General features: G+C 44.2%; 1 protein-coding gene across 1 annotated transcript; it reads left to right on the plus strand.

Annotated features, from left to right (window-relative positions):
• Positions 1–2,928: 2,928 nt before the first annotated feature.
• Positions 2,929–71,423, plus strand: LOC132387939 (uncharacterized). The gene is made up of 14 exons (XM_059960260.1): positions 2,929–3,048; positions 3,751–3,899; positions 9,113–9,148; positions 13,687–13,737; positions 15,758–15,808; positions 21,109–21,159; positions 34,738–34,788; positions 38,222–38,272; positions 39,295–39,345; positions 41,432–41,482; positions 55,558–55,608; positions 61,716–61,751; positions 64,081–64,113; positions 70,652–71,423. Exons 1-14 carry the CDS (start codon positions 2,989–2,991, stop codon positions 70,701–70,703), a joined length of 774 nt encoding a protein of 257 aa, XP_059816243.1. The 5' UTR covers positions 2,929–2,988; the 3' UTR covers positions 70,704–71,423.
• The last annotated feature ends 72,756 nt before the right edge of the window (positions 71,424–144,179 follow it).

The following is a 144,179-nucleotide window of genomic DNA, read 5'->3' on the forward strand; positions in this document are numbered from 1 at the left end:
GCCTTCTGAAATTCTAGGTACACAACATCCACTGGCTTACCCTCGTCTAACATCCTTGTTACACCCTCAAAAAAACTCCAACAGATTAGTCAAGCATGATTTGCCCTTGGTAAATCCATGCTGGCTCGGCCTATTCCTATTTCTGCCATCTAGATGTGCCACTATTTCGTCCTTAATAATGGACTCAAGCATCTTCCCCACAACTGTACTCATTTATTTTCTCCTAAAGTCATTCTTCACCCAGAAAAAAATTCAGTGATCAAAGAACCTGAAGCCTCTGCACCAGTTTCTCAGCCGTACAAACATCTGCCAAATCTTCTTTCATCGATCCGCATTGGCGCGTGGGACAGTTTGCAATACAGGAATTACTGTCCTGCGTCCCAGCATGCTGCCCAGCTCTCTAAATTCTCTCTTCAGCACCTCTTTGTTTTGCCTTCTAACTCATTGGCATATATAAGTGCCAAGGTAATTCGCTGCTCTCCGTCCTTCTCCAAAATAACACCGAAGCGACCCCATACTTCTCTTACCCTTGTACCCGAGAGTCAACGTTCACGTCCAGCGAATCTCCTGACGGTCCCTCCGACTATTGAATCCTGATCCACAGCCTTTTCTCCCTCTTTCCCTTCTGCACACGGACACATGCTTAGTGCCAGTAACCACATCTGCACATCTGCATGTCCCTGGGAGGTAACCCCCCCCATAAGGTGTGATGAGTCACTTTAACACAAAATTAATAGGGATCAGAAGAGAAATGCACCATAAATTCAATAATCTAATTCATTGGAGTATAACGCAAAAAGAAACGATCCTAACATAGTTCCAATTGGAACACCACCAGCAGGTATCGGCAGCCAACAAGAAATGGCTCCATTTATTCCCTTTCATTTCGTCTTAGCAAGCAGTCACTGTTTTATCCATGCTAGAATCATTCCTGCAATACTACGGGATCGAAGCTTGAAAACCAGCCTAGTGAGTGGCAACTTGCTAAAGAACTTCCAAAAATCCAGGTACACAGGATCATCAGATTCACTTTTTTCTATCCAGGTTATTATCTATTTACTTATTTATGCAAATTAACATAGTGTCAAGAATAATAGATGGTTACATTCGTAGCTCAAGGAATAGAGAGGGAGAAGTGGTTTGAAATCATGGGAAATTAGCATAACAATTGGGAATGGAAGTAGCCATAGCAGTGGGAGGGGCTGAACCTGGACCGGAGTGAATCACATAACGAGGGATGTGGACAGGACCTTACATTAATTTGTAGAGAAGTGATTCGAGAAATGTGGATAAAGTACAAAGAAAAAGGACCTTCGTGACAAAACACATCGATGAAGTTAGAGCAGTAGATGTAGTGTATACGGATTTCAGCAAGGCATTTGACAAGATACCCCATGCAAACCCTATTGAGAAAATAAGGAGGCATGGGATCCAAGGGGACATTGCCTTGTGTATCCAGAACTGGCTTGAACATAGAAAGCAAAGTGTGATTGTAGACGGGTCGTATTCTACATAGAGATCGGTGACTAGTGGTGTGCCTCAGGGCTCTGTTCTGCGACCCCTACTCTTCGTTCTTTTTATAAATGAGTTGGAAGAGGAAGGGGAGGGATAGCTTAGTCAACGTGCTGATGACACAGACGTTAATGGTGTGGGATAGTGTGGACGGTTGTCAGAGGTTATAGCGGGACACTGATAGGATGTAAAACTTGGCTGCGATGTGGCAGATTGAGTTCAACCCATAGGAAATTCAAAGCTGCTACGCAGATTAATTCTGATTAATAAAGCATACGGTTCATTGGCATTCATCAATCGTGGGATTGAGTTTAGGAGCAGAGAGGTAATCTTGCACACGGGTGATAAATTAAAAGTAGGGCTGTGAAGCTTGAAAGGGTTAAATTGATCTCAGTGTCGGTAAAATGTCGGCACAAAATCTTGCGCCGGAGGGTCAGTACGGCTCTGAAATTTTCAGGTCGACGATAGTGTAACTTTCACTTCAGTAAACTTATATCGAGCTCTGTCTATAGAGGAGAACAGATGTGCGTTGCTTTCCAAGCGTTGCAGAAGGCGTTTGATAAGGTGCATCATAAAAATTATACATGTGAGAGGGATACAGATAGTTGGGTGTGATATATTAGTATGGATAGAGGATGAGTTAACTCAGAGAAAGCAGAGTCAGGAGACTTAGGTGTTAAATAGGCGAGATTCTCCTTTGTCTATCCTTCTTAATAACTTTTTAAACACTTTGGCAAATTGGCATACCGTCAAGAACATTAGAAAGTTAAATGCGTAGCTCAATTTTCAGTGTGGGAGTACTGGGGATGAATTCGTGGGAATTTGGCAACAGTTCTTGGGAAGGAGGGAGCTGTACCTGAAACGTTATCGGCCCTGAATCTAGGGAATCACATAACTAGTGCTGTGGACATGAGTTTAAACTAAATTGTGGGAGAATGTTTTCGTTAGGTTGGATAAAGTGAAAAAGTGTGGATAAAAATAAAGACATGGAAATGATAAAAAAAAGAAATTTAAGAGTTGAGTGAGGAAAAGTCAAGCACAGAAGTGTAAAAGTTTGCAAGATTATAAAAGCACAATGACTGTAAGGGCACTTCATTTGAATGTGGCTATAGGTTCATCGAACATTCTGCAGAACTCAGCAGGTTCGTTCAGAATGTCTGTGGTGTGTTGGTCTTCATTGCCTGGCGTCGTCGCAGAAACAACAGGATTTTTTTTCTGAAATTATTGGAAAAAACAAGAATGGCAGATAATGCGGTGGTCTCTGTGGGAGTGGATAGTTAGGTTGATCTTAAAGTAGGTCATAATGTCATCAGAGCATAGTAGGATTGAGTTCCTCCTTTGCTTTCTATTGAAACTCCTGTTTCTGTTTCCAGTGAGAAATATAAATCTGTTCAACTTTCTACATCACCCGCAGAATTGTGGATCCAAAGCAATGGACAGTTTCTCATTTCATTCACCGGAGATGGAGAGATTACAATGTATTTGTTGGTTCCCGAAGAACTTTGGGAAAACCCTCCAACACCAACAAGCCCACAAGTGAGTACCAGCTGGATAATGACCTGAGCGGTGAAATGCGTTCGGGAACCAGATGGGGAGGCGTGCTCAATGTGGTGATGGTTACATTTTCGTCTGCCTTTCAGCTATTGAAGCTGGAGACATGCTCCTGAGGGAGGAATGCTGGCTTCGGCCAATATGTGAGATATTTAGGACCAGAGTATGTCGATGTTTTTCAGGACGCGGGAGACACTGCTCCTCGTGATGCTTTTGATGTTCGTTATTAAGGGACAGTGTTTTGATCTACTTAAATGCAAACAATAAAGTACGTCGAATTCAGCACAGTTTCCTCAAGGGGAAATTACACCCTGCAAATTAGTTGGGATCCCTTGAGGACACAACAGACAGGTTTGACAAAGGCGAGTCAGTCGCTGATAAATAAATGTATCTGAATCAGAACCTGAGGCCGCACTAGGGTCAGTGGATGTGGTAAATCAGGAAGTTGGAGGCACTGGCGGATGTGCGGGATAAAGGTGAACGCAAGTTTCATTTGGGAAGTCTCGGGATCAGGAAGGGACTGCAAAGGAACAAGTCATCCATCAGGAGAGTAGGGTGAGTTTAAGAAAATCCGGGAGGTCATCTCAGGTATGACCTTCCACCTGAGTGAATAGTCGGACAGGACCGATAAATGGTCGAGTATCGTACTTTTCCTGTTTCAATTTCTACGTTGTTTGTATCCTGCAGGCGTTTATAACTCGCTTCCCGACGATGGACGTGCTCTCCAGGAGGATTCGTTGGAATGCCATGACCCAGGCAAATGACTTCAATCGCACGCTCACGGAGCAGAATGCCAAATTCAACAACTCCTTCTTCTTCGTGTCTTTCTGCAAAGGGTAGGTAACACACCGAGGCGTGTAGTTGAGTCTGCTGTGCAGCCAGTGTCTAGCGGGGCATAGAAATGTCTCTGCTCGCCGCTTGCCAGGAGGGAGAGTACCTGGGAGAGAACCGGAGTACGACTCCGATGGCGAATCCTTATGGATTTGTTATGGTCATGGAGAATGGTATTCCATCCTTGTGCTTTTCAGTTTTTTTCCCGGAAGACTTCTGAAAATAAAAGCGTGCTGAATTGAATCCTTTTTATTTGATACTTCAAAATAATTCTAAATGTCATCCTCAGAAAAAATTTTGCCAGCAACTAAGTTAGACGAAATTACCCTGAAATATTGTTCATAAAACGAAATGATGAAGGAGGTTTTGGGCCAAGTGCCCATCGGGTCTGTCGACAGTTAATAATGTCTGATTCATTATCTCCTTCAACCCGATTCCACTGTCTTCTCCCTGTAGATTTTGATGCCTTTGCTAATTGAGATCCTATCAACCTGCACTTTAAATGTCCACAAGAACTTAGAATCCACTTCCATGTGTAGCAGTGAATTCCTTGGATTCACCATCCTCTGGCTGAAGAAATGCTTCATCATCTCAATACCCATCGGAAGTCCCTCTATTCTTAATTTTGCACTCCGGTCCACTCTATGTCGGCAGTTCAACAGATCCCTGCTCATTGTTCTAACCTCCTGCGAGTACATGGACAGTCCCATCCAACGCTCCTCTCAGGATAACGCTGGCATTTCCGATAGCATTCTTGTGATTGTCCTCTTGAACATCGACAACGCCAACGCACACTATGCTATATAAGGAGTCCAGAACTGCTAGCAGTACACTGAATGTATAGTGATCAGTGTTTCATAAATCCTCAGCATTACCTCCTTGCGTTTGCATTTCAGGCCTCTCGAATTGAATGCTGACTCTGCATTTGCCATCCTTGTTGTCAACAGACGTTGCATGTTAACCATTAGGCAATCCTTGACGAAGATACCAACATCCATTTGCACATCTTATTAATGGATTTTCATACCGTCGAGGAAGTTGTTTGCGCCTTTATTCATTCTTCAAAAGTGCATGGCCATCAATTTCCTAGAACAGTATTCCATCTGACAAATCCTTTCCTCATTTCCAAATCCATTTTGGTACTTGTGAATTTCTCCGACTTCCTCATACTTCGGCAGCAGCAACCCCCCCCCCCCTCACCACCCCCAACCACCCTGTATCCCAACCTTGGTATCATTTGCAAAGGTGGACACAAAGCCAGGCATTCCGCATTCCAAGTCATTTACATATTACCCCCCCCACCACCAACCCCAACCATCCTTCTCACTAACCTTGCTATCGTTTGAAGAAGGTGGGCACAAAGCCAGACATTCCGCATTCCAAGTCATTTACATATTACCCCCCCCCCCCCCACCACCCTCAACCATCCTTCTCACTAACCTTGGTATCGTTTGAAGAAGGTGGACATAAAGCCAGACAGTCCGTATTCCAAATCATTTACATATTACGTGAAAAGTCCCGATAACAACACCGATTCCTAAGGAACAACACGATAAGCTGATCAGATAAATCCACGTTTGTCCAGCTCTTTTCCACCTGTCACCGGTCTCATGCAGGAGACATTGCTAACCTGAAAATATACCTTCAAGCACGGACCAGGGCTTATGTACCTTCAGGTATGTCAGCCGCCTGATCCACCTCCAGTCTGTTCAGCTTCCCGATCTACCTTTAGACCCTTTAGCTTCCCGATGTAACTTCAGACGATTTAACCTCCCGAACTATGTTTACACCTTTGCTTCCGACTCTACCTGTCTCAGATCTTCCTGATGATTTGGTTTCACCTTTTGCCAGCAGAACATTACTATCCCTTTTTCCTTCCTGCCTACACTTTCGAGACAATATGCATCCTTTGGACATTAAGTTACCAGCTACAGTCAATGTTCTTTTTGCCATGGTTGAGTGAAGCCTGCAAAAACATACTAGCTATTCTGGAACTGTGTTTCAAATTCATCGAACTTACAAAGTACTGCTTGGGTATTTAAAAAAATCACCCTCAGTCCTGTAGTTACCCTTTTCAATTTCACATTGCTGCGAATCCTGTTGACTGCAAATGTATTCTATTATCAGACTCTCCTTGCCAGCCGCCTCACTACACACTGGCTGTGTTTTAAAACCAACTACCACAAGTTTGGCGCTATCAAACGCTTCTCATCACCCTGCTGAATTGATTTAAACATACATGTATCCGCAAGCACTTTGGATTTCTCCGGTCTCCGGGTGTAACTGTCTCTGTTGTACAGATCATGTCTTCCCCTGAAGATATCCCAATGATCCATAACTCTTGCCACTGCCCCCTGCACCAGATAGCCAGTCATGCATCGATCTGCAAATTCCTTCTATTTTTACCTTCATTGGTACGAGGAATAGGGAGCAATCTGGCGATTATCATCCTTGAAATCCTCTTCACATGCTTTCCACCTAATTCCCTTAACCACTCTTTTTGACCTCATCACTTCGCCTACCTATGTCATTGGTGCCAATTTGCAGAGAGACGTCTGGCTGCTAATCATTGCCCTTAGAAACATTGAAAACTTACAGCACGACACCAGCCCTTCGGCCCACAGTGCTCTGCCGAACATGTCCATATCTTAGAAATATCTAGGCTACCCCACAGCGGTCTATTTTTAGAAGCTTGTACCGATCCAGAAGTCTCAGAAAAGACCCTATCGGTTTCACCTCCACTACCACCGTCAGCAGCCCATTCCACGCACTCACCACTCTCTGCATAGAAAACTTAACCTCGGCATCTTTCTGCATATACTCCCAAGCGCCTTAAAGCTGTGCCCTCTCGTTTTAGTAATTTCTGCCCTCGGGAAAAAAAAACTCCGGCAAAGCACATGATCAATGAAACTCGTCAACTTTTACTCCTCTATCAGGTCACATCGCATCCTCCGTCTCTTCAAAGAGAAAGGGCCGAGTTCACTCAATCTATTCTCATAAGGCATGCAAGCAAATCTAGCCAACATCCTTCAAAATCTCCTCCGCACCCTTCCACATCATTCCATTAGTGAGGTGATCAGAGCTGAGCACAGTACTCGACGTGGGGTCTGACTAGGTTCCAATATAGCTGCAACATTACCTGGTTGACTCTTGAAATCAATCCCACCGGTTACGAAGGTGAACGCACCGTGTGCCTTGTTAACCACAGAGTCAACCTGAGTAACAGCTTTGAGTGTCCTGTGGGCTCGGATCCCAAGATGCTGGATGGATGGGTGGGATCCTTAGTAATACAAAGCACCCTGCAAATGCATCACTCCTGATAAGTTCCCCAGATTAATGTTAGGGATTTCCGTATGAACCTCTCAGCCGTTCTCACTGTCAGTTGTAGTGACTCCAGGGCAGATTCTCCTCTGGTACTCTGCCAGATGGAGAAGCAATTGTCAAGATGTTAGCAGTCGTACTCCTCTAATTTGCAGTTCAGTTGGGTTTGGGAGCTTGGCTTGCCCCAGTCTATTTCGGATTGAAGTTGCAGCTGTGCTTCCCTGTTCAGGTGTTATTAAATCACCAGGTGAGGTCATCGCTGATGTGAACTCCAAGAAACATCATTGATGGGAACTCATGTTAACAAAAAAAAAAAAATATTCTCAATTTGAGAATTATTGGGTGAGAGGGTGCTACAAGTGGAAAGCGAAAGTGGAGTACCTCTCCCACAATTCTGTCCACTCGGCTCAGAATGCTCCGGAGCTGTATTCGGAGGATTTGCTGGAACCTCTGCGAGTGTTTCAAGCTAACATAGCAGGAAAATGGGAACCAGTATAATAGTGCTGACGACGAGTCAGCAGGTTTTGAAGTAAATGATGAGTGTAACATGAATATAAGAAAAGACATGCCAATGGTTGCGTACAAATGGAGACAAAGTAAGCAGCTAAATTGTACCTCACAGGGATAATTCAAAACGGCAAATAATGCCGGACTAGACGTGATGTAATTAAACAGGCATAGTATTTTGAACAATGTAGACGAACTCATGGCGCAATTAGAATTAATCGGTATGACGTCGGGGGCGCCGCTGAGGCATGGCTAGCAGAAGGCCGTAGTTCAGAGATCAGCATCGAAGCATCTTTGCATCAGAATGGCAAACAGGAAGGCATAGGCGGTGGTGTGGCTCTATTGGTAAGAGACGGAATTACATCTCCAAGAAGAGAATAACGACAGAAGATTTTGAATCTTTGTGGGTGGAGTTAACGAAATACTAGCGTAAAATAGAAGTTAACTGTACTAGTAATAGTAGCAATGGAGTGCGGATAAGGTTGCAAAGGAGCTGAAAAAAAGGCATACAATAATGGTACTGACTTAAATGTAATGTGGGAATTTAATATGCAAGGGTTTGGCGAAATTAGTTGGTGTCGGTTCGCCAGTGATGACATTTGTTGAATGCCTAGGAGAGGGCTTCTTATGGCAGTCTGTTCTCTAGCCAATAAGGCGAAGGCTATCTTAGATTGGATGTTGTGTTTTAACGAACATCTTATTCGAACGCTTAACATATACGAATCCTTATGTGATCAAACGTGATTGAATTGGGACTGCAATTTGAAAGGGAGAAGCATAGCTCACATGTATCAGTATCGCAATGGAATAAAGCGATTTACAGAGGCATGATGCACGAGCTTTCTCAGGTGTATTGGAGGGGCATACTCGAGGTTACGACGGTAGAGCAGAGATAGCTGAAGTTTTCATGGATAAGGCACAGGATAGTCATGTTCCACAGAGGAAGATGTTCTCAAGTGGCAGAGGAAGGCAATCTCTTATTGTCACCGTATCTTAAAACTTTTCTTCCGAAGTTCATTTCTTGCCCTGTTTAATCGCACAAAGTGCATTGCTGAGATCTCACGTGATCGTCCACCGCTCGGTCTTTAATCCAGTCCATGTGCTCACTCGAGATCTGGTCCGGCTCTGAACTCCCCTCTCTGACCCCGCCCATCGCTGTTCTGCCTCGTTCAGCATCCCGCTTTGCTGGCAGCTCCTCTACTTCTTTTTAACCTTCCTATTCTTCAAACTCATCCTTTCTTCAGCTGAACTGATTTAACGTTCTGACAACGAGTCAGAACAGAGGGACGCTGTGTCAGAATTGGGAAATGTTTCAAAGGATAGAATAATGGGGCGGGTAGCAGATGTGTTCCAGATAACGCAGATATAATTATTTATATTTTCCCCACAGGAAGGTCAGACGCAGCATACGTACACCTGGAAATGGGTAAGTGAGTCTGTGCGCGGGGTGATAAGTTAACCAAAAGTGTTGTTGTACGCGTTGGGTGCTCAAACTGACGAAAAGGTCGGATGTGCTCAGGTAACACAATGCGACCGTAGCTCGTTAAACCGCCTCATGTGCGGCGCCTTGTGAAAGCCTTTCTGAAAATCTAAAGAACTCAGCAACAATTGACTTTCCTTTCCTTTAGCTGGGGATGAGCCAGCGTTTTCACAAGTAGATGATGTGTGTGAAAAATGCCTCTAAGGGATCATAGATCAATGATTGAGAACAAATACAGACAGAGCATAAAAGTAAATTCTGCTGCAAAATTCCAAGTGGCTAAGAGTACAATACTAAAGAAGTTGCATTTAAATGCACGCTGCATTTTGAATAAGGTGGACGAACACGTGTTGTTATGACGTCATAGGCAGACCCAACTCTTACATCAGAATGCTGTTCATTGTCTTTATTTCGGCATTCAATACTGTGATCCTTTCCAATCTGATCGCCAAAGTTCGTCTTTTTGATATCAGCTCATCCCTCTGCATTTGGACCTTGAACTTTCTGACTAACAGACCACAATCTGTTAAGTTAGACTACCTCTCTTCCTCCATTTTCATCCTGAATACTTGCGTTCCTGTAGTCTGTGTGCTGAGCAATCTTCTGTAATCCCTATTCACGTATGACTGCGTTCCTGTACGTTGTTATGATTCTATAACCAAGTTCGCAGACGTCACCACGCTAGTTGTCCTGTTCACAGGGGATGACAAGATGACCAACACGGACGTGGTCCAACACCTGGATACGTGCTGTGCCGACAGCAACCTGGCCCTTAACACAGAGACCAAGTAGATGCTTTTGGTCTTCAGGCATGCTAAGAGCCACACTCATGTCCCCATCTACATTAACGGAGCTGTAATGGAGTGTGTATAAAATATCAAATTCCTTGCTGTCCACATTTCAGATGAACTTACCTGGTCCCTGAACTCCTCCATCCTGATAAAAAAGGCGCAACAGCTCCTTTATTTCCTGAGGAGCAAGAAAACGTTCACCTCTGTCTCAGGATACGGACTAACTTTTATCGCTGTACTATTGAGAGCACCAACTGCATCTCAGTGTGGTATTGGCAGTTGTCCCGTATCGGAGTGCAAAGCAGTCCAGCGTGTGGTTAAAACAGCACACCTGATTAACGGCACGAAATTGCCCACCATTGAGAACGTCTACATTCAAATCTGACTGGTCAGGGCATAAAGATTTATTAAGGATGCATCTCACCATAACCATGGACTTTTTACTTTCCTCCCATCCGGTTAGGCGCTTCAGGAGCCCCCACTCCCCAACCAGCAAGTTCAGGAAGAGCTTCTTCCCTGAGGCTGTGACACTGCTGAACCTCACATCACAGCGCTAAACAGTTTTGCATCCATATTGTCCTATCTCAGTACTTTTATATTGTTGTGCTGCACCACTTACTTTTTATTCACAGTTGTTATTTTTAATAACAGTAGTGTGGCTCTGTTTGCAACAGATGCGTTAACATCTTCAGAAAGAGGCGACAACAAAGGTGGAATCTTTCTTGGTTTAATAAGGAAATTGTAAGAGGAAAAATGCACACTCTGGGAACCATATATAGGCCTCAAAATAGTAGACAGAATGTGTGGTTCAGATTGCAAAGGGAGCTAGAAGAGGCATATAGGAAGGAAAATGACACAATCTTAACGGGAACTTAAATCTACAAGGCTATTGGGAAAATCTGTTTGCCAACGCATTGCACGTGAGGAATTCGATGAATCGCTGTAAGATGGCTTTTTCGAGCAGCTTGTTCTCGAGCCCATTCGTGGAAAAACATTTTAGATTGTTTTTCTGTAATAATTCGGGAAGGGTGACGTATATGAGCTCTTAGGAGTCGGAGATCATACTCTGATTCAATTAATACTGCACTTTGATCGGAAGAAGAAGTATAATTCACATCTAAGAGTATTACAATGGAATAAAGGGAATTACAAGGGCTTGTGTGATGTGCTTGCCCAGGTGGATTGGTGAGGAATATCGGGGAGGATGATGGCAGACCAGAGATGACGGAAAATTCTGGGAATAACTCAGAAGGAACAGGATACATATGTAACACAGCAGCAGAGTTTGACAAGTGAACGGGGTAGGCAGCCGTGGCAGCTAATGGACGATAAGGACTGCATAAAAACCATAGAAATTGATTTTCATTCAGTAAAAGTGAGTAAGAAGCTTTTCAATTCGAAAAACGGGCATCCAAAAAGGAGTAAGTTTAGAAAAGATGACATATGTGAGCAGGCTACCGAATACTATAAACCCAGGACACAAGAAGTTGTTTTATTTTAAGTTATGTAAAGCGAAAAAAGGAATTGAGAGTTGATATTGAAACGTTGGAAAATGATGCTGGTGCAGTGGTATTGGGTGCAACAAATCGCCAATGTACAACAGATACGTTGCCTCTGCCTTCACTGTTGAACACTCTAGCGTTGCATCAGAGGGCGGTGAACATCAGGAAGCAGATATGAGTGTCGTTACTATCAGAAAGGAACAGGTGCCAGGGAAACTTCAAAGACTTAAGGTGTATAAGTCACGTTGGCCATTTCTACTACCATAAGACCATAAGACAAAGGAGCAGAAGACGGCCTTTCGGCCCATCGAGTCTGCTCCGCCATTTCATCATGAGCTGATTCAATCTCCCCTTTAGCCTGGGATACACAAAGTCATTGTCTGTACACATGCAATTGAATGTTCCGCCTTATCTAACGAATCCCTCTCTGTTGCCGCACACCTCATCGCCCTTGAATGTTGGCCGAATTCCTGTTGTCTTCCGCAGTGATGGTCAATGCAAAAATAATGGCGCTCATCCACCATGTTCCTGAATCCTATTCAAACCGCTCCAGCATCAGGTTCAATTTCTAATTATTGCTAATGGTTGTTCAATTCATAATTGTTTCTTCTAGCCTATTGCTTATTGTTGCTCAATTTACAGTTGTTCCTTCTAGACTCTTGCATATTGTTTCCTTATCTAAAATTCTGTTCTTCTAGGATCCCTGTGTTGTCCGTCTTAATTGTACCAAGTGCCTTCATGAGGTTTCACGTCGTTATCCACGGTCAGATCTTCAACTCATTTCACGTGCTCGGCCTTTTGCCCTGTTTAATAACTCACCCGAGCTTTGTCCCAGCTCTCGGCTCCCCTCGCTGCTCACTGACCGTCTCAGTTCTGCATCGCTTAGCATTCCGCTTTGCTGGCAGGTCCTCTAAACCTCTGTTTATTTCAGATTCTTCAAACAGATCCCTTTTCACACTAAACTGCTCGAATGACTTGACAGCGAATGAGAAATGTAGTACGCTCTGACAGGTCTGGGAAATGGACCAAAGGGTGGTTAAGAAGCCGGGACGTGATTACGCGTTACTGAGAAAGATGTTTCTATTTTCCCCCACAGGAAACGCGGATGCAAAACATCTCCACCTCCGCTACGTTGTAACGTGACCTTAAAATCGAAGACTAGTTTTGTGCACGGGGCGATTAAAGTGTTGCCGTATCGGGTGGCTGCTACACCTGACGGACGGGTCGGGAACGCTTCGGTAACACTATGCTTTCCTAGCTTGTTAACCAGCTTCGTGCGGCTCGTTGTGATCCTTAATAAGTTCCCTCACAAGCTGCAGCTTGGTGCACCTGGTGCAGATTTGTTTATCCGAGAGGGTGGACGACGTCTGGACCTCCCGCATTGCAAAAACACTGCCGCTGTACCAATTCTCTCTAACCGACGAGGAATGGAGAAATAAGATCGGATGATAAAGTTGCCGATAGTTTTCCACCGCCTACGTTTGAAGATCTTGGACTGGCGCACTCTAAAGCCTAACACACACAAGAGCATTGCCGCGACGCACGCGCTTGAATTTTCTGCTTTCCCATTGAATCCCTCTCTGCTGGTGGGTGTCCGCACAACAGATTTCCCTTGAGATGTTGACCAGATCACTGGTGTCTTCCACAGTGAAGGTAGATTCAAATAACCTGTTGCGCTTATCCATCATTTCCCTGAGTCTCATTGAAACCTCTCCACCGTCACGTTCTATTTGTAACTGTGCCTTATAACATCGCTTATTCTCTCCATATCTTCCAATGTGTTTTTCCAGGGTTCCTTTGTTGTCCAAGTTAATTGTACAAAGTGCGCTGTTCAGATCTCACGTGATCATCTATTGCCAGCTCTTCAGCCCACTTCATGTGCTCAGCCTTTAACCCTGTTTAGTAACTCAGCCGAGATGTGGTCCAGCCTTGAGCTCCCTCTCTGCATCGGGGCGTTCGCGGTTCCGCGTCGCTATTCATCAAACTTTGCTGACAGGCCCAGTCATTCGTTGTTCTCATCACATTCTTCAAGCTCATCCCTTTTCGAAATGACCTGTTGGAACGTTCTGGTTAAAATTAAAAACAGTGCACAGTGACAGGACCGGGAACATGTTCAAAGGTTGGGTTAATGAGCCGCGAAGCAGATAGGTTCCAGATTACAGAGATATAATTGTTTCTATTTTGTTCACAGGTTTGGCCAATACAGTCCCCTTGCAGGGACAGCTGTTTTTCAACTTGAGGGGTAAGTGGAAATTGAAGACTAACTGTTTTGCTGTAACTGTTTTGCTGTATTTTGTGAAAACATTTCAGAAAATCTAATAAAACAATCATTGATTTTTCTTTACGTCCGATTTACTAAAGCAGTTGGGCGTGGTTAAGATAAAATGGCAGAGATAAGAGATCCAGTATGATACAGTTGATGAAGGGCCAGCACGTTTATAAGTAGATGATGTGAGTAAGATGCCTGTAGCGAAGGACAAGGGCAGACAGAGCAAAGAGATCAGTTCAACGGCAGAGGTGAATTTCAAATGGCGAGGAATGCTGGACTGACCCTGCGGCATTTGGATGCGTGCAGCATTTAGAAAGGAATGGACCAACAATTAGACACTAACGCCATGGGCGTCACTGGGTACCGGCACAAAGACGGTCGAATGTGGGAGCTTAACATCTAAGGATATCCTTTTTTTTTCAATAGCACATGCAGGAAGGCATATGCGTTGGGATGGTTCTGTTGGTAACAGATGATATAACATCTGTAAAAGATGTTAGGGTCGGAGAATGTGGAATCTTTGTAGGTGGATTTAGGAAATTCTGCGAATATATACACATGTGAATAATATATAGAAGTCAGAATAATAGAGAACATGTGTGCATTACTTTGTAAAGGGAGCCCGGAAAGCGCATGTAGGAAGGAAATCGTGAGTTAAATAGGGGGAGAGATTCAGGCAGAAAAGGGAGGCTGCCAAGCGGAGCAGTCATCAAAGGAGCGTTCATCGACCGAAGTGATCTTAGGCAGAACGGTAGGCCATTGGTTCATTCGGGATTCGTGTATAACGGGTCGAAGTGAGGTATGTAAACTCTGAGGAATAGAAACAGGATATATGTCTGTGAGGCCGGTGCTCTGTACTGGGTGTGAGATATGGGAAATCCGGGAGAAACACAGCCTGCCGGACGACTACGTGCGCATCAGGTGCGTCGAGCTGCTTCTCCTTAGGGACCGAATTAGGGTACTAGACAGGTAGTTCGATAACGTTCGTCCTGTCAAGAAAAGTGGGGAGGAGCAGGCAGGAGTTATAGGCAATCAGGATATGACTAGCTACCGACAGCTCTTATCTATCACCTCTTTATTCTCCCTTATGCCTTGAAGATAATCAACTGCTTCTCCAGATCGTTCAAACGTTCTCTCAAATGCGGCAGCACGGTGCAGCTGGTGCAGATTTGATTATCCATAAAGGTGGACGCCATGTAGTCCTCCCGCATCGCAAACTCAGTAGAAAACACTGCCTCCGGAGCAATTGGCACTGCTAGATGTGAAATGGAGAAGTACGAGCACAATGATAAAGTTGTTACCTCCCTCAAGTCTGAAGATCTGAGACAGGCGCACTCTAAAACTTAGCACACTGAAAGCCACTGCCGCGAAGCTGCACTCGAACTTTCCGCCGTTTCGGTTGAATCCCTCTCCTTTGACTGGACCCGTCACGACACGCATGCCTCTGCATATTTGTCAAATTACTGGTATCTTCCACAGTAAAGACAGATGCAAACTACCTATTCCGCTCATCCATCCATCCATCCTTTCCCTGAACTCCATTCAAAGCTCTCCAGCACAATTTGCAATAGCCCATGGTTTTTGTATCCGTATTTTCAATTCTGTTCTTTTGATGTCCGCCTGAATCGCACAAAGTGCGCTGCTGAGTTCTCACGTGACCTCCACATCCAGCTCTTCAACCCAGTTCATGTGCACAGCCTTTCGCCACGTTTCATAACTCACCTGAGATCGGCCCCCGCTCTGATCTCGCCTCCCTGCACCGTGCTCGTCCCAGTTCTGCATCGCTCAGCATCCCACTTTGCTGGCACGTCCACTGATTCTTCGCCTTTCTTTCACATGGTTCAAAGTCATTCACTTTGGCACTAACGTTCTGACGTCAGAACAATCTGACGCTCTCACAGGATCGGGAAAAGGTTCAAGTTGTGGTTTAACGAGACGAGAATCAGATGAGTTCCGGATTACGGAGATATAAGTATTTCTATTTTGTCCATAGGGCCGACGAACACACCGCAACTGAACCTCCGGTGGCTACTCGCCTTGACAGGTAAATGGATGTCGAAGATAGTGACTATGCGCGGGACGAGAAATGAACCAAAAGTGCTGCTGTATCGCGCGGGTGATCAAACTGACGGTAGGCGAAGCTAGATTTGCAAGTGTGCGGGCTCGTCTTGGATTGAATCCGTTGGATGCGTGTGCTTACCCTGAGTAACGAACGAGTGGGCAGATATTCGTACTCCGGATGAATTGTTAATTCCACTGTTAATACCCTTAGGATTGCGACTCTCAGTGGAGGTTTGATAAAAAAAGCGGGCGCAGGTGTCGTTTTAATGCAGACCAGCGCCAAGGTGGCTGGGGGCGGGTTCTATCCTTTCCAGGAGTGCGAGGAAAGAGAGGTCGGATTCGAAATGTTTAAGTAGACCACGTCCCACGTGAAGTGTAAGAATATCCGCCGTTAATTCTCTGAAGAATAAATGCAGAAATCAAATTAAAAGACCCAGCTGTGGCAGGTTCCGCCTATGGTCTGAATTTACGCCCACTCCTGATATGAGGGCGGAAGGGACTCTCAGTTATTAATGAGTGGCAGTGCAGGATGATGAATGGTTGAATGATTGAATGGGAGGGACGCTGACGTTGTGAGAACCATCAGGTTAAACTATGCCGTAACGACAGCTGTCAATTATCTGCAAGCACTGTACCATGCTTTTGGTCCGACTGGAGGCCCACTGGAACTCAAGGTGTGGTTTCAAAACATGCGTCAGGAGAAGGGAGAGAAGCGTTCTGATTTTATTTTTCTTCTGCAGAGGCAGCAAAATTGCTTGCGGCGTAGAGGGGTCATTCGGGAGGGTGAGTTGGATGAGTTAAGAATAGACCAGATAGCCAGGGGCACCCAGTTCTATGACTGATTGCGTGGCGTCTCCGAAAGGCTAAAAAGCCGCGCTCTGCATCTGTTGTTGAGCTGATCAGAGTGATATGGAAAGAGGAGAACGCGGCGGAAGCGCGGGAGGACTCAGTCAGCAGGGTACACTCCTCTTTAGTAGTCCCCTGCGGTGGTGACCACAGATACCCTACACCGGGGAGCCGTTGAGGAGATTGTGGTAGAGTTGTGAACGGAGTTACGTCGACTGTAATCAGCGGGTGAGACCCCTCCCCCATTAGATGCAGCTGAAGAGGGCGGATTCCCCAAGGGGTACACAATGCAGGTGTCACGCCAGAAGAAGCGTGAGCCCCCGGGTACCTCAGCAGGGACAGCCGTAGGGAAAACTTAAAGGAGACACTGAGAGGGGGCGGCCTGGTGTCTCTGCGGAATACATTCCCAGCAATGAAACAAAAATTCCCCAAACCAAAAGATCTTATTCTTGAAGGCTTAGTGGTTCCACGCTCCAGTGTGTCACTGTGAATGGGGGTAATTACGCTTAAGCCATACTCCATACTTAAGCCATACTTAAGCCATACGGGTCGCAAGTCACGTTACTGTACTGTTCGTTTTTCAACCGGTATCTGACGCACTTACCCTTGACACCATTGGACGCACTGGAGATTTGAGGACTCAGTGCTGTTGATCATCCATACGACGGTTATTTGTCAGTGAAACTGGAGTTCTCGTAGGCTGCTGTGGTAGTGTCTGGGGTTCTTGATACAGTGGTTCTGCTTTGTCCGGAACCTGTTGAGAAGAGCGGTGTTTCAATACTGGTACAGACCCACACACCTCTAGTAGACCCAGTGTTCCGTGCTGCTTTTCAGGAAGTGTGTGGTAGCATTGGGCTGGATACGTAATTTAAGCAAGGGACTGTGTGGTTCAGCCAGTCGAATCTAATAGTGGTACCGCCTGGGGAAGTACAGAGAGTGATGGGGACCCCCACATCTCCCGGAGTGCCAGAGGGCGAAACCCTCTTTGTGGATGCTCGGGAAGATCACGAGGGGAAATCCGGATTTCCTGCTTGGGTATTGGTGAGGTCCGAACTCCAGAAGCCCTCGTTTGTACAGGCGAGCAGTATGACAGTGATTTTCAGAAACTCTACGTATAGGGAGGTCAGATTTAAGCTGGTGACTTCCCTGGCGTATTTTATACCCGGTGACGGTAATGTCTAGTGTCACTGTGAGGCACGCCGGGGAGGGACTATTGGAAAATGGGTTGGGGGAGTTGATCGCTGAGGTATTCAACTCGGGGGAATGTCCGGTGCCGCCGGGTTAAGGAAAGGTGTCTGGTAGGGAAGACGTTGAGTATGAAAGTTATCTCTTCCATTGGCGAGTGTGATGTGGGTTGTTCCAAGAGCACTGCACACACTCTGCGGGTGACAGAGGACACGCCGTTTAGAGAGAGGTCGCGGCGACTGACCCCTGCAGACGTGGAGACGTGCGGCAGCACTTCTGTAAGCTAAAGGAAGCTGGGGTCATCACGGATTACCGAAGCCCCAAGGCGCCCCAGTAGCAGTGGCCCAGAAGAAGAACGGGAAGGTACGCATGTGTGTGAACTATAGGGTTCTGAACACCGCACCGTCCGTGACCTGTATACATCCCGAGTGTCGAAGACGCGCCGGAATGTCTGAGAGGTGCGAAGTGGTTTAAGGTGCTGGATTTGAGTAGTGGATATTACTAGATCCCGATGACTGATGCCGTCATTTATATGTCCTCTCGGATTCTTCCAGTTCGAAAGGATGCCCCAGAGCATATTGGGAGCCCTTGCCAATATCCAGCGGTTCATGGAGAAGACTGCTGGGGATATGAACTTGCTTGAGGTGTTGTTGTATATCGATGAACTCATAGTATTTGGATTCAGATTGGAAGAACATGAAGCGAGACTACTGAATGTTCTTGGCCGCCTGAAATCTGAAGGGTTAAAACGTTACCTGGACAAGTGCCAGTTCTGCTAAGCGTCTGGCAGCTGTGTCTGACACAACCTCAGGGAATGGAACAGCTACAGACCCGGCGAAGATGAAGCGGTGACCATTTGGGCAAGGGCTCCGACTGTGAACGCTCTGCGCTCGTTCTTCGGGTTCTGTGGTTATTATCGGAGATTCGTGAAGGGCGACGCCAAAGTGAGTCACACATTGAATCAGCTTCTGTGTGGTTACCCTCCCTTGGAGAAGAAAGGGGGAGCGAAACATTGAAAGGAGCCCTTTGCACAGAGGTTGGATGTAAACTGCGAGGAGCCCTTTCAGTCGCTGAAGGAGCTGCTGACACAGGCGCCGGTGGTGGATTTTGCGGACCTCCGATTGCCGTATGTACCGCACACATATGACGGTCAAGAGTTTTTTTAAGGTGCATGAGGGACTGGACAGGGACGCAGAGTGGGAGAGCATTCCTGAACCTGGGGTGAAGGCCACATGTCAGTTTGCCATCACCCTGAAGGCAGAGGGAAAAGAAAGGCAGGATCGTGTGGTGGATCAACTGAACAGCTTCTGATAACGCCATCCGCCAAGATACCTGTCATCGGACTGCTCTGAAGACAAATCAGCTGCCGGATTTGAGTTCTGCTCAGCGAAATGTACCGGGCATTGGCACTATTTGGACAGTGTTCGAAAAGAGAGACATGGCTCAGGCAGAGAAGACGAAGCACGCTTCTGTGCCTCCATTACTGAAAGAATGGCCTCATTTGGAGTTGAAGAAAACATCTTATACAAGGTCAGGTCATCCTCGGACCGACTGATTGAAATCAGGCCGTGCATTCGCTGCATACGGCGGAAGGCAGTGCCTGGGCCGGCAGCTTCTTTGTCCCAATTGCAGAGTGCAGGGCTCCTCGTCCTGGAGTGAATGGATTTCCTGTCAATCGAACAGCGAATGCCTTGGTCATCACGGACCTCTACACCAGATATGCTCAGACTTTTCCTACCAAGGACCAGAGCGCAACTACGGTGGCAAAAGTGTTATGGGAGAAGTATTTCTTTGATTGTGGCTTTCCCAGGAGGCTACATAGTGACCAGAGACGGGACTTAGAGAGCAGACTGATCTATGAGTTACTGGCAATGCTTGGAGTGGAGAAGTTTAGGACCACGACGTATCACCCTCACATCGATCGTCAGCCTGATCGGTTTAAGCGGACGTTGCTTGACATGCTCGGGACCCTGGAGATCATCGAGAAGAGAGTGTGGAGTTAACATACTGGGCATCTGGTTCACAGTTATAATTGTACACAAAGTGAAGCTACTGAGTACTCGCTATAGTATCTGATGTTTGGGCCCGAGGCGAGGTAGCCCGTTGATTTTGATTTGAGACGGACGAGGGTGATATACCACCGAAGACTTATTTGAAGTATGTGTGAGGTATGATATCTGAAAAGGGCTTGTGAATTGGCTGGGGTCGCGGCCGCCAAGCAGAATCGAGGAAAGAATAGGCGGCATGATCAAAAAGTGAGGTTCTCCAAACTCCTGCCGAGAAATTTGGGACTGCCTGGAAAGCACAAGTTGGCAGACCGCTGGGCGGCCACACCCTATGTGGTGGAGAGTCAGATGCCAAACCTACAAGTTTTCCGATTGAAACCAGAGGAGGGGAATGGCCTTGTCAGGATCGTCCACCGGACTTGGCTGTTGCCCGTGGGAGAAGAGGTAAAGGTTGACCTAGAGCCCGACGTTGAGCTTACACCCAGTAAGTGGAATTTGCCAAAAGGCGGGACGACTGTAGGGCCCACAGCAGGAGAGGTTAGGACGGCCCCCAACTCCGAGAAGGATGGTTTGCTGCCTCGCGGGTGCCAGGGTCTGGGATGTCTCTGATCTCCTGCACGGCATTCTGAAATGGGAGGGTGATCAGCCAGATGACATGGTACACACCGGTACCGCTCACGTAGGAAGAAAGAGTGAGGGGACCCTGAAGAGAGAGTACAGAGAGCTTCGTAGCAAGTTAAAATAGCAGGACATCGAGGGTAGTAATCTTAGGATTGGTACCTGTGCCACGTGCCAGTGAGGGTAAGAATAGGATAATCTGGTGGATGAACACATAGCTGGGAAACTGGTGTAGAGGGCAGAGTTTCCGATTTCAGGATCATTTGGGACCTCTTCTGGGGCAGGGGGGACCTGGACAAGAGAGGCAGGTTACACCTGAAGTACAGGGGGACGAATGTCCTTGCAGGGAGGTTCGTTAGTTCTATTGGGGAGGGTTTAAACTGGAATTGCAGGGGGATGGGAACCAGAGTGCCAGACCAGATATTGGAGCGGAGTGAAAATACATGATGTTAAAAGTTCATGCAAAGTCACAGATAGAATCGTTGTGTGTGGTGGTAATAATCTTCTGAGGTGACCCTAATGTGACACTCTCTTAGGATCGGGAAATGGTTCAAGTTGTGGTTTAACGAGACGGGAATCAGATGATTTCCGGATTACGGAGATATATGTATTTCTATTTTGTCCACAGGGCCGACGAACATACCACAACTGCACCTCCGGTGCCTACTCGCCTTGACAGGTAAATGGATATCGAAGACAGTGACTATGCGCGGGAAGAAAAATGAACCAAAAGTGCTGCTGTATCGCGCGGGTGCTCGAACTGACATTAGTGTCGGGAGCGCTGTCGTAATACCATGTAATTTAGCTCGTTAAGCCATCTCATATGCGTCAGCTTGTTATAGGGTTTCCGAAAACCGAAGAAAACAACAATTGACTTTTTATTTTTGGTCAGGATTACTGGAGCTGTTGGGCATGGTTAAATGAATATGGCCGTTCTCAGGGATTGAGTATGATACGATTGATGTAGAGCCCGCCTATTTACAAGTACAGGATGTGTGCAATATGTCTGTAAGGGAGGACAATTCAATGATTGATTACAATTGCCGACAGAGCTCAGAGTTAAATTCTAACACTCCGACGAAGTACAATGGGCAAAGAATTCAGGATTGAAGGTTCCCCATGTAGATCCAGGCAGCTTTCAGATTCGAGTTGAAAAATTAATGCAGAATTTAAGTTCTTTTCCTGGACAGAAGAAGAGGAACTCGTGGTGCAACCAGAATTTGGTCGCTATAACGTCGTGGGCGTCATTGAGTAGCGGCTGAAAGAAGGCCACGGTAGAGAGCTTAGCATCTATGAATATACTTTGTATTTAAAGGACAGACGGGAAGGCGTATGCGGTGGTGTGGCCCTGTTGATATCAGAGGACATTAATTCTTTAGAAAGAGGTGAGAGAGAAAGTGGATGCTTTGTAGGTGGAGTTGGGAATCTGTAAGAGAAAAAATATATTTGTGCTCGGGCTTACTCAAAGAAAGTTATCTTGGACTCTATTTTCTGTAATAACTCAGGTTTTACTCGGAAGCGTAAGGTAATTGAACCCCGAGGACACAGTGATTGTATTATGATTGTAGTATACTTCAATTTCAGAGGAAGAAGTTTAACGCACATGTAGCAGTATTGCAATGGAATAAAGGGTTGTAATGGGGCATGAGAGAGGTGTTTGACAAGTTGGATTGCAGGGGAATATAGGAGCGTTTAATGGCAGACCTGAAATGAATAAAAAATATAGTAGTATCTCAGAAGACGCAGGATACATATGAATCACAGAAGGAGAGATTCACAAGTGGCCAGGATGGCAGCAAATGGACGATAATGACTGCATGAAAGCTACAGAAAGGGCAGTTAAGGTAGCAAAAGTGAGAAGAAAGTTGGAGGATTAAGATGCTTTGATTTTACAAAATATAAAAAGCTATGTGAAGGGATTTGTTGACATATAAAAGTAAACTAGCAAATACGATATAGCCAGGATAGTAAAGGACGTTTTTAATTTTTTTAAAAAGTTATATAAAAGAAGAATGGAATTTAGAGTTGATATTGGAACACTGGAAAATGATGCGGGTGCGGAAGTAATAGCGGCAAAGAAATCGCCGATGTCCAACAGGTATACTACATCTTTCTTCATCGTGGAAGACACCAGTGAGTACCAGAGATCTGTGAATAATCGGGAGCATGCGTGAGTCGAGTTGCTATCGGAAAGTAACAGGTGCCATGGAACCCTGCAAGGATATAAGAAGCGTATTCACTTTAGCCAGATATACTACATACCAGGGTCATGACAGATTTTACACTGATTTTCCGAATGCGATTGTTAAGGTGCCAAAAATGAGGCTGCTTAAATAGATAATCTCCAATAATGTTACAGGAAAGATACAATTAAATTATAACGGAATGGCTGACAGGCTAGAAACAGAGATCATGAATATAACAGGCCTTTTCAGAGCATTGAGTATAGGAGTAGGGATGTAAACTCCTATACATTGTACAAGGCATTGGTAAGGACGAATTTGGAGTATTGTTCACAGTTCCGGTCACCGAATTATCGGAAAGATGTCAACAAAATAGAGAGAGTACAGAATGTTACCTGGGTTTCAGCACCTAAGTTACAGAGTAAGGTTGAACAACTTATGTCTCTATTATTTGGAGCGTAGAAGGTTGAGGGGGACGTGGATCGGTTTATTTTTTCCATTGAGAGTAGGGAAGATTCAAAGAAAGCATTGAGTTGAAAGTTAGGCGACAAAAGTTTAGGCGTAACACGAGGGGGAATTTCTTTACTCAGTGAGTGGGAGCTGTGTGGAACGATCTCCTGGTGGAAGTGGTAGAGGCAGGTTCCATTTTGTTATTAATAAAATCGATTAGAATATGGTCAGGGAATGATTGGAGGGTTATGGGCTGAGTGCAGGTATGCGCGACTAGGTGACAGTAAGCGTTCGGCACGGACTAGGAGGGCCGAGATGGCCTGTTTCCGTGCTGTGATTTCTTTTATGTTATATGTTATATGGTGGAATTCCGGATGGGGCAGACTCGGAGCGAGGGTCCAAATGATAGCGACGATTGGAGGAGGTCGATTTTGAACGGTTGTCCAATCAGCGAGCTGCAACTTGACGCACAGACTGTTTAATACGATTTATATATATATAAATTTCGTTTCTCTACTAACCAGATAGTCAAAGGAAGAGTTATAAGGCATAATTTTTTAGACGTATATTGTGTATTGTTTGTTATTTCGAGGTACTGGTTGGTAACAGGGGACAAATTCCGCAGCATCCACCCAAAGGAGAGTGAATAAGTTTGGCCAAGCCGGGGGTTATCAGCCCCTCTATTAAGCTGCTAGGCGAAGCGAGATTTACAAGTGTGTGGGCTCGTCTTGGATTGAATCCGTTGGATGCGTGTGATTGCCCTGAGCAATGAACTAGTGGGGCAGATATTCGTACTCCGGATGAATTGCTAATTCCACTGTTAATACCCTTAAGGTTGCGACCCTCAGTGGAGGTTTGATAAAAAAGCGGGCGCAGGTGTCGTTTTAATGCAGACCAGCGCTGAGGTGGCTGGGGGCGGGTTCTATCCTTTCTGAGGAGTGCGAGGAAAGAGTGGTCGGATTCGGAATGTTTAACTAGACCACGGGAAGTGTAAGAATATCCGCCCTTAATTCTCTGAAGAATAAATGCAGAAATCAAATTAAAAGACCCAGCTGTGACAGGTTCCGCCTATGCACTGAATTTACGCCCACTCCTGATATGAGGGCGGAAGGGACTCTCAGTTATTAATGAGTGGCAGTGCAGGGTGATGAATGGTTGAATGATTGAATGGGAGGGGCGCTGACGTTGTGAGAGCCATCAGGTTAAACTATGCCGTAACGACAGCTGTCAATTATCTGCAAGCACTGTACCATGCTTTTGGTCCGACTGGAGGCCCATTGGAGCAAGGTGTGGTTTCAAAACATGCGTCAGGAGAAGGGAGAGAAGCGTTCTGATTTCATTTTACTTCTGCAGAGGCAGCTAAATTGTTTGCGGCGCAGTGGGGTCATTCGGAAGGGTGAATTGGATGAGTTAAGAATGGACCAGATAGCCAGGGGTACCCAGTCCTATGCCCTGATTGCGTGGGGTCTCCGAAAGGCTCAAAAGCCGCGCCCTGCATCTGTTGTTGAGCTGATCAGAGGTACAGAAAGAGGAGAACGCGGCGGAGGCGCGGGAGGACTCAGTCAGCAGGGTACACTCCTCTTTAGTAGTCCCCTGCGGTGAAGTGACCACAGATACCCTACCCCGGGGAGCCGTGGAGGAGATTGTGGGAGAGATGGGAACTGAGATACGTCGTCTGTAATCAGCGGGTGTGAACCCGTCCCCATTAGATGCAGCTGACGAGGGCGGATTCCCCAAGGGGTACACAATGCAGGTGTCACGCCAGAAGGAGAGAGAGCCCCTGGGTACCTCAGCAGGGACAGTCGTAGGGAAAACCTAGAGGAGACACTGAGAGGGGGCGGCCTGGTGTCTCTGCGGAACACCTTCCCGGCAATGTAGCAAGAATTCCTCAAACCAAAAGATCTTATTCTGGAAGGCTTACTGGTTCCACGCTCCAGTGTGTCTCTGTGGATGAGGGTAATTACGCTAAAGCCATACTCGACACCGGGACGCAGGTCATGTTACTGTGCTGTTCGTTTTACAACCGGTATCTGACTCACTTACCCTTGACACCATTGGACGCACTGGAGATTTGAGGACTCAGTGCTGTTGATCATCCATAGGACGGTTGTTTGTCAGTGAAACTGGAGTTCTCGTAGGCTGATGTGATAGTGTCTGGGGTTCTTGATACAGTGGTTCTGCTTTGTCCGGAACCTGTTGAGAAGAGCTGAGTTTCAATACTGGTTCAGACCAACACACCTCCAGTAGACCCAGTGTTTCGAGCTGTTTTTGAGGAAGTGTGTGGCGGCATTGGGCTGGATACCTAATTTAAGCAAGGGACTGTGTGGTTCAGCCAGTCGAAGCTAATAGTGGTACCGCCTGGGGAAGTACAGAGAGTGATGGGGACCCCCGCATCTCCCGGGGTGCCAGAGGGCGAAACTCTCTTTGTGGATGTTCGGGAAGATCACGAGGGGAAAGCCGGATCTCCTGCTTGGGTACTGGTCAGTCCGAACTCCAGAAGCCCTCCTTTGTACAGGCGAGCAGTATGACAGTGATTTTCATGAACTCTACGAATAGGGAGGTCAGCTTTAAGCTGGTGACGTCCCTGGCGCATCTTATGCCCGGTGACGGTAATGACTAGTGTCACTGTGAGGCACGCCGGGGAGGGACTATTGGAAAATGGATAGGGGAGTTGATCGCTGAGTCATTCAGCTCGGGGGAATGCCCGGTACTGCCGGGTGAAGGAAAGGTGTCTGGGAGAGAAGTCGTTGATAATGAAAGGTGTCTTTTCCATTGGCGAGTGTGATGTGGGTTGTTCCAACAGCACTGCACACACTCTGCGGGTGACCGAGGTCACGCCGTTTAGAGAGAGGTCGCGGCGACTGGCCCCTGCAGACGTGGAAGACGTGCCGCAGCATTTCTGTAAGCTTAAGGAAGCTGGGATCATCACTGATTCCCGAAGCCCCAAGGCGCCCCAGTAGCAGTGGCCCAGAAGAAGAACGGGAAGGTACGTATGTGTGTGAACTATAGGACTCTGAACACCGCACCGTCCGTGACCAGTATACCGTCCCGAGTGTCGAAGATGCGCCGGCCTGTCTGAGAGATGCGAAGTGGTTTAGTGTGCTGGGTTTGAGTAGTGGATATGACAAAGTCCCGACGACTGATGCCGTCATTTATATGTCCCCTGGGATTATTCCAGTTCGAAAGGATGCCCCAGCGCATACTGGGAGCCTTTGCAAACTTCCAGCGCTTCATGGAGAAGACTGCGTGGCATATGAACTGGCTTGAGATGTTGTTGTATATCGATGACCTCATTGTATTTGGATTCAGATTGGAAGAACATGAAGCGAGGCTACTGAAGGATCTCGGCCGCCTGAAATCTGAAGGGTTAAAACTTTATCTGGACAAGTGCCAGTTCTGCTAAACGTCTAGTAGCTGTGTCTGACACAACCTCACGGAATGGAGCAGCTACAGACGCGGCGAAGATGGAAGCGGTGACCATTTAGGCAAGGGCTCAGACTGTGAACGCTCTGATACGCCATCCGCAAAGTATACCGTGATCTGACTGCTCTGAAGACAGATCAGCTGCCGGAATTGAGTTCTGCTCAGTGAAATACACCGGGTATTGGACAGTAGTCGTAAAGAAAGATATGGCTCAGGCAGAGAATACGAAGCACGCTTCTGTGCCTCCATTACTGAAAGAATGGCCTCATTTGGAATAGAAGAGAACATCTCACACCAGGTCAGGTCATCCCCGGACCGAATGAATGAAATCAAGCCGTGCATTCGCCGATACGGCGGAAGGCAGTGCCTGGGCCGGCAGCTTCTTTGTGCCAATTGAAGAGTGCAGGGCTCCACGTCCTGGTGTGTATGCATTTCCTGTCAATAGAACAGCGAAAGTCTTGGTCATCAAGGACCGCTACACCAGATATGTTCAGTTTTTTTTCCTTCCCAGGACAAGTGCGAGACTACGGTGGCAAAAGTGTTATGGAAGAAGTATTTCTTTGATTGTGGCTTTCACAGGAGGATACATAGTGACCAGAGACGGGACATAGAAAGCAGACTCATCTATGAGTTACTGGCAATCCTTGGAGTCGAGAAGTTTAGGACCACGACGTATCACCCTCACAGCGATCGTCAGCCTGAACGGTTTAATCGGACGTTGCTAGACATGCTCGGGACCCTGGAGATCAGCGAGAAGAGAATGTGGAGTCAACATACTGGGCATCTGGTTCACAGTTATAATTGTACACGAAGTGAACCTACTGGGTACTCGCTATAGTATCTGATGTTTGGGCCCGAGACTGACGAGGATGATTTACCACCGAAGGCTTATTTGAAGTATTTGTGTGCTATGAGATCTGACAAGGGCTTATGCATTGGCTGGGGTCGCGGCCGCCAAGCAGAATCGAGGAAAGAAGAGGCGGCATGATCAAAAAAATGAGTTTCTCCCAAATCCTGCCGAGAAATTTGGGACAGCCTGGAAAGCACAAGTTGGCTGACCGCTGTGCGGCCACACCCTATGTGGTGGAGTGTCTTCCGATTGAAATCAGAGGAGGAGAATGGGCTTGTCAAGATTCTCCACCGGACTTGGCTGTTGCCCTGGGACAGGAGGTGCAGGTTGACCTGCAGCCCGACTTTGAACTTACACCCAGTAAGAGGACTTTGCCAAAAGGCAGGACAACTGCAGGGCCCACAGCGGGAGAGGTTAGGACTGCCCCAACCCCCGAGAAGGATGGTTTGCTGCCTCACGGTTGCCAGGGTCTAGTATGTCTCTGATCGCGTGCACGTCATTCTGAAATGGGAGGGTGATCAGCCAGATGACATGGTACACATCGGTACCGCTCACGTAGGAAGAATGAGTGAGGGGACACTGAAGAGAGAGTACAGAGAGATTCGTAGCAAGTTAAAATAGCAGGACATCGAGGGTAGTAATCTTAGGATTGGTACCTGTGACACGTGCCAGTGAGGGTAAGAATAGGATAATCTGGTGGATGAACACATAGCAAGGAAACTGGTGTAGAGGGCAGAGTTTCCGATTTCAGGATCATTTGGGACCTCTTCTGGGACAGGGGGGACCTGGACAAGAGAGGCAGGTTACACCTGAAGTACAGGGGGACGAATGTCCTTGCAGGGAGGTTCGTTAGTTCTATTGGGGAGGGTTTAAACTGGAATTGCAGGGGGATGGGAACCAGAGTGCCAGACCAGATATTGGAGCGGGGTGAAAATACATGATGTTAAAAGTTCTTGCCCAAGTCACAAATAGAAGCGTTGTGTGTGGTGGTAATAATCCTCTGAGGTTTGTCTATTTCAATGGGAGCTGAGGGCATGGATTGACACATGGAATTACGACATTGTAGCTATTAGCGTAACTTGGCTACAGGAGGGAAAGAAATGGCAGCTTAGTGTTCCAGAGCTCCGAAGTTTCCGACGTGATAATTGGCAGAAGAATGAAGGGAGGACGTTGTGGCATTGCTTGTCAGGGAAAATGTTACAACAGTGCTCAGGCAAGACTGATTAGAGAGCTTGTCTACCGACGGCATATGGGTGATGCTGAGAAGCAAGAAAGTTATGGCCTCATTAATGGAGTTATATTATAGACCACCCGATATTCAGCGAGAATTGGATGACCAAATCTGCAGAGAGATAGCAGGCAACTGTAGGAAACATAAAATTATGATAGCAGCGGATTTTAATTTTCCACATATTGATTGGGACTCCCATAATGTTAAAGGGTTAGATCGGTTAGGGTTGGTAAAATGTGTTCAGGGAAGTTTTCTAAAATAATATATAGAGTTACCAACTAGAGTGGATAGAATATTAGATCTCCAATTAGGAAATGAGTTAGCGCTGGTGACGTAAGTGTGTATAGGGGAACACTATGGTTCCAGTGATCACAACAACATTAGTTTAACTTGATCATTGGTAAAGATAGATCTGGTCCTCGGGTTGATGTTCTAAACTGGAAAAAGGACAAATTTGAAGAAATGAGAAAGGATCTAAAAAGCGTGGATTGTGACAGGTTGTTTTCTGGCAAAGATGTCGTTGGTAAAAAGTAGGCCTTCAAAGGAGAAATTTTGAGAATGCAGAGTGTGTGTGTTCCTGAGAGGTATAAAGTCTAAATGAATAAGGATCAGGAACCTTTGTTCTCTAGGGATATTGAATCTCAGATAAGGAAGAAGAGAGATGTATGACATGTATGGGAAACAGAGAGCAAATCAGGCGCTTGAGGAATATAAACAGTGCAGTAAAAAGAACCCTAAGAAAGAAATCAGGAGAGTTAAAAGAAGACATGAGGTAGCTTTGGCTGCCAAAGTGAAAGATAATAACCATTTAACCATATAACAATCACAGCACGGAAACAGGCCATCTCGGCCCTCCTAGTCCGTGCCGAACTCTCACCTAGTCCCACCTATCCGCACTCAGCCCATAACCCTCCACTCCTTTCCTGTCCATATACCAATCCAATTTTACCTTAAATGACACAACTGAACTGGCCTCTACTACTTCTACAGGAAGCTCATTCCACACAGCTATCACTCTCTGAGTAAAGAAATACCCCCTCGTGTTTCCCTTAAACTTCTGCTCCCTAACTCTCAAAACATGTCCTCTCGTTTGATTCTCCCCTACTCTCAATGGAAACAGTCTATTCACGTCAACTCTATCTATCCCTCTCAAAATCTTAAATACCTCGATCAAACCCCCCCTCCCCAACCTTCAACGCTCCAATGAAAATGGACCGAACTTGTTCAATATTTCTCTGTAAATTAAGTGCTGAAACCCAGGTAACATCCTGGTAAATCGTTTCTGCACTCCCTCTAATTTATTGATATATTTCCTATAATTCGGTGACCAGAACTGTACACAATATTCTAAATTTGGCCTTACCAATTCCTTGTACAATTTCAACGTGACATCCCAACTTCTGTACTCAATGCTCTGACTTATATAGGCCAGCGTTCCAAAAGGCTTCTTCACCACCCAATCTACATGAGACTCCACCTTCAGGGAACTATGCATTGTTATTCCTAGAGCTCTCTGTTCCACTGCATTCCTCAATGCCCTACCATTTACTCTGTATGTTCTATTTGGATTATTCCTGCCAAAATATAGAATCTCATACTTCTCAGCATTAAATTCCATCTGCCAACGTTCTGCCCATTCTTCTAACTGGCATAAACCTCACTGTAAACTTTGAAAACACATCTCATTATCCACAGCACCTCCTACCTTAGTATCATCGGCATACTTACTAATCAAATTTACCACCTCATCTTCCAGATCATTTATGTATATTACAAACAACATTGGGCCCAAAACAGATCCCTGAGGCACCCCGCTAGTCACCGGCCTCCATCCCGATAAACAATTATCCACCACTGCTCTCTGGCATCTCCCATCTAGCCACTGTTGAATCCATTTTATTACTCCAACATTAATACCTAACGACTGAACCTTCTTAACTAATCTTCCATGTGGAACTTTGTCAAAGGCCTTGCTGAAGTCCATATAGACTACATCCACTGCCTTACCCTCGTCAACATTCCTCGTAACTTCTTCAAAAAATTCATTAAGGTTTGTCAAACATGACCTTCCACGCACAAATCCATGCTGGCTACTCCTAATCAGATCCTGTCTACCCAGATAATAATTAATACTATCTCTAAGAATACTTTACATTAATTTACCCACCACTGATGTCAAACTGACATGTCTATAATTGCTAGGTTTACTTCTAGAACCCTTTCTAAACAATGGAACCACATGAGCAATACGCCAATCTTCCGGCACAATCCCCGTTTCTAATGACATCTTAAGAATCTCCGTCAGAGCTCCTGCTATCTCTACACAAACTTCCCTCAAGTTCCTGGGGAATATCCTGTCAGAATCCGGAGATTTATCTACTTTTAAATTTTTTAAAAGCGCCAGTAATTCCACTTCTTTAATTGTCATAGATTCCATAACCTCCTTACTTATTTCCCACACCTTACACAATTTAATATCCTTCTCCTTAGTGAATACCGAAGAGAAGAAATCACTCAGAATCTCTCCCATCTCCCTCGGCTCCACACATAGGTGACCACTCTTTCTCTAAAGGGCCAGTTTTATCTTTCACTATCCTCTTGCTTTTAGAATAACTGTAGAAACCTTTGGGATTCACCTTCACCCTATTTGCTAAACCAACCTCTTATCTTCTTTTAGCTTTTCGAATCTCTTTCTTAAGATTCCTTTTACATTCTTTATATTCCTCCGGCAACCCCTTTACTCCATGCTGCCTATATCTATTGTAGATATCCCTCTTTTTCCGAACCAAGTTTCTAATATCTCTTGAAAACCATGGCGCTTTCAAACCTTTAACCTTTCCTTTCAACCTAGCAGGAACATAAAGATTCTGTACGCTCATAATTGCACCCTTAAATGACCTCCATTTCTCTATTACATCCTTCCCATAAAACAACTTAACCCGATCCACTCTCTCTAAATCCCTTCGCATCTCCACAATGTTAGACTTTCTCCAAACTGACAGGCCCATAATTGCTATGTTTACTCTTAGAACCTTCTTTAAACAATGGAACCACATGAACCATACGCCAATCCTCGGACACCTTACCGGTTTCTAATGACATTTTTTTATATTTCTGTCAGAGCCTCCGCTATTCTACAGTAACTTCCCTCAAGGTCCGAGGGATCCGTAGATTTATCAACTTTAGTATTCCATAAAAGCGCAAGTACGTACTTCTCTTTAATCGTCATATTTTCCACAACTTCCCTACTTGTTTCTCTTACCTTACAGAATTCAATATCCTTCTGCTTAGTGAATACTGAAGAAAAGAAGTTGTTCAAAATCTCCCTCATCTCTTTTGCCTGCACACATAGCTGTCCACTCTGATTCTCTGAAGCACCAACGTTCTCCTTCCCTATCCCTTTGCTATTAATATAACTGTAGAAACCCTTCGGATTTATTTTCACCTTACTTGCAAAAGCAATTTCTAATTTCTTTCTTAAGCTTCTTCTTAAATTCTTTGTATTCCCCAAGCTCCTCATTTACTCCATATATATATATATTGTATTTATCTCTCTTTTCCCTAACCAAGTTTCCAATATCCCTTGAAAAGCATGGCTTTCTCAAACATTTAACCTTTCCTTTCAACCTAACAAGAACATAAACCTTCTGTACCCTCAAAACATCACCTTTAAATGACCTCTATTTATCTATTACATCCTTCCCGTAAAACAAATTGTCCCAATCCATTCCTTCTAAATCCTTTTGCATCTACTCAAAGTTAGCCTTTTTCCAATCAAAAATCTCTGTCCTGGGTCCAGTCCTACCCTTCCGATAACTATATTGAAACTAAATGGCATTGAGTTCACTAGACCCGAAGTGATCCTCAATACATACTTCCATCACCTGACCTATTTTGTTCCCTAACGGAAGATCCAACACTGCCCTTTCTCCATTCGGTACCTCTGCGTACTGCTGCAAAAAACTATCCTGCACACATTTTACAAACTCCAAACCATCCAGCCCTTTTACAGTATGGCCTTCGCAGTCTATGTGTGGAAAATTAAAATCTGCTACAATCACAGACCTGTGCTTATTACAAATATCTGCTATCTCCTTGCAAATTTGATCCAATTCTCGCTTCCCATTAGGTGGTCTATAATACACCTCTATACGTGTTACGACACCTTTCCCATTCCTCAATTCCAACCAAATAGCCTCCCTAGTCGAGCCCTCTAATCTACCCTGCCAAAGCACCCCTGTAATATTTTCTCTGACAAACAACGCAACACCGCCCCCTCTTGTCCCACCGATTCTATCACGCCCGAAGCAGCGAAATCCAGGAATATTTAGTTACCAATCACACCTCGCCTGCAACCATGTTTCACTAATAGCTACAACATCAAATGTCCGGGCATTAATCCATGCTCTAAGGTCATACACCTTTCTTACAATACTTCTGGCATTAAAATAAATGTATTTAACAAATTCCCCGCCTCCTCATCTTTGTCTATCTCTAACAGTGGAAAGAAATTTACCGTCTTCTATTTCTTCCTTATCCCATACATCTGTTCCTAATCTTTGGATCCCCTCACCCCGCCCCCCACCACCGGGATCTAGTTTAAATCCACTGGAGCATCTCTAGCAAACCTGCCTGCAAGAATATTTGTCCCCCTGCAGTTCAGATATAAAACGGGTCCCACCTTCACTGGAAAACTGCCCAATTATCTACAACACTAAAGCCCCGCCTCCTGCACCATGTCTTCCGCCACGTGTTGATCTGCAGTATCTTACTATCTCTAAACCCACCTGCACGTGACACTGGTAGCAATTCTGTGATTGCTATCCTGGAGGTCCTGTCCCTTAACTTGGCACCTAGCTCCTTAAACTCAACTTTCAGGAGCTCCTCACTCTTCCAACATAACGGCATTGGTCCCTACATGGACCACAACATCCGGCTACTCACCCTCCCTCTTGAGAATACTGAGAACTCCATCCGAGACATCGCGGACCCTGGCACCAGGGATGTAACAGACCATCCGGGATTCTCGATCTCTTCCACAGAACTTCCTATCTGTCGCCCTATCTATCTAATCTACTATCAGTCCTGCTGTCCTCTCCACCCCTCCCCCATTCCCTTCTGAGCTGAGGGTCCAGTCTCGTTATCAGAGACGCAACCACTGCAACTAGTCCCTGATAGGTCGTCCCCACCAACAGTATCCAAAGCGGTATACTTATTATTGACGGTAACGGCCACAGGTGTGCTCTCTTCACTCTGCCCATTCCCATTCCCTCTCCTGATAGTCACCCAACTACCTGCCTCCTGACGCCTAGGGTTGACTATCTCCCTGAACCACCTGTCTATTTCTGCCTGTAGCTCTCGAATGATCCGAAGTTCATTCAGCTCCAGCTGCAGATCCCTAACACGGTTTGTCAGGAGCTGCAGCTGGATGCACCTTTTGCAGGTGTAGTCATCGGGGACAGCTGTGCTCGCCCTGACTTTCCACATACTACAATGATAAAGTTGACAAATATGTTTAGCTCGCCCAAGCTTCAAGATCTTAGTCAGGCGCACTCCAAAAGGATTTCCGCGAAAACGGAACGTGATTTTTCCGCTATTTAGGTTGAGTCGCTCTCTGTAGATTGGTCGCCGCATAGCCCATTAGTTTCAGACGCTGGTCAAGTTACTGGTGTCTTCCACAGTGAAGACAGATGCAAAATACCTATTGCGCTCATCCATCCATTATTTTCCTGATTCGCATTCAAATGTCTCCAGCACAATGTATAGTTGAGCCGCCTCACCTGTCGTTTGTTGTTTCCATATCTTTAAAGCTGTTGTTTCTGTGTCCTTTTGCTGTTCGACTTAATCGCACAAAGCTCTCCACTGAGATTTCACGTGATCTCGACAGCTATGAACTTAGCCTTCTGGCCTGTTTAATAACTCACCCGAGATCGGACAGAGCGTTGACATCGTCTCTTTGCACCGGGCCCACCGCAGTTCTGCGTCTCTGAGACACGCGCTTTGCTGGCAGGTCCACTGTTTCCTTGTTTTCTTCGCATTCTGCAAACTCACTCGCTTTCGCACTAACCTGCTCAAGGGTTCTGGATAACGAAGATATAATCATTTCTACTTTGCCTACAGGTCCGGCGGACGCGTGACAACTGCATCTCGAAGAGCTTCTCGCCGTGGCAGGTGAGTGGAAATGGAAGGCTGTGACTGTGCCCGAGGTGAGAGATGAAACAAAAGTGTTGGAGAATCGCGTGGGTGCTCAATCTGACGGTATGGTCGAGATCACTCTGGTAATGACATGCTAATTAGCTCCTTAAATTGCTTCAACCGTGGCACCTTGTTAAAGCGTTTCTGACAGTCTAAGAAAACAACATTTGGCTTCTCTTTGCGTTCCGATTTCCTAGAGCTGTCGGGTGCGTTTAAAATATTATGGCAGAGATAAGGGATCGAGTATGGTACAATTGATGATGAGTCAGCACATTTAGAAGTAGAGGATGCGTGTCACATGCTGTACGTGAGGGCGAATCAAGATTAGTCACAAATGCAGACAAAGCAAATAATTAAATTCTACCATCGAAACAAAATTCAATGGGCGAAGAATGTAGGACTGAAGCTTTCGCATTTAGATCCGCGCAGCATTCAGTATTAAGTGGACGAATTTATCGTGCAATCAGAGATTTTTCGCGATGACGTCGTGGGCATCACCGAGTCGTGCCTGAAAGAAAGTCATAGTTGAGAGCTTAGCATCTTCGAATGTATTTTGTATCATAAGGACAGATAGGAAGGCATATGCAGTGGGGTGACTGCCGCTAACAGAAAGCATTAAACATTTAAAAATGAACCACATGTGCAGTACCTTGATAACTTATTTCTGAAAATCTAAGGAATGAATATCAATTGACTTTCTCAGATTTACCAGGGTTGTTGGCAGTGGCTTAAGGATTGTCCATGTCGCATGCTATTTTGGGCAATGTCTCCCATCCACTCCATAATGTACTGGTTAGGCGCAGGGATACATTCAGCTAGTGACTTATTCAACTGAGATATAACACTGAGCGTCATAGGAAGTCATTCCTTCCTGTGGCCACTGAACTTAACAACTCCTCCCTCGGAGTATCTTACTAAGTTACTATTATTTAATTATTTATGGTTTTATATTACACTATTGTTGGTTGGTGCGGCTGTAATAAAACCCAGTTCCCCTCGGGATCAATAAAGTATGTCTGTCCGTCTATCTCTCTGTCTGTCTGTAATATGGCTGAGGAATGTGAGCAAGCATGATACAGCTGAATACGAGTCAGCTGGTTTACAATTAGATGCTATGTGTAACATGTACTTGTCTTTTATAATGGAAAAATAAAATCAGCATGGTTTCTGTGAAAGGAGCACTTGCAGAAAAATCTGTAGATTTTTTCAAGGAAGCAACCAGCAGCGTGATAATAGGAGAGGTGATGGATTTCATTTTCTTAGATTTTCAGAAGACGCTGTAGAACGTGCCACAAACGAGGCTGCTTAACAAGATAAAATCCTACAGCGTTACAGGAAATATACAATCACTGACAGGCTGGAGGCAGAGAATAGGATTAAAATAGCCCTTTTCTGATTGCCTTCCCGTAACTAGTGGTGTTACTCAATGTTCAGTACTGGGTCATCTGCTTTTCACGTTGTCTGTCCATGACATAGATAAAGGAACTGTTGGCTTTGTGGTAATGTTTGCGGATAATACGAAGATGGCTAAAGGGATGGATAGTTCTGAGGAAGTTTAGAGATTGCAGCATGACATATACAAAGTGAACGACTTTGAAAAAATGTGACAGATGTTAAACAGTGTTGGGTAATGAACGATAACGCATTCTGGTTAAAGGATCAATAATGTGGACCCTTATCTAAATGGGGAACGTAAACATTCATGCAGAGAGATCAAGATACCTCTTACAAATTTCCCAAATGGTTAACTTTCAGTGTAAGTCTGGGGTATTGAAAGGAAATGAAGTGGTGCCATTTATTTTAATAGGAATAGAATACAAAAGCAAAGACAAAGGGCCGACCCTGTTTAAAGCACTGGTCAGCCGCACTTGCAGTTTTTCAACAGTTTTGGGCCCCTTTCTTCAGAAAGGACGTGTTGTCATTGGAGAAAGTTAATGGGAATGAGATAGTACATGCTAGTAATTCCGGGACTGATGGAGTTAACATATCAGGAGCGTTTGACTGTTTTAGAGCTCCAGACCAGCAATTGCGATCGATCTTGTCCTCATTCTCCGAAGGTCGTCGATCTGCAGCTCTTGTTCCTTTGTGTTCAGTTGCAATGCTGGACGTCTGGCCGACTTCCCACTTCACACCCGTGTACAGAACACTGTTTCTGTTGCGATTCTCACCTAAACAATATGCCCTATTGAATGAAGAATGGACAAATAAGTACAGAGAGTTCAACTTATAAGACTACATGCCTCACCAAAGCCTGACCTCGCGTAAGCCTGATGAGCCGAACCCTCTCCCAAAACAGGTCTCGTACATCCCTTTCTAATGAATTCAACTTTCAGAATGGTCGCTCCTCAATTCAGAAGCAAAAAAAAAACAGACAAAAGAAATTAGAAACTTTCCATCAAAATCTGGATCGCCGCCTAATGAAAAAACAACTCTTTTACTGCACCCCGATGTTGAATGGCCGACTCAGAGATAAATCGCTGGAAACTCTGTTCACTTTTTTTAAAATCTTCTGCGCGTTCCTGACTGAAAAATATCTCTGTTTACGCATAGTCGCTTGCTGATTGGTTACTCCATGAACTCAGAAGATCTGCAGCCAAACCATACTCTCGATCGTCCTGCTTATGGACTGGCTCTTTCCACGCACCTCTGGTGTGGATTGCCCACGTGGTACAGCAATCCGGCGATTACTCAATGATAAAATAGCCAGACACTTTTCTGTCGCCTAAACCGGACGATCTTAGACTGGCGCACTTTCAAGCCTGGCATACTTGCCGCACACCTCATCGCCCTTGAATGTTGGCCAAATTACTGGTGTCTTCCGCAGCAATGGTCGATGTAAATACTAATTGTGCTCATCCACCATGTCCCTGAATCCTATTCAAACCCCTCCAGCATAATGTTCAAATTCTAATTGTTCCTTCTAGACTATTGCATATGGTTGTTCAATTTACAGTTGTTCCTTCTAGACTCTTGCTTATTGTTTCCTTATCTAAAAATCTGTTCTTCTATGATCCCTGTGTTGTCCGTCTTAATTGTACACCGTGCGCTCATGAGGTTTCACGTCGTTATCCACGGCCAGATCTTCAACTCATTTCACGTGCTCGGCCTTTTGCCCTGTTTAATAACTCACCCGAGCTTTGGCCCAGCTCTCAGCTCCCCTCGCCGCTCACTGACCGTCACAGTTCTGCATCTCTGGGCATTCCGTTTTGCTGGCAGGTCCTCTAAACTTTTGTTTATTTCATATTCTTCAAACTAACTCACTTTTCAAATTAACTTGCTCGAATGACTGGACAGCGAATGAGAAATGTGGTACGCTCTGACAGGACGGGGAAATGGACTAAAGAGTGGTTTAAGAAGCCGGGAGGTGTTTACGCGTTACTGAGAAAGATTTTTCTATTTTTCCCCACAGGAAACGCAAATGCAACACATCTCCACCTGCGCGACGTTGTAAAGGGCCGTTGTAAGTAGAATCGAAAACTAGGTCTATGTACGGGGCGATTAAAGTGTTGCCGTATCGGGTGGCTTCTCCATCCGACGGACGGGTCGGGAAAGCTTCAGTAACACTATGCGAAACTAGCTCGTTAACCAGCTTCGTGCGGCACGTTGTCATCCTTAATAAGTCCCCTCATAAGCTGCAGCTCGGTGCACCTGGAGCAGATTTGTTTATCCGAGAGGGTGGACGACGTCTAGACCTCCCACATTGCAAAAACACTGCCGCTGTACCAATTCTCGCTAACCGACGAGGAATGGAGAAATAAGATCGGGTGATAATGTTGCCGATAGTTTTCCACCGCACTCTAAAGCCTAAAACACACAAGTGCATTGCCGCGACGCACATGCTTGAAATTTCCGCATTCCCATTGAATCCCTCTCTGCCGGTGGGTGTCCGCACAACAGATTTCCCTTGAGATGTTCACCAGATCACTGGTGTCTTCCACAGTGAAGATAGATTCAAATAACCTGTTGCGCTTATCCATCATTTCCCTGAGTCTCATTGAAACGTCTCCACCGTCACGTTCTATTTGTAACTGTGCCTTATAACATCACTTATTCTTTCCATATCATCAAATGTGTTTTTCCAGGGTCCATTTGTTGTCCACCTTAATTGTATAAAGTGCGCTGTTGAGATCTCACGTGATCATATATTGACAGCTCTTCAGCCCACTTCATGTGCTCAGCTTTAACCCTGTTTAGTAACTCAGCCGAGATGTGGTCCAGCCTTGAGCTCCCTCTCTGCATCGGGGCGGTCGCGGCTCTGCGTCCCTATGCATCCAACTTTGCTGACAGGCCCAGTCATTCGTTGTTCTCATCACATTCTTCAGACTCAGCCCTTTTCGAAATGACCTGTAGGAACGTTCTGGTTAAAATTTAAAAAAGTGCACAGTGACAGGACCGGGAACAAGTTCAAAGGTTGGGTTAATGAGCCGCGAAGCAGATAGGTTCCAGATTACAGGGATATAATTGTTTCTATTTTGTTCACAGGCTTGGCCAACACAGTCCATTTGCAGGGTGGGCTGTTTTTCAACTTGAGGGGTGAGTGGAAATTGAAGACTAATTGTTTTGCTGTGTCGAGAGGGGGATCAAACTAATGGTAGGGACGGGTGTGTTCCAATAACACTATGTCATCCTATCTCGTTAAGCCGCCTCATCTGTGGAACTTTGTGAAAACCCTTCAGAAAATCTAATAAATCAATAATTAATTTTCCTTTACGTCCGATTTACTAAAACAGTTGGGCGTGGGTAAGATAAAATTGCAGAGATAAGAGATCCAGTATGATACATTTGATGAAGGGCCAGCAAGTTTATAAGTAGATGATGTGAGTAAGATGCCTGTAGAGAAGGACCATGGCGGACAGAGCAAAGAGATTAGTTCTACGGCAGAGGTGAATTTCAAATGGCGAGGAATGCTGGACTGACCCTGCCGCATTTAGATGCGTGCAGCATTTAGAATGGAATGGACCAACAATTAGACACTGACGCCATGGGCGTCACTGGGTACCGGCTGAAAGACGGTCGAATGTGGGAGCTTAACATCTAAGGATATCCATTTTTTGTCAACGGCACATGCAGGAAGGCATATGCGTTGGGATGGCTCTGTTGGTAACAGGTGATATAACATCTGTAGAAAGTTGTTAGGGTCAGAGCATTTGGAATCTTTGTAGGTGGATTTAGGAAATTCTGCGAATATATACACATGTGAATAATATATAGAAGTCAGGATAATAGAGAACATGTGTGTATTACTTTGTAAAGGGAGCCCGGAAAGCGCATGTAGGACGGAAATCGTGAGTTAAATAGGAGGACAGATTCAGGCAGAAAAGGGAGGCTGCCAAGCGGAGCAGTCATCAAAGGAGCGTTCATCGACAGAAGTGATCGCAGGCAGAACGGTAGGGCATTGGTTCATTCGGGATTCGTGGATAACGGGTCGAAGTGAGGTATGCAAACTCTGAGGAATAGAAACAGGATATATGTCTGTGAGGCCGGTGTTCTGTACTGGGTGTGAGATATGGGAAATCCGGGAGACACCCAGCCTGCCGGACGACTACGTGCACATCAGGTGCGTCGAGCTGCTTCTCCTTAGGGACCGAATTAGGGTACGAGACAGGTAGTTCGATGACCTTCGTCCTGTCAAGAAAAGTGAGGAGGAGCAGACAGGAGTTATAGGCAACCAGGATATGACCAGCTCCCTACAGCTCTTATCTATCACCTCTTTATTCTCTCTTATGAGTTGAAGATAATCAACTGCTTCTCCAGATCGTTGAAACGTTCTCACAAAAGCGGCAGCACGGTGCAGCAGGTGCAGATTTGATTATCCATAAAGGTTGACGCCATGTAGACCTCCCACATCGCAAACTCAGTAGAAAACACTGTCTCCGGAGCAATTGGCACTGCCAGATGTGAAATGGAGAAGTACGAGCAGAATGATAAAGTTGTTACCTCCCTTAAGTCTGAGGATCTGAAACAGGCGCAAGCTAAAACTTAGCACACTAAATGGCACTGCCTCTAAGCTGCACTTGAATTTTCCGCTGTTTCTGTTGAATCCCTCTCCGTTGACTGGACCCGTCACGACAGTAATTGGTCAAATCACTGGTATATTCCACAGTGAAGACAGATGCAAAATACCTATTCCGCTCATCCATCCATCCATCATTTCCCTGAACTCCATTCAAAGCTCTCCAGCACAATTTGCAATAGCCCATGGTTTTTGTAAGCGTACTTTCAATTTTGTTCTTTTGATGTCCGCCTGAATCGCACAAAGTGCGCTGCTGAGACCTCACGTGACCTCCACATCCAGCACGTCAACCCAGTTCATGTGCTCAGCCTCTCGCCCCGTTTCATAACTCACCCGAGATCGGCCCCCGCTCTGATCCCTCCTCCCTGCCCCGTGCCGTCCCAGTTCTGCGTCGCTCAGCACCCCGCTGTGCTGGCACGTCCGCTGATTCTTTGCCTTTTTTTTTTCTCATGGGTCAAAATCATTCACTTTGGCACTAACGTTCTGACGTCAGAACAATCTGACGCTCTGTTTGGATCGGGAAATGGTTCAAGTTGTGGTTTAACGAGACGGGAAGCAGATGAGTTCCGGATTACGGAGATATAAGTATTTCTATTTTGTCCACAGGGCCGACGAAGATACCACAACTGCACCTCCGGTGCCTACTCGCCTTGACAGGTAAATGGATATCGAAGACAGTGACTATGCGCGGGACGAAAAATGAACCAATAGTGCTGCTGTATCGCGCGGGTGCTCAAAATGACGGTAATGTCAGGAGCGCTGTTGTAATACTATGTAATTTAGCTCTTTAAGCCATCTCATATGCGTCACCTTGTTATAGGGTTTCCGAAAGCCGCAGAAAACAACAATTGACTTTTATTTTTGGTCAGGTTTACTTGGGCTGTTGGGCGTGGTAAAATGAATATGGCAGTTCTCAGGGATTGAGTATGATACGATTGATGTAGAGCCCGCATAGTTACAAGTACAGGATGTGTGTAATATGTTTGTAAGGGAGGAAAATTCAATGATTGATTAAAAATGCCGACAGAGCTCAGAGTTAAATTCTACCACTGAGACGAAGTGCAATGGGCAAAGAATTCAGGATTGAAGGTTCCCCATGTTGATCCCGGCAGCCTTCAGATTCGAGTTGAAAAATTAATGCAGAATTTAAGTTCTTTTCTTGGACAGAAGAAGGGGAACTCGTGGTGCAACCAGAATTTGGTCGCTATGACGTCGTCTGCGTCATTAAGTAGCGGCTGAAAGAAGGCCACGGTAGAAAGCTTAGCATCTATGAATATACTTTGTATTTAAAGGACAGACGGGAAGGCGTATGCGGTGCTGTGGCCCTGTTGATATCAGAGGACATTAATTCTTTAGAAAGAGGTGAGAAAGAAAGTGGATAATTTGTAGGCGGAGTTAGCAACCTGAAAGAGAACAAATATATTTGTGCTCGGGCGTACTCAAGGAAAATTATTTTGTACTGGATTTACTGTAACAACTCAGGTTTTATTCGGAAGCGTAAGGGAAATGAACCCCGAGGACACAGTGATTGTATTATGTTTGTATTATACTTAAATTTCTGAGGAAGAAGTTTAACTCACATGTAGCAGTATTGCACAGGAATAAAGGTTTGTAGTGGGGCATGAGAGAGGTGCTTAAGCAGGTGGATTGGAGGGGAATATCGGAGCGTTTACCGGCGGACATGAAATGAATAAAAAATATAGTAGTGTCTCAGAAGACGCAGGATACATATGAACCACAGAAGGAGAGATTCACAAGTGGCCAGGGTGGCAGCTAATGGACGATAAGGACTGCATGAAAGCTAAAGAAAGGGCAGTTAAGGAAACAAAAGTGAGAAGACAGTTGGAGGATTAGGATGCTTAGTTTCTAAAAAAACATAAAAAGCTATGTGAAGGGATATGTTGAAATATAAGAGTAAACTAGCAAACACGATATAGCCAGGATACTAAAAGACGGTTTTTAAATTTTTTAAAAGTTATATAAAAGAAAATGGAATTTAGAGTTGATATTGGAACACTGAAAAATTATGCGGGTGCGGAAGTAATAGCGGCAAAGAAATCGCCGATGTCCAACAGGTATTCTGCATCATTCTTCATCGTGGAAGACACCAGCAGAGTACCAGAGATCTGTGAATAATCGGGAGCATGCGTGAGTCGAGTTGCTATCGGAAAGTAACAGGTGCCATGGAAACTGCTGGGATTTAAGTAGCGTAATTCACTTTAGCCAGATGTACTACATACCAGAGTCATGACAGAGATTTTACACTGATTTTCCGAATGCATTTGTTAAGGTGCCAAAAATAATGTTGCTTAACTAGATAACCTCCTATAATGTTACAGGAAAGAGACAATTAAATGATAACGGAATGGCTGACAGGCTGGAAACAGAGATCATGAATACAACAGGCCTTTTCAGAGCATTGAGTATAGGAGTAGGGATGTACAACTCCTATACATTGTACAAGGCATTGGTAAGGACGAATCTGGGGTATTGTGTACAGTTCTCGTCACCGAATTATCGGAAAGATGTCAACGAAATAGAGGTAGTACAGAGAAGATTTACTAGAATGTTACCTGGGTTTCAGCACCTAAGTTACAGAGAAAGTTTGAACAAGTTAGGTCTTTATTATTTGGAGAGTAAAGGGTTGAGGGGGACGTGGATAGGTTTCTTTTTTCCATTGAGAGTAGGGAAGATTAAAGAAAACATTGAGTTGAAAGATAGGGGTCAAAAGTTTAGGCGTAACACGAGGGGGAATTTCTTTACTCAGTGAGTGGCAGCTGTGTCGAACGATCTCCTGGTGGAAGTGGTAGAGGCAGGTTCCATTTTGTCATTAAACAATGGATTAGTATATGGACAGGAAAGGATTGGAGTGTTATGGGCTGAGTGCAGGTAAGTGGGACTAGGTGAGAGTAAGCGTTCGGCACGGACTAGGAGGACCGAGATGGCCTTTATCCGTGCTGTGATTGTTATATGTTATTTGGTGGGCTTCCGGACGGGGCAGATACGGAGCGAGGGTCCGAAGGATAGCGACGATTGGTGGAGGTCGATTTTGAACGGTTGCCCGATGAGCGAGCAGCAACTTGACGCACAGACTGTTTAATACGATATATATATATTTTTTTTCTTTTTTTTAAATTTCGTTTCTCTACTAACCAGATAGTCAAAGGAAGAGTTATAAGGCTTAATTGTTTAGACGCATATTGTGTATTGTTTGCTATTTCGGAGTACTGATTGGTAACAGGGGACAGACCCCGCAGCATCCACCCAAAGGAGAGTTCTTAAGTTTGGCCAGGCCGGGGGTTATCAGCCCCTCTATTAAGCTGCTAGGCGAAGTGAGATTTACAAGTGTGGGGGCTCGTCTTGGATTGAATCCGTTGGATGCGTGTGATTACCCTGAGCAATTAACTAGTGGGGCAGATTTTCGTACTCCAGATGGTTTGTTAATTCCGCTGTTAATACCCTTAAGGTTGCAATTCTCAGTGGAGGTTTGATGAATAAGTGGCGCAGGTGTCGGTTTAATGCAGACCACCGCTGAGGTGGCTGGGGGCGGGTTCTATTCTTTCTGAGGAGTGCGAAGAATAAATGCAGAAATCAAATTAAAAGACCCAGCTGTGGCAGGTTCCGCCTATGCACTGAATTAACGCCCACTCCTGAGATGAGGGCGGAAGGTAGTCTCAGTTATTAATGACTGGCAGTGCAGGATGATGAATGGTTGAACGATTGAATGGGAGGGACGCTGACGTTGTGGGAGCCGTCAGGTTAAATTATGCCGTAAGGACAGCTGTCAATTATCTGCAAGCAAGCACTGTACCATGCTTTTGGTCCGACTGGAGGCCCACTGGAGCTCAAGGTGTGGTTTCAAAACATGCGTCAGGAGAAGGGAGAGAAGCGTTCTGATTTTATTTTTCGTCTGCAGAGGCAGCTAAATTGCTTGCGGCGCAGAGGGGTCATTCGGGAGGGTGAGTTGGATGTGGTAAGAACGGACCAGATAGCCAGGGGCAACCTGTCCTATGACCGGATGGTGTGGCGTCTCCAAAAGGCTCAAAAGACGGGCCCTGCATCTTTTATTGAGCTGATTCGAGAGGTCCGGAAAGAGGAGAACGCGGCGGAAGCGCGGGACGACGCAGTCAGCAGGGTACAATCCTCGGTAGTTGTCCCCTGCGGTGAAGTGACCACAGATACCCTACCCCGGGGAGCCGTTGATGAGATTATGGGAGAGTTGAGATCGGAGATACGTCGTCTGTAATCAGCGGTTGTGACCCCGCCCCCATTAGATGCAGCTGACGAGGGCGGATTCCCGAAGGGGTACACAATGCAGGTGTCACGCCCGAAGGAGAGTGAGCCCCCGGGTACCTCAGCAGGGACAGTCGTAGTGAAACCCTAGAGGAGACACTGAGAGTGGGCGGCATTCCCAGCAATGTAACAAGAATTCCCCAAAGCAACAGATCCTATTTTTGAAGGCTTAGTGTTTCCACGCTCCAGTGTCTCACTGTGGACAGAGTGTAATTACGATAAAGCCGAACGGTATCTGACGCATTTACCCTTGACACCATTCGACGCACTGTAGATTTGGGGTCTCAGTGCTGGTGATTATCGATACGACGTTTATTTGTCAGTGAAACTGGAATTCTTGGAGACCGATGTGGGATTGTCTGAGGTTCTTGATACATTGGTGCTGTTTTGTCCGGAACCTGTTGAGAAGGGCGGCGTTTCAATACTTGTATGGTCCTCTGGTGGACCCAATGTTTCGAGCTGCTTTTGTGAAAGTGCGTGGCAGCATTGGGCTGGATACCTAATTTAAACAAGGGACTGTGTGGTTCAGCCAGTCGAAGCTAATAGTGGTACCGCCCGGGGAAGTACAGAGGGTGACGGGGACCCCCAAATTTCCCGGAGTGCCTGAGAGCGAAACCCTCTTTGTGGATGTTCCGGAAGATCACGAGGGCAATTCCGGATATGCTGCTTGGGTACTGGTGAGTTCCGAACTACTGAAGACCTCGTTTGTACAGGCAAGCAGGATGGCAGTGACTTTCAGGAACACCACGAATAGGGTCACCTTCAATCTGGGCATCTCCTTCGCACATTTTATTCCCGATGACGGTAATGTCGAGTGTCACTGTGAGGCTCGCCGGGGAGGGTCTATTGGAAAACGCGTGGGCGGAGCTGAAATTCAACTCGGGGGAATGTCCGGTGCCGCAGGGTTAAGGAAAGGAGTCTTGTAGAGATGATTTTGAAGAGGAAAGGTGTATTTTCCATTGGCGAGCATGATGTGGGTTGTTGCAAGAGACTGCATACTCTCTGCGGGTGACCGAGGACACACCGTTTAGAGAGAGGTCGCGGCGACTGACCACTGCAGACGTGGAAGACGTGCGGCAGCATTTGTGTAAGCTGAAGGAAGCTGGGATCATCACTGTTTCCCGAAGCCCCAGGGCGCCCCAGTAGCAGTGGCCCAGAAGAAGAACGGGAAGGTACGCATGTGTGTGAACTACAGGACTCTGAACACCGCACCGTCCGTGACCAGTATACCGTCCCGAGTGTCGAAAACGCGCTGGCCTGTCTGAGAGGTGCGAAGTGGTTTAGTGTGCTGGATTTGAGTAGTGGTTATTACCAGATCCCGATGACTGATGCCGTCATTTATATGTTCCCTGGGATTATTCCAGTTCGAAATTATGCACCAGGGCATATTGGGAGCCTTTGCAAACTTCCAGCGGTTCATGGAGAAGACTGCGGGGGATATGAACCTGCTTGAGGTGTTGTTGTATATCGATGACCTCATAGTATTTGGATTCAGATTGGAAGAACATGAAGCGAGGCTACTGAAGGATCTCGGCCGCCTGAAAGCTGAAGGGTTAAAACGTTACCTGGACAAGTGCCAGTTCTGCTAAGCGTCTGGCAGCTGTGTCTGACACAACCTCACGGAATGGAACAGCTACAGACCCGGCGAAGGTGAAGCGGTGACCATTTGGGCAAGGGCTCCGACTGTGAACGCTCTGCGCTCGTTCTTTGGGTTCTGTGGTTATTATCGGAGATTCGTGAAGGGCGACGCCAAAGTGAGTCACACATTGAATCAGCTTCTGTGTGGTTACCCTCCCTTGGGGAAGAAAGGGAGAGCGAAACATTGAAAGGAGCCCTCTGCACAGTGGTTGGATGTAAACTGCGAGGAGCCCTTTCAGTCGCTGAAGGAGCTGCTGACACAGGCGCCGGTGGTGGATTTTGCGGAAATCCGATTGCCGTATGTACCGCACACATATGACGTTCAAAAGTTTTTTTAAGGTGCATGAGGGAACGGACAGGGATGAAGATTGGGATAACATTCCTGAACTTGGAGTGAAGGCCTCATGTCAGTTTGCCATCACCCTGAAGGCAGAGGGAAAAGAAAGGCAGGATCGTGTGGCGGATCAACTGGCGGCTTCTGATATCGCCATTCGCCAAGTTTACTGTCATCGGACTGCGATGAAGACGGATCAGCTGCCGGATTTGAGTTCTGCTCAGCGAAATGTACCGGGCGTTGGCACTATTTGGACAGTGGTCGAAAAGAAAGACATGGCTCAGGCAAAGAAGTCGAAGCACGCTTCTGTGCCTCCATTACTGAACGAATGGCCTCATTTGAAGTTGAAGAAAACATCTAATACCAGGTCAGGTCATCCCCGGACCGACTGATTGAAATCGAGCCGCGCATTCGCTGCATACGACGGAAGACAGTGCCTAGGCCGGCAGCTTCTTTGTCCCAATTGCAGAGTGCAGGGCTGCTCGTCCTGGTGTGTATGGATTTCCTGTCAATAGCACCCGATGCCAGCAACACGGCGAATGTCTTGGTCATCACGGACCGCTACACCAGATATGCTCAGACTTTTCCTACCAAGGACCAGAGCGCGACAACGGTGGCAAAAGTGTTATGGGAGAAGTATTTCTTTGATTGTGGCTTTCCCAGGAGGATACATAGTGACCAGGGACGGGACTTAGAGAGCAGACTCATCTATGAGTTACTGGCAATGCTTGGAGTCGAGAAGTTTAGGACCACGATGTATCACCCTCACAGCGATCGTCAGCCTGAAAGGTTTAATCGGACGTTGCTAGACATGCTCGGGACCCTGGAGATCAGCGAGAAGAGAGTGTGGAGTCAACATACTGGGCATCTGGTTCACAGTTATAATTGTACACAAAGTGAAGCTACTGGGTACTCGCTTTATTATCTGATGTTTGGGCCCGAGGCGAGGTAGCCCATTGACTTTTGTTTTGAGACTGACGAGGGTGATTTACCACCGAAGAGTTATTTGAAGAATGTGTCTGCTATAAGATCTGAAAAGGGTTTATGGATTGTCTGGGGTCGCGGCCGCCAAGCAGAATCGAGGAAAGAAGAGGCGGCATGATCAAAAAGTGAGGTTCTCCAAACTCCTGCCGAGAAATTTGGGACTGCCTGGAAAGCACAAGTTGGCTGACCGCTGGGCGGCCACACCCTTTGTGGTGGAGAGTCTGATGCCAAACCTACAAGTTTTCTGATTGAATCCAAAGGAGGGGAATGGGCCTGTCAAGATTGTCCATCGGATTTGGCTGTTGCCCCTGGGACAGGAGGTGCAGTTTGACCTAGAGCCCGACTTTGAGCTTACACCCAGTAAGAGGACTTTGCCAAAAGGCAGGGCGACTCCAGGGCCCACGGCGGGAGAGGTTAGGACGGCCGCCACCCCCGAGAAGGATGGTTTGCTGCCTCGCGGGTGCCAGGGTCTGGGATGTCTCTGATCGCCTGCACGTCATTCTGAAATGGGAATGTGATCAGCCAGATGTCATGGTACACATCGGTACCGCTCACGTAGCAAGAAAGAGTGAGGGGACTCTGAAGAGAGAGTACAGAGAGCTTCGTAGGAAGGTAAAAAAAGCAGGACATCGAGGGTTGTAATCTTAGGATTGCTTCCTGTGCCACGTGCCAGTGAGGGTAAGAAAATGATAATCTGGTGGATGAACACGTAGTTGTGAAATCGGTGTAAGGGGCAAGGTTTCATATTTCAGTATCATTTGGGACCTCCTCTGGGGCAGAAGGGACCTGTACAAGAGAGACGAGTTACACCTAAAGTACAGGGGGAGGAATATCCTTGCAGGGAGGTTTGTTAGTTCTAGGGTTTAAACTAGAATTTCAAGGGGATGGGAACCAGAGTGCCAGACCAGATATTGGAGCGGGGTGAAAATACATGATGTTAAAAGTTCATGCAAAGTCACAAATAGAAGCGTTATGTGTGGTGATAATAATCTTCTGAGGTCTGTCTACTTCAATGCGAGTCGTATTGTGGGGAGCTGAGGGCATGGATTGACACATGGAATTACGACATTGTAGCTATTAGCGACACTTGGCTACAGGAGGGACAGAAATGGCAGCTTAACGTTCCATAGTTCCGAAGTTTCCGACATGATGATTGGCAGAAGAATGAAGGGTGGAAGTTGTGGCATTGCTTGTCAGGGAAAATGTTACAGCAGTGCTCAGGCAGGACTGATTAGAGAGCTTGTCTACTGAGGTCATATGGGTGGTGCTGAGAAGCAAGAAAGTTATGGTCACATTAATGGAGTTCTATTATAGACCACCCGATATTCAGCAAAAATTGGAGGAGAAAATCTACAGAGAGATAGCAGACAACTGCAGGAAACATAAAGTTGTGATAGCAGGGGTTTTTAATTTTCCACATATTGATTGGGACTCCCATACTGTTAAAGAGTTAGACGGGTTAGTGTTGGTAAAATATGTTCAGGGAAGTTTTCTAAAATAATATATAGAGGTACCAACTAGAGTGGATAGAATATTAGATCTCCTATTAGGAAATGAGTTAGGGCAGGTGATGGAAGTGTGTGTAGGGGAATACTATGGTTCCAGTGATCATAACACCATTAGTTTAACTTGATCATTGGTAAAGATAGATCTTGTCCTCGGGTTGATGTTCTAAACTAGAAAAAAGGACAAATTTGAAGAAATTAGAAAGGCTCTAACAAGCGTGGATTGTGACAGGTTATTTTCTGGCAAAGATGTCGTTGGTAAAAAGGAGGCCTTCAAAGGAGAAATTTTGAGAGTGCAGAGCTTGTATGTTCCTGAGAGGGATAAAGACAAACTGAATCAGGAACAGGAACCTTTGTTCTCTAGAGATATTAAATCTAAGATTAAGAAGAAGAGAAGTGTATGACATGTAGGGGAAACAGAAAGCAAATCAGGCGCTTGAGGAATATAAACAGTGCAGAAAAAAGAACACTTAAGAAAGAAATCAGGAGAATTAAAAGAAGACATGAGGTAGCTTTGGTTGTCAAAGTGAAGGATAATCGAAAGAGCTTCTCCAGAATTATGAAGAACAAAAGGATAGTAAGGGATAAAATTAGTCCTCTTGAAGATGGGAGTGGTTTGCTATATGTGGAACCAAAAGAAATGGGGAAGTTCTTAAATGGTCTTTTATTTGCGCGTCTGTATTTCATAAGGAAACTGACATGAAGTCAATGTAAACCAGGCAAAAAAAGTAGGGACGTCATAGAACCTATACAGATTGAAGAGGAGGAGGTGCTTGCTATCCTGAGGGAAATCAGAGTTCATAACTCCCCAGGACCTGACAGGGTTTTCCCTCGGACCCTAAAGGTAACTAGTGTTAGAATTGCAGGGGCCCTGGCAGAGAAATTTAAAATGTCGGTACTACGGGTGAGGTGTCGGTGGATTGGAGGATAGCTCATGTTGTTCTGCTGTTCATCAAATTAGACCAATAAGTTTGTCGTTGGTAGTAGGTAAATTATTGGAAGGGTTACTAAGAGATAGATGTACAAGTATTCGGATAGACAGGGACCTAATAGGGAGAGTCAACACGGCTTTGTGTGTGGTAGGTCATGCTTAACCAATCTATTGGCATTTTTCAAGGGGGTTACTAGGAAAGCGGATGAAGGGAATGAAATGGATGTTGTATTGGTTAGTTAGGAAGATTCAGTCGATAGGTATACATGGTGAGGTAGTAAATTGGATTACATATTGACTCAATGGGAGAAGCCAGAGAGTGGCATTGGAGGATTGCTTCTCTGAGTGGAGGCCTGTGACTATTGGTGTGCCACAGGGATCAGTACTAGGTCCATTGTTATTTGTCATCCAGATCAAACTGGATCCGCAGATTTGCTGATCATACAACGATTGGAGGTGTAGTGGAAAGTGAGGAAGGTTTTCAAAGCTTGCAGGGGGATTTTTACCAGTTGGAGGAATGGGCTGACAAATGTCAGATGGAGGTTAATGCAGACTAAGTGTGAGGTATTGCACTTTGGAAAGACAAACCAAGATAGAACATACAAGGTAACTGAGGAGTGCAGTAGAACAGAGGGATCTGTGAATACAGATACATAATTCCCTAAAAGAGACGTCACAGATTGACAGGGTCGTAAAGGGAGCTTTTTTGCACATTGGCCTTAATAAATCAAAGAATTGAGTATAAGATTTGGCATGTTATGGTGAGGTTGCATAAGTCATTGGTGAGTTCGAATTTGGAGTATTTTGTGCTGTTTTGGTCACCTAATTAGAGGAAGGATATTAATAAGGTTGAAAGAGTGCAGAGAAGGTTGACACGGATGTTGCCAGGATTTGAGAAAATGAGTTAAAGAGAAAGGTTGAATAGGCTAGGTCTTTATTCCCTGGAGTGTAGAAGAATGAGGGGAGACTAAATTTATGATGGGTACAGATAGAGTGAATGCAAGCAGACTTTTTTCCACTGAGGCTAGGGAGAAAATAACAGAGGACATAAGTTAATGGTGAAAAGGGAAGTTTAAAGGGATCATTATGGGAAGCTTCTTCACACACAGTAGTGGGGTGGAATGAGCTGCCAGTTGAAGTGGTGAATGCAGGCTCACTTTTAACATTTAAGAAAAACGTGGATAGGTACATGGATGAGAGGGGTATGGAGGGAAATGGTCTCGGTGCAGGTTATTGTGGCTAGGCAGAAAATGGTTCAGCAAAGTCACGAAGGGCCTAACGGCCTGTTTCCGTACTGTAATGTTCTATGGTTCTAAGTGTGACTGAGGGGTTAATTGGCTTTGTGCGTGGTGGGACATGTTTCACAAATCTATTTGAATTTTTCGAGGAGGTTACCAAGAAAGTGGATGAAGGGAAGGCAGTGGATGTTGTCTGCATGGACTTCATTAAGGCCTTTGACTAGGTCCCGCATAGGAGGTTAGTTTTCAATATTTCTTGTCGCTAGGTACACATGGTGAGATAATGAATTGGATTAGACATTGGCTCATTGGGAGAAGCAAGAGAGTGGCAGTGGAGTATTGCTTCTATGAGTGGAGGCCTGTGACTAGTGGTATGCCACAGGGATCAGTGCTGGGTCCATTTTTATTAGTCATCTATATCAATGATCTGGATGATAATGTGGCAAATTGGATCCTCCAATTTGCTGAGCATACGAAGTTTTGAGATGCGGTGGACAGTAAGGAAGGTTTTCAAAGCTTGCAGAGGAATTTGAACCAGCCGTAAAATGGGCTGAGAAATAGCAGATTGAGTTTAATACAGACAAGTTTGTGGTATTGCACTTTGGAATGACAAACCAAGGTAGAACATACAATGGTAGGGCAGTGAGGAGGACAGCAGGATAGAGCGATCAGGGAATACAGGTAAAAATTCCCTAAAATTGGCGTCACAGGTAGATAGGGTCGTAAAAAGAGCTTTTGGTACGTTGTCCTTTATAAAACAAAGTATTGAGTATAGGAGTTGGAATGTTATGGTGAGGTTGCATAAGGCATTGGTGAGGCCGAATTGGGAGTATCGTTTGCAATTCTGGTCACCAAATTACAGGAAGGATATCCATAAGGATAAAGCAGTGCAGTGAAGGATTACAAGGATGCTGCCGGGACTTGAGAAACTGAGTTACAGATAAAGTTTGACTGGATTAGGGCTTTATTCCCTGGAACGCAGAAGAAAGAGGGCAGATTTGATAGAGGTATATGAAATTATAATGGGTATAGATAGAGTGAATGCAAACAGGCTTTTTTCACATGCTAGGGGAGAAAGAAAACAGAGGAAATGGGTTAAGGATGAAGGGAGAAAATTTTAAAGGTAACATGGGGGGGGGGCTTCTTCAAACTGAGAGTGGTGGAATTGTGGAATGAGCTGCCAGTTGAAGTGGTGAATGCAGGCTCACATTTAACATTGAAGAAAAACTTGGAGAGGTACATGGATAAGAGGTGCATGGAAGGATATGGTCCAGGTGCAGGTAGTTGGGACTAGGGAGAAAAATGGTTCGGCACAGCCAAGAATTGGCAAGTGATCTGTTTCTGTTCTGTAATGTTGTATGGTTCTATGACGTTTGTATGCTGGTTAACCAATCGGGATTTTGTTGCACTCTGTTGTGAATCTGGTAGGAGTTTATTTCGCCCTGCTTTTGCCAGCGATGCAGGGACATGAGGGGAGAAGGCACGAATGGAGATATTTGGTAGACCGCCGGACGGGGTGGACTGGGAGCAAGGGTCCAAATGGTAGCGACGATCGGAAGGAGTTAATGTTAAACGATCGGCCTGTGACTGAGCTCCAACTTTGCGCACTGACAGTCTAATAAGATTGTTTATTTTTCCTTTATTTCGTTTCTCTACTAACCAGATAGTCAAACTAACAGTTATAAAGCTCAATCGTTTAATCGCATATTGTGCACTGTTTGTTATTTCGGGCACTGTTCTGTAACAGGGCACCCATCGCACAGCATCCACCCAAACGTGATTCCTTACGTTTTCCCGGGCCGGGGTTTATCACCCATTATATTACGCCGCTAGGCGAAGCGAGGGTTGCATAAAAAAGCAGCTCTTTTAATGCACTACGACATCGAATGGCCAATTCGAAGAAAACTTGCTCAAAAGTCTGCATATTGTTTTAAACTTACTTGCGTTCCTGTCTGAAAGTTATTTCTGTTTATGTATACTTGCTTATTGATCGATCGCTCCATAAATTCAGAAAATCTACCGCGAATCTCTATATTCAAGATCTCGAAAATCCTGCTCATCAGCAAGCACTTTTCACGCACCCCTGGTTCGGCTTGTCCATGTGGTACAGCAATCGAGAGGATACTGTCCTGTAGGTCCAGTTTGTCAACTTTCTATCGAGCCCCCCTAAACTCTCTCTGCAGGACTTCGTTATTGTGTCTCCTTATGCCATAGAAACATAGAACGATACAGCACTGTTCAGGTTCTTCGGACCACAATGTTGTGCCGAAATTTAAACCATGCCTCCCCTATAACCTTCCATCTTAAACTCCTCAATATACCTGTCTGGTAGTCTCTTAAATTTGACTAGTGTATCTGCCTCCACAACTCACTCAGGCTGTTCACTCCACGCACCAACCACTCTCTGAGTAATATAACTTCCTCTAATATCCCCCTTGAACTTCCCTCCCCTTACCTTGAAGCCATGTCCTATGGGATTGAGCAATGGTGCCCTGGGGAAGAGGCGCTGCCTCTCCACTCTGTCTATTCGTCTTAATAAGCCATTTGTGCTTATCTACTCTTAATACATCGTTTCTCTCTTGGACCCCAACTGAGACATCACTTACCCTCGAATGGACAGATAACTTATCGTCCGGATATCGCAATAGTGCCCACAGAATCTCGTCTCTGTTCCTCTGACTGTGGAGTCTTCTATCACACTGCAGTCAGCTTCACCAATCTGCTCTTCTGAGCCACTGCAAAACCCTCAGTGCCAGAGACACGGTGACCGTGTGTCTGTCGTGTTTGGCTGTCCTCTTCTTATTATCGTGTTACAGTTCTGGTCACCGAATTACAGGAAACATATCAACAAGATAGAGAGAGTACAGAGAAGATTTTCTAGAATGTTACTGGGTTTCAGCACCTAAGTTACAGGGAAAGGTTGAAAAAGTTACGTATTTATTCTTCTGAGCGTAGAATGTTGAGAGGGGCTTGATAGAGGTATTTACAATAATGAGGGGGATAGATCGAGTTGACGTAGCTAGGCTTTTTCCATTGAGAGTAGGGGAGATACAAACAAGTGGACATAAGGTGAGAGTTAGAGGGCAAAGGTTTACGGGTAACAAGAGGGGGAATTTCTTTACTCAGAGAGTGGTAGCTGTGAGGGATGAGCTTCCAGTAGAAGTGGTAGAGGCAGGTTCGGTATTGTCATTTAAAGTAAAATTGGATCGGTTTATGGATAAGAAAGGAATGGAGGGTTATGGGCTGAGTGCGGGCCAGTAGGTCTAGGTGAGTGTAAGCGTCGGCATGGACGAGAAAGACCGAGATGGCCTGTTTTCGTGCTGTAATTGTTATATGGTTATACTGTGGGGAAACTGTCACAGGTGAACTCTGTCCTTGCTGTGCATTCCCGTTACGTTACTTGACAATCACACAGCTACTATATCCTGCGAACAAAGAACGCTCCTGAGGTTTTGCATGGTCATCCACAGACAGCCCTTCAACCCAGCTCATGTACTCAGCCTGCCGCCCTGCTTAATAACTTACCCGAGCTCTGGCCCCCCTCTCGGCTCCCACCTCTGCTCACAGTTGCACCTCGCTGATCATCCCGTCCGGTTGGCAGGTCCTCTAGTCCTTTGTTCACTTCGCATGCTTCAAACGGATCCCTTTTCAGGCTGACATGCTTGAAAATTTTGGCAGCGAATCAGAAATGCAGGCCGCCGTGGATAGCAGGACCGGGAAATGGCCAAAAGGGGATGGTTTAATGACAGGGGAAGCGGATTACGGATTCCAGATCACGGAGATATAATCATTTCTATGTTTCCCCACAGGCTCAGAAAACGTAGCATACGCACGTCTGCGGGAGCCCTTACCAGTGGCGAGTAAGTTGAAATCGGACTCTGTGACTCTGGGCGGGGCGATCAATCAAGCCACAGTTCTGCTGGATCGGGTGGCTGCAGAAACTGACGGATAAGGTCGGGTGCGCTTCAGTAACACCAAGCGCACTTTGCTCCCTGCGCTTCTTCATGGGCGGCAACTTGTTGAAGCATTTCTGAGAATCTAGAGAAAACAATTGACTTTCTCAGATTTACCAGAGCCATTGGAAGTTGTGTAAACTAAGATGGCAGTGGAACGGGAAACAGGATGTCTTGCTGAGGATGCGCCCACGGGTTTATATGTAGATGCTGTTTGTAGCATTAACGTGAGGAAGGAGATGTCAATGGTTGCGTACAAATGCAGACAGAACAAAGAGTTAAATTCAGGCACTGAGGCAAAGTTCCAAAGGGCGAAGAATGCAGGACGGAAGGTGCTGCATTTAAATGCGCGTAGCATTCAGAATAACGTGTATGTACTTGTGCCGAAATTTGGGATTGGTCGTGGCTGAAAGCACACCATAGCTGGGAGCTGAACATCAAAAGATATACTCGGTGTTGAAAGGACAACCAGGGAGTATTAGGCGGTGTTATGGAACTGTTTGTATCGGTTGGTAATGCATCTTTAGAAAGAGGTTGCAAAGAGTCCTGGACCGTTGAATCTTTGTAGGCGGAGTTATGAAACCGAAAGTGTATAAACAAAAGCGGTTTGGGATGCACTTACGGAAATCAAAATAGTAGCCGTGTTTTTGAGAATGCAAACTGAGCTAGAAAATGAGTATTAGAAGTGTAAATGAGGGTCTTTAATATGTAAGGTGATTGGTGGAAAAGGTTGTTGTGGGATAGCAACGAAGGGTATTTGTCGATCACCTAAGAGATGTCTTCTTTAAGCAGCTGTAGGTTACTCGGGGAAAGGCAATATTAGATTAGTTGTTGTGTAATAAACCAGGCCTTATGAGGGTGATTAAGGTAGGGAAAAAAAAAAAACTTCAGGAGAGAGGGCTCATAATATAATTGAATTTATACTACAATTTGAGAGGGACCAGTGTAACTCACTTGAATCAGTATCGCAATGAATTAAGGGGATATAAAGGCCCATGAGAAAGGAGCTTACCGAGGTGAATTGGAGGAAGTTATTAGCTGACTTGACGGGAAATCAGAGATGATGTTTCTAGTTTTAATTTTCCAAGGCACAGGATAGATGTGGACCGCAGAGGAAAATGTTATCAAGTCGCACGGCTAATCAACCGTGGCTGACAAATGGCGGTAAGGATTGCATTACAAAAAGGAAAGGACATACAAGGTAGCAAAAGTGAGCGGTACATTGGATGATTCCGCTGTTTTTAAAATATCCAGCAAAAGGCAACTAAAAGTGATGAAAAGGGAAGAGATGAATTTGGGTGGCATACTAGCCAAGAATATAATCCACGATACCAAAAGTTATTTTCTTCCCAGTTACGTTAAGATGTATTCACACTGACATTTGAGATGGGGAAGCTAGAGTGATATGTGTCATCATTACCATGGAGGAAATGAAATTGCAGTGGCATGAGAGAGGAGTTGGCTAAAATTAAATGGAAAACTGCACCGGCAGCTTTGAAGGCAGAGCTGCAATGGCTGGAATTTCCGAAAAAAACATTCCGAATTTCCGACTTTCCGAAAAAAAAAAGAGCGTGTTATATACACCCTTCAGAGGGAGAAGCATTGTAAAGTAAATGAGTCACATCCATGTCTGTCAAGAGGCGTCAAAAGCAACACAAAAGTCAAAACGAGGTCTTATCGTAGAGCAAACATTAATGGGAAATTAGAAGACAGGGAAACATTTAAAAAACAGCAGAGGAGAAATAAATATTAATTGAAAAGGAAAATTTGGAACGCGAAGACGAACTACCCAATAATATTAAATACGATGTCAAAGGTTTATTCAGATGCATACTGTGTACAAGAGTGACGGGTGTGGATATCGGACTTTTGGAAACAAAGCTGCAGACTTAGTAATGGGGGACAGGGCAAAGGCGGACTAACTGAACAAGTATTTTGCATCACACGTTACTGTGTAAAGCTTCGGGGGTAGAGAGTCACAGCGGGCAGAAGTGTGAGAAGTTGCCATTTCAAAGAAGAAATTTCTTGGAAAGGTGTAATGCGGATGTCAGCTGTTCGGGATGGCATACATTCTAGGTTTCTGAAGAGGAACTGAGGAGATTGTGGAGGCACTAATTGTCCTGGTTCCGAAATAAATCCTCAGACATGCTTGCGGTGGAATGGCAAATTGCAAATGACACGTAACTCCTCAAGAAGAGAGAGGCGTATATTTAAATAAATTATAGACAGGTTAACCCGACATCAGCGGTTGGTAAGGATGTAGTTCGGCGAACTTGCAGGCCCATGATAAAATAGCCCCTGATCAGCAAGATATCCTCAAGGGAACCTCCTGTTTGAAAATCTGTTGTTTTATTTTGTTTGTTTTTTTTTGAGAAAATAAGAAGCAACATAGCCAGAGGAGGATGATAAATACATGGACTTTTAGAATGCCTTCAAAACAGGTACCGCTCGTGAGACTGCTTAACAACTGAAGTACCGATGGTATTACAGAAAATATACTGGCATGGATAGGCAGAAGGCAAATTGTGCGAATAAAGGGAATCTATTTTGTTTGTCTGCCGATGAATATGGTTGGTCCTCAGGGATCAATGCTTGGAGAGCTTCTTTTAAAGTTTCGTGTCATGAATTGGATAATAAACTGATACCTTTGTGGCCAAGTTTGCAGATGATACGAAATATGTAGACTTTCAGACAGTTTAGAGGAGATTAATGGACTAAATAAAGACTTAGACAGATGAAACGAATGCACAAACAAGTGACAGATAGAATACTTGTCAGGAAGTTGATGGTTATGTAAATTGACAGAAGAAATAAATAGGTAGGTTACTTTCCAACAGCAGAAACAAAATCAAAGATCTGAGGTGTAAAGGATTTCGGGTGTCCTTGAGCAAGAATATAAAGTCAAGTTTCCTTGCCGAATCGCAGGTGCGGAAGGAAAGTACAATGTCAGTAACTATTTCAAGAGAAATAGCATAGAAGAAAGCAAGGACGTAATATTGAGGATTTATAAAACATTGAAGAGGACTCACTTGGAGTTTGTACTCAGTTTCGGGCCTCACTTCTCAGGATGTATGTGCTGACAATTTCGAGAATTCAAAGGAGGTTGAGGAAAATATGTCCTGGATTGGAAGGACTGTCATGTAAAAAGCAAACAGGAGGAAATCTGCAGATACTGGAAATTCAAACAACACACACAAAATGCCGGTGGAACGCAGCAGGCCCGGCAGCATCTAAAAGGAGAAGCACTGTCGACGTTTCGGGCCGAGACCCTTCGTCAGGACTAGCTGAAAGAAAGTTACAAAGAGATTTGAAAGCAGTGGGAGGAGGGAGAAATGCGAAATGAAAGGAAAAGACCGGAGGGGGTGGGGAAAATCTGAGAGCTGGAAAGGTGATTGGCGAAAGTGGTACAGAGCTGGAGAAGGAAAACGATCATGGAACGGAGGCCTCGGAAGAAAGAAAGAAAGGAGGAGGGGTGCACCAGAGGGAGATGGAGAACAAGCAAAGTGATGGACAGAGAGAGACAGAAAGAGAGAGAACAAGAAACAACTAAATATGCCAGGGATGGGGTAAGAAGGGGAGGAGGGCATTAACGGAAGTTGGAGAAGTCAATGTTCATGCCATCATGTTGGAGGTTACTCAGCCGGTATATAAGGAGTTGTTCCTCCAACCTGAGTGTGGCTTCATCTTGACAGTAGAGGAGCCCATGGATAGACATATCAGAATGAGAATGGGACGTGGAATTAAAATTTGTGGCCACTGGGAAACATCTGATTGCTCTCGGCCTCTACTCACTGGAGGTCAGAAGAGCGAGGGTGTCCGAATTCAAACCCATGGAAGGTTGAAAGCTTTTCGATAGAGATCATTTGAAGGTTTACGTCCAATTGTGCTGGAGTCTAAGACAAGAAGAAACAGCAGAATAGAGGGGTGTCCTTTAGAAAGTGTAAATCTGTGGACTTAGTTGCCACAGGCAGCTGTTGTGCCGAGTTATTTAGTATATTTCAGACACAGCTACACTGAATGCTGATTAGTCAGGACCTGAAGGGATACGTGAGAAGACAGGAGATAGTGGCCGAAAGGGAACACAAAATGGATCAGCTGTGATAAAATGATGCAACAGACTCAATGGACCAAATGGGCGCATTCTGCGCCTGTACCTTACGGCCCTGTGCTCTTCTAATCTTCTCGTAATGTTACAGCCAACAGACAGATAAGCGACCACTGAACGGAATGAACAACACGAGGAAAGCCAAAATGGAAAATAAGAAATCGGTATAATAACAGCTGAGTAAGCAATAAATATGGATATGGAGATTATCGGATACAGAGTCATTGGGAGTGTCCATAGATTCTGAGAACAGTTTAGCAATGGGCGAGTGAACTGAGTGAAGTCATCTCTTCTGGTTCAATAACCTAATTTTCCGGAGTGATTGCTGTTCCTGAACCAGGCTAAGTGGTTTGTAAGATGCCTGTTCCTTCTTAAATATGACAGCAGCGGGGATACAGCATGAGCAGACTTGCAGGGATCCTCGATGATGGATGCTGAATTTCTGCGTCAGCCTCCATCCAGAAGTTTTCCGCGGTTGAAGGCGGGGTAATATTCGTGATGAACTGGCTGGTGTCCACTACGTTTTCAATGATATTCAGTTCAAGGGCATCAGTCTATATACAGCAAGGTGTAATGCAGCCAGTTGAGATACTCTAAATACACACCTATAGAAGTTTGTCAAAATTTTCAGATGTCCTGCCGGGTCTTCGTGGGCACTATCCACGAACCACCCTTCGTACAATTATCAAATGTCCTAACTCACCGTTCCACCTGCTCATCTAAATCTTTTATAAATATCACATGGAGTAGATCCCTGCGGAACGCCAGTGATCACCGAACCACCCGCAGCTTTCTGTGGGCAACCAGCGCAGCGCTCTCACTTCCTCAAGTGAGACTTGAAGTACTCTCAAGCAGCTCAGCGTAGCCAAGGTCGGATAACTGCCCACGAAGCGGCTGCCGTCTTCCCCGCTCCCCTGGTCAAAAACGCAGAGTCACATTCACCATTTATAATCTTCTGATACTTTTCCTAACAATGCCTCGACGATATATTCCGCTGTGCCTTCCTGAAGCCTGACGTGAAGTTAATCTAACCCAGGTAATTTCCTCACTTCCAGACTGTTCAATCTTCCCACCAACTGTTCTTTTGTGATGGCCGTAATACTCGCTTTGATTCCGATATCTCGTGCATTTCGAGCATATTACTGGCGTCTTATTGAATGAAAGCAGCTGCTAAGTACACATTTCACTCCATAGTAATTTTCCCTGTTCTCCATTCCAACATCTTCATCATTATTTTCAATTTACCCAATATTCCTGGGGCCTAACGTTTGTTTTCTTACGTAATGCTGTGGTCTTTTTGGATATGTTGTGGCCCCTCTGGACCGCACATATTGCACAGCTGTGGTGTCCCCTAATCATTCGAGCCAACACTTCCACTCCCTGCAGATGCAACACGGGAATTGAGCTCACACTTTTGTCCTTTTTTATGAGAATCAGAAGATCTACCCAGGATAACACTACCCTTCTCTGCCCATAACATTGATGCCTTCCTATCCAGTGCTGTTATGCTTACTAACTCTAGAAAATAATCAAATTAAATGCGGAGGTGTACGGGTAACTTGTCTACTTAGTTTTCTATTAGTGAGGCACTCACATATCACGTATGCCATTTATGCACCTCCTATATATGACCCCTAATGAATTATTTAAATAAAGAATGCGTAATAGTAATATATGTACTGTTTTACGAAAATATTTACAACGCGCTCGGTCGGACAATTCCCTCATTCCCTAAGCCTCTATTTACTGCTGAGTCTCCATAAAATATGGACCTTCTGTACCGTCCCATTTAAAGGCAGCACCTCAACCCGCACCGTGCACTGAGAGAAGGCTGAGTGAACACTGCACCTTATCTCTGAGCGTTTTTCACTGAACCATTTTTGTTAACTTCTTCACGTCTTTCAAATAGGAGATCCTTCTGGGGAGCAGAAGTCTCCATTGGCGGGTAAGTGGAATGCGAAAGCTGCGTCTGTAAGGAGGAGTTAAATGAACCAAAGGCGTCGCAACATCGGGTGTGCTTTCATGCTGCTGGAAGGGTGGCAGAGATAGAACATAGAACACAGAAGAGTACAGTATTGCAACAGGCCCCTCGGCCAACAATATGGTGCCGAACTGAAGAGTAAATAAAACCTCTCCTAAACCAAATCCCTCCAACTTACACAACGTCCATAATCTTCCACGTTACTCACAATCATGGAGCTTCATATCTAAGCGTCACTTATAACCTCTGATTTATTTGCCTCTACCACCTCACCAGACCGTACAGTCCAAGGATTCACCAATCTCTGGGTTAAAAAAGTTACCCCTCACATCACCCTCGAACCTAACCCCTCTCAACCTACAACCTCTGATATTAGATATTTCTGCCCTGGGAAAAAGATACTGTGAATTCCATCTATGCCTCTCATAATTTCTACTCAGCCCCCTCCGCTCCAAAGAAAGCGACACAAGTTGTTGTATCTCTCAAGTTAGCACATGGCCTCTGAACCAGGCAGCATCCTGGTAATCCTCTTCTGCACCCTGCCCAAAGCCTCAAAATCCTTCCCATGGTAGTAAGACTAAAACTGTATGCAATACTCTAGATGCAGACGAACCGGATATTTATAAACTTGCGATATAACCTACTCGCAACTATACTAATTCCTCAACTAATAAAAGCGAACATTGCTTAAACATCCTTAATCGCTTTATCGACCTGTGTACCTGTTACCAACGAGCTCTAAACTTGGACACCAATGTCTCTCTGAACTCAACACAGTTAAGGGTCCTTGCTCTTGGAGTGTACTTTCTCCTTGCATTTTCCCTACCAAGGTGCAACATCCCACATTTATCTGGGTTGAACTGCTTCTACCATTTTTCTGACTATATCTGCAACTGATCTACGTTGCGCTGGATGCTCTGCAAGTCCTTCTACACGATCCACAACTCCATCAATTCTGGATATCATCAACAACCTGTCTACATCTACATCCCGGCTATTTATTCACACCACAAACAGAAGAGGTCCCAGTATAGATCCTTGCTGTGTTTCACTAATTAAAACTCCAGGTTCAATAAGGCCATTAAATAATTAATATCTCACTGGAATGGAACTAACCTGAGACTCACTGGTAAATAGTTTCCAGGATTTCCCTATTTTCGCTTTTCATGAAGATGTAAAACTTTAGCCATTCACCTGTCCTCTGGCATCTCGCATGTGGCTAGAGAGGATATTTTTCCAAGGATCGTGCAAACCTGTCTCTTGCTTCCGTCACAAACCTATGGAACTCCCATCATGACCTGGGGACTTATTCACCTGAAAATTCATTCCGAGTCCCGAGGTCTTTTTCCTAATTTTGCTCTAAACACCTAGCATATTTATGCACTGACAACCGATCTGCTGCTCCTCCATGTCTTTTACCTAGATAAAAACGGAAACAAAATACTCAGCGAATACTTCACTCACATGTTCCGCATTAAAGCAAAACTAGCCTCGCGCACTGCCAAAAAATCACGGCCCCTAGTTATTCATTTGATACTGACATTGGCATAGAACGTTGCTTAATTAAATTCATCCTGATCCTGCCTGCCAAGGACCTCTCACGTCCCCTCTTGGTTATCCTCATTCTTTTTTTCCGTACATTACTGGCTTCGTTATACTCCTGATTTGCTCCGTTTGATCCGAATTTAAGGAACTTTACTCATGTTTGCCTTTTCAGTCGGGCACCTCCTCTCGTTGGACGGTGCACATATTCATTTAATAAATCATCCAATTAATACATTCTCCCCATCTAATCGCCTTGCATTGAGAATGTACATTTTTGTATTGGGGAATTTGAAATTTCCAATGAGATCAAAATTTAATTTCACACAGGTTATTGCGTTCATTACCTGTCTGTTCATTAATGTTCTAGCAGCTATTGGAGACCCTGTAGTTCAAACCAATCAGTGTGATCGCACGCTACTTATTCCAGACGCATCTGTCTTCAAGTTGCTCCTGCGAAACGTGAAACGATGTAACTGCTGCATCGTGTGTGTATGTGAGAAAAGCGGTAAGCTGGGCTAGCGCCCAGAGTGAACTGCAGCAGGGTTCTCTGGTAAATTAAGGAAAGGAGTTCCGTTGAAGGGTTGAACTTGATGTTAAATCCGGAGATCCAACGTGTCCCGGTGCTGCCTCTGAGCTCATCAGGAAGGGATCAGTGTTGAGTGTGAGTGAGATGTGGATTGTGGATTGTTAACTTCACGATGTCGGGCGATTAATGATTTTTTGTTATTTTTTTCACCATCTCCATCAGGGTATCGTATGACTTCAGCTCGATGCCGGCAGGGTAAGGGGCATTGGAATGTTGTGTCTGTGATTGCGCTAGTTGATGAAACAGAGACGTTAAAGTACCAGGCTTGGGCTCATGCACGGTCGGGGCGGGGGGAGGGGGGTGGGGAGCTCTACGGCGGCGGGAAAGAGAAACAAATTTCTCCTCACTCTGCTCCTTCAAGGGAACAGCTTCCTTTCGATCTTTAATGAGTCCACGAACCTGGTGTGGTCAGTGACCCCTGTCCCTACCTTGAGCTCCTGATACGTTACCCAGGCATGATCTTCCCTATTATAAACTGTGCTGACCATCCTAGTTTATCACGTACATAGATAAGAAAACATTCAACAGGACAGCTTTTTGATGGCCCTTTGGTCCTTGATGTTTTACCGACTCTAAACTTGCTCTCCTACAGAGCCGTCTATTTCTCCGTAATCCGTGTGCTAAGACAGTCTCTGAAATGACCCAAATGTGTGTGTTTAGACCACCACCATTGCTATTCCGTTTCACACACTCACCACTATGGGTAATAACGCACCGCTGGCTGCCCCTATACATAGCCCTAAATCGCTTTAAAATTTCCTCCCCTTGGCATTTTTTTCCACTCTACAGTGTAGTACAAAATTTAAAATATGGTTTAACCAGTGTTTTATAGTGCTGCAACAGTACCTCGTGTACCTCGTGTACCTCATACACATCCTTAACTACCCTATTAAATGGCGCGGAAACATTAAAGATTATATGAAGGCTAAAAGATCTTCTTCTCCTCAATATTTTCAACTAGCCTGTCATAATCCATGCATTCTGCATTCTAATCCGACCTTTCAAAGTGCAATTCTTCTCTCTTCCCCATGCTCAACTTGACTTACCATTTCTCAACCCAGCTCTGCACCCATCAATGCCCAATTGTAACCTGCGACAACCCACCACATTATCCATTAGCATCCATATTTTGCCTGATATCTATGTCTATTCATTTCCTCATCAAAATCTTTTGTAAAATTCAGAAAGTCCAAGAGTCTCTGATCAGATCTCTACGGAACACAGTATCTCACTGAACTCCAGGTGGCATAATCTCCAACTGCTAGCACACTCTTTCTCGGGCAAGGCAGTTCCCTACCTACACAGACAAGATTCTCTGGATTCCCTGTCACATGACTTTCTGAATGGGCCAACAATGAGGAATCTTATCAAACCTCTTGATAACATACACCATCATCGTATAAACCTGCAACCTGGTTCGCAGCACCCGAACGAATTTAATCACATTCTTGAGACAGGACCTGCAATTGGCAAGACCATGCTGACTATCTTTATTCAGACTATATTACTTCAAATGCGTACATATCTACTGCAGCAGATTGGACACAATGACATAACCTTTAGAACAATAGAAAACTATAGCACAGTAAAAACCCTTCAGCCCTTCATGGTGCCGAACGAAATATTCCTTTAAAAAAGTACTAAACCCCACACACTTCCCCATAACTCTTTATTTTTCTTTATTCCATGTGCCTGCCCAAAAGGCTTTAAATACCTCTAATGTTTTAGACTCCACCACCATCCCTGGCGAGTCATTGCAGGAACTCACAACGCTCTGTGTAGAAAACTTACTCCCGATGTCTCCCCGAAACAACCCTCCCTTAATTTTGTACCTATGCCCTCTAGTGTTTGCTATTGGTCCCCTGGGAAACAGGTACTGACTATCCACCCTATCTATGCCTCTCTAAACCTTGTAGACTTCTATCAAGTCCCCGGTCATTCTTCTATGCTCCAAAGTGAAAAGTCCCATCTCTTATAACGTTGCTTCATATGACTTGTTCTCCAAACCAGGTAAAATCCTGACAAATCTCCTCTGCACTCTCTCCGTAGCTTCCACATCCTTCCTATAATGAGGTGATAAGAATTGAACACAATACTCTAAGTGCGGTCTCAACAGAAATTTGAGAGTTGCAACATGACTTCTCTACTTTTGAACAATCCCCTTGTTAATGAAGCCTAGCATCCCATAGGCCTTCAAAACTACCCTATCAACCTGTGCAGCGAACTTGAGGGATGTATGGATTTGAATCCCAAAGTCGCTTTGTAGATCCACGCTCTTGGGTAACTGACCATTAATCCTGTACTCAGTCTTCTGGTTTGTCCTTCCAAAATGCATCATCTCACAGTTATCCGGATTGAACTCCATATGCCATTTTTCTGCCCAACTCTGCAGCCTGTTTATATCCTCTTGTAACCTTCGACAACCTACAGCTCCGTCCACAACTCCTCCAATCTTCCTGTCATCCACAAACTTACTCACCCATCCATCCGTCTCTGCATCCAGGTCGTTTATAATAATCACAAATAGCAGAAGTCCCAGGACAGATCCCTGCGGCACTCCACTAGTCACCGACCTCCAGGCAGAATACTTTCCTTCCACAACTATCTTTTGTTTTCCTCCTTAAAGCCTTTCTTAATCCAAACAGCCAAGGTTCCACGTATCCCATGCCTCATGACGTTTTGGAATAGTCTCTCATGAGTGACCTTGTCAAATGTTTTGCTAAAGTCCATGTAGACCACATCCACTGCCTGCACTTACCAATTTATTTTGTCACCTCTTCAAAAAACTCAATCAGGCTCGTACGGTACGATCTTCCCTTCACAAAGCCATGTGAGTAGACTGTGCTTCTCCAAATGCTCGTAGATCCTAACCTTACGAATCCTTTCCAGTTGTTTGCATACAACCGACGTAAGAATCAAAGGTCAATAGTTCCCAGGATTCTCCCTATTACCTTTTTTAAACAAGTTAGCTACAATTGCCATTCTCCAGTCCTCCGGCACTTCCCCTGCTGCCATAGAGGATTCAAAGATCTTCTCTAGTGTTCCTGCGATCTCTCCTCTCAATTCCCACAACAAGCTGGGGTGAATCATATCCGGCCCTGGCGATTTATCAATATTAATGATTTTTAAGAAGATCCAGCACCTCTTTCTTAATCTCCACACTGTCCAACACACAAGCCCGCTCTACTTCGACCTCATCCTTATCAAGATCCTTTTCACTTGCGAATACTGAAACAAAGTTCATTTAGGACCTCCCCAACATCCTCCGCCTCAAGGCACATGTTGCCCTCTTTATTCTTTAGCGGTCCCACCTTCGTTCTCGTCATCCTTCTATCCTTCAGATACGCATAGAGCGCCTTGGGTTCTCCTTAATCCGACATGCCTAGGCCTTCTCATGCCCCCTTCGAGCTCCCCTAAGTCGTTTCTTTAGCTCCATCCTGGCTACCCTATGTTTCCCATGAGCCCCTGCTACTTCCGGATTCTTATATCTAACATATGCTTCCTTTTTCCACTTGACGAGTTGCCTCACATGGTTCGTCAGCAACGGCTCCCTTTTCCTATTATTTTTTCCTTGCCTCAGTGGGAAAAATCTATCCTAACCCCAGCTCATGTTGTCCCTATACTTCTCCCACATTACTTCTGCGCTTTCCAATTCGAAAATCTACTTCCAACTTACTCTCGCTAGTTCCTGCCTCATCCATTCAAAGTTAGCCCTTCCCCCGTTAAGCACTTTTACATTTCGTTTGATTTTATTCCTTTTCGTAGCTATGCTGAAGCTAAGGGAGTTGTGGTCACCCTCGCCAAAATGCTCCCACACCAAGAGTCTTGTCACCTGACAAGGTTCATTACCCAGAGCTAGATCCAGTATAGCCTCGCCTCTCGTCGGCCAGTCCACATACTGTGTCAGGAATCCTTCTTGAACACACCTGACAAATTCATTCCCATTTATCTCCCTTGCATTCAGGAGGTGCCAGTCAATATGAGGGAAGTTGAAATCACCCATAACTACTACCCTGCATTTCCTGCACCATTCTAAAATCTGCCTGCTAATCTGCTCGTCGGTGTCCCGAGGGCTATTTAGAGGCCGAGAGAGCACCCTTCCTATTTCTGACTTCCACCTAGTCGGACTCTGGGACAATCCTTCTGCAGTGTCCTCCCTTTCTGTAGCCGTGATACTATCCCTGACCAGAAATGACACTCCCCCCTTCTCTACCTCCCGTCCAATCTAGTTTTGTATTTTTTCACCATATTCCCGCTCTGGTCATCACCACGCCCCTTTCGGTAATGAAATCACACTTCGGTCGTGACCTACGAAGCCGTTGTTTCACGGTGACAGAGCGGAAAGGAGCACATAGAGTCACGGGGGTCGGGGTGGAATACTCACTGAGCGCCCGGAGAGCAGATCGGACCTCGTCCATTCTCGGAGTGAGTAGGCAGCGCCTACTGCGTATCTGTGTATCTATACAGTCTATCTATGTCCAGTTAGTTGGTGTCAACTTTGTGATGTGTTCACCTGCATAGCGAAATTCTCTACAACGCCCATCTTGCCTGCAGGCAGTTTATTTCGAAAGGTGCCTTGGGTGAATCTGTGAGGAAGAGGCCTTTCATTCTCATTTCAATAGATGGTTTTCATTTTTTAACGAGGTACCAAAGATTTTAAATGAACATAACACGGTCGTTAGCTTCGATAGGCACTTTTGTAAGGCTTTGGGTGAAGGACCGATGCTCAAAATGCATGGAATAAGACTACTGAGCCACAGGATAGAGGAGCGGAATTGGACTATTCGTTCCATCGAGCTCTTCCTGCTTTCTTTCTCATGTGTTTCGTTCCTGAACCCTAATCTCTTTCCTTCGCACAAAAACCGTTAGCTCCCTCACCAATCAAGAAACTTCCCAACAGCCTGCATGCATTATGTGACGTTTAATTCGAGTCCTCTTGAACTAAACTTAAGAACATAAGAAATAGGAACAGGTGTAGGCCATCCGACACATCAAGGCTGCCCCACCATTTAATAAGATAATGGCTGATTTGTCCGTTAGCTCATCACCATCTACCTGCCATTTTTCTGCCCAACTCTGCAGCCTGTCTATATCCTCTTGTAAACTTCTACAACCTACCGTTCCAAACACAACCCTTCCAATCTTCTTGTCATCCGTAAACTTACTCACCCATCCTTCCGCCTCTATTTCCAGTTCATTTATAAAAATCACAAATCGTAGGGATCCCAGGGCTGATCGCTCAGGCACTCCACTAGTCACCGACCTCCAGGCAGAATACTTCCCTTCCACAACTACCTTCTGCTTTCATCCTTTAAGCCATTTTTTTAATCCAAGCAGCCAAGTTTCCACTTATCCCATGCCTCATAACTTTTGGAGATAGTGTTCACAATTCTATCTCCTTTACCATAGCATTGTAGAAGAACAGGAACAGACAAGTTAGGAAAACGACTAATTGAACTAAGGGGAAATACGAGGCTATCAGGCAGGGAAATGGAAGCATAATTGGAGACACATGTTCTCAGGGAAATGTACGGAAGAATTCTGAACCCCAGGCTACTGTGATAAGCGAAAGAAGAGATTGATGCGCCTCTTGGGATGAACTTCGCATTATCAATGGAGACGGGAGACGTTCCGGACGATTGGAGGTTTGCGGATGTTGTTCCTTTATTCAAGAAAGGGAGTAGAGAAAGCCCAGGAAATTATAGACAAGTGAGTCTTACCTAAGTGGTTGGTAGGTTGATGGAGAAGATCCTGACAGGCAGGATGTATGAATATTTTGAGAGGTGTAATATCATTAGGAATAGTCCGAATAGCTTTGTCAAGGGGAGGTTGTGTCTCACGAGCCTGATTGAATTTTTTGAGGATGTGACTAAACACATTGGAGCAGTGGATGTAGTGAGAAAATAAGCAGGCATGGGATCCAGGACCGGCTTCCCACAGAAGACGTAGTGTGGTTTTAGTGGGGTCATATTCTGCATGGAGGTCGGTGAACAGTGGTGTGCTTGAGGGATCTGTACTGGGACCCCTACTCTTCCTGATTTGTATAAATGACGTGGATGGGGAAGTGGAGGAATGGGTTAGTAAATTTGCTGTTGATACGAAGGTTTGGGGCGTTGTGGATAGTGTGCAGGGCTTTCAGAGTTTACAGCGGGATATTGATAGGATGCAATTCTGGGCTGAGAATTGGGAGATGGAGTTCAACCCAGATAAGTGTGAGGTTTCGCAGATAATTTAATGTTGGTAGGTCAAATATAGTGGCAGAATATAACATTAACGGTAAGACTCGTGTCAGGATGAAGGATTAGAAGGATCTTAGGGTCCAAGTCCATATGTCACTCAACGCTGCTCCGCAGGTTGACTGTGATTAAGAAGACATGCAGTGCATTGGCCGTCATCAACCGCAGCGTTGAGTTTAAGAGCTGAGAGGTAATGTTGCAAATATGTAGGAGCATGTTCAGACCCCACTTGGAGTACAGTGCTCAATTCCAGTCGCCTCACTACAGGAAGGACGTGGAAACCATAGAAAGGGCACTGAGGAGATTTACGAGGATATTCCCTTCATTGGGGGTATGGCTTATGAGGGTCGACTGAGTGAACTCGGCGTTTTCTCCTTGCAGCGAAAGAAGATGAGAGATGGCGAGTTAGGTGTGTACAGGATAATGAGATAAATTGATCAGGGACAGCGGTTGCACTGAGGAACTTTCCCCTCACCTCTCTCTGTTTCACCTTTCAGTAACGAGGTCTGGTTCGTTGCCACTGGCGAAATGGATTGCCCACTCATGTGAGGACGAGCCCTGGATCGCCCGCCTTGCTTCGTATCAATCAGCGCTTTCGGCACGCTCTCCGCTAACAACGTGTTCCCATACCGCTGTTCAGTAATCACAGCACTGGCCTGTTCACCCAGCCTGGCCTCGGCACCCTGTAAACAACACGTGACGGATCATAACCCACTCTCACAATAACCGCAATGTGGCTGGATTAGGAGACCATTTCGAGGACTTCCGGCCACCATGGTCCTCCACTGACCCAGGAACATCGCACCGCGTTGATAAGGGAAGCAGTCCTGAGAAAACTGTGCCCATGTCGGGAACAGACAGATGCGTCCTGCCCTGGGGTCTTTTGCATTCGTGGTGCAAGAGTGAGATCCGGAAGACATTAAAAACATCGAGTCACGCAGGTTTACGCTTGGGGTTTTAAGGGATGTTTGGGTTTCTTCGGGGAACGCACTGGGGAAGATGGGGGCCACAGGTCACTTCTGTCTCACCGCCCGCGTGTCGGCGCTGGAGCGGTGCACACACTGGGCAGAACGGGCAGCGGGTGTTCGATGTGATCTGCCTCTGTCTCTATGTAACTACACTGATTCTCCTGTGCTCTGATTACGGGAAAGGGTTAAAGTTTTCCGGTTTTCACTTTCTCTGATATCGGTACTGACTATACACTATGCCGCTGATCGCTGCCCCGCCGTAGTACAACCGTTACTCCATCCAGCTGCATGACTCAATAAAGCTGACGCTGTTTGCATTAAACTGGTCTCAGTCTCTTGACAGAAACTCGCTGTATTCGGTACCGGCGAGCATTTGGGAAGGTCTGTGAAGCTCTACCGAGCGCATAGGGTAGCCTGCTCCCAGAGCAGACAATGCAGTGGCCTGAAACAGCCCATCCCGCTTCCCTCCCAATGCCTAGTCACTCTGAGGCAGCTGCCCGCTGTTGGGGAAGCCGTTTGGGGTGTGGGAGAGTGGGAATGCATAGACACACCGACGCAGAGAATGTCACCAGCGGGATTTCTCTCAGGGGCCGATGGGCTAAACAAATTCCTGCTATGATGATGTCACCTACCGTGGAATTATTCTGGTCTGAAGCGACGGCTGAGGTGGGCAGAGTTTCGCTGAATATTATTCGGTTGACAGACAGGGTCTCCCTCATTCCGGGGCAGAAGGCTTTCTCACAATTCTTCCCTTCCAGTCCCACGGATGCAAATCACCACGGGGTCACTCACCGAACCAGTCTCACTTGGAGACAGTAACACCAGGGATGGAGGACGGGGCCGGTGGGTGCGTGGGACTCAGGGACATTAATGTTAATTGTGGAGAGACGAACATTCACTGCGGGACAAGGAGAAGAAGGCTGAGAGTAAGGGCGGGAGGTGGAAATAAATGACTGCTCGGGAAGAGAAAAGGTTTGGGTCAAATGTAAGGGTGAATGCTCGGAAATGTAATTAGTAAAGGTTGTGTGATGAGGGGGTGATAGTGGTGACTATGGAGTGATTGGAGGCCATGGGGGGCTTTTGAGAGAAGTTTGGCGAGCGTCCAGGGAGGAAGAGGCGTGAGGTTGTCGGTGGGATGGATGGAGGTGGGAATGGCGGTGATGGCGTTCGGAGAGACCGATCAGCCAAGGGTCAGGAGGAGAGCGGCATGGAGTTGACGATGGGTAATGGAGGGGAGTTAGAGGTGGATATTGCGGAGAGTGGCATGTGGCTGTATGTGCGGAGATCAGATTCCGAACTAGCCTTAGTATCGCAGTCCTATGTCTGGAATTTATTGTTTTCCGGCAGCAGTTCAGTAAAATAATTCCTGAAATGTTTTCCTAAAATAAGTGTTTTAAGGTAAATATGTAGTTCTTAAACAGAGGGTAAATAGTGAGGTAGTGCAGAGTGGTTCATTCTCCAGTAGGAAATCTGGTGCTGGAGAGAAATAAACTGTCCCTGAATCTGGGGATGTGGTCCTTCAGACTCTGTCAACTCCTCATTGACGGTGGCAATGAGAAGAGGGTATGTTCAGGATTGAAAATCCTTAATGATAGATGTCCCGTTTCTAATCATCAATTTTCGAAGATGCTTTCGATGCCAGAGAGGCTGTTTCCCGTGATGCACTCGGCTGAGAATTCTGCAGCTGTTTTTATTATTTTCTTGGAAGTGATGGAAGTTCGGCCGGGTGATCATTGAAGGTTCACGGCGGAGTTTTTGTTTTGGGAGTTTCACCGCCCTTTAGCACAGTGAGGGGCGCGGACGTAAGACATAGACTGTGACCCTCAGTCCACCGATATCCCGGTCCGGCCTGGTCTCCTCGAGCTCACAGTAGGTCTCAGCAGAGGATGTCACTCGAACCCTCCAAGCAGCCCCACCATTCTCTGTGAAGATGTGAATTCAAACCTGAGCAAAGCTCCTCGTCTGCACAGCTGACTTTGGCAATAACTTCCACAGTCTCATCATACTCTGGCAGAATAAATTCCTTTTCGTCTCCTTCCTTCTAATTTGAGGCTGTGTTCTCCCAAGAAGTGGTCCCACTGACCAGTAATCTGAATCCGTGTGCCCCGCAGAAGTTCCTCAGCCACGTATTAACATGCCAAATTATTCTCTTCTCATCCTCCGTACGGTTCAGGGAGGTTTCCGGAGGTAACAATCGTTAATGTCCTGTTCTACCTTTTTATCACTTAGCATCCTTCAGTCTCTCTTCTGACCTCCTTACTTTGATTATTGGTGTTGACATGTATCAAGATATCTGACTGCCTACACTTCCACGTCAATGCCTAGACCCTACCTGAGTAAACTTGACCCTTGAACCTGCGAGGGAGGGAACACACCATTCGGGTGTTTCTAAGCACGCACGGAATCTCGACTCTGCTGCTCTGGCGTTTTAATCCCCTTTCAACACTGCCGTCCTCTTCACCACTCTTCCGAAAAATAAATGAGGTAAATGAGTGTTCAGGGAGAGAACGGGTCAATTAAGGGTGAAAGCTCGGAAGCTTGTTCAGTAACAGGAGAGGTGGCTGCTTGGAGGTGACTATGGTGGTGATTGGGGTCACCGGCGTTTGAGAAGTCCGATCTGCGGGGATCCAGGGAAGAGACGGCATGTGGTTTCCGGTGGAAGGAGACCTTGGAGCTGACGGTGGTGGTGGTTGCTGGTGGTGGGGGGTGTGGGTGTGGCTGACGTTGGGTAGGGGGTGTGATGGGGATTATGAAGGTGATTATGCGGTTTGGTGTGGTTCGTAGAGATCGGTCAGAGATGTTCAAGGGAGGGAGTGAAGTGTGGATGACGGTGGGAAGATCAGAATCAGAACCAGGTTTACTATAACCGGCTCATGTTGGACAATCTGTTGTTTTACGACAGCAACTTAGTAAAATACATAGTTAGGTCTGAATATAAAATAAGAATTTCAATTAAATATTTACTTATAAAGATGATAAATAGTGAGGTAATGTATATGGGTTCATTGTCCACGCAGAAGATTCACGTTGGCGGGAAATAATCTGAGCCCGAATGTGGGACTCCAGGCTCCGTTTACTCCTCTTGGACTGCAGCTTCCAAAGTAGGAAATCCTTCATGATGGATGCCGCCTTTCTGATCATCGCGGTTGGCAGATGCCTTCCCTGCTGGAGATGCTGGTTCCCGTTATGGAGTTGGCTGAGATTTCTGCAGTTGTTATTTCTTCCCCGAGGGAGTGATGGAAATTCGGCGGTGTGATCATTCAAAGTGCAGGGAGGGTTTGCGGTTTTGGGAGATTCATTGCTCATCCTGCCCATTAATGCAGTGAGGGACGTGGAGGAGACCGGCATCTTGTGATTGCCAGTACCCTGGTACTGAGTCCCTGCACGGTTCTCCCAAGGCTTGCAGTAGATCACAGCAGAGGATACCGCTCGAACCCTGAACGCTGCCCTGGATAATCAAACCTGATCAACGCTCCTTGTGTATTCCGGGACCCCACTGGCATCATTTCCCCACCATTTAAATATTCAGCTGTCTCCACTTGAACTCTTCCCCATAGACCGCTCCGATTACCACCACCTCCAGTAGCTCAGGGTTTAGAAGATTCCGCAGATAAGTCCATAAGATAGAGAAGGATAACTAAACCAATTGACCCAGCGTGTCTGTTTCGCCTTTTCATCATGGCTAATTCATTTTCCCTCTCAGCCGCAGTCTCATGCCTTCCCCCGTTTCACTTCACGTCCTACAATCTATCAAAGTCAGACTTAAATATACTCAATTAACTGGCCCCCATCGTTGATTATGATAATGAATTCCACAATTTCACCAAGTTCTGGCTAAAATGAAATTCTTCTCCTGCCCATCACTCTATTCTGCGGCTGTATTCTCCCAGGAAGAGATCTCACTGCCCTGTAAATCTGAAACCCTGTCTCCTGCAGCGGTTCCTCAGCCACACATTCATCTGCCAAATTATCCTTATCTTCTGCTGTCTGCCGTGTGGCACGGGAAGGGCTCCAAAGATGACTAGCGTGGATGTCCTGTTTTACCGCTTTCATACAAACACATATATAAAACATAGAACCATAGACCTACAGCACAATACAGACCCTTCGACCCACAAAGTGCTGCCGAACATGCTCCTAACTTAGAAATTACTAGGTTTAAACATAGCCCTCTATTATTCCTAAGCTCTATCTACCTATCCAAAAGTCTCTTAAAAGACCACATCGAATCTGCCTCCACCACCGTCGCCAGCAGCCCATTCCACGCACTGTCCAATCTCTGAGTAAAAAAGTTACCCCTGACATCTTCTCTGTACCTACTCCCCAGGACTTTAAATCTTTGTCCTCTTCTGGCAACCTTCAGCCCTGGGAACAAAAAAAAAAACAAAAAACAAACCTCTGACTGACTATCCAGACTATCTCTAGCAACCCAAATTCTTCCAGCAACCTAAAGTCTCACTTCAGTACCTCTTTATCTTTTAAATCGATGTCATTCGTACTGAGAGGTACTGAGACATCTGGCTGCCGAAGTTTCCACTTCAGAACGCCATGGACCAGATCTGAGACATCTCTGACCCGGGCACCTGAGAGGCATCAGACCATCCGGGAGTCTCTATCGCGCCTGCAGAATCTCCAATCTGCTCTCCGTTGTTTTAATCTCCTCTCAACACTGTCGTCCCCTTCAAGACTTTTCGTACCTGGGCGGCAGCACTAGATTCAGTGCCAGAAACCCGGTCTCTGCGACCCACGTTCCTCCCTTGTAGGCAGTCATCAACGGTGTCCACAGTGTATCATCACAAAGGGGAACGGGCACAGATTACTCTGCTCTAGATCCAATTTCCTTTCATTCTACTGACAATATTGTCATTCTACTAACAAGAAGTCTGACAATAATTCAGGGAAGCTACGGCTAGTTGCTTCTGATGGTAATGTGGTTATCTGGGAGACCATATCTGACGAACGGAAAAAAGCACAGCAATCGGAGACATTCTCACCGCACTATTGTGCTTACGTGGACGAGGAATGAAGAATTATGAAGAAAAATAGAAACGCACCTGATAATTAGCTCACCTAATTGCAGAAAAGGGAGCAAGAAGACAGCCGAATTATAAATCTTTATGTCATTCATTTCTGACGTTTCATGAGCTTCAACACAGGATTGCACGGGTACCTCACCGCATTCCTTAGTTCCTCCCGGAATTTGCTCTGGGTCAGGACGTAAATGCACGTATTAGAATATGAGCTGAGAATCTGCCGCATTCTGGATGTCGTTTCTGTGATGTAACGGGGTTCAGTAACATAACAAGCAAAAGTCTTTGAAATCGTCTGATAGATGTAAAATATCACTTGTTTTACCCACAACAATATGAAACTACTGGTAATGCTGAAGAGCAAAACGATGGATTTTCGTCGGTTCTCCATCTCCCGGTCCTTCTCATTCTCTCCACTCTTTTATCCCCGGAGCCCCCTGCGGGCTCGACTGGCCGCTAGAATCCGCCTGACAGTCATAATGTTGAACAGCAACATCGAAAAGAATGGGACATACGGTGTAAAAATGCGATGAAATATCGCAAATGCAGCCCATGAGAGAGGGTTTTTTGTATCTCGGTGTAAGAACACAATACCAGGGAACCTCATGCGCTTATGCAAAGCACCTGGGGACATTCTACAAACAGGCCAGCACACTCACTGTCCCGATGACCACAGCCGCCGTTCTCAGGGTGCAATATTTTGTTTTCAGCTTCTTACAGCAAATAGCCACAAATCGATCGACGTTGAAAGCGACAGTCAGCCAGACAGAGGTCGCAGTGCTCGCAAAAATCAACCCGAAACGGAGTTTACACACAAGAGTTATGATCAGGAATGACTGTGGAAAATAATACCTAGCAGTCCACCTCAGCAGCGGATCCGAGATAACGACCAGGATATCGGCCACTGCCATTTCCACCAGGTAGCGAGTGACACATTTGGAGAGACCGCACTTTCCCCGATACAAGCTTGCAATCGTCATCAAGTTCCCTGGAACAGAGGCAGAGAAAAGCAAGAACAGAAAATACAGAGCAGAAACTAATTCAGCAGTTTGAGGGGATCCTCCAGTTCATTGTCGCATTTAGTGAAATTGCCAAGAGATCCATGTCATCCCGAGATAGAAGAGGATTTTACACTGCAAAATGAAGTCAAACTGCTGCCTATACTAATTCCGAAATCTGAAGTGACAGAGGAAAACTAAAGCCCGGTTTTCACCCTCCTCAGACTCATTTTTTTTTTTTTTTTACCGCTGCCGTCGTGTCACGTTGGAAGAAATTACTAAATCTGTTGGCGGGATTCGTAGACTTCCATGGCGCCCCCGTCAGCGGCAGAACAGGTGGCGTGCGGAACAATGGCGTGCAATATTCCAGCAAGAACAGAATATGTGGAAAAACATTTAAATTGTCTCTTCTGAGAACACACACACACACACACACACACACACACACACACACACACACACACACACACACACACACACACACCAATAGAAATACGAAAGAGAGAACAAGGTCGGGTGACAACGGTCAAATGACGATGCTACTGTTGCACAAACTGAAGAAAATCTACAGAAATGGGAGGTCCAAGGCAACACACAGTGAGAACAGGAACATCTCTGCTGAGAATTGTGTGCGTGATGTTGCTAATGAAAAATAATTTTGTGAGCATGTCAAAGCTGCTTGAGGGTGGACGAAAGTTGTGAAGAAAAATTTCAGGCTGCCAGGTGACATAATTCATCCTCTAAATGTCTGTCTCTTCTACAGTGTGAGAACGTAAGGTTCATACACTTTTACAAATTTCGTCCATAAATCTGGCACTGAATCATCATTTGTGATTATCTTTATGTATTCGTCAATTCACATTTTACACAATTATATTAATCAATGCACCCATGCACACATCCCAAACATGTTATCCCCAAGTACGTGAGCAATCCATTTCCATGTTTTTGTGGGTGTATCTGGGGGTTCAGGCGGATTTGGCGTGATCTTGATAGGTCTACGGATGTGGCGGTCTCCTCATGGATTTTGAGTTGCCTGGGATTTTTGCTGTCAAGGCAGCCATCTCGTGTTTGAACCTATCCTGTGCCTGGATCATCCAATGTGTGGTTTGAGGTGTACCTGCATTTTGGGGTGCGCTCTTATTTAGAGATCTGCGAAGATTTGGGGGTTCACTCGGGTTTTCGTGATCTGTGCATATTTAGTTTTGTTCTGTTGAGTATGGGGGTACACAGGGGTTTGTGGTGAGAAGCAAATACAGATTGTGTTTGCCAATCTGTAAACAATTTTGGAGTATTTGTGAAGATTTTTTAATGTCGAGTCAGACATTTTCTGAACTGGTTGAAATGATTCCTGTTCTGAAATAATCCATTATGCATTTGGAAGTGTCAGCGTGTTTTAGGTGCGCACTGATTTGGGGATTGCGCAGATTTATGGGGATGTTTTCGGAATTCGGAGATCTCACAGAGTTTTGGTGTCTGCGGATTTGGAGTTGTGACTTGTCTAAATTTTGCATCATTTACACATACTTTCCTAATAGATTTAGGACGTTACCTACAAATTTGCGAAGCACAATAATTTACGAAGCCATCATGTACACCACTCGAAATGATTATTTTTTGGGATTATGAGTTTCCCGGCGGGTTTGATGCACACGTGGATATTCGGTGTGCTCTTTTTCAAGGAAGTGTGCGTATTTGGGATGGACATGGGTTTGAGATGCGAACTTAATTGGAAATTGCCCAGACTTAGGGGTTTCCTCTCCGTTAATGCACACTGATTGGGGGTTTGTGCATCTACACTCCATCCGCCGAACAGGCGGTATCTCTAAGTGGTCACCCATTTTAATTCCACTTCCCATTCCAGTGTAACGATAATAGTGTAACAGTGTAACCTCCAGTGTAACGATAAAGCCACACTTATGTGCGAGGAACAACAGCCTATAATTCGTTTGGTTAGCTTCCAAACTGATGGCATGAACATTGCTTTGTCAAACCTCTCCTTCACCATTTTTCAACCCTTTGTTACTCCCACTTAATATCTCCTTCCCAACCATAGCCTCCCTATGGTGCTGCTCCCCTTATCCCATTTTTTTCTTTCCTCCATAGCCTTCTGTCTCTTTCAGCAATCAGCTTCCTAGCACTTTGCTTCATCCATCCACCTCCAAGTTTCACCTATCGTCTGGAGTTTCTCTTTCCCCTCACACCATCTTTCAAATCTAGTCCTCTGCTTTTTTTTTCCCTCCAGTCCTGCTGAAGGGATTCGGCCCAAGACGTCGACTGCGTTCTTTTCAATAGATGCTGCCTGGCCTGAGAAGTTTCTCCAGCATTTGGACTAATCCCGCCCCCCCCGCCCCCCCCCTGTTTTGTTAGGTATTCAGTTATATGGGGAAGTAATGTCCAGCATTCAACACTGCATATACTCGTGCCTTTGATCCAGCTAATCGCATTCAGCCGACTCAAGGATTTAAGTTTAAATCCAGTTGAATTCCATGGACAGCGGAGCAAGTTCAAATATGGATTTCTTAGGAATGCATCCCTATGAATGACCGGGACACGCTGTTACATGATCATACTCGTCCGTGTTAAGGCTCCGGAGACAATAACATTATCATCATGGTCAACGATGGTCAAACTCATACTCAGCAGTAGTATGAAAGCATCTCGAAAATGCGTGTGAGTCCCAAAATCTGCGCACTTCCTCATGTAAGGACGCACATTCGATGACCCAGACGAGAAATTATTTCAAACATAAAATGGCTGCCTTGACACTAAAAGCCCCACGCATCCCAAAGGTCGTGTGTACAGCACCAAAACAACCGACACACGCAGATCAACCCAAATCCCAAATTTGCGCGTATCCCCAAATTCTTATGCATATTTGACGCCAACCCCCAAATCTACGAACACCCAAAATCAGTACTCACCCGCATAATTGAGGATTGAATTTTAAATCCGTGCGTATTCTCAATCCAAATTCACATCATAGCAGTGTGCACCATTTATTCTCAGGCATTGCCCAATATTTGAGCGGCCAAATTCAGTGCGCACCCCAAAACCGCTAACATCCTGACTTGCAGTTTAGAATCCTTTCAAGAATTAGGAAAATGGATGCCTCGACATTAAAACCCGCACACAGCCCAAAATTAACCTGCAACTTCAGATCCGCCAACACGCCCAAATCTTTATCTCACCCCATATCCGTGTTTACATGTACACAATCCCACATGTACACCTCAAATATGTGCACCACCACTGGGAGAACACCCTAAAATTCATGCAAATATCATACCCGCGGAGAAACTTACTTGTACATTAGATTATTCAAGCGAAAGTATCATTTAAAATACTTCATGTCAAATTTCCAATTAAATTCATTATTCACGTGATCTAAATGAAATAACTTTGAGATTCAGCACACCTCCAAACGGCAGAAATGAGAAACCCGTGTGCATCTCGAAATGGAAATACATCCCCACAACTTCAAACCGTGGACACACACACGCTAATTAGATTATCTCACAAGAATAATTTCAGACATACACAAGAAGACAAAATCTGTGTACATGTGTAAATCTGTGTGAATGTGGGGGTTTCAGCGTGTTTGGGCTGCACATGGATTTGGTGATGCGCACCAATTCGACGATGCACGTTGACGACGATGTTCGCTGATTTGCTTTGCCTTTTCAATCATGGGGCACACATAAATTTGGTGAGTTGACGGAACAAAATTTGCGTGCCGATTATTAATGTCGAGACTGCCATTTTCTCAATTGCTTTTATTGATTGTTACTCCGTGAAAATCCGATGTACAAGTTGCCCTGTCCGTGGGTTTCGTTTTCGCACTGAATTGGCAATTGCGCAATTTTATTTTTTGCCGTGGGTTCTACACGGTCTTGTGGTTCATATGGATCGTGGGCATGTGCATGGATTTAGGAGCGCTCTCTCGGTAAGGGTTGCAAACTGATTTAGGGGAGTGCTCCGATATAAGGGTGCGCACCTTTTTAGGGATAGGAAATTTAGGGTAGTTAGCGAATATGTGAGTCCACACGTTTTTGTGAGTGCATATCGATCTTGTGACGTACTTAGGGACTTTGGGATACGTGGTGTTTATTACTGTTAAGGCAGCCATTTTGTGTTTGCGATGATTATCCGTCTGGGTCATCTAATATGCCTGTGGGGTGTTCTCGTATTTGAGGATGTGCGCAGATTTGGGAGTGCTGACGTATTTTAGTGATCAGTGACCAGTTCGGAGTGTAGTCTTGAATATGGGGCTGCCCACTGATTTGGGATGACACGCAGATTTGGGTGTGTCGCCGATCTGAAAAAAGGATTTTGGCTTTCTAACCTCGAGACGGTCATTTTCTGAATTGATTGAAATGTTTGCTTGTCTAGGATACATCATTATGCATCTGGCGTGTCAGCGGGTTTCGGGTGCGCACCGATTTTGGGTTTGCGCAGATTTAGTGCTACTTTGGCATATATGGGTGGCAACTGATTTGCGATGCGAACAGATTTAGTGAAAACAGCGGATTTGTGGGTACATTTGTGGTCATTTACAAAAAGCATACTGCCAATAAAATTATGTTTAACTTTCACCTGCCCCCACCCCACCCCTAGCAGGTTCTCCACTTTCTGCATGGTGGAAGAGGAGTAACAACTTATATTCCGTCTGGTAACCACAATTCTACTTCCCGTAAACATACAATGTTCCCCTCCCCTCTTCTTCTATTCTGCACTCTGGAGTCGTACATCTTGTTGCCTGCTGAACACCTCCTGTTGGGTCTCCTACTCTTTCCGATTCTCCTATGGTTCATTCTTGTATTCTCCTTTCCCATCAGATTCGTTCCTCCCCAGATTTAAGCTGCTTGGGAGTAGGAGAGTGGTGTACACGGAGAGTGGTGAGTGCGTGGAATGGGATGCCGGCTACGGTGGTGGAGGCGGATCCGATAAGAATGTTTTGATAGGTACATGGGAGTTTAGAAAAATAGAGGGCTATGGGTAACCGTAGTAATTTCGAAGGTAATGACATGTTCGGTAAAACTTTTGGGCCGAAGGACCTGTTTTGTGCTGGCTGTTTGCTATGTTTCTGCCTTTTAGCTTTCCTGTCCGCCTGACTTCATCTATCACCTTCTTGCATCTCTCTTGCCCTCCACCAGAATTTATATCCTGCATTTCCGAAGAAGAACCTCGGACAGAAGCGTCAACTGTTTATTTTTTCACTTCTGTGAATATCACCTGTCATGCGTCATTATCCTTGTGTGTATTCCTTTTAATAATTAGTGCTGACATATAGTACCGGCGCGTCCGATTCAAGTGTGTCATTGCAATGTTCTCTTTGGGCCTTTGATGCCTCAATGTTCAAATTTCAATTTCCAATATTTCAATGTTGAAGTTGCTTTTAAATAATAAAAAAAACCTGAAGAAACACAAAGCCTTTTAAAAAAAACTGAAAAGCATGAGCATGTAGGTATTAAAGAAAAAGATGTACTGGAGCTTTCGGGAAACATCAGGTTGGATAAGTTACCGGGACCAGAGGAGATGTATCCCAAGCTACTTTCGGAGACGACTGAGGAGATCTCTGAATCTCTGGCGATGATATTTACATCATCAATGGGGACGGCAGTGATTCCGGAGGATTGGACAGTTATAGATATTATTCCCTTTTTCAAAAGAGGGAGAAGAGATAACCCAGGAAATTACAGACCAGTGAGCCTTACTTCAGTGGTTGGTAAGGTGATGGAGAAATTCTTGAGAGGCAGAATAAGATTAGGAATAGTCAGCCGGGCTTTATCTAGGCAGGTTGTGTGTTAGAAACCTGATTGAATTTTTAGAGGATGTGACTAAACAAATTGATGAAGGCACAGCCCTAGATGTAGTGTAGATGGGTTTCAGCAAGACTTTTGGTAAAGGCAAGGCAAGTCCATGCAAGGCTTATTGAGAACGTAAGGAGGCAGAGGATCCAAGGGGATATCGCTTTGTGGATCCAGAACTGGCTTGCCCACGGAGGGCAAAGTGTGGCTGTGGACTGGTCATATTCTTCGTGGAGGTCGAACTCCAGTGTAGTGCCTCAGGGATCTGTTCTGTGACACGTACTCTTAGGAATTTTCACAAGTGATCTGAACGATGACGTGGTGGATGGATTAGTAAGTTTGTTGATGACACAAACGTTGGGGGTATTGTGGATAGTGTAGGGGCTGTTAGAGTTTGCAGCGATACGTTGATTTGGATGCAAACCTAGCTTCAGAAGTGGCAGATGGAGATCAACCGAGATAAGTGTGAGGTGGTTCATTTTGGTAGATGAAACATGGTGGCAGGAAGTATTATTAATGGTAAGTCTCTTGGCGGTGTGAAAGATCAGAGGGATCTTAGGTTCAGAGTCCATCGGACACTCAAAGCTGCTATGCAAGTACACTCTGTGATTAAGAAGGCATACGATGCATTGGCCTTCATCAATCGTGAGATAGAGTTTAGGAGCCGAGAGGTAATATTGTAGCTATATAAGACCCTGGTCAGACCCCACGGAGTACTGTGCTCAGTTTCGGTCGCGTCACTACAGGAAGGATGTGGAAACCATTGGACGTGTGCACAGGAGATTTACAAGGATGTGGCCTGTATTAGTGCGGATGCCTTATGAAAATAGTTTGAGTGAACTCTGTCTTTTCTCCTTGGAGCGACGGAGGATGAGAGGTGAATTGATATAGGGGTATAAGATGGTGAGAGGCATTGATCATGTGGATAGTCAGAAGCTTTTCTTTTCTTTTTCCCAGGGCTGATATGGCCAGTACGAAAAGGCACAGTTTTACGGTGCTTGGAAGCAAGTACGGAGAAGAATTCGGAGGTAAGTTTTTAACGCAGAGAGTGTTGACTGCGTAGAATGGGCTGCAGGCGACGGTGGTGGAGGCGGATACAATAGGGTCTTTTAAGAGACTCCTGGGTGGATACATGGAGCTTTGAAAAATAGAGGGCTGGGTGTAACCCTAGATAATTTCCAAAGTAAGAACTTGTTCGGCACAGCATAGTGGGCCGAAGGGCCTGTGTTGTGCTGTAGTTGTTCTTTGTTTCTATGTTTCTATCTATGTTTTATTAAAGGTTACTGGGAGAAGGCCGGGGAATGGGGTTGAGGAGGGGGAAAATGATCAGCTACGATTGAACGGCGGAGCTGGTTTGTTGGCCTTATTCTGCTTCTACGTCTTATGGTCTTACCGTTACTCGTCCAGCCTGAGGATGGCCTCTGCAGAAAAGGCGGTCATGTAGCAACATTTCGGAAGGGAAGGTTAGAAATTGATTAGTTTAGCCACTCGGAAATTCCGGTTTTTTTTCTGACTGGAGCTCAGGTGTCGCGGCCTGAAACGTCGAATGTTTATCATTTTTTCCACAAGTGATTACCTGTTCAGGTCTTTCAGCATTTTGTGTTGGTTGCAATTCATTAATTTACATTCTTGAATGCATTCACTATCTGCTTAATTCTGGTTGCTATATTAGTTTAAGACTCTTCAATATATTACAGGGCCTTAAAGTGACATTCTCTGTATTTTTAATATTTTTATTGCAAGTTCAATAACTGAGACGATCCCCAGAGTAAAACAGTACAGCCTAATGACAGTATAGCATTGGTCTATGTTGCCAAAGTATAGGGAGCAAAGGACATTATTAATAATAACGATCATGAAACTGGGAGGTGAGCCTGAGAGCGTTTCGTAAAAATATTCACTGACTTCTCCAATCGTCATTTCTTCTTCTTTGAGATTTTGCAATTTCGTGTAATGCTATCCATGCCACATCACAATTGGGATTTTACCTCAATGACATTATGTTTATTTTTTACCCCAGCTGTTGGGAGACACGTCAGCCTTGTTCACAATTGAATGTTCAGCGTACTGGAGTGGGTATAAATGAACGACTCTGGAGAATCCTTAGCTCACAGTCTCTTCAGCGAGATCGCGGGCAGCTGGACAGGCTGACTCTCACACAGGATGCTGGAATCGTTTTACCGTATGAGAAAGATATATTACATGATCGTTGCCGTTATTGCTGTTCCTGGTAAGAACACAGGCGAAGTAACATTTACTGATTTCTGTACTCGGTCTTTGGACTCTTGCAGTTACCGACAGCGTTGTGATGCCTGTTTATCATCGAGTGCGGTGCAGACACTGTGCAAAACTGCTTGTTTGCTCAAAAGTCCCCTTGCAGTTGATCCGTTGCCTCGGCTGAAAATAAACCGTCAGTTAAAGCAGATGCAGAGTTTAGGATCGGAGAGATGGATTCATTTTGTGGATTAATGGCAGACAGTTTTGAATTATCAATGCAAAGCTGTTGTCAAAGTAAAGTTCGATTACCCAGCGCGCTCGAGCCTTTACGGGCTACTTGGTATTATACTCTATCAATAGAGGTACGGCTATAAATTCAAATTTAAATGTCATGGTTGCGTTTCAAGAAATAGTTGTGGGTTTGAAGGCGACGCTGGAAGCGAAACCGCGGTGAGATTCAGGGGGAGCGGTAGACATCACTTTTGAGTTAGAATCCGAACCATTCGGACATTCGGAAGTTGAAGTCAGGGTGTGTGTGCGTTTCAGTGTACCAGTGTTATCCGTGAAGTGAAGAGAGAGTTAAGTGCCAACCGACCAGTGTAGTACAGAGGTCAGACAGGTTAAAATCCGTGCGATACTCTGCTTTCGAACAATAATCATCGAAGCATTTACAATAATGATGGAATAACTTGAAGTAACTCCAGAAGGGGCAGAATTTTTGAAGTACGTACATTCTCCTCCCTTTGGAAATAGGATGGTTTAAACTGGAATGTCGAAAAGTTCCGAAACATTCAGCAGGTGAGGCACAATCTTACAGAGTGGAAGTTCAGAATTTCTGATGGAATACGTTAAGGCGCTCTGAAGGAAAGTCCGCCAATCGCAGAATTTTAAAGAAGCGAAGCACCTGGTCGCCGATAGCAAACAAGGGTTCTGGTGGCGCCGAAGACATAAAAAAAGAGGGTGACATTAAATTGCTTTGAAATTTCTGAATGATCGGGGCGGAGGTTTCGAGACTTCATTCCGTGGGGAGATTCCAGAACATACGTGACGGGAACGCGGCAATCACCATCGCTGAGAACGTTGCCGAGGCATCCAGGCTTTCAGAATCAGGCGGGAACCTGATGGTGGAAGATTTGTTTTGATTTGTGAGTTGCCTTTGGTGAACAGTTCACAACCGATCCCAAACACCGATACTCTTCCAGAACCAACTACCGTGCCCTACGCGTGTCAGGTATCTGGGACTCCCGCTTTACACCTTTTCATAATCCAACATTCAGTTGTCTATAACGTTTGATTGTTCTAAATTTCCAGCATACCACTGGTTGATACCAGCGAAGTGGCGAAACAGTAATTCACTCATTATTTTTGCTGTTCCTCTAGTGAATTTGATGGCGATTGGGATCCTGTCCCGGGAAAAATGCGGTATCTCCACCTGCACCACCCGCTATCTAGTGGCCATGGCAACGGCTGATCTACTAACCATCATCTTTGACGTCATATTGTGGCGGATCAGTTATTATTACTTCCCCGGGACTTTCTTGGATATCACCCCCGTATGCAGCGCGATGTCAGCTCTGGCAGAGGCAGCGACAGACTGTTCTGTTTGGTTCACCGTCAGCTTTACGTTTGATCGGTTTGTTGCCATCTGTTGCCAGAAGCGGAAAACAAACTATTGCACCGGGAAAACTGCGGCTATGGTCCTGACAACAACCGGTGTTCTGCTCTGTTTTAAAAACGTGCCCTACTTCTTTATGTATCAACCCGTGAAAGTGATTGACAATGTATCCTGGGACTGTGTTCCAAAGGCCGGCTACTATACTGATCCCGGGTGGGTGGGATTTGACTCGCTTTCTACGGTTCTAACGCCGTTACTCCCGTTCGTGTTAATACTACTCTTCAACGCTCTGACAGTCAGACACATTTTAGTGACTAGTCGCGTCCGTAAGGGGCTGAGGAGTCAGAGCAAGGCGCAGGGCTACATAGACCCGGAGATGGAGAGCAGGAGGAAGTCTGTGGTCTTACTTCTCACCATCTCCGGAAGCTTCATCATCCTATGGTCAGTGAATGTTTCCGAATTCCTTTACTACACCATTGCAGAACTAGATCAAAATAATTACAACGATTCGGAATACATATTCTATCAATCGGGATATATGTTAATAAGCTTAAGTTGTTGCACAAACACTTTTATTTATGCGGTAACTCAGTCCAAGTTCAGAGAGCAGTTCATCAGCGTTGTGATTTATCCCCTGATATCAATTATGCAACTAGGTAATAAATAAAATATCTATGTTCCCCTCAGCTGAGAGGCGGTGCTCCCCATCTTCATACTATGAACTGGTGGTCATCGGAGTATGTAGAAGTGGGTAGAATAAAACACCAAAAGAGATACAACTGGCGAACAGACCCTTTGGCACCCGCGGTCCCCGAACTACATCTTCTTCCAAATATTAAGCTCACACCTCTTTTTATTTTCTATCACCATATTTCCGCTCTTCTTATGCCACACCTTTCGACAATGAAACTCGCTCCCCACCGTAATTGATCATTGGTCCCGTAACCTACAAAACTGTTGCATCTCGGTGGCGGAGAGAAAACGGAGAACCTATTGGAAAACTGACGTCACAAGAAGAATCCGGAACTGGGAGGGAGGAATTGAAAAGTTGGGAAGTTGAGTGGTGAAAGAGACAGGGGGCTGGTGAAGGGTGCGTCCGGCAGAAGAAAACAAAAGCCATGGAAGAAAGTGGGGGGGGGGGTGCACCAGAGAGAGGTTAGCGGCAGGCATTGATGTATAGTGAGAGAGGGAATATGGGATTGGGAGTCTTGAAGGTGCGGGCGGGGGGACCATTACAGTTAGCTCGAGATATCGATGTTCATGACATCAGGTTAGATGCTACCCAGGCGGAATATAAGGTGATGTTCCATCAACTGGAGTGTGGGCCCATCCGAACTGTAGAGCTGTAGAACTGGATTGACCTTTCGGAACGGGAAAGGGAAGTGGGAATAAAATGGATGGGCACGGCAAAATTCCGCCTCTTCCACGGAAACGGCGGAACAGCGAAACTGCCTCCAAATCTACGTTGGGACTAATCGATATAGACGAAGCCACACCGGGGGCACCGGACAGAGTATACGACTGCAACAGCCTCACAGGTGATGTTCCGCTTTGGGGTTGTTTGTGGCTCTGGATGGTAGTGATGGAGGAGGTTCAAGGACAGGTGTAGCACTGGTTAGACTTAGCAGGGTAAGTGACAGGAAAGGATCAGAGGGTTGGATGGAACGAAAGAATAATAGAGTCTCGTAAGGAGAACTCCCTGTGGAAAGCAGAACATGTGTGGTGCGGGTTGTATGGGTGGTGGGGCGGGACAGATGTGCTCGGGTATGTGATCCCGTCGAAGTACCGGAGGTTTCGGAGAATTATGAACTGCATACGGAGGCTGGTAGTTGTTAGTTGAGGCCAAGAGAAAAGCTATTTCTGGTAGGGAGCGGAAGGATGGGTTAAGATCAGATATGCGAGAAATGGAAGATTGTCAGTTTAGAGAAACATTGATGGTGGAGCTCGGGAGGATTTGTTCTTTGAACAATGAGGAAATCTTCGTTCTAGAATCAAACGCCTCATCCTGTGAGAAGATTCGATGGAGATGGAGGATCATATATGGTGATTGAACTGATTTCCTTCATACTGGTGCGAAACGTGACGGGAGCCCGGTTTGCCATGTGAGGGAGAGCATCAGACTGATGCATATACAAAAACTGAAGGAACTCAACAGGTCAAAAGTGAATGACCATTTGACTTTTTGGGCCGTGCCTTGTCAACAGTACCGGAAAGATACCAGAATAAGAGCGTTGGGCCGGTGGGTGGTGGGGGGTGGGGAACTAGAAGCTGATAGGAGTCACCAGGTGGTTGGTGAAGGTGGACGAAATAAGAGACTGGGAATTGATAAGTTGAAAAGACAATGTTCAGAAAAAGGAGAAGTCTGATACAAGAGAGAAGAGTCCATCATAGGAAAACCGGTAGGGGGAAAGGTATCAGAGGAAAGTAACTGGCGAGAGAGAAGAGTTAAAGACCAGAGTGGATCTGACGAAGAAGGAGAGGAGAGGGAGAAATACAGTGACTTGCAGAAATCCATATCCATGATAAAGGCTTGGATTTTTCGCAGATGCTCTATGATGTGTTGTTCCTGCAAACTGAGAGTGGACTCATCACGAGAACACAGGACGTCATGAACAGACATGTCGTAGTGTGAATGAAGGATAGGAATTGAAATTGTTGGCCACTTGGAAATACCGCCGTTATATAGGCGCTCGACGAGACGTTACTTAATTTGAAAGGTCTCCGATAGAAACTTTGAATGATTATTTCCTTGGGACCGTAAGTTCTGCAAGCATTTTAGACCATGCGAACATAGTAGTATTAGATACAGGAGCCGAATTAGCCCATTTGCGTGTCGAGTCCTCTCCGACATTTCAGCATGTCTGAAACGATTTTCCACTCTGTCCCAAGATCCTGCCGTCTTCCCGTATCCCTTCAAGACCTGACTAATCAAGAAGCTATTACTCTTTCGTAATTATGAACGACGAGTTTTCTTCCACAGCAAGAAACTGAGACCTTGGTAAAAGTTGTCTGAGAGATCACATCTCAAGGGCTGCCCAAACTTTGCTGGTGCTCCTTTCCTCTTTTTTAACTGTAAAATTGTACGAAACAAAACTTATAAACTTAAAGTTCTTACAATGTCGAAAAGAATGTTTTGTAGCGGTGTGCTACACGCAGCGCTGAAATAACGACACCCAGTCGGTGAACTACAGTTGCAAAAAGAGATTTATTCAAACATCGCTGGCTTGTTTTAAAGCCGGGCGAGAGTGCTGTAGGGGGCGCGTATTCACAGTCCCGTCCCGAGCGTGGGTATTTTCCCTTGCTGGTGAAGCAGGCTTGGCGCCCTTTTTGGTACTGGCCTATATGCCATCGCGCCCCGCTTTGTGAGCCGGTTCGAGTGCGCTAGGAAGTGGGACACCACATAACCCCCCCCCCCTCAGAACCGGCGATACACCAGCCAATGTCCTCAGGCTGGGTCGGTCTCTGTTTGGGAGGTCTGCCTCCGCGCCGCGGTGCCGGAATCTCGACTGGCTGAGCCATGTCCACATGGGCCGGTTTGCGTCGGTCCAAGGTGAAAACCTCCTCCTTCCCCCCAATGTCCAGTACGAATGTGGACCTGTTGTTTCTGATCACCGTTAACGGACCCTCATAGGGTCGCTGTAGCAGTCGGACAAAAACGAACTTACAGTTCTGCAAGTCTTTGGGTCCGCAGATCGGTCTCTGTTCATCCTATGGTGGGTATGGGGGCCAGGTTACCAAGACTCTCACGTAGAATGCCCAGGACTCCTGTTATTTCTTCCTTTTGCCCCCTTTGTGCTGGTATGAAATGCCCTGGGACGTCCAGGGGTGGGCCGCACAGCACTCAGCCGATGAGGAGTGGAGATCCTCTTTGGGCGCCGTGCGGATTCCGAGTAGGCCAGAGGGAAGCTCGTCCATCCAGTTAGGCCCTTTGAGGCGGGGCATGAGATCCGACTACAGGTGACGGTGGAAACGCTCCACTAGTTCGTTCGACAGTGGGTGGTAGGCAGTTCTGTGGTGCAGTTGTGTCCCCAAAAGGCTGGCCATAGCTGACCACGGGCTGGAGTTGAACTGGGCGCCTCTGTCGGAGGTAATGTGGGCCGCTACACCAAAGTGAGATACCCGGGTGGCAATCAGTGCCCGGCTGCAAGATTCGGAGCAGGTGTCGGTGAGCGGGACCGCCTCTGGCCATCTTGTAAACCAGTCAACGATAGTCAGGAGGTGCTGCGCTCCACGCGACATTGGCAATGGGCCACGATATCCACATGAATGTGATCGAAACGCCGGCGGGTGTGGTGGAACTGCTGCGGCCGGGCTTTGGTGTGCCGCTGCACATTTGCTTTTTGGCAGAGCATGCATGTTTTGGCCCATTCACTGACCTGCCTGTGGAATCCTTGCGAAACAACCCAGTTGGTTACCATCCGGGCGATTGACCTGATGGAGGGGTGCACTAAGTTGTGAATAGAGTCGAAAACTCGCCGCCGCCAGAGAACTCGAACTGGCATTTGTCCGGGTTGATTGTTACGCTGTATTCACTGCGTCGGGCGTAGAGTTGACGGAGGTGGGACAGATGCTCCTGACGACTGCTGCTGGCTATGAGGTTGTCGTACAAATAGATGAAACCGAAATCAAGGTCGCGTCCCACCGCGTCCATTAACCGCTGAAACGTCTGTGCGGCATTCTTCAGGCCGAACGGCATGCGGTGGAACTCGAAAATGCCGAACGGGGTGATTAGTGCCGTTTTGGGGACGTCGTCCGGATGCATCAGGATGAAGGTATTTGACTGAGAGAAAAAAAAGAGAGAAAAAAGGGGGAGGGGGATAATTAAGTCGATAGATATATAGTCAGTTAGATAGATAAATTCATTAGGGATGGAGTAAGAAGGGGAGGAGGGGGATTAACGGTATTTAATGAAATCAATGTTCATGCAATCAGGTTGGAATGAGGTTGAGAGAAGTAATAAATAAAACATGATAGAATGTAGGAGAAGGCTCAACCGGCAGAGTGGACTACTCCTGCTCCTGTGTATAATGGTCTAATCACACTGGATCTGAAGGGGGAAAAAGCCGGAATATGAAGCCGAAGGAAATAAAGGCAGGCTAGAATGAAATGTATAAAGGCATGTAGGTGGGGGAGGGGCGGGTTAAAAGCTTCTGTCTCCATTATTTCCCACAAGAGCACCGACGTGTTTATAAAGCACAGACTGTTGTGTTTATTGAACTGATGTGTCTTTTTGAACGTCCAAAATGCGGCTTTAATGGCTCTAACATTTCGGCATTGCATTCAGTTTGCGTTCCAATCTACCGACCGCTTCAATCCTGGTGGAGGCTCTCAAGGAATTCACAGAGACGAGGCCAGTATACCAAGTTAAGAGTTTGTGCCGATCCAATGGGAACTGATTCACATCCTTCTCCATCTGGAGATCAGTCTTCATTTAATTCCCTGCTGCGTCCACTCTCACATTCACGAATCTTTAAAATGCATCTTTTCAGTATTAGGATTCCGTGCACAGCTTGTGGAATTTTTGTGCAGACCACGTGTTTAAATATGAACATCAGTGCTGTGTCCGAGCTGGGAATGGAAAAGTAACGACAGTGTTAGTTAGTGGGGGCAGTTCTGAAAGAGCAATACAGTGATCTGTGTGGATATTCACGGACCTGATAAAAACATTTCTCACATGATTGCCAACATTGAGGGAGTGACCCTGTCTGTTTTGGTCAATGGCTGATCTGAATACGCAGTGACAACACCAGAGTGGTCAGTGATGCGCACAAGCAGTCGTGGTCGTTCTGTTTGATGTATGTTGAACTGCTGGGTCACTTTGAAGGAGGAAGTCCTGCCAACGATCGCACTCACTTTCGAGAAGTGCAATAAAATTCATTGTTAATCTTCACGCACGGTGGTGAAAGTTTTATCCCATTCATGAAACGTCTGAATTTACAGCATATTGTTTGCACGAAGTCGCGGTGACCTGTCAATATGAACAATTGGGGATGAAGGGAACTCCCTGGCTGACGTCATTAATATTAATGCGAAGGTTTTACTTTAATTATCAGCATAACGTGGACAAGCAGACTCTGTTGGAAAGTGCTGGTGCTGCAGGGCGGGGGGGATCTACGTACATTCTCAATGTGGAGAACAGGTCATGGAATAGGACTCAAAATTCATACTTCCCCTCGATATCCGTTAGGAAAGCGGTCTCTGCATTTGCAGTTTCCATTAGAGGGAATGGGAAATTCTGCATTCTGATGTCCTTAAGTAAGAACAAATTCCCAGGGCTGAGAGATATCTTATCCAACGGCGTTGTGTGGTAGGCGAGCTTAAAAATTCTAAAGACATGGAGAAGTACAAGAGGAAACAGGCCCTTCATGTCATACTGAACTATTCTGCCGACTCTCATCGACTTGCACTATGAAAATAGCCCTGCACTCCACTCCCGTCCGAGTACTTTTCCAAACTTCTGTTAAATGTTGGAATCGATCCTGCAGTCATCACTTCCACTGACAGTCTGTTCCACTCTCACCACACTCTGAGTGGAACACCCCTTCATCTTCCCTTTAAACATTTAAACTTGCACACTTAACCTCTGATCAAACACAGCCAGCCTCAGTGCTTGAACTTACCCTATCCATACCCTCAAAATGTTTTAGATCCATACCAAATCTTCCGACATTTTCCTGCGATGTAGTGAATAAAGTAATAAACTATTCAAGCTGGCCTTATAACTCTGTCCTCAAAACCCGGGAACATTCTCCTAAAATCTCTATGAAACAATTCCAACTTACTGATAGCTTTCCTGCAGAAAGGTGATCAGGGATGCACACAATACTCATAATCGGACTCACAACCGTCTTATTCAAATCCAATATCACATCTCATCTCCGATACTCAATACCTTTGCATATGAAGGTCAATGTACCAAAAGCAATCTTTGCGATCCTGTCGACCTGTGATGTAGATTTCAAGAGATTATGAATCTCTATTCCCGGATCCGCTTGATCCACCGCACTCATCGGTGCCCCAGCATTCAACGTGTATGCCCTTCCAAAATGCAACAGCTCGCAGTTACCTGCATGAAATGCATTCTACCAATTTACAGCCCATTTTACCGGCTGTTCCAATGACTCTGAATGAGTTTCAGAGATTTGGGGAAGTCTGGTAAGTTTGGAACAGACGACAATGTAATTAGGTCTGTGCTAAGTCTAAAGAAACAAGCTGTTCTAGAATATTAAGTCTATAGATCCCTACAGCTAAGGCACTAAAGAGTTGCCTCCTTTGCTATCAAGATGAAGCCACACTCAGTCCGGTGCAACAATTCCTTATATTCCGTCTGTGTAACCTCCAAACTGATGGCAAGAACATTGATTTTTCCAGCTTCCAGTAATGCCCCTCCTCCCGTTCTTACCCCCTCCGCTTCTAACCCCGTTCTTTATATATCTCTCTATCTACCTAGCTAGCTAACTATCTATATATATTTCCGCCATTTTTCCCTCTCCCTTCTCTCTCTGCCACTCTCACAATCACTCCTTGCATGTTCTCCATATTCCTCTCGTTCTCCCTACCCCTAATATCTTTCTCCCTAGGCTCTCTAACACTTTTGGCAATCAACTTTACATCTCTTAGCTTCATCCCTTCCCCTCGTGTTTTCTCCTATCATTTCAGACCTCCCCCTCCCCCTCCCCCTCCCATTTTGAAATCTCAAACTATCTCTTCTTTCAGTTAGTCCTGACGAAGGTTCTCTGCCCGAAACGTCGACTGTACTTCTTCCTATAGATGCTGCCTTGTCTGCTGTGTTCCATCAGCATTTTGTGTGTGTTACCAAAAACTGTGAGCTGTGTTTTCCGCGCGTTTCGTTTCCCAGACCGGAGTGAGATGAGAACGGCTTCCTGGATGCAACAGGCTCCTCAGCCACAGAACGATGAATCACAAACCCAACATTTCCATCTAAACAGGAAAGTATGCTTTCTTCAATTACACGAGACACAGTTCGCAATAACAGAGACATGATATTGCTTTCCATTTTTCCACTCAATCCACTCTGTGATAATTGGAGTTTCATGGAACAAAACTCCAGACACATTTCCACTCAACCACGGTACATATGAAAGGAGTAATCCTACACCAGCACGAAACAGCTAAACTCTATAGGATTGTGTCCGCTGTAGCGAAACACCCTGAGGCTGAGCGGTTCGCGATTAAAGGCAGACGATAACCAGTTTGTAATATATCCCACTCGTTAACAGTCAGGCACCGTAAAAGATTATAAAGTGTTGCGAACACAGAGAATATTGGATCTCTTTGTTCCTCACCGGATGGGTTGCTACAGATCTGAAACCAATTGTGTAAAGCGTCCGGCGGAGGCAGACAGTCTCACAAATCGGAAGGATCTGGGTGAACATTTGGATAGAAGGGGAATAAACGTTTCGCCATTCAGGGTGAATACCTTACCCGGAAATGACGTGCTGCTGTTTCGTACTCTATGAACTGGCAAATCAGTGATATCCAAGTTTCCTTCTGGTCCGGGCAAGGCAACTCTATGTGAGCGGCCTGATTTGTCCACGGACTGTGACTCCCCCGTGGTGGATGGACTGATTCAGATTTGTTTTCTAGGTGGATGGAATTGCAATCAGTTTAATGTTGCCTCATGTACTGAGATGCTGTGAAAATCCAGTCCTGTGTACAGCTCAAAACATTATATAGAGCCGAGGATACAATAAACAGAGCAAGGTCACACAGTAACAATGCTGAATAAAGTGAAACAATTACAGTTACCCTGAACAAGGCGACAAAAAGGAGGAGAATCACATCGGGGTAAACTAGGAGGTGAAAAGTCTATATTATCGTACACGGGATCATTTCAATAATATTTTATCGGAGGGATAGAAGACCTGCCCCAGCCTGTAGTTATGTGTTTGCTGTACTCTGTAGCTTTACTGGTGCTTTCCTAGTGTTTTCCAGAAGACAATTCCTTGGTCTGCTCTCCTTCCTCTCTGCTCAGTGAGACACATTCAGTGATACAGTTTCGGTCTAATCCGGACTCAGTAAATGAGACAACCTGGAAAGTACCGGCCCTCTTGAACCATCCGCGCTGAATAAAACCTGATAACGTTCGTGCTTTAAAACATACTGAAGTTCAGCACCACACAGTGCCGGAAACTGAAACAACTTTACTTGGGATAGACAGATAAAGCTGGAAGCTCTGTACCAACACCTGTTCCTTTACCCATCTCCAGGCCTTGCAATAGCCTTGTCAGGCGACAGTGCAAATCCCGCCACGTGTCTGTCCTCGGCGGCCCCTTCGCCCGTTAATGCTAAAAATGAACCGACAGCAACTGCACCCCACGTTGCGAATTTCCACTCGCATTTACAGAACACTAACTTCGTTTTTTTCAAACTCCCCTTAACATGGTGATTGCAAGATGCAATTCTGAATATATCTGAGCGATATCCGGAACAAGCGCTAATTTCCAGTATGACATGCGAACTTGGTGAACGGGACCTTTCGCAGTCACCGTTATACGAGAGAGGTTTCGGGAACACAGGAGTGGTTTCACGCTGGATCGGAGCAATGCGGCTGGAACAGGCGAACAGTGGGACTTTGACTGCAGAACTGTGGGTCACAACGATGTCGCTGATCTACACTAACATACGCATATCTATTCAATGGGGAACAGAGGGGGATAGAAACTGGCGACTGCAGGGGAAAAAAAAGATTAAAATGATCATCACTGAGCCAGAGTGTGGAATCATGTGCGATGGGAAAACTGGCGAAAAATGAGACGAACAAGAAGATCGCCGGGCTCCATTGGTGCAGAGTTTGCCTGCAATAACTGATGAATTACTTGGGCCAGGCAGGGAAACAACGGTATTTCATGACATTTTCGCAGCAACGAGAGCCAGTTGATATCTTATCGCATCCTTCAATTGCTCCCTGAACTTGGTCTGGGTGACGGCGTAAAGTGCCGTGTTTGTGCAGCAGCTCAGAAGCTGCAGCAACAAGCCCAGTTCTCCCAGAGAATCAGGAGGAAAACCTACCGCAGAGGTCGCGGACAGTCGGTTCCAAGCAGAATACAGAGTGAACGGTGACCACAGCAGGACGAAATTGCCAGAGATGATCAGCAGTAAAAACGAGGGATTTCCTGCGGCTCTCCATCTCCGGGTCCCTGGCACCCTGTCCCTTATCAGCACACCGGAGTCTCCTGCGCCCTCTGCTGGTGACTAAAACATGTCTGGCGGTTAATGCATTGGTCAGCATTGGGATTACAGGGGTGAGAAGGTAATGAAATAAGTCAATTGACATTGCGACAAATAAAGGAACATAATACACGGTATCCATACAAATAAATGGAGCGATCAGCGTTGCATAATACCGCGAGAGCCGAAAATACCAGTAAATGTTCCTTAAACAGCTGATCGCAGACACTGTCCCCAAAATTACAGCCGCAGTTTTCCCGGTGCAATATTTCGTTTTCAGCTTCTGGCAACAAATGGCCACAAACCGGTCAAAGGTGAAAGTGACGGTGAACCACACCGAACAATCTGTGGCGACGTATAGCAGGACGGCGTGGATTTTACACAGTGGTGTACCCGCAGCCCAGATGAGAAGTTCAATTGGCACGTAAATATTCGGAATCTTGCTCAATATCAGGTCCAGGACAACCACCATAAGATCCGCCGCTGCCATGGCAACCAGGTAGCGAGTGACAACTCTTGAGAGACCGCACTTCCCTCTGGACAGGATTAAAATCGTCACCAGGTTCACTGCGAGAAGCACAAAAAATAATCCGTTGAGTCACATCCGGAAGCGTACGCTATAATCGTATAATTAATCGGATTTGTTCTTTGTGCTCCTCAGTGAGGAGTAAATAATTGCTCCTCGGGAATTCTATCAAGAAAATCAATTATCAGAATCAACGGCAGAATTTGCGGGCTGATATAACTCTGGAAACAGCAGAGAAAACACAGATAACGATCAAACGATCAATGACATTTAGTAGCTTTGTATATTTTGAGGGGAAAGACGCAAATAGAATTTCAAATACGAACTCTACATAAACTTAAATTTCATTCGATAAGTTTCCCCAACAATGACTGTTGAGATCAAGGGCAGGCTCCCTTCCCTGATCCCTGCAAAAGTCTTAGGCAAACATATATAAAGTTAGGTAGCCCTAGCATTTTGCACAATACCGTATTGTCATATACAACGGAAAAACAGGTTGCAATCTGGCCGAAGAAAACGATGTTGAAAATTTTATCAATTACAGAGTGTCTATTCCCGCTCCCTCCCCTCTCCCTCCCACTTTTCCCTGACCCCTTCCCATTCTTAGTCGATAACCTAGACCCATATGAGAATCAGGGTTAACATCACAATCTTAAGTCAAGATATCAGCTCCTTTTTTTGCGGCAGCAGTGAATGGAAATGCATATAATTACTACGGTACTGTGGAGGGACGGGGGGCATCTTCGCTGTATATAAAATACTGTCACTGATCATCCTGTCGGCAGCAGCTCCGGTCAATTCGCTCAATGAGCGAGTAATTCCGAGCAGCGCAGTCTGTCCGAGTTTCACACAACCCATTAACCGCTTTCAAGCTGCTGACCCGAAGCTCAGAGAAGCTGGTCGACTCTCTGACACGTTCAGCGGGAGATCAGATTTTGCTACAGCAGAGGTTATGTTCAGAAGCCGGAAGTTAACTGGGCAAATGATATTCCTTTGGAATCATTCCGCCACGGTTCTTCATCCCCTTCAGATACTCCTGCTCTTGTTTAAAGAGATTTTCCTCTATTCATTTGCATTTTATTTCATTTGTGGTAAAAATTTACTTCCCCGTAATAGTTACCCTCTTTTTTCCCCACAGCAATGCATCACTGTCAGAATTTCATGGCCTGTTCGTAATCTTTCAGTCTGCAGGTTTTTTCTTTAGTTCTGTCGCTTCGAAAGACCGACCGAGTTGACAGTCAAATGTAAAGGCCGGCGGTAATAAAATAACCACAGGAAAGGGCAGAGGTGAAACATTTCAGAGATTTGCTCACAAATTCCGATAATGCAGAGATTAAGCTGCAGCGGGATGAAAGCCAATGGTGAACCTTGAGGAAAGGAGCACGGATTCCCTGGACAGCCAGGGAGTTTTAGAATAGACAGTCGGTTCTGGGAGAAGTGTGAAGGCGGAATGTGCTTGGTGTGCAGTGACGTTGGAGCGTATTTGATCGTCAGACCGGTTGTCTGCCAGAATAATCCGCACTTGGAAGTCAGATTAAATTCCGTTGCAAATACAAGGAGTTGCAGCAGCTTGATTGAAAGCCGATATTTTCCATGGGGCGACTTAATGAAGCAACGCTCCCAGAGGCAAAATATCTGAACCTCAGTCACGAACTGATGTGAGCAACGATTGGACGGAGTTTACGGATTGGATCAATGGCCATTCCACCAGCGCAATTACAAGGACCACAGTGAAGCACTGTTGCTGAATTTGAATCTTTGGAGAATTTTTACCTGGAGTATGAGACAGTAGGAATAATTACAACATTAGAAAGCAAATAAATACTGTTGTATATTTGAGATTTGAAGAGATGCTCACCGGGAACAGCAATGATAGCGAGAGCAGGGTAGTAAACCACTTGAATGACTTTTAATGCGTGCGTGATTCGAAGATCCAAAGTCATCCACTCATACTTCGCAAATATAAACTGAGCAGCCCCGAAGACATTCTTCGGAATTTCTGCCACATTCCACGCTGCTGTTCCCGGACTCTGATCCATTCCGGAACCAGCAAACCTTCCTTCCGCAGAATGTGCTCCCTCTCTCCCGCTTTGTGGTCTGGCAAATCGCTGTGAGTACCGGAGCGGCTGTTCAGTGAGAACTCCGTAAGTCAGATGCTTATTAATAGGAGAGAGAAACTCCCTTGTGACGCAAAAATCCTCCACGGAAATAACGATATTGGCATTTAATGCAATGACAGAATCCGTTAATTATTTCTGCATAGTACCTGAGCAGCAGGTGTGAGGTTTTGTCAAATAATTTCCAGCATTTTGGTTTTATTTCTTCATAATATGTGTCGAAACGATTCAGTAGATTTAGCGAAAAATGATGCTGGATAAGAATCAAAGATAAAAATAAAATAAAATATGCAGATTATCGTTTAAAGGAAATATTAAAATTTGTTTCAAAAACCTAATTTTGAATATTGTGAATGTACAGTAGAGTGACATGAGTATTTGAATTAGATTGAGTGGGGAGGGAGGGAGAGAGAGAGAGAGAGAGAGATTATTATTCTTTGCACTCGGTCTTTAAATTGCTTTTCACATGTTTAATGGCCAGTTTCATATACTCATAATAAAGTAGTTTTGTAGATGAAACGTGTGGTGTGCGGGACAGTTTTTTTCTTAAAATACAAAAGCCGTTGTATTGGGGAACTTCCACTCTTTTGACCTCAGAAATCTGTGACACAAGTCTGTGTCGGAACAAGCGTCACAAATTGAGCTCTGTCCTGGCTTCAGTGAAGAATAACGTCATCCGTGCCTTGACATACCCCTTGCTCTCTCCAGAGCTTTGCAGTACCGATTGCAAACCGCTATTTTCAGAATCAAAATCAGGTTTATTATCAGCAGGATGCGTTGTGAAATTTGTTAACTGTGCAGCAGCAGTTCAATGCAATACATAATTTAGAAGAAAATAAAAGTAAGTTAATGAAGGATTGTGTATATTCAATCAATTAACAAATCGTGCCAAACTTAAATAATATATGTTAAAAAGGTGAGGTAGTGTTCACGGGTTCAATATCCATCTAGGAATCGGATGGCAGAGGGGTGGTTGTTGTTCCTGAATCGCTGACTGTGTGCCTTCTGGTTTCTGTACCAGCTGATGGTAACAATGAACAATGTGCATGCACTGGATGCCGGGGGTCCTTAATAATGGACGCTGCCTTTCTGAGACACCGCTCCCTTGAAGATAACCTTGTTACTCTGCAGGCTGACGCCCAAGATGGATGCAGCTTCTTTCAGTCCTGTGCAGTGAAGCAGCCTTGTCAGAATGTTCTCCACTATGAATCTAGAAAGGTTTTTAAAGTGTTTTTGTTGACAAATCAAATCTATACAAATTCCTAATGAAGTACAGCCTCTACCTTGCCTTCTTCATAGCTGCATCGATGTGTTTGGACCAGATTAGGTCTTCAGATATCTTGACATCCAGGAACTTGCTCACTTTCCCCACTACTGGTTCCTCTATGACGATTGGTATGTGTTCCTTCGTCTTTCCCTTCATGAAGAACGCCATCAGCCCTTTCGTCTTGCAGACGTTGTGCAAGGTTGTTGTTGTGACACCAGTCCACTGGCTGGAATAGCTCGCTCCTATAGGCGTTCTCCTCTCCATCTTGGAGTCTCCCAGCAACGGGTCTGCCATCAGCAAATTTATACATGGTATGTAAGCTATCCCTGGTCACATAGTCATGTGTATAGAGAGAGCAGAGCAGTGGACTAAGCACAAACTCCTAAGGTGCACCAGTATTGATCGTCAACGAGGAGGAGATGTTATCACCATTCCACAGAGACTGTGGTCTTCCTGTTAGGAAGTTGAGGATCCAATTGCAGTGGCAGGCACAGATGCACAGGCACTGCAACTTCTCAATCAAAATTGTGGGAATTATGCTATTAAATGTTGAGCTACAGTCAATGAACGGCAACTGGTATTGTCCAGGTGGTTTAAGGCCATGTAAAGCGCCATTGAGATTGCATCTGCCATTGACCTGTTGTGGTGATAGGTAAACTGTAGTGGATCCAGGTCCTTGCTGAGACAGGAGTTCAGACTAGTCATGACAAACCTCTCAACGCATTTCATCACTGTAGATGTTGGAGATGTCTTTAATTATGACAGCTCTTTATCCTATCCTAAATTTGTTCTTTAACATGTCTGCTAATGAGGGACTGTTAGTTGGAGGTGTTTTCTCCGCTTTTGTCCGGTGGTCCCAGATTAGGATGAGGGTAACTCTGTTTCGTTTAGGGAAGCAATGGCTGGGGGTTCTGTTGAGATATTTGTTAACTGTTCATGTTATTTTTTTTGTTGTTTTTTGCTGGCTGCCAGACTGAATGTTAAGTTTGCATTTCATTATAATGCAAAAGGTACCACAAATGAATAATACTCTCGACTCCATATCCCCGCTCTCTTGGAATGTGCGCGGTTTAGGTCAACCAACAAAGCGAGGTAACGTTTTCACACAATTGAAGTCACTGAAATCGGACATTATATTCTTCGAAGAAACTCACGTTAAAGCCAATCAGCATAGGAAACTCAGGGCTAATTGGATTTCACAGGTCTCCCAGGCACCTTTCACTTCCAAAGGCGTCGCCATTCTCTTCCGTTAGACTGTGCCTTTTCGTTTTTCACTCATCCACAAGAGATCCAATGGCAGATTTATAATTTTAACTGGACATATTAATTCACTTCCCATTACTGGTAAACGATTACAGTCCGAACTCGGATGATCCAGCTTTTTTTTTTTTTTCCGTAAGCTGTTTGACTTGAACCCAGACAGTGATTCAAGCCACATATAGATTGGAGGTGAATTTAATTGCTACCTGAACACGTATTTAGACAGTCTCTCCTCTGCCCCCCTGCCCACCCAATATTCTTGTTATGCAAACCCTTAACAATTTGATGAAGTCCAAGAAGGTGGTGAATATTTGGAGACTACAACACCTTTCTGACCGTGATTATTCTTTTTATTCTCATGTACATAAATCACATACAGGGATCGATTATTTTTAGTTGACTCTAGATTAATCTCTAATATTGACCACACCAAATATCACAGCATATTAATATCTGACCATAGTCCTGTCAATCTCAATCGTCCGTCCCTAAGCAAGCATATAACTGCCGCTTTGATCCATTTTTGCTCAAGGATCAGGCATTTACAGAATATATTTCGATGCCCATCTTGCAGTACCTTGAGACTAACGGCAACGGCGAGCTGAATGACTCCGCAATCTGGGAAACACTTCAAGTGTACATCAGAGGCCAAATTAATTCTTATGAAGCAACACTGAAAAGGGCTAAGCAAGGTAGATTTGAAGTGATTGAGAAATAATTATTAGCGGTTGAACAGGCTTAATCTGCTCCAATCAGAGTATAATAACATTCTCAAATTAAAATATGAATACAACTCCATTGTATGGGATGAAATTGCCAACGTAGTGCTTAAACATAAACAGCGACATTTAGAGTTGGGTGAAAAACTACAGAAGCTATTGGCAAGGCAGTGAAAAGGAGAACAAGCAAAACGAGCCTTTTACAAAATAAAATCCAAATCTGGCTTGTTGCTTACGGACTGAAAGGATGTTAGCAAACGATTTAGTGAGTTCTATTCAGAAATTTACACCTCCAAATGAACAGCTACACAGGAAGATTTTGATAAGTTCTTTGATCTTCTTTACTTCCCAGAATTAGATGCGGCTTTCAGGGAGAATTTGGATTTGGATTTTTCGCTATCTGAGTTATAGGATGCCGTCGAACCATTTCCCGCCGGTAAGGCAGATGGACCGGACGGGTTCGGGCCAGAGTTCTACAAAGCGTTTCGAGATGTCCGCACACCGATTTTGCTGAGAATGGTTCGGGATACCTTTAAAAACTGAGAGAAGCAAATATCTGTGTTTTATTTTAAAAAATAAAACGGATCCTGGAAGTTATAGGCCCATTGCACTACTAAATTATGACGAAAGTAATTACAAAAGTGTTCGTGAGCTCGGTAAGCATATAGCAAATGTCAATCACCCGGAACAAACGGGATTGATCCGGGAGTGGTACTCCTTTTGTAATGTCCGCCAAATTCACAATATTTTGTACGTCGATTATGGGAAAGTTGATAGAGCTGCTCTACTGTCCCTAGATGCCACAAGGCATTGGATATAATAGAGTGGACCTCTCTAATTGCAACACTCATGAAGTTTGGATTCGGCGACACTTATATAGAACGGGTTAAAATATTATACACTAATCCAAAATCTTTCATTCTCACCAATGGGTATAAATCCAATCCGATCTCTCTGCAATGTGGTGTTCGCCAAGGGGACCCATTGTCTTCCCACCTCCCACACCCCCCCCCCCCCCGCCGCTGTTTAACATAGCGCTGGAGCCCAAGGCGATTGGCATTAGGGGCCACTCGCACATTAAAGAGGTTAAGTTGGGCAATATTGAGACCCGTGTGACCCTGACGCGGACAACCTCCTTGTTTGTTTAGCCGATCCAGCTATTCCCTTCCTACTAGAATATATAAATTCTTTCGGGAGTATTTCTGGCTATACTATAAATTGGGAAAGAGCGAATTTCTGCCCTTAGTGGATCAGTTTGCAGAAGACTTCTGAAAAAAAAAACCTTTTAGAGTAGAGAAGTACTGTTTCACCTATTTGGGGATTAAACTGACTAAGAACACAACGCATCTTTTCAAATTTAACTTTGCAGAATCCTTAGAAAAAGTCAGAACAAATATCGAGTCCTGGAGGACACTGCCCGTATCCATGATTGGACGGGTAAATGCGTTCAAGATGGTGAGCCTATCAAGGTTTCTATATATTTTTCAAAACCTGCCTATATACTTAAATGCATTTTATTTACGAAACTTGACGGTCATATTGCCCTTTTTTGTGGGGCTATAAATCGCACAGGATATCTAAGGTTCACCTTCACAAACCACTTAAGAAGGGCGGTTTTGGTCTGCCAATTTTCAAACATAACTATTGGGCAGCGAACTCCAGGGTTCTTTCATATCGGAAATGTGGAGGTGCTGAGATCGAAGAAAAACTTCCATGGCTACAGCTGGAAGCCTATGTTGTTAAATACTCTACACTTCCTGCTATTCAGTTTTCAACTTATGCCTCAACAGTTAAGCTAATGGAACAAAACTTTAGCTTAAAGAATTATTTATGGGTATTAAATCAAACAAAAGTGGCTCACCAAATTCCCAGTGTTTCCATATATGCTCCCATTTGTCACTATCACTCATTTAAGCCTGGACAATTATATGGGGTGTTTGCAGTCTGGAGAGAGGGGGTAGCAAAACGTTCGTAGATCTGTACATCGATAGCCAATTTGCATCATTCATACAATTAAGCACTAAGTTCAATCTTTAAAATTCACATTTTTCCCGCTAAATCCGTAGTTAGACACTACGGAAAGTCAAGCGTCCACACTTCGAGCCTATTCCAACCACCCATCCCTTTCTTGAAAACCTCTTACACCCTCCAGACTCCAAACAGTTAATATCAAAATTTGTCAATTCCTTTCCTCCTTTGGTTTCTACAGAATCTGTTAGGGAAACCTGTGCTAGGGAATTGATCTCAGAGATATCAGCGGAACTTTAGGAGGAGGCAATGGCCCGGGTTCACTGCTGTTCTATAGATTCACGCCACAGGTTAATCCAGTACAAGGTGATGCAGATTGCATTGTTCAAAAACTAAACTGAATCGCATCTTCCCATCTGTGTCTCCTGATTGCGACTATTGCCGCTCTGCTGAGGGCTCACTAACTCATCTCTTCTTGTTTTTCTCTACATTATACAACTTTTGGACTGCAATTTTTGAGTGGCTTTGTAAAGCCTATTCTAGAGACATTCAGCCCAATCACGACCTCGCTATCTTTGGATGTTCGGCAGTCACTCTTGAGTTGCCGCACGACATGCACATTACTCTGCATCGAGGAATGGTGGTGGCTAAGAAACTTGTTTTTCTGACCGGGAAGTCTGCTACTCCACCTATCTTTGCACACTGGTTCAAGGAGATTTTGTCAATTATATAAATGGAAAGACCGCGTCAGCAAAAACCCAATACACAGAATATATTTGAGAGAATACGGGGACCTGTCTTGTCTCAGTGTCATATGACCTCACATACATAGTTGTCAACTCTTTCTTTTACAGAGTCTATTTATATAATTTTGTATATTGTCTGGCAGCCTTTATGTTTTTGATTAGTTTTGTCTGTGCACCACTTGGAGCTGTATTTCCTTTGTATAGTTTTCTACGTCTTCATTTTGTTTTGTCGCTGCAATAACTGAACATTGTAATTAAAGTAAAACAAAAACAGTAATGAAGAGCGAGATAAGTTTGGAGGAGAATCATTGTGACATACATAAAGGTTAACAGAATAAATTTAAAAATAACTGATGAAATTCGGTGTTGAATATTAAGTAGTATTATACAATGACTCCCAATAATAAAACAATCCTGTTGCACCACACTCTCCAACTGATTGAGCGTGTCTCCGAGAAACTAATCTGGGGGTGGAGTTTCAAGATGGCGACGTAAACATCTGCCTTTTAGGCGCTCTTCACTTTTTTAACTATAATCACCCTTTAATCAAATCTTTTCGAATTTAATCAAATGAGTTAATATTTTCGATTGACTTTTTTTCCCTAAAACTATATTTGATCTAACTCTGTCGAACTTAAAATGGCTACAAGTAAGAAATCGTCTAAGGAGCATTTATCTATCGATGCAATTTCTGATCTTCTGGACAATAAACTTGCAAGTTTGGAAAGCAAGCTGGAAAGTAAAATGGCAAGTTTGGAAGACAAGCTGGAAAGTAAAATGGCAAGTTTGGAAAACAAGCTGGAAAGCAAAATGGTAAGTTTGGAAAACAAGCTTACCACGAAAATGTCTGAACTTGAAGGAGTTGTTAGATCGCTCGATACTAAGTTTCAGTCGCAGGCATCGGATATTCAGCGGCATGAAGATAAGTTGGCGACTCTTGAAAAATTAATTGTTGAAAAAGTACGTACAATTGAAGTGTTGGATAAGAAGGTACAATCGACTCTTAAAACTGTAGATCAGTATAAGTTTAAAATTACTGATCTCGAAAATCGATCTCGCAGACAGAATTTGCGAATTATCGGGTTTCCCGAAAGAGTTGAGTCCGGTGATTTAACTGATTTTTTCTCTAAATTACTGTGGGAAATTTTCGGTGATGAAGGTTTGCAAACTAAACCTGTTATTGACCGTGCTCACAGAGTTGCGAGGTTTTCGTCTACGACTGATAAACCACGAGCGGTGATTGTTCGCCTTCATTATTCTCGTGAGAAAGAGCTTTTAATTCGATTAGCTCGTAAAAAAGGTATGATTTCTTACAATACCTACAAATTTTGAAATGTTGAGGATTATTCCTACGAGGTGATGAGAGCCAGAATTGTTTTTAAACCAGTGATGGCAGAGATTTACTCGATTGGACTTAAAGAAACTTTAATGTATCCAGCGAAGCTTAGAATTACGCTGAACGACAACAGTCAGCAAATTTTTAACACTCCGGAAGAAACGAAGAAATTTGCTGAAGAATTTCGATCTTCCAGTGCAACTTGAACTATGTGTTATGTGGAAGATTTTTCGGAGAGAGGATATCTTTTTACTTTAAGTTTTAACCTATGAAGCTGGGTTATAACTTCTTATTTTGATCTACGGGTCTGTTTTTTTTTACTATCATCATTGTTTATAGATGTTCCTTTTAATTTTTATAATATCTTCTTTTTTTTCTTTCTGTTTCGGTTACATACGTTTATATTTTGCAATAATGATTTACTTTTTTTTTAAATGTCGTTTCTTTTTCTCGTAAGATTCTATTTTTTGTAAGCATTTATTTGTTTGCCTGTACTTAGAAATGGGACGAATGTTTTGGATTTTTGGTCTTTTTTTTATACATATTGCACTGTTTAATACATTCTTTTTTTTTTAATCCTGTTTTGTCTTTTAACAGATTGCTGAACTCACATCTGTATTTAGTAATATGGCTTTTTCAAAATGGCGTTTCTTCTTCCCATAAGTCTTTGCTTTTGAAACGTCATCTTGTATTTGAACACGGGATTTTTTTAAAGGTATATTACACTTTCAAATTTTGATGTTTATACTTTTTTATTAATGATTGTTTGTTTTATTATATTAGTTTTTTTTTATTCTGATTGATATATATTTTCTTTTTGCAACTCTATATCTTAATCTGGGTGTTATATAGTTTTCTTTTAATCTTTTTATAGAGCTGCCATCTTGAAATGGGGGTAATGTTAGTATTAGATTATGCGCCTGCCGCTTGGCTTTTTTTCGAAGGGTGGGGAGAGGGGGGAGGGATCTTTTTTCACGCTTTTGCTCTTTATTTTTTTGCGTTTAGTTTATGGGCCGACTTTAAATTATTAATATTGTTGAGGTGCCATGTTCTCCGGATGCTCTTGAATCAATTTTCCTCCTTCCTGAATTATGGGTTATGTGTCTTTTTAACCTTTTATGATACACACAACTAATATTAGCATGATGGATAAATCTGTTAACTTTATCTCCTGGAATATTAATGGTTTAAATCATCCGATTAAACGTAAAAAAATATTTAAAGTATTCCATAGACTGAACGCTAATATTATCTTTGCACAGGAGACCCATATCAGGAGGGAGGATAATCAACATTTTTTTAGGTTCTGGGAGGGTCAACAATTTCACTCGAACTGTACCGCTAAAATTAGGGGTGTGTCTATTTTTATAGACCCCTCAATATCGTTTACACATCATGAAATTATTTCTGACCCACAGGGTAGATTTTTGTTGATAACTGGCTCACTTTTTAATCGGAAAGTTGTTCTAGTTAATATTTATGCTCCAAACTTTGACTGCCCTGAATTTTTTAAACGTTTATTTACTTCCCTTCCTAATCTAAATGAATATATGTTGATAATGGGTGGAGATTGTAATTGTTGTTTGAATCCTTCGAAGGATAGATCTAAACCTATCCGTACTCCTCCGAATAGATCAGCCCTACTTATTAATTCTTTTATGGTTGATTCGGGAATTACAGAAATATGGCGGTTTTTGAACCCTAAAGATAAAGAATTTTCATTTTTTTCACATGTATATCATAGCTATTCTAGAATTGACTATTTTCTTATTGATCATCGGTTATTAACGGATGTTATTGATTGTAAATATGATTCTATTACTATTTCGGATCATGCACCTTTGAAGTTATCTATTAAGATTTCGGACTATTCCAATAATATCAGATCTTGGAGCCTTAACGCTACTTTGCTTCAAGACCCAGAATTTATCACCTACATAAAACAGTAAATTGACTTGTTTTTCTCAACAAACTCTACTGAAGAAATCGACAAAGGAATACTTTGGGACTATTTTAAGGCTTTTATCCGTGGACAAATTATCTCATATTCTGTTGGGAAAAGAAAACAAAGATATTTAGATATTGCTTTATTAGTGGATAAAATCAAGGAAATTGATAAGATTTATTCCGTGACTCCTACCAAAGAACTTTATAAGAAGAGAGTTGAGCTTCAAATGGAACATAGTTTACTATTACCTTCTTCAATTGAAAATCAATGGACCAGGGCTCAATTCTATATTCACAGTGATCGAACTGGCAAACTGTTAGCTAATCAATTAAAAGCTATTTCGACTAAGCGACAAATTATTAAAATTCGCAAAGAAGACGGTAATTTAACTACTGATCATAAAGAAATTAATAATTCTTTTCAAGATTTTTATAAATCTTTATATCAATCAGAATTTGATGGTGACCAGTCCATGATAGATAATTTTTTTAACAATTTGAATATTCCTAAACTGATTGATGAAGACCATAGCCTGTTAGATGCTCCTATCTCTATGGTGGAAATAGGAGAGGCTATCTCATCAATGAATTCAGGGAAAGCTCCTGGTCCTGATGGTTATATAGTAGAATTTTTTAAACTTTTTCTTCTTTGCTCTCTCCTTGGTTATGTGAAATTTTTAAAGATGCGTTTGCTAAGAAGAGATTACCTCAATCTTTTTATGAAGCTAATATCTCTCTAATTCTTAAAAAAGATAAAGATCCTACTTTATGTACATCTTATCGCCCTATATCACTATTAAATGTAGATTCTAAGATTCGTACAAAAGTTTTAGCCATTAGATTAGAAAAAGTAGTATCACAGATTATTTCAGAAGATCAAACTGGTTTTATGAGGAATCGGTATTCCTTTTTTAATGTTAGAAAATTGATTAATATAATTTATACTTCACCACCCACAATCCCAGAATGTGTTATCTCATTAGATGCTGAAAAAGCTTTTGATAGAGTTGAATGGATATATTTATTTAATGCATTGAGAAATTTTAATTTTAGTCCTAACTTTATATCATGGATTAAAATAATATATTATAAACCTGTTGCTTCTGTTCTTACAAATAATTATAGATCCTCTTTTTTTCAATTATCTCGTGGTACGAGACAAGGCTGTCCCTTAAGTCCTTTATTATTTAATATTGCATTAGAACCTTTAGCTATTGCTATTCGTGAATCTCTTAATATTTTTTTTGTATTACCTGTAATGAGAAGTTATACAAATTATCACTTTATGCTGATGACTTGCTGTTATATATTTCTGACCCTGATAGGTCTATTCCCGCTATTTTATCCTTGTTGGTTCAATTTGGTATTTTTTCTGGTTATAAACAAAACTTAGATAAGAGTGAATTATTTCCTTTAAATGCACAAACTTTATTGAGTGATAGGATACCATTAAAAGTTGTTACTGATAACTTTACCTATTTAGGTATAAAAATTACCAAGAAATATAAAGATTTATTTAGACTGAATTTTCTACCTATGCTTCATCAAATTCATCAATTTACTACAAGATGGTCTCCTTTATTTGTATCATTAATTGGTCGGATTAATGCTATTAAAATGATGATTTTACCGAAATTTTTATACTTATTTCAAGCCTTACCAATTTTTATTTCTAAATCTTTTTTTGATAACATTGATTCAAAAATTTCCTCATTTGTGTGGCAAAATAAAAACCCTAGGTTAAGTAAAAGGCAATTACAAAAATCTAAAAAAGATGGTGGTTTAGCTTTACCTAACTTTAGATTTTATTATTGGGCAAATAATATTCGTAATTTAATGTATTGGAAACTAGATTTGGATTCACCATTTTGCCCACAGTGGGTAAATTTGGAATGTAATGAGGTAAAGGGATATTCTCTATTCTCTGTTCTTGGATCTTGTCTTCCTGCTGATTTAGTTAAATTTAATAAACAAATATCTAATCCTGTTATTAAACATAAATTACGAATTTGGTTTCATTTTCGCAAGTTTTTTTTACTTTGAAAAACTTTGTTCTTGATAGCCCTATCTTACTTAATTTCTTTTTTAAACCCTCTTGGACAGATCAAGCTTTTAACATATGGAAATAGAAAGGTATAAAATGTTTTCGTGATCTTTTGTTTGAAGATACTTTGATGTCATTTGACCAACTTTCCAACAAATTTGAATTACCTAAATCTAATTTTTTCAGATATTTACAAATTAGAAATTTCTTACATAAAATTTTACCATCTTTTCCTAATTCAACTTTAGTGGATTTTACAGATTTGATTTTTACCTTAAACCCTTGTCAGAAGGGATTAGTAGCTTTTATTTATAATATGATTATGAAGATACAACCAGAAATATCAGTTAGAATTAAACAAGAATGGGAAAAAGAACTTCGATATAATATAACAATAGATAAATGGGAAAAAAACTTTGCAAATGGTTAATTCCTCTTCTATATGTGCTAAACATGCTTTAATACAATTTAAAATTGTACATAGAGCTCATATGTCTAAAGATAAACTTGCTCGATTCTATTCTCATATTAACCCTCAATGTGACAGATGTCATTCAGAAGTGGCCTCATTGACTCATATGTTTTGGTCATGTCCCACTTTACATAACTATTGGAAGGACATATTTACTACCATTTCCTCAATTTGGAATATAGATTTACAACCTCATTTTATTACTGCAATTTTTGGCATACCAAATGAAGATGGTTATCAGTTTTCCCCTTCAATCAGACGAATGATTGCTGTTGTAACATTAATGGCCAGAAGGTCTATATTACAAAACTGGAAAGAAGTAAATCCTCCTACCACGTATCAGTGGTTTTCTCAAACTATTTCTTATCTGAGCCTGGAAAAAATTAGAAGCACTATTTTTGACTCATCAATTAAATTTGAAGAAACTTGGAGACCGTTTATTCGACATTTTCATATGAATTAATTTGGCCTTTTCCAGACCTTCTTTCTGCTTATTCATGTTCAGGTATGGAGTTCTGGAGTTTTTTGACAATATCATATACTTGTAAGCTATTATTATTGCCCATGTTAGTTTAGTTTAGTGTTTTATTTTTCTTAATATATACTTTTTTCACATATTTTCAATTTTTTTCTTCTTTTAATGGTTATTTTTTTCATATATAATCATATGGACTTGATTGATTAAGGTATTTTTTTCTGTTGATGTTTAATAGGATATTGTTATCTTATTATCAACGTGACTTCAAGTCTATTGTATTCATAATTTATTATTATGTTATGTTTTTTATATGTATATATGAAAATCAATAAAAAAAATTAAAAAAGAAAGAAAGAGAAACTAATCTGACCCTTCCTCCGGCCTCAGATAGGCCCCCACAAACACCACCACTCCTCTATTTGTCTCTCCGAATCACCTAGCGCTTTCTGTACTAGAGGTACCCATTGAAACATTTCTCTTTACAAGCCTCCACCACTGAATATTCCATCTCACCACACTATCTCAATGAATACACTGTTTATCCACCAGCTCCCAATAAAGACACACCTACCCAACAGTGATCTGAAACTTGCAACACAAAACCCATTGAGCACATTCCATCACCACAGGAAACCCTAACAAGGTTTACACACTACCCAAAGACCACACTCTACACGTTACCTGCGGCGCGGGCCTAGGCTATCAAATCTTGTACTGATATCAAGTGAGACAGGTGGAAGTAAGTGACAGCAAGGAATTTTGACAGGCCGCTGTGCACAAGCTTCTTCCGATAGTTTGCAGCTGAAGATCAGGTACTGTACTTACCACACTGGAATCGAGGCACAGAGCGAGAAGAGGAAGTATAGTAGGAAGGTGTGGATACGGGGAGAATCCCGCCCACTACATGTCAGACAGTTTCAGGGTGGGAAAGTGTGGGAGAATCATGCTGGAGAAAACTGAACAATGGGAAAACGCAAGTGAGAAATAAATATGTATAAGTGACGTTAATGGGCAGAAATGAGGAACTGTGATGTACACCCAGTCTAAACCTTTCCTGATACGATTTTGGAGCAGCAAGAGTGGCAGGAAACCCCACATATGCCGGAATGTTCAAGGAAAGTAAAAAGGAATATCTGAGAAAATCTTTGTCATAAGTCCGGTGTTGAATCAGGACCCAAATGCAGGACGCAGTCACTGTAGTACTAGGAACTGGGCAGGACGAGGGACTGGGAAACAAGGAGCCTGGAGTGGACTCCGAGCCTGAGACTGGACAAGGACCCACAGCCTAGGTCTTGCCTCGTGCTCGGACCCCCAAACCCAGGCGAGGACGTGACGAGGCTTGGCTAGTGACGCGGTCTTGAGGCTTGGGTCGAGGCTGGAGGCTGCAGGCTTTGGTCGAAGAGGCTGATGGCTTGGGTCGAGGATTGAGGTTGCTTACTTGTGTCGAGGCTCGAGGCACTCGGAGGCTGCAGGTAGGGGCAGACTAGGAACTCCACATCAACATGGAGCCGGGAGTTGACCTCCGACAAGCCGGGACTGATCGTAAACAGGACACTGACATGAAACGCGACAGTACACAAACATAGAGCCGGGACTTGTCATCCGACAAGCCGGGACTCGTCTTTAACAGGACACTGACATGAAACGGGACTCTTCTATAACTTTATACCAAGGTGGGGCAGGACAATCCATAGGGTAGGTCAGGCCGTTCTGCCGTTATAGAACGGCAGAAGACAAGACAAGAGAGATTTTCCCCGCAAGGCAACGGAGGCGAGGACGGGAAGAGACAAACACCAAGCTTGATCACGGTATCGGGGTAGCTCCGAGTAGCCGTTACGGCCGGCCGCCTTCGCTGGCTACGGAAGCAACCGGATCCCTACCTCACTCGGAGAGGCTGACGGCCACCCAGCTGGCCCTGGAAACAGCTGTATCAGTACCGCAATGACCGGTCCGACAACTACCAGCACGGCTCCCAGATGCCATGGTTCTCCAACGCAGCCGCAAGGATAGCAGAGTCAGTTTTAGCCTTCCACCAGCCATCTGTGCCATGGGTGTCGTGTCAAGGGAGCTTGACAAGACGATCCCCCAACCATACTCAATGCCAGGGCCACTATATTCCTCATTACAACATGAGCCTCAGGTGCTACTAGATAAGTCCAACCGCAGCAAGGGACCGCCGGAAAACCCGGAGTCCGCTGACCGAGCCACGGTCTTCGGACTGAACAACCACACACAATTCAAGTGAATTAAAATGTTGCCGACAATGTAAGCTGGAAAGATTCCGAGCTTGTTCCAGTATGCTGGAGCACGCTTATTCGGCGCGGCTGCTGCATGGCAGGGCAGGTTTAACTAACAATTATTGGGTTCAGGACTGTAAAGATGGAATTTGCTATCACCAGGCACAAACATTTCTATGAAGTATTTGATATTTGAGACAGATGCTTCCCGGAATAACTGGTGCCAAGATAAAGGAAAACATTTTTGTTAGTCCACAAATCAAAGTGGTCATCAATGACAGGCAATTTGACGAATTTCTAGTGGGACTGGAGAAAATCACATAGAAGGCATTCAAGGAAGTTGTTGTTGTTGTTGTTTTCTCGGCAGCTACAGAGCACCAAACTACATGCAACTGGTTGAAAGCATTACCAATCCAGTCTATTACTAGGATAATGAACCTTTTAATTCTGATTACTATAGAAAGTTGCTGTTTTTTTTTTCCAGCTCAATCGGGTCCATCGTGAGCTATGTCCATAGTCGAGTGCAATCATCTTCTTAATTGAGGGGAGCTCTGGGAGTATTCTAGTGGTGTTTAGTATTGTGGCTTTCTGGAGATTTACGTACATATTGCTGTGAAGGCATAATTATTTAAAAATAATGCGTAGCGTCTTTGGGATGACAACAGTTGTGAATATTACTATTGGGACAATCTATACTAGACAATATCTGCTAGAGCGTTTCGGGAGAGTTTAAGCTAATTTGGCGGGAGATGGTGAGAACGGGAGTGATCGTGCTGAGGATGAGGTACGAGAGGTGATTGACGGACGGGCATCATGTTTTGGCCCTATTTGTAATAATAGACCGGACTGAATGTAATTGTAGGACTACGATCCAGAATCTTGGAATGCGAAGAAGCCTTTTCCTGATTTTGATTTCCTTAAGAGTACTTGCCAAACTATTAGAGCAACCGAGGTCTCGAGAGACGGCTCGCCGATTGCTTCCAGAGGAGGTTCAAGATATTTAGCAGCACTTGCTGAAACGCAAGGAAGCTCAGTTCAGTCATAGGGCAGGTGGTCCTAAGCCGCCGGAAGTCACGAGTATTAGATATGGTTAGTCACGGGCTAGTAGTCAGGAAGGGTCGCAGCGGGTGATTTATGTGGTCACCACTCAGTCTTCTGAATTACTTAACGCAAGTAGAGGTCCAGGGCCATCTAATGCTCCTCAAATGGCAAGTCTGTCAATCCCGGAATAATGGTCTAAACTACCTTTGAACGCCCTCCAATATCAAAGCATCCTTTATAAGACAAGGCGCTACAAACTGCTGGCAATACTCAAGATAGGGCTTCATCAGTGCAGTTTAAAGCTTCAACTGTCCATCCATGCCAATATATCCGATTCCTCTCGAAATGAAATTGAAACTGAAATTGAAATATCTTTATTGGCATTGCATAGTACAATTTGTCATTCACCAATGCAGCGAAAAGGAGTTTCTAACTCTCGTATGCAATGCTATAAAACAAAGAAAAATAAATAACCAATAAATAAAATCCAGTAAACAGCCAGCACAAGCAATGTCTAGCAGTACAAAAGCGTAGCTTAGATGCATGACGGCAATAAAACCAGTATTGAAAGTAGTAATACAACAAATTTATGGATAATGCTTCATCAATTGGTTCAGAGCAATTATAGCTCTGGGGAAAAAAGCTATTCTTCAGTCTGAAGTGCGTGCATAGAAAATCTTATAACGTCTGCCAGACGGAAGAAGATTAAACAGATGTTTGCATGTGTGTGTATTGTCCTGACAGGTGCTTGTAAGTTTCTTCAGGCAGCGTCAGCTGTCGGTGTCCTTTAGGGCTGGAAACGGTGTCCCGATGATCTTCTGTGCCCTAGAGACTTTCCCATCAGCTCCTGTAGAACCTAGATACAACACAGAGATGTAGTGTGTTAAGATGCTCTCTATGGTGCAGCCGGGAAAATGTCACCAGCATCTGTTGAGGTAAACCGGCTTTATTCAGCATCCTGAGGAAAAACAAGCGTTATTGTGCTTTCGTAACTTCACGAAATATCTTGAGTCCCTTTGCACCTCACCGAAGTTCAGGCCCATACATTACCTGATAATGTGTTCACACTGCCATTTTGCCCAGTCTTCTGATCGGTTTAAGTCTTTTTTGTAGCGTCTCAAGGCAGATTCGACAAAATTTATACAAAGGAGTTTCAATTATAACGAGGTACACTGCTTTACAGATGGATGTTGGTAAGTAGAAGATAAAGTCCAATGCCGAGTCCGATGATTGTGGAAGAAAAAGAAGCTGTGACAGGATTCAGAAGAATAAAATAGATCTTGCAGAAAGGCGATTCGGTATGCTCTGTCTGTTTCATCATTCCATTATGGCTGATTAATTACCGCTCTAAACCACATTTCCTTCATTTTATTCCGTTAAGGTTAGATGCTGTTACTAATCAAGGACGTTAGCATGTTTAAACATGATTCCCCAGCGGGGGCTTTCATTTTCAATGGATACCGTTGCCGGCACACGAGCGAGTTTCTTTCACACTTACTTCTTGAAATATCGCAGTGTTACACCGACCCAATATTCTCAGCGCCAAGTGAGAGTCAATTCAATAATGGAGATCGACGGGTGACGTTCCAGAAGCGAACCCAGAAATTATATAGAACCGTCGTTCCACAGGAGAGCTATGAGTTGCAGTGTAATAAAGATACAGGTTCGGACAGATCGAGGTGGATGCATGTCAAATTCAATGACTATTTGATGACTATCACAACCAGCGAGGCTATCAGTACCATTGAGCAGCTAAAGCTCCGGTTCCATGAAATGGGAATTAGCGGCGGGATTCAGACATCTTTCAGGGCGAATGTTTTCATCTATGAGCCTGTTAAATTTGTCTTCAGAAAAAGAAGGCAGAAGCTGCCAACCATATTGACAAACGTCTACTGTGTGATATATTATATTGATATTTCAAGTTGCCGATCGATTTCATTTCATATAGTGGAAATGTGAAGTCACTGTTATATTGGCCCATATAGGGTAAAGGTACGCAATGGTGAGCAGTGGTCAGCAAAACCATATTGCTCACTGTCCGGCGGCGGGCAGACGAATGAGATTGACTGCCATGAAGTGTGACGTGTTATATACTATGCTTCAACCCCTGATCGCAGCACTTAGAGTACAGGGACCTGACATCCTACTGCCAACGCTATCTCTCTGCTCTCTCTGAGTTACGTGGGGGGGGGCGCGGGGACGGGTCGGGCGGCTGTGCAGTAGCAGTAATTGAAGTGCTGCTACTCACATCCTTTCTCTGCCGTGCAGCATGAATTTTCGTTTATATAATATATTATTAAGGACAGCGTAGTTTTCAGGCCGAGTAAATATTTGAAAACATAGAAAACCTACAGCACAATGCATGCCCTTCTGCCCACAAAATCGTGCCGAACATGTCCCTGCCTTGGAAATTACTCGGCTTACTTATAGCCCTCTATTTAACTAACTTTCATGTGCCAATCTAAAAGTCTCTTAAAAGAACTTATCGTAATCCGCCTCCACTACATTTGCCGGCTGCCCATTCCACACAGTCAGTACGGTATAAGTCCTCTCTCCCCAGCACTTTAAACCTGAGTCCTTTTGTGACAACCATTTCAGCCCTGGGGAGAAGTTTATGAGTATCCACACGATCAATGCCTCTCATCACCTTATAAACCTCTATCAGGTCACCTCTCATTCTCCGTCGCCACAAAGAGGAAAGGCCGAGTTCACTCAACCTATTCTCATAGGTGATGCTCCCCAAACCAAGCTGTATCCTTGTAAGTCTCCTCTGCATCATTTCTATGTCTTCCACATCCATCCTTTAGTGAAGCGATGAGAACTGAGCACAGTGCTCCAAGTTGGGTCTGGCCAGGGTTCAATTTAGCTGCAATATTATCATTTGGCTCCTAAATTGAATTCCCCGATTGATGAAATCCAATACCTTCTTAGAGTCAACCAGCACAGCTGTTTTCAGCGTCCTATGGTCTCAGACACCAAGGTATCTCTTTTCCTAACTGCAGTTGAGCATTCAAAGCTTTTGTCTTACCTCAGAACAGCTTCGTGTTATTAAGGTAAGTGCAAGCAGGTCGACTGCTGGCACTTCCCATTTTTCATGTTTAGGAATTTAATTCTAGTTCGGACAGCAGAACGTTTCTTTATGCAGAGTATGTACACACTGAGTATTTACTCTGTCTCCATTTATGCAGCTTGATGTTTCCTTCCGTCGTTTTACCCCGTAGCTAAGCTTTTCTATTTTTTTTTTTTACTTTATCCGTTTTCTTTATTCGCAGCCTATCTTCTTTTCTTCTCAGGCTTCTTTCAGCCTCAGCAATGCAGGCATCTTGGCTTACTCTGAGTCATCAGCCTGAAGCTAGGCTACGGACTACGTTCCTTTCTCAGGGAGGACTCTGGCAACTGCCCAGCTTTCAGCTAGAACAGTACCGTCGTGATTCGGACGACACCGCCCATCGCCTTCAGGTAGGACGGTTCCAAATTTTACTCGGTTATCTTAGTTACCCTTTCTTCGGAACTTGCTTAATTGAGTTCCCATCCTCGTCGGCTACTGGAAGAGAAAGAGGCGCCAGGAAAAGACGGCTTATGGCAGGAGCAGGAGTGATTGAAGTAGACGAAAACATATTAAAAAGATCAGGCTGTTTTGTCAGGACGTCGAATCGGGGGTAACACGTTCATCTCAAGCTTCAATATAATCTACGCGGGAGGTGCATTGCAAAGGGGTTTTCTATAAAAAGCATAAACAGTGTATATTTCGGGCCAAAACTCTCCATCGGGACGCTGACTTCGTGTGCGTTGTTTTTTTGTATTTCGAGCATCTGTATATTTTCTCGCATTTGTTTTGTAAGAATATTCATCACATTGATCTCATTTACAAACAAATGCAAGTACAGAATTGGGAACATAAAAGCAGTCGAACTGTAATACCCGGCAGCGTTTATTTCTAAAGTTTCATGAGATTCAAAATCCGATTCAGTGTGTTAGTCATCGCATACCTCAGGTCCTTTCGGAATTTGCTCTGAGTCAGGGCGTAAATACAAGTGTTGGTGCAGGAAATGAGACCTGCAGCATTCCCGCTGTGTATTCAATGATGTAATGGGGTTCTGTGGGAGAATAAACAGTACTCATACAAATACGTTGGTAGATATAAAATACAACCTGTGTTATCCAGAGCAATATGAAACTACCAGTTATGCTGAAGAGCAAAACGATGAATTTGCGTCCGTTCTCCATCTCCCGGTCCTTGTCATTGTCTCCACTCTTTTGTCCCCGGAGCTCCCTACGAGCTCGACTGGCTGCTAGAATCCGCCTGACAATCTGAACATTGAACAGCAAAATCAAAAAAGAATGGGACACAGCGAGTTAAAATGCGGTTACATAACTCAAATGCCGCCCATGATGGAGAGTTATTGAAGCTCTGCTTATAAACACAATACCAGGGAATACCGTCAATTAATACCGTATGCTCCAATGTAAAGCTCCAGGGGACACACTCTAAACAGGGCAGCACACTCACTGTCCCGATAACCACAGCCGCCGTTCACTCGGTGCAATATTTTGTTTTCAGCTTGTCACAGCATATAACTACGAACCGATCAGTGGTTAATGTGGCAGTCAGCCAGACAGAGATCGCAGTACTCGCAAAAATCAGCCATGCCCGGAATCTGCTTACAGGAGTGATGTCCAGGAATGATCGGGGAAAATATACCCAAGGAATTTTCGTCAGCAACGGATCCGAAATAACGACCATGAGAACGGCCGCTGCCATTCCCAAAAGGTAACGTGTTACACATATGGAGAGACCGCACTTTCCCCGGGACACGATCACAATCGCCACCAAGTTCGCTGGAAGAGAGACAGGGAACAAGTTGAAAAATTATTGAGAAGAAGCCAATGCAAGCAGTTTGAGGGGATCATGTATTTTCCACTTTAGTATTGCATTTAGCAGTGGTCGCGTCGAAGGAGGGCGCAGAGCTGGCGAGACAGGAAAGTGTTTACTTGGTAAAGTAAGTTCAATATGATCTGAATGCGGATTCCTCACCTATGACCGAAATATGGAAGTACTAGCTAAAAGTTAAAAGTAGGTAACTACCTCCTGAGAGTAAATACTGTTTGGAAAATTTTCTACCAGGTCTCTCCCGCGTCTCGAATGGATGAAGTGAGTAAGTCCGGAGCTGATGGCGGGTTTATTCCGTTAGACAATCATCAACTTCCATGCCACCTTCACAGCCTGTCAGCAACAGAACAGCCTAAGGACGGAACAAAAACTGGAAAAACTGGAAACGCTCATCTAGGCAGAACATAATTATGTTTAAAAGCAGTTAAAGTGTCTCTACTCAGGAAGGATGCTGACACGAGTATTCACTGGGTTCTCTTCCCAGACAAGCTGCCTGGACCTTATTACTTCTAGCATTACCGTGTTGCTTCCTCTTCCATCTTTTGCTACCTCACTGTCTTTGCAACAGAACATTGACTGATTCCGACAGATACAGCGCAGTCTAACACAACCGCAGAGGCAGACATGACACCTCCCATGGAATCCATCCTGTAGAAACTAGTGAGCGGAATTCAACGTCCAGTAGCAGACTCAGTGCCGCAGACTATAATAGTGTCAGATGTCCAGAAAATGGAACGCATTTCACTTATTGATAACGATGAAACTACATGTTGGCTGTGTTAATTGGCTCCGCAACGACTTCATTGTGTTGTCCATCAATTGTTTCAGATTCAGTCACAGCGCACACGTATTAAAAATCCACAAACTTTATGCTGCAACTTTGAAGTCCTCACCTTTGGTACCAGTCGATGGTCTGATTGTTAAACTTAACTCGGACAGCCGCTCACATACAAATGCAGAGTATTTATTCAAATAATTTCTGTGGGATCTATAAACACAATGTTTGCAAATGCCGTGCAGTCGCTGTTATACCAAGGGGATAGAGACCCGAAACCAAACATCTCGATGAACAGTGCCTGAAACGCTGAATTCTACAGATGCTGGCGGATTCGCTCAGTTCATGTTGCAGTCTGTTTTTAGATCCAGTTTCCCGAATCCAAAGTCCCGGTATTTTCATTCCATTCCGGGAACGCGGAATCCTCGGACTGGACACGTGACAATCAAACAAGAGACAGAAACAATGACAACATTGTAATTAAATTTCAATTCCCACCAAAGTTAGCTGACAGACGACTTACCGGGAATTCCAAACTTTGAAATAAAAGGATAGTAAACTTCGTGTTTTCGCCAGATGACTGAGTGCACCATTTCAGTGAGAATCTGACTTCTGTTGCTCCTGAAGTCATCGGTCCGGCAGACACTCTGAGTTGATGCATTAGAAACAACCCTGATTTATACAGAGGATCTGTGTCCAGGGATTAGGATATACCCCAGGCTCACTTTCTTTGTTACATTAACTTGAAAAACACTGTAGTTCAATTCCATTGACTCTGATGAAAATATTTGTCCGTATTGAAGACGCATACATCTTCATTCTTGGGCATTGTTTTCCATAGATTGGCGTTGGGACCGTTTCGTTTCACATTATATGAGCAAGATTCAACTGATGAACCCGGCGGGTTAATGGCCAAGTATGCGGAAGATACGGAGACAATTGAAAAGATAGGCAGTGCTGAGGAGACGGAGACTTTGCAGAAGGATTTGGACAAGTGTTGAGGAGAAAAGAAAAACGGTTCTTCAATAGAATGTTATGTAGAATGTGAATCATCATGGCACCTTGGAAGAACCGATAAAGGCATCTCTATGGGTGAAAGATCTTCAGCAGTCACAGATGCACTTGGAGATTCTTAAGGAGGTTCTCAAGGATGGTGCCAGGAACGGATTAGTTAACACGTGAGGGGCGTTTGATTACTCTGTTCCTGTGTTCCCTGCAGGAAAATCTCATTAAAACTATGGAATATTGAAAGGCCTAGTTACAGTGGAAGTGTGGAGAATGTTTGTTACAGTGGAGCAGTCGGCGACTGGGGAGCAGCGTCTCAGAATAGAAAGATGACCGTGCTGAGTCGAAATGTCTTTAGCAAGGGATTGCTGCGGCTATGGCATTTGTTGTCACAAATTCTAAATAAATTGGCATATTTGAAGCAGATGATGACAATTCCTTGATTTGTAAAGATGTCAATGTCTTCCTGGTAAAGGAGGTAGAATGAGGTTCTGAGGGATAATACATCTGGTCCGCTGCTAAACCTATACACAGACTGAAGTTACTGAGTACTTTGCATATTATCTGAGGTCTGGGCAAGGTTACCCGTTGACCTCTGTTTTGGGACTGGTGGGGAAGATCTACCTGGGGCTACCCAGGGTTGCGTGCTCACTCCACTGCTGTTCACTCTGCTAACCCACGACTGTGCTGCAACACACAGCTCGAACCATACCATCAAGTTCGCCGATGACACCACCATGGTGGGTCTCATCAGTAAAAACGACGAGTCAGCTTACAGAGAGGAAGTGCAGCGGCTAACGGACTGGTGCAGAGCCCACAACCTGTGAACAAAACAAAAGAGATGGTTATTGAATTCAGGAGGGCACTCCCCGCTGAACATCGATGGCTCCTCATTAGAGACCGTAAAGAGCACCAAATTTTTTGGTGTTCAGCTGACGGAGAATCTCACCTGTGTCCCTCAACACCAGCTCTATAGCAAAGAAAGCCCACCAGCGTCTCTACTTTTTGCGAAGGCTAAGGAAAGTACATCCCCCACACCACATCCTCATCACATTCTACAGGGGATGTATTGAGAGCATCCTGAGCAGCTACACCACTGCCTGATTCTGAAATTGCAACATCTCGGATCGCAAGGCCCTGCAGGGGATAATGAGGTCAGCTGAGAAGATCATTGGGGTCTCTCTTTCCGCCATCACGGACATTTACTCTATACGCTGCATCCGTGAAGCAAACAGCATTATGAAGTACCCCATGCAGCCATCATGCAATCTCTTCTCCCTCCGGCCGTCTGGAAAAAGGCTCCGAAGCATTCGGGGTCTCACGACAAGGCTATGTAACTGTTTCTTCTCCCAAGCTATCAGACTCCTCAATACCCGAAGCCTGGACTGACACCTTGTCCTACTGTCCTATTTATTATTTATTGTAATGCCTGCTCTGTTTTTGTGCAAGTTATGCGGTCCAGTGTAGGTCTGTAGTCTAGTTTATCTTTCTCTGTGTTTTGTTATTATGTAGTTCAGTCTAGTGTTTTTGTACTGTGTCATGTAAACCATGGTTCTGAAAAAAGTTGTCTCAGTTTTACTATGCACTGTACCAGAAATTATGGTCGAAATGACAATGAAAGTTGACTTGACTTGATTTGACTTGATTATTTATGGGCTCTCAAGTGGCTTATGAGTGCAATCTTGGCTTTGAAAGTTCTGCGGCATTCAGGACAGGTAGTTCCAGATGGCAGATTGGTCTTTGGTCGTTGCTGCCTCTCTTCCCATTTCCTTCTCTTTTTATCACATTCTGCACATCTGTTGGCTTCGAAAGTTGCTGTACCTTCTCAGATGATGGCTTGCCAGAGTTTCCTGTACTTGGCATTAGTTTCCAAATTGTTGATGTCGATGTTACATTTCTTCATGTTGGCTTTTAAGACGTCTTTGAATCTCTTCTGTTGTCTGCCTCCTTTACGTTTGCCTTCTTTAAACTGGGAGTAGAAGATTTGTTTCGGCCGACGTTCGTCTTTCATCCGAAAAACATAACCGCTCCATATTAGTTGGTTCTTGATGACGTAGGCTTCAATGCTTGTTGTTGTTGCTTCATTTAGCACGCTGATGTTGGTTCGTCTATCTTCACAGCTGATATTTAAGATGTTTCGAAGACAGCATTGATGGAACTTTTCAAGTACCTTCGAATACCGACGGTATGTCGTCTAGGTTTCAGATGCATGCAGGAGATTTGGCATTACCACTGCTTTGTACACTAACATTTTGATATCTGTTCGGATGTCACTGAATGAGTAGGCGAAATGGCGTCCAACAGGTATAAAAGACACAATAGGAAGTTTGTGGGTGTTGTGGGTTGTGTCCTGGTTGTGGTGGTAGCTGAGCTAGAAGACAGTCAGGTAAATGTGCTGCTACTGATGGGATGAGGAAAGGACTGCAAATAAAGTGGACGAGCGTTTGGCACTTCATGTCAGAAAATATCTGGCTGAAGATGATAGATAGACGTAGGGGAAAGTGGGGTGTAAGGGTTTTGGATTGAATACACGGTGAGGGGAGTGACTGAGGAGTGAGGCTAGAGTGTTGCTTACTCGACGAAGTTGGTTGATCGGGTGGCAAAGGAGCACAGCACCACGATGCCGCGAGCTAGGATGAGATGTGCAGCATAGAGACGAGAGCGACCGACCGGGAGTTGAAGAGATCAAGACTAACCTAGCAGATAGTGGAGTAACACGCCTCCGAGAGCTGGGCATTGACTCACCCAAAAGCGGAAGATCGAGAAAATGGGGTTTGACAGCTCCCCGTTACAAAATCTCTAGTGACGAATCAGAATCACTTTTCAGAATCAGGTTTATTATTAACGGCATGTGACATGAAATTTGTTAATATACTAGCAGCAGTTCAATGCAATACACAATGTAAAACAATGGTAACAGTAATAAATAAATAAATAAATAAATAAATAATAAATAAATAAATAAATAAATAAATAAATAGATAAATAAATAGATAGATAGATAAATAGATAGATAGATAGATAGATAGATAGATAGATAGATAGATAGATAGATAGATAGATAGATAGATAGATAGATAGATAGATAGATAGATAGATAGATAGATAGATAGATAGATAGATAGATAAATAAATAAATAAATAGATCTTCTTCAGTATACTTTATACAGTGCATGCATACTGAATAGATTAAAATCGTGCAAAACAAAAATACAATATGTTAAAAAAGTGAGGTAGTGTCCAAGGGTTCAATGGCATTTTAAGAATCGGTTGGCAGACGGAATGAATCTGTACTTGTATCGCTGAGTTTGTGCCTTTAGGTTTCTGTGCCTCCTACCAAAAGGTAAATTGAGAAATAGGCTCTGGGTGCTGGAGGTCCTTAATAATGGCCGATGATTCTCTGAGACATCGCTCCTTGAAGATATCCTAGACTAATAACTAATATGGAGTTGACTACATCTACAATCATCAGCAACTTCTTTTGGTCCTGTGCAGTAGTCCCCAAGCCAGACAGTGAGGCAGCCTGTCAGAATGTTTTTCACTTGACGTCTATGGACGCCTTTTAGTGTATTTGTTGACATACTATATCATGCCGAAGAGAAATGACATGGATGCAATGAGATCTGAGGGCCTAAATGCAATAGCTATCAGTGAAGAAGTAGTACAGAACAAACTTGTGAACCAAGAGGTAGACAAGTCTCCTGGTCTTAATGGATTGCGTCCCAGAGTACTGAAATAAATGGCAGATTTGTAGTAGTGGCTTTAGTGTTAATTTAGCAAAAATCTCTGGACTCTGCGCAGGCCCCGTCGATTGGAAGAAGGCGGAAGTCATTAAGCTGTTCAAAAATATGTAGGCAAAAGTCAGGTATGCATAGGCCAGTTCTATAGTTGAGATCATGCTTGAAAATTTAATTTTAGAAGAATTCGAGAGGCAACAGCAATGTAATGGATCTATCAGGCAGAAGCAGCATGGATTCAGCGAAGTAAGGTCCTGTTTAACAAAGCTTTTGGAGTTATTTGAAGAAATAACAATCCGCAGTCCATAAAAGAAACAGGTGGACGTAATCTACTTGGATTTTCTGAAGGCGTACAGTAATGTGAAGCACAGAGGGCTTATCCATATGATGCTTCATCGAGTCGTGTATGATGAATTGGCATGGATAGTGGATTTTTTAATTAATAGAAAGCAGAAAGTTGGGGTATATGGATGATACTTTCTTGGTAATCTATGGAGAACGGTGTGCCCCAGGTGGGGGGGGGTGTGCTGTGCCCACAATTGTTCATGACATTCTGGAACGATCTGGAAGAGAAGTCCGTGCGTAGTGTACCTAAGTTGGCTGATGACACTAAATTGATTAGGAAAGCTAATTTTTTCAGAGGATACGGTGAGTCTGAAGAGAGATATAGATAGGCCAAGTAAGTAGGAAAGGATCTGGCACATGGAGTATATTGATGATAAATGCGAGGTTATGTACATTGGGAGAATAATGGAATTTGAGATTATTAAATGGTAAAGGACAGCAGCATGCTGCTGTGCAGAGGGACTTGGGAGTGCCCGTTCATGACTCGCAAAGATCTTGGTTGTAGGTGCAGCAAGAATGTTGACTTTAATTGGTAGTGGGATTGAATTTAAGAGCAGTGAGGTTATACTGCAACTTCACAAGGTACCGATTAGCCGCATCTGGAGTACTGCATGCAGTCCTGGTCTCTTACTTGAAGAAGGATATACTCGCTTTGGGTCTGGTGCAGCTGAGATTCCCCAGGTTGATTCCAGAGATGAGGGTGTTAGACTATGAGGAGAGATTGACTCCCCTGGGTCTGTACTCGTTGGAAAGCAGACGAATGAAAGGAGTCTTATAAGAAACATTAAATTATAAAAGGGAAAGGTAAGATTGAGGCAGGAAAGTTGTTTTCATTGGCAGCTGAGACAAGAACTACGGGAACTAGCTTTAAGATTCGGGAGTCTAAATTTAGGAAGGAAGAAAGGATGAACTGATTTTCCTAATGCGTGTAAAAACGTCTGGAATTCTCTGCCCAGTGAAGCGGTGGAGGGTATATCATTAAATATATTTAAGGCAAGTTTCGAGGGATATTTGGATAGTAGGGGGATTAAGGGTTACGGAAAAAAGGTGGGTAGCTGGATATGAGTCCATGCTCAGATCAGCCGTGATCTTATTGAATGGGCAAGCAGTTTGGATCAGCCAGATGGCCGACTCCTGCTCCTCTTACTTTTGTTATTATTAACCAGAATGATGTTTTCCAACGATATAAGGAATGATTAAGCATATTTTCTCCAGTTATAAGTCACGTCAATGTATTTCCTTCATTTCCTGTTCAACCCCTTCCACCATAAACCCAATAATTTTATGTGTTCTGTAAAGGTGTCTCCCTTTATGCACATTATTGCAATAGTTTTGCCATAAGCTTGTATTTATCAAGCCTCCGAAGTGGAATTATTAACCAATTTCCTAACTAGTCAATCAACCCGCTCATTTCCCTCAACAACTCGCTAAGCAGTGACCCATATAGGAAAGATGTAACCCGATACTTAGTGTATGAAAAAAAAAAGGTTGATACGCTTCCAACAGTACATCTGACCTCCTGAGAGAATGACCTGTTTTGAGACTCATCAAACCGAAAGGAATCTGAGTAAATTACAACTTAATACGGACAGACATCCACCACCCACAGTAAACGAGACATGATGACAATCGAGGATGCTGATGAATGATTAGTAATACGTGTCTTCATCATTCCCTGTAATTCGGGCACAAAATCAGCAGCATCAACATTTCCAGTTAAATTATCTTTTGGTCGAACTGTAAAAGTACTTAACATATTAGAATAAGTTTCCTTAATATATCGATGAACCAAACAGCTTCTCAGGATTAGCGAAATACCTAAGCTTTAATAAGTCGTATCACCTAAAATCAACTGAAGTCATAGTGGGAAATTTGGGGTTACCGAGAACGCGACAGTGGGACATAATGAAGACTCCAACAAAGCAAAGTTCCTCCCGTGATAGGAAGCCGCTCATGCAAAACTAAGAACACTCTACTTGTGATGCTGGCATCTGTCGTCCAACTTACTCTGGACCTGATGATCATTCCTTTGCCCCGCAAATTGATCCAGTGTGTTTTCATCAGCTGTAACCACCGCAACTGTAAGAGCATTAATCCCCTTCTAATCAGTAAATCCGACGCTGTGGACGACTTAACGGCAGCACAACACAAACTTAAACCCTATGCTGGTATGACATCCAAACATATTAAGGTGAAGATGGAGCTGTTCCATAAGCCACACGGACAGAATCAATAACGGATCTAATTAAAAAATAAAAAAATTTGAAGAAATATTTTCAAGTAGCACTCCAAGAATACCGACTGAAATGCCTAAAGGGATTTAATGCCCCTTCCTATTTACCAGCTATTTTACTAATATCGTGCTTCCATATCAGCATGTTGTGCAGTCACAAGGCTAGAAATATTGCCACAGACACTTCTTCAACAGTATGATCAGTTAATTTATAATGAAGTGCAGGTCTATTAACCTGTCTGTAAAGTACGTAACTGTTGGATGCTGAAATCCCCATCTACTGTTCGAAATCATTAATTGTAAAGCGCATCCCATATACAGTCAGATCGAAATTTCTACCTCTGATCAATAAAGCACCAATATCTGTATTTAATGAAGAACCCACTATAGTACCTATCGCAGAGAAAATATCATTAAAAATAATATTAAATAATAAGGGGCTACCAATGCGGCCTTGTGGGGACCCAATCTCTTCTTCACAGAAATACAAAAATAACTTGCTCACCCTTACCTACTAAGATCGTACAAGTTATAAACTCCGAACAATAAACATACACCCCTTACTGCTAATATCCAAATTTTAAAATGTCTTTCCTTCCAGGACACGTCACATGCATTTTAATATGAGAAATACTGTCATTACAGTACCTTTAATTATCTGCTTTCCTAGCACCAGTTTCCAGACATAAAACTGAATCGAATGTCATACTACCCTTCTGAAATCCACTTTGATAAAACGACATATCTCATCTTGTTTCCAAAACATAATTCAAACACTCGATTACCATATGTTCCGTAAGCTTACAGAAATGAGACAATCAAATATACAGCTTGGAGGATGTGCTAGGGCGCTCCCAGATTTGAGAACAGGCACTGCTAACGCCAGCTTCCATGAGGAACGACGGTTTGCTTAACCTCCAAACACAATTCAGAAAATGTAATATTATCTGAAGATATTTTCCTGTCGTGTCCAATTATCCTGTCCTGGGGACGTCTGACGTGCATTAATAATGGCCTGCTTAAATTCACCGAAAGAAATCTCGCCATCAGTGAGACCACCATTGCCACAGTTGACTTCCAACACATCAGGGTATTCCCTAAGAAACTTATCCCCATATTGTTGAACTATTTCACTTAAATTATCCTTGATGTGTATGGCAGCTAATCACCTGGCCATTAACTTATCTATTTCATTTATTAATTCATTTCATCTGTTTCATTTTGCACTCATCAAACAAACCGCCTTTTTAATAAATCCCCAAACATCTCCAAGTTTTATATCCCTTCGAAACATTATCTCCTTTTAATGGCTTTTTAAATACGAAATCCTTTGATGAATAATATGACATAACCTTTTATTACCTTACCCATCAAACCTTCACTTAAGTCGTCGTACAAAACACAAACATTCTTTTCGGTAAGTTTCACAATAATTTTATTTTGCTCGATACGAAGAGACGTCTGAGCAGATGACTGAGAACGCCACACTCTGGGGTTACTGTGAGGACGTGAATGGGAATAGGTGGACGTATCCAAAGAACGGAATAGCCCTTTGAATTACATCTGGCAGGATAATGAGGTACTGCATCGAAAGAGCGGTGCTTTGCTCGCAAACGTCTCCACCCGCCACCCTCCTCCACCACCCAATGCACTAATTCCTCGGAGCAGCCGTTCGAAAGGATAATCCAACAGGGAGATCAGAAGGTGAATGTGTGGAACTGGAGGCCAGACCAGACTCAGGGCGACAACCTATGTCTTGTGCTCACTACCTGGCTTTATTAATGATTTGATGCAGCGATGTGACCGGAAATTGCAGTGCACTGATCACCTGCTCCCTGAATTTCGACTGGGTTATCACATAAATAAATGTGTTCGTGCAGCAGCTGAAATCACTCAGCAAAAAGCCGGCATTGTTAAAGATCCGTTCAGAATCATTGGAACCGATTTGTTTTTCTGAGACATACTTATATATGAAATTTGCAAAGTATGTCATCCAAAGGAGAATGAAATTGCCGGAGATGGTGAAGAGTAAAACCACAGACCTCCTCCTGCTCTCCATCTCCGGGTCATTGCCGTTCTCCTCCTTATTCTGACCCAATAGCCCCTTACGTATACGACTGGCCACTAAAATGTGCCTGACTGTCAGCGCATTGAGCAGCAATATCAGAATGAAAGGGAGAAACGGAGTTGAAACCGTATCGAGCCAGTCATATCCTACCCATCCGGGGTCAGTGAAAATATTTTTCCTGATCTTACAGAGCCACGGTATATTGTCGATGACTACCCAGGGCTCAAAAGTGAAGTATCGGGGAACATTTCTCAGAAAGAACACTACACCGGTGGTTGTTAGAACCACAGCCGCAGTTTTTCCTGTGCAATATTTTGTTTTCAGCTTCTGGCAGCAAATGGCGATAAACCGATCAAAGGTGAACGTGACGGTGAACCAGACCGAAAAATCGGTGGCTGTGAATGCTAGTACGTTGATAAGACTGCACACAGGAGTGATGTCCATAAAAGTCCATGGGAAGTAATACCAAGTGATTTGAAACAAAATAACCTGCGTCACAACGGTCAGTAGATCCGCCGTCGCCATGGCCACCAGGTAGCGTGTGGTGCAGCTAGACAGGCCGCACTTTCCACTGGATAGGATCACCATAGCCACTAAATTCACTGGAGAGAGTGAGATAGAGAGAACAGACACTTGGCATTACTGAAAATTGTTTCCGGAAATTAACACGGGATTTGGTTCATTTGGGCATCACAGTTGCTACAGTTCGTGAACGGCATCTAACCTGAGAAACGCGTCGGCTTGTCTCTGACCAGCGTTCTTTAATGTGCAATTAAAACAATGTGCGGGGAATCGTCAGCGATAAAATCGATCTACCTCAACAACAACAATCGGTGCTCTTCCTGTTCGAAGCCGTTGATAGTACCGGATTCTCTGATTTAACTAGGAGTGCTCAGGCCTCTGGAAACTCAGCATCTGATGGGGCCAAGAAGGGATTCAGAGGGCAGTAACACGCTCGAAGCAATGGAGGAACTCACCAGATCAGGCAACACCCATGGAATTGAAAAAAACTCGTTTAAGACACTTCTTCAGGCCGAGACGATGCCCTAGCTTCTGACGAGGGAAAACAGACTCAACTGAGTAACCAGAGGCTGAGAGTCTCCGTTAATGGATGAATTCTATGGAACTGTTCAATCCGACAACCCATGGCAGCAGATCTCTGCACACTGGTTCAGGTGATCACACCTAATCTTTGACCAACAGGCAGTGGCATCCGAGTGTGACAGACTCCATAGCCAGATGTCAAACATAGTTTCACTGGTCAATGACTCGGAAACAGCAATCTTCAGAACTTAAATCCCTCCCTGTTACTCCTCCTCATCGTCCACCGGGACAACACCGGACGAAGTTTTATTGAAAGCAGGAACAACGTTCGAATTGATTCCTTGAGTTAGAGGAGAGGCAGATATTTTATTTGCCATTAAATATGAAAAAATAAATCTGAGATTTGAAATGACAAGATCGATATCTCCGAGTCGTCATGTTCAAAGCTTGTAGATTGACAACGAACATGTTCACACCGGTCAGTACACAGAAATGGCAAACATGAATTGCTCTGCCCACTCACCAGGAACTCCAATGACGGCGATGAACATGTACAATATTTTCTGCACGCCGTCGTACCTAAACCACATTATAGCCATTTTCTATGTATTATGATTTTCTCCCACAGCTGGGCCGATCTCTCGAAATTAAATGCTCAGGCCTCTCATGCTTTGGATTTTAATACGATACAGCGACTCCACAGGGAGAGATCTCAATAGATTTAAAAATAAAGGTTGAAAAAAATTGCAAACCGATTACGTCAGACATGCAATCCCTGCTGTGAAAGATTTTAGCTAATTTAATGAATTAAATTCTCGATCATTTGTTGGTGTTGTTCCGCTTCCCCACCCCCGCCTCCCGCCCAAGATTGTGAGTGTGCTTTCCGAAGTGACTAATGAATTAAAGGTGATTTGATTGTAAATAAATACGTCAAATGAACCATTTGGCAGTCACTGAATCTTGAAGTAAATTATATCACTATAGTTTGCGAAATTGTTTTCCATCACCTATTGGGGAGCTGGAGAGGTGGAAAAGATAGTGCAGCCTGATGGTGTGTGTGTGTGTGTGACTGTGAGTGCGTGTGTGTACGCGCTTCGGTTTTTTTTTTCAACGTACGTGTGTGTGGGTCGGTGTGCGTGTGTTTTAGACTCCGGGGGTCGTTATTAATTTGCGAATCTGTATGCGCTTTAATTGTGTATGTCTGTGTTTGCATATGTGTTTTTGTGTCTATGTGTATCTGTGCGAGTCTGTGGCTCGCTGTGTTTGTACGCTTGTAAATGTATGTGTAAGCGCTTATCTGTGTGTGCGTGAGTTTTTGTTACTGTGATTTTTAGAGTATGGATGTCTATGTATATAAAATGCGATGTGTGTGTGTGTGCCTTTGTCAGAGAAAAGCCAGCAAATATCCCCCGATCTTTGTCCAGAACTATTGTGAACCCTTTGATAGTGTGGAAGACACTATTCGAGATATCAAACGAATATCCCGTATTCTGGTTTGAAACATGTATTGTTTTTTTTTTTCGGGATACAGCAATATCAATGGCTTAATTAGAGCGCAGAACATAAACCAGAGACATTTACAGCATTTGACAGGTTCCTTCGCTCACAATGTTTTGTGGTCCATGTACCCTACTCCAGACACTGCCTAGAATTTCCCTAGCGCACAGCTATCTATTTTTCTAAGCTCCACGTACCTATCTAAGCGGCTCTTAAAAGATCCCATTGAATCTGCCTAATCAATGTCCTTCATCATCTTACACACCTCCATTAGGTTCCTCGCATCCTTCAACCCTCCAAGATGATAAGGCCAACTGCACTCAACCTATACTCAAAAGGTACGCCCTCCATTCCAGGCACAATTCTTGTAAATCTCCTCTACACTCCCTCTATAGTATCCATATCCGTCCTGTAATGAACTGATCACAATACTTGAAGTGGTGTCTGGCCAAGCTCTTATATAGGTGTAATATTACCTCACGGCTCTTGAACTCAATCCCACAGCTGATGAATGCCAACACACCATAAGCCATGTTAACAACATTGTCAAACTGCGCAGCAGCGTTGATTGTCCTGTACGCACTACAGCAATAGAAAACTACAGCTCAGTAAAGGCCCTTCAGCCATTGATGCTATGCTGACCCATATATTCCTTTAAAAAAATACTAAACCCACACTACCCAGTAATAATCTTCTTTATCTTTTATCCATGTTCCTCTCAAGGAGGCTTTTAAATACCTCTAATGTTTTATCGTCCACCACCATCCCTGGCAAGTTATTTCAGGGATGTACTTTGTGTAAAAACATTACTCCTGATAAATCGCATACTCTTCCGTCCCTTAATGTTGTACATATGCCCTCTAGTGTCTGCTATTCGTGCCCTGGGAAACAGGTACTAACTGTCCACCTTATCTATGACTCTCATGATCTAGTAGACCTCTATCAAGTCCCCTATCATTCTTCTTCGCTCCAAGGAGAAGAGTCCCAACTCTGCTAACCCTGCTTCAGAAGACTTGTTTTCCAATCCAGACAACATCCATTCTATAACGAGGTGACCAGTGTAGTCTCACCAGAGATTTGTAGAGTTGCAACATGACTTCTCTACTCTTGAACTCAATCCCCCAATTAATGAAACCTAATATCCCATAGGCCTTCTTACTCTATCCTATCAATCTGGGCGGCGACCTTAACGGATGTATGGATTTCACTCCCACGGTATCTCTGTTCATCCACACTCTTCAGTAACCGAACATTAACCCTGAACTAACCCTTCTTGTTTGACCTTCGAAAATGCATCACCTCACACTTATCGGAATTGAACTCCATCTGCCACTTTTCTGCCCATATTTGCATCTTGTCTGTATCCTCATGTAACCTTCGACAAACTGCAGCTCCATCCAGAACTATTCCAATCTTCGTGTCATCCGCAAACTTTCTCACCCATCCTTCCGCCTCTTCATTCAGGTCAGTTATAGAAGTCACAAAGAGCAGGGGTCCCGTGACAGATCCTTGCGGAACTCCACTAGTCTCCGAACTCCTGACAGAATACTTTCCTTCCACTACTACCCTCTGCTATCTTCCTGTATGCTAATTTTTTATCCAAACAGCAAAACATCCACTGACCCCATGCCCTATGTCTTCCCGGATGAGTCAAACGTTGTCAATAACTTGCTAAAATCCATGTAGACCATATCAACCGCCCTACCGTCATGAATTTCTTTTGTTACCTCTTCAAAAATGTCAATTAGGCTCGTGGGTCTCGACCATCCCTTCACAAAACTATGTTGGCTATCCTTCACTCAAGGACTATACTTCTCCAAATGCTCGTAGATCCTATCCTTAAGAATCCTTTCCAACAGTTTGCAGACCACCGACATAGGACTCACTGGTCTATAGCTCCCAGGATTCACCCGATTACCTTTTTTTTTTAAAGCAGGGGAGCTACATTCGTCATTCTCCAATACTCCGCCACCTCCCGTGCAGCTAAAGAGGATTCAAAGATCATATCTACTGCTCCAGCGATAGCTGGGATATATCACGTCCAGCCATGCGTACCTATCAATTTTGACGTTTTTAAGAAGGTTCAAAACCTCTTCATCCTTAAACTCCGCATTGTCCTGCACACGGGTCTGTTCTAATTCGACCTCAACCAGATCAAGATCCTTTTTAGTTCTGAATACTGAAGCAAAATATTCATTTCGCTTATTCCTAACCTCTTCCTCCTCAAGGCCCATGTTGCCTTCTTTATCCTTTAGCGGCCCCACCTTCATTCTTGTCATTCTGCTGTTCTTAACGAACGCATTGAACACCTTGGGTTTCTCATTAATCCTAGATGCCAAAGCTTTGTCATGCCCAATTCTAGCTCTGCGAATTCCTTCCTATACTCCCTTCTGGCTACTCTATATTTCTCATGAGACCCTCCTGCCTCTTGCTTCTTATATCTAACATTTGCTTCCTTCTTCCTCTTGACGAGTTGCCTCACGTGTTTCGTCAACCACGATTCCCTTTTCCTATCAGTTTTTTTCTTGTCTCAGTGGGACTAACCTATCCAGAACACAGCACAAGTGACCGCTAAACCTCCTCCACATTACTTCTGTGCTTTCACACTTGGACATCTGATTCCAATTTACACTAACCAGTTCCTAACTCCTCCCTTCATAGTTAGCTCTTCTTCAGTTAAGCTCTTTCCATTTTGTCTGTTTTTATCCTTTTACACAGCTATGCTGAAGCTAAAGGAGTAGAGGTCCTTCTCACCAAAACGCTCCCAGACCAAGAGGTCTACCGCTTGACGAGGATCATTACCCAGAACTAGATCCAGTGTGGCCTCTCCGCTCATCGGCCGGTCTATATACAGTGTTAGGAATCCTTTTTGAACACACCTGACAAATTCAGCCTCATCCAACCCTCTTCCAGTCAGGAGGTTCCAGTCAATATGATGGAAGTTTAAATCACCCATAATTACAACCCTGTATTTCCTGCATTATTCTAAAATCTGCCTGCTCATCTACTCCTCGGTGTCCAAAGGGCTAAATGGGGGCCTATAGACTATCGTAGTTCCATGTTCTAAGTTCATCCCCTTTATTCCTAATTCTCCTAGCTGTGAAATGGACACATTTCAACCGCTCTGGCTACATTTATGTTTTGTCCCCTGCCTGTCTTTCCTCACCAACTCAGAACACATAGCATCATGCACTTGTCCTTCTACCCTAATCTCTGCACTAGCATTCTGATTCTGATTCCCACACCACCAACCTGGCAAACTAGTTTCAACCCTCCCCAACAGCTGTAGCAAACCTGTCCGCCAGGATATTGGTCACTTTCTAAGTCAGGTGCAGCACGTTCTTTTTTGTAAAGCTCAAACCTGCCCCAGAAGAGACCCCAATGATCCAGCAATCAAGAGTCCCTGCCCCCTGCACCAACTATCAGCCACGCATTCATCTGTTATAACTTCCTTGTCCTCCCCTCCCTGTCTCGTGGCAAAGGCAACAATCCCAAGATTACCTACCCCGAGATCGTTCTTTTCAACTTCTTTCCTAACTCCATATATTTCTTCTTCAGGGCCTCATTCCTACTCCTATCTATGTCATTGGTCCCTATACGGACCACAACAACTGGCTGCTCGCCCTCTCTCTTGAGGATATCGAGAACTCGATCCGAGATATCGCGGACCCTGGCACCAGGAAGGCAACAGCTCATCCGGGATTCTAGATGTCTCTCAAAGAACCTCTTACCTGTCGCCCTAACTATGGCACCCCCTATCACTACTGCTCTCCTTTTTTCCCACCTTCCTTTCTGAGCTGAGAGTTCAATCTCGGTGTCAGAGTTGCGATCACTACAAATGTCCCTGTTAGGTTGTCCCTACCAACCGTATACTTAATATTGATGGAACGGCCAGAGGGGAGCTCTGCTCTTTCTGACTATTCCCCTTCCCCCTCCTGACAGTCACCCAGTTAACTGTTTCCTGATGTTTCGGGGTGACTGTCTCCCTGAAACTCCGATTTATTACTCCCGAATGACACTAGGCTCTAGAATACTACACCACGGTACAGGTCCTTTGGCCCTCGATGTTCTGCCGACCCGCATATTCCTGAAAGAAATACTAAACTAAATTACCCCGTAACCCACTATTTTTCTTCCAACCATGTGTCAGTCAAGAAGCTCTTAAATACCTCTAATGTTTTAGCCTCCACCACCATCCCTGGCAAATCAATCCATGCACCCACAAACCTCTGTGTAAAAAAAAACTTACCCCTCATGTCTCCCCTAAACTTCCCTCCCTTAACGTTGTACCCTCTGGTACTTGCTATTCTTGCCATGGTGTGCTGACACTGGCTATCCACACTATCAAGACTCCCATGATCTCCTAGACCTCTATTAGTTTCCCACTCATCCTTCTGAGCTCCAAAGAGAAAAGACGCAGATCTTCTAGCCTTGCCTCATAAGACTTGTTCTCCAATGCAGGCAACATCCTGGTAAATCCCCTCTGCAGCCTCTCCATAGTTTCCACACCATTCTTATAATGACGTGACCAGAACTGAACACAATACTCCAAGTGTGGTCTTACGAAAGATTTGTAGATTTGCAACATAACCACTCTATTCTTGAACTCAATCCCCCTATTAATGGCCTAGCATCCCATAGGCCTTCTTAACTATCCTATCAACCTGTGCAGCGACATTGAAGAATGAATAGATTTGAAACCCAAGGTCCTTATGTTCATCCACACTCTTAAGTAACCAACCATTAACCCTGTAATCAGCCTTCTGGTGTGACCTTCCAAAGTGCATCACCTCACACTTATCCAGATTGAACTCCATCTGCCAACTTTCTGCCCAACTCTGCATTCTGTCTATATCCTCATGTAATCTTCGACAACCGACAGCTCCATCCACGACGCCTCCAGTCCTCGTGTCATTCGCAAACTTACCCATCATTTCGCCTCTTCATCCAGGTCATAATGATGCGAAGTTCTTCCAGCTCCAGCTCCGGTTCCCTCACTCGGTTTGACAGGAGATGCAGCTCTGTGCCCCTTTTTGCAGGTGTAGTCATCAGAGACAATTGTACTGTCCCTGAGCTGCCACATCTGACAAACGGAGAACTGGACTGCTCCATCTACTGCTTCCATTACCAACTTCTAAGTTAATTACATTAATTAAAGAAACAGCCGGCCTTACCTCCCTGGGAGCATACACGTCCTCCGCCTTTTCTCGCTAAAGCCTCAAAACTCCACTCATTCACTGGCCCACTCGCTCACTGGCTACCCTGCTTGCGCTACCCCTCTTTTTATTTGTTTGTGCTTACAATTTTCGATTGCCTTATCAGACCGCTTGTTCGCTTGACCTCGATTGCCCAATCAGCTGCTTTCAGCTCAGTCTGGTTCACGGTCAGCTGTCTTACCTGCGTCACGTTGCTACTGGTCATTGTACAGGGCTACAGCCAACACTTTTCCATGGCTTTGCCCACACTTGCCTTACTTACTTGTGTTTTTTTTACACCGACTGGTCCAACCTAGTTAAGTGAGGACACCCAGACAGAGTCCAACGAGTTTTCAGATTGCTTCTTTGGTAGTCTGGCAGTTTACTCCTCCAAGAAAAGTCTCAAATTTAGCAGATCATTACCTCACTTTCCTTGTGACCACGCTCAGTTGCTTTGATTATATTCTCAAGAGCAATAATCAGTTTAGAGTCCAGACCATTTTCATAAAAAATAGTCTACTTGTCTAAGAATGGTCCCGGGTTTAGCAGGTTATTACATGAAGCTTCTTGTGTAATTTTTTTCTGTTTACATTGTCACAGAGCAAGAATCAGTTCAGACTCCATCTAACCGGGGGAAAAATCAACTGGTTTGTCTGCTTCCCCTGTCATTAGTTCGACTGTTTACTTCTCCCACACCCGGTCAAAATCTCCCTCCTCTTAATCCAGAGGTATTTCTCTTGGAAACATTATTACCTCTCACTCAGCAGTCTGCATATTAGATGGCAATGGAACCCCAGTCCGAGAGGAACACTTCCATTCTATACAAATAGTAACATTTAATCACTAAAGTTATCCACTATATGCTCATAACAGTCTCTGCTGTTTTATGAAAGCATTATCTTCAATATTTCTCATTAGTTCAGCCTTCCATATTCTCTGTTTATTTACATTGAGCAATATCAGGGTACATTAAATTAGTTTTACAGCAGCATGTGATACTACTCGGATCCACGGTGATATTTGAACATCTGTCACCAATTCCAAAACTTATCGAAGACCTTTGGTCACTCAATATTTTTTTGGCTTATGAGCGTGGGTTTTAATTATTTTAGTATGTTTAGTCCATTGATGGATTGTCTCTCTTGCTTTCTCCACAACACGTGACCAGCCAGCAATCAAGTGGGGGAGCGATCCATTACTTTTGTTTTAGACATTATTACCAGTGTTCAATGAGAAGATATTCTTGTTGTTCATTGACTGTTTTCCAAGCAATCATATCAATATCACTGTGGGCATGTTTGTCCGCTGTACTGGTTCTGGAAAAAAAAGACTCTCCATGGCCCAGTCATGGTAAATGCCATCAAAACTAAATGTATTGCTATATTCATGTTCAGATAAACCTCTAACACACAACGGCATTTTCTGCACCTATTTTTAACTTAAATCTTAAATTATTTTATTTCCATATTTTACTTGTATTTATAGACCATCCAATCCATATGCCCTTTTGCTTCGGAAAAGTGTGAACAGGCACTTGGATGTTGTTCTTTTCCTTTGATTTTTTCACAAAACTGCCCTTGTTCTCAAGGTGAGGGAACTGACAATCACCACATTGAAAGGAACTCTCCCGGTCCCATTTCTTGGAACAGTTGCTCCATCCTGAAGCTTCCCAATTCAGTGCCCCCGTCTACATCAATTGCTCAGTGCCGATAGTGATAACATTCCTGTCCCTCCGCACCCCAACAACAACAGCTGGTTGATATGGCTCCACCCACATTTATCTGGAGAATCATTTCTGTGTTTGTTGATGGACTCGTTTTGTCTATAAGTTCATAGGGCCCTGCAAACTATCCATTTAAGATATAGGCTTTTCTCTGCTGCTTCGTCTTTAGCATTTGGTTGGCTGCCACACAATTAGCCTCTTTCACAGTCTCCGCGAAATGTTGGAACTACTTTGCTGAAGCATTCCATTCCATTTCGGGTTCTGACTATGTTACCCCTAACTACTCCTCTAAAGCTCTCATTTCCCTTCCTATCATGAGTTTATAAGGGGTGTAATCACTATCTTTTTTAATATCATCACGGCCAAAGAACCTGCCATGTTGTTCTACGTTGTTGCAACATTTTTGCAATTATATTTTTAGTGGTCGATTTAACCTTTCCACAATTCCAATAGATTGTGGTCTATAGGGTATAACATATCTCTGCTCGTTCCCTAAAGGAGCCATTATCTGGATCGGGAAATGTGTGCCTTGTTCCGATTTGATACTCCGGGGTAGTCACCAGCAAGTGAATAGTCTTTCCAAAAAGTTGCTTTGCTTTGGCATTTGTAGGTTTTGTGTTAGCTTGGACAGCTTCCACCTTCTTTGTAATCTCATTCGGATTTCCGGTTTTTAACGCAGGAACAGCGGGCAACACTTGCTTCGAAACTTTAACGGAGTGGGTATGTTCTTATTTCCATTCCCACACAATATTTGTTTTCGGTAACTGTAGTAAAGCAGCTGCCTTAGTCAAACATCCATCACTATGATCGCAAAAGTAGCCTACCAGCCCCAAGACAGACCACAGTCCTTTCAGTTTTCGGGAAATAGGCAGTTTCATAATGACTTTTTCTCTTCAATTTTCACTTTTTCATTTTCCCCATGTTAAGATCATTCGTAAATACTTTACTTCTCGTGCCATCACCTGTGTGTTATTAGGGTTTATCCTTAGTCCCAATTCAAGTAATATTTTCCAATATTTTTGTCAATAGCTGATATGCTCCTGCATGGTTTCAGTTTGCAAGAGTATGTCATCTACCTATTGTACCAAACACTGGGTTTCTGAAATATTTTTAAACCTTCCCCCTAAGCACTGGTGAACTATAAATGGATTTATGGTAGTCCTGTGGTAGAGCAGTCCATTCATAATGCTGATCATGTAAGGTAACGTGTATTGACACTCTCATTCCAGTTGGATAGATCAAAATCCACTAATTATATCTGATACTGTGAACAATTGCACGCTTTCAATATGTTTGATCACTGTCTCCGAGTCAGTTGAAAGAGTTGGGGCTGTTAACAGAGTTGCTTTATTCAGCTGCCGGTAGTCTATTGTGAACCGCCAGCTACATCTGGTTTCCTCAATGGCCAAATAGGTGAGTTATTAGCAGTAGCCACCAGCCTCAGTACTCCTTTTGTACTAAAATTATATTACCTCACCTACAACATCCTCTCCTTTTCTTTTTTTGTGGCTGGGGATGCTTGGACCTGGCAAATGCCCCTGTCTTCTGTGCAATGATTTGCTGCACCTTCTGATCATTGCTCACCCCCTCCGGGTTTATCCACATTTCAGCCATGTGCATCTTCCATCCTGATATTCTCCTGCTGGAATCTGCATGCGTTGTATGTTTTGCATTAGAGTTGGCATCTGTTAAATCATACAGTTTACTGGGTCAAAGCAAAGCCGCGCTTTGGTCATACAACCACGTCAGGTATATGTACCTTGCTCACCGAGTAATGCTGCCAAAAGTATCGAACGTTTCAATGCAAGGTCTCCTAATATAACGTCCAAAGGTGCACTCGCATGTACCACTTTTTTTTTTACCTTGTATCTTCCATTTTGCGTTGTTATTACATTAGTGATGTTGAAGGTGTTTTTGCGACTCGCCAGAGTCTACAGAAAGTTAACAGTGTGGACTCCAACCCTACCATTCGCCAGAGGCCTTCCGATTTCATCATAACTTGTCTCACATAGCTATGTTGGTTAGGCCTGACAAGGTCATTGGAGTTCAGGATACAATTCCCTGTAAGGTCGTGTCTCTCTCATGTTATTTTGTAATCCCGGTCTTTCTGGCCCCTCCAATGACAAACCCCATTGCTCTACTCTTTCTCGTCTCCGGTTTGGCCGTTCTCTCTTAATATCTCTCTATTGACCTCAGATATATGATTTAATTTCTCCACCTTCAGTTCTCCCTTTTCCTAACCTTGTTCCATATCCTCTGACATTCCTTCCCCTTTGATATGTAACAGGGAGGTCAATGGGAAGCGAACAGGCAGCCTGACATTCGATAGACATCCCCTTCCCATTACAGAGTTTAGTTGGTATTTGCATCTCTTTTTTTTCGCGCTCTACTCATTTTCCTCAGTGACCATGCCTTAGTAGGGGTGCGATCAAATATTTCCAGAACCCTTTTAGATTTATCGGAACGGTGAGTCACCACTTTTCTCAACCATATATCTGAGGACCCCGTTCTAAATAGTCGCACTTTAATGCTGTTCCAAACACCCCTTTGTACACAGTCCATAAACGGGACGCAAATGCAGTGGGATGTTCCCCTCTCCTCTGGTAACATTGCATAGCGGGTCTACCGGGTCTCCCTTGTCAGCACCCATTGCAGTGATTACTGCGTTCTTCAGTCCATTCCCAGAACGTTGCTTTCCCAGAACATGTGGATGTATATCTGTCAAAGCTGAATGTATATTTGGATATTAACACATTACCATTAATTTCCTTTCCTCTGAGTGAGCTATGCCATATATTACACTGTCATGTCTAGTTGCTTGGAAAGAACTCACGGATCGTCTCCGAGCACCGAGGTCGCGATATATGTAGCAATATCTGTAAGCTGCTGTACCTCGATCAGTGCGGTGTATGAGAGGTTCGTTTTTGATTTGTTCACTATGCGCGGCCCCTGTCCCAACTTTCTGATAGTAACTCGAGATACGAATCGTGCAGAACGTAATACCGTGTTAGTTTCCACGGGAAATGGTGCTCTGTAGTTATCGTAACTGTATCAAGTAGCTTCAATTATCAAATCCTACAAATCAATAAGTTCATATTCACCTTCCTTCCTTGTTTAGATCCAGAAGCATAAATTATTCCTCTCTGTGCTTCAAGTTGGTCCTGCAAATTCTGAATCTGATTTACACACTTTGCACGATCGCCAGTGTTGCTTTTCATTTCCGGTGCAGGTTTCCGAATCACATTTGTAGCCGTTTATAAAACACTGCATTGTTACCGCAATGCTTCCGCTTCATCCTTCACGACTTCGGCTGCTGACTGTAGTTTAGTTTTTATTTTCTTTAAGTGATTTCTCATACTTGAGCCGAAACTGGTTCATATGCATCAGGTCTCCACTGTGTAACTCTCTCACTAAAGGTCTCTTCTTCCTTTTGGATCATTTTGTGCTCGCCTTCTAACCTATATCGCTCTGCTTCTACTTCTTGCCACAGTCTTTTTCCGATTCTTATCTCCGCGGTTCTGACATACCACTTTGTCCTAACCCGACCACATCCTCATTTAAACAGCCAACTGGGACTGTTTTTTGTAATTGTTTAAACTTCCTGTTCGACTGCTTCGATGAGGACTAATTTACACAGGGCATGCCCAGTTGCTTTCACGTCACAGCCATACAAATTCCACATTCCCAGTCTCTTCTTCAACGCGAATTTCTAGAGGTATCCATTCAAATTAAAACAATCCAAGTATTTTCGATTTGGAAAATCCCCTGGATTTCATCCTGTGAACTTCAGCTTGTGTTACATCTGATCTATCAATACCTCACGCACGTGGTCGGACTCGAGTCACCAGTTCATCAAAAAGAATCATCTTCGAGACCACGCAGGGGCGTCAATTCTATTGCTATAATGATCAGTGAGGCACAGGGAATCTGTATTTAACGACAAGTATCTTACACTCTCAGGTAAAAAGCACGTGGGTTCACAAACTATCTACCTGTGTCCACCCTACTAGAATTCCTGACCCTCCATGAAGAGTCAATGAAGAGAAAACTGATTACACGAGAAAAGAGTCTGCTCTGGCCAGACATTCATCGTGGGAACCGATCTCCACGTGTCCGTGGGGTCGTCCTTAACAACGTTGATTGGTTTCTGGTTGCTGGAGAGTTATCGCCCCAGTGCATTTAGAACTCCTGACTTTTATTGTCTTCCTCATCAATTGATCTCAATTCCATTGGCTTAATGTCACCTAACCTACCTGGATCAGCTTGTTACAGGGCTATAACCATCATTGTCCCACCCCAGCCTTCTATATTTTGTCTTCCAACTCTGACTGGTCTAAACCAATTAACTAATGCAACAAAGACAGTTTTTTTCGGGATTACAAATTGCTTCTTTGGTAGTTTTGTCGTTTTACATAATAAGTAGCTGCTCCTCCAAGAATGGTGTCATTTAGCAGAACATGATCTAAAGTTCCTTCTGTCGACGTTCAATTGCTCAGATTAGTTTGACCCAGAACCCGATTCCACG

This window comes from Hypanus sabinus, unplaced genomic scaffold, assembly GCF_030144855.1.
Source record: "Hypanus sabinus isolate sHypSab1 unplaced genomic scaffold, sHypSab1.hap1 scaffold_238, whole genome shotgun sequence".
Taxonomy (NCBI): domain Eukaryota; kingdom Metazoa; phylum Chordata; class Chondrichthyes; order Myliobatiformes; family Dasyatidae; genus Hypanus; species Hypanus sabinus.

Excerpts from the sequence above, each read along its gene's own strand:
- LOC132387939 (XM_059960260.1), top strand. The coding sequence starts at position 2,989 with ATGTATTTGTTGGTTCCCGAAGAACTTTGGGAAAACCCTCCAACACCA. Across the intron at positions 13,738-15,757 it reads GCTGTTTTTCAACTTGAGGG|GGCCGACGAACACACCGCAA; the intron begins GTAAGTGGAAAT and ends TTTTGTCCATAG. Across the intron at positions 15,809-21,108 it reads GTGGCTACTCGCCTTGACAG|GGCCGACGAACATACCACAA; the intron begins GTAAATGGATGT and ends TTTTGTCCACAG.